We start from the raw sequence: 134,977 nt of genomic DNA on the forward strand, positions 1-134,977 counted from the left end.
CTCAACGAATCTTGCTGAGATTAGTCACAGAGTTTCTAAAGTATTTTAGTGTTTGCTCTCACATGAAACTGACCCCCCCCCCCCCCCCCACCACACACACACACACACACACACACAAAGAAAAAAGATAAGTATAAATCCAAAATTCTTCGAAACATAAATTTCATTGATTTTCCATTATCGACGAGTACAGGAAAATAAAAGTGAATGCGATTAGTATTGATTCAAAACCCCGAGCCATGTTGGACGAAATCGAAATAGTTAGCGTACGACTGGGAATTGCCCAAAGTGAAAGTAGGAATCATGGAATTGTGATTGAAAAATACACTTGAAGAAAATCTCTTCGTATGCCTAATGTAAGTATATCAAGTAAATAATTCTTCATAAACTAGCGCTCATTCTTTTAAATTGAAGATTTGCGATAGTTATGACATTGGGAATTTGTTATAATTATGGTTATACACTTAAACATGTTTACAGGTCAGCGCAATCTCTTAATTTAGCTAATGCCTACATGTATATCCTCAATTCTTATTATATCGCGGGTTCCATTGTATCGCGGTATATTTAAAAAATTCGGATACATAGCTCATATCCTTTATGTTGATGGACTATCTGTCTGAATGTTGACTTTTGTGATGATTAAAAAGTATGGAACATCCGTTGGAAAAAATTTTATTCAAATAAAACGTAATTTTACAGATTTCAATTCCCGTTTTTATTTTATTTAGACCATTGAATTTATAATCTGTAAAATCCATAATAAAGTCCATATTTTGAAAGTCTTAAGTTTGTATTATTGTTTAATTTTCATGTAGAATTACATTGTAAATTTAAAAATAAAAAATGAAGTCCATGTCAACTACAAGCTTCCATGTTTTCCCATACCGCGATACAATGAGACTCTCCAATTTAGGAGGTAATTAAGACTTCCTGTTTAAAAATAGACTACAAATTAAAATAATTTGACAATAAAAAGTTGGGGCATAGTCAGGTTTATGAATATCATTTAATGAAAGGTTAAAATAAAAATATGGAATTACACTTTTTATGCAAAAGAATTAAGTACCGCGATATAATGAGACACCAGTATATATCTTGAATTAGCTATATAGCTTTATTAAGCTATTCAGAATAGCTTGATAAAGCTATTTATATGCAGTATTTCACAAAAATGTTTTTGTAAGAAATAGACAAAATGTGGCAAGTATTTGACTTTTGATATCACTCTCTACCATCGGCTCATACATTTACCTCTGTTGTTGGCTCGCGTATATCACAGTGATAAGCACGAGAGATAGTGCGTTTCCTTTAATTCATTATATTTAATGTCTGGGGTAATGATAGTCCTTAAAGATAGATATTTACTAAATAGATATAAAACTAAAAGTTTAATTTGAAATAATCCTTGAAATGTTATGTTTTTAACATTATGTCAAAAATTGTGACGTGAGCCCATTGCAGAGGTGTCTGAGAGAAGAACGAACGACAACTCTGCATGGGAGATTGTTTTGATATGTGTACTACAATGTATAGACTATCAAAAAAGCAACCCAAATCAAAGATAGTTCTAACATTGCAGCTTTTGAATACTTTTAAGCGAAAGAGGTATTTCCATTATTTGGATAATTGTACACCACCTTCATTGCTTCACCAGGTTAAGAACAATCGCCCAAATAGGATATAATAACCCATCTGGGATATAATATCGGAAATGGGATATAAATTTACAGTGCAAAAAAATGATAATTTTTATTTTGGCTATAAATATCATAAATCTGCATCAAAATACTTTATAATGAATAACTTTTGGCAAGCAAGTTTTTCTGCAACCCTATGGGTTGTTAGATTGATCCCCAAGAAGTTTACGAACTTCGTAGGGATCAATCTCTTAAACAGAGGTCATACAGAAAAACTTGTTAACCAAAAGTTATCCCTTTATAAGTATCTTGATGCCGATTTATGGTATTTATAGCCAAGATAAAAATTTTCATTTTTTGCATTGTAAATTTACATGTATATCCCATTTGGGATATTATATCCCAAATGGGCTATTATATCCCATTTGGGTGATTGGTCCAAACCCGTTCACATTGTGCTGAATTATTACCAATCAGTTATCTTGTCGACCAGAATTGACCTCCTTTATAATTTCATTCAGGAAGTAACTGTGTGTTTCCACATCAATTGTTTATACATGTATAGCCTAAAAACTTTAAGAGCTCTCTCAAAGAGACACAATTTGATGAACAATTTATAACACATGTATTGTTTTCAGAAGAGTTCAAGGTTGAATACTATCATTACACGAAGGTGCAACTTTTTGTACATGTTTTTAAAAAAATAACACATTTAAGAAGAAAATGTGATAAAATAGCTAAATCAAGCTATTCAGAATAGCCTAATAAAGCTATAATTATATAGCTTATTCAAGCTATATAGCTTATTCAACATGATCAAGAGATTGTGCCTGACCTGGTTAAAGGGGCTCTAATGCATGCTTTAAAAAAAAAAAGCCTGCAATGATCTCGATGTATGCACAGTTTGTATCATATCATCATCAAAATGTGCTTTCTTATAAACATTTAGTTTTTTATCTTGCGAGCAAACTAGGTGATTATGGTGTTGTGATGAAAATGAAATTACTAGCATTTTATTATTGTAAAATAACAGCACATAAGACTGATCAAACTCACTTAAGTTTTTAGTTAAGAAAAGTTTCTTGTAGTGTCTTTTACAAGCAAAAATTGCTTGAATTGGCCCAAAATCAGGGAAATATGAGTGTGGATTTCTAAAACATTTCCAAACTTTGAAGTATGCATAAATGTAACCCTGATCACTTGATCTAACATCATGATCATTGATCACATATGTTTTGCAGAAGTGATACAGAAATGGCAATTTGCTTACATTTGGCATTGCAACAACAAGAGAGATGTCCATTCATGCGCAGTAGCATGATTCTTAATTAGTACAAGCATACTAAAAAATTTCCCCATCTGCTATACTTTCATACTTGCCGAGTATAATAATAGTTGCTGTCATGGTAGATTTTGCAAGAATATTGTCCAATAAATTGATTTCCTTTCAAATAATTTGTACTTTTCACAATTTATTTCTTGGGTATAAACCAATCTATATTTTGTTCAAACAGATGCCATTCCTCTGCAATACATGCAATGTCTCCCTGAATTCTCAAGAGCAGCTGGCCCAACACCAGTCTGGAAGTAAACATCTCAAGAAACTTAAAGCAGCAGGGATAGCTGCCACTGTAGTATCAAGTATGTAGTGATATTTATATTAGTATTCAGGATTTTCACACAACCTGAAAGGGAGTGTACTCTGCATGAAACCTCCGAGTATATGTTGAAAAAAATATTAACACAGTTAAGCCTTGGTATAACAGATACCAGTTGCAATAAATTTATAAAAACACTCATGTCTGATTGATTTATGGTAATTAATGTGTATTAGAATATTCTTAAAGCTTAATATATTAAAATTCTTTTATAGATACCTCTTGATAAACAAAAAGTTATTGATATTATCCAGTTCACAAACACTTTATTGCTCTGTTAATGCAGTATTTGTTTTTAAAATGATTTTATTAGACATCATATCAGGAAACAACTGTAGTTTGTATAAATAAATACTTAGCCCAAGAAAATCTTTTTCTGTATTTTTTTCTGACGTACTGTATTCACAATCCTTTTTTTAGCTCACCTGAGCTGAAAGCTCAAGTGAGCTTTTCTGATCACTCATTGTCCGTTGTCCGTCCGTCTGTAAACTTTTCACATTTTCAACTTCTTCTCAAGAACCACTGCGCCAATTTTAATCAAACTTGGTACAAAGCATACTTGGGTGAAGGGGAGTTTAAATTGTTAAAATGAAGTGCCAAGTCCCCTTCAAAGGGGAGATAAACAAGAAAATACAAAATTGGGTGGGGTCATTAAAAATCTTCTTCTCAAGAACCACTGGGCCAGAAAAGCTGAAACTTATATGGAAGCATCCTCGGGTAGTGTAGATTCTAAATTGTTCAAATCATGACCCCCGGGGGTAGGGCGGGGCCATAATAGGGAATCCAAGTTTTTCATTGAAATATATAGTAAAAATCTATTTCTCAAGAACCAATGAGCCAGAAAAGCTGAAACTTATGTGGAAGCATTCTGGGGTAGTGTAGATTCTAAATTGTTCAAATCATCACCCCCGGGGGTAGGGTGGGGCCACAATAGGGAATCCAATTTTTACATTGAAATATAGTAAAAATCTTCTTCTCAAGAACCATTGGGCCAGAAAGGCTGAAACTTATGTGGAAGCATTCTAGGGTAGTGTAGATTCTAAATTGTTCAAATCATGACCCCCGGGGGTAGGGCGGGGCCACAATAGGGAATCCAAGTTTTACATTGAAATATGTATTAAAAATCTTTAAAAATCTTCTCAGGAACATTGAGCCAGAAAAGCTGAAACTTATGTGGAAGCATCCTGGGGTCTTGTAGATTCTAATTGTTCAAATCATGACCCCAGGGGGAAGGGCGGGGCCACAATAAGTACTACAGGGGGGGGGGGGGGGAATCAGGTGAAAAACAGCAAGGCCAAAGCTACTTGTGTGAGCGTTGTGGCCCATGGGCCTCTTGTCTTTGTACAGCACATATTTTTTGTTTTATTTGGATGTAGGGCCAGGGTTTTCATCTTCAGCAACAACCACAGGGAAGAAAACATATGGAAACTTTGTGGCTTCTGATACCTTAATGCCCCTCACGGCTCAATTAATAACACCTCCCAAAAGTCTAGGTGTATCAACGACATCGGTAACAAATATTGAGGTTGTGCCCCCTCCACCACCACCACCACCACCACAACCCAAACAGGCAACAACACCTTTTATCAGTGCCACCTTAGTCAACAAAGTTAACCCCCCACCACCACCCCCTCCACAACCGACTGTGAAACAGCAACCACGAGCTCCTAGGGTCAATCCTGTTGTACAGGCTGTGGTTGATAATGCATTAGGTAGTTTTGAGCTTATTTTCTCAATAAGAAAATGTTTTAAGTTTATAAATTAATATTTCAAAGGGCTTCTAATATGGACAGCTTATTGTTTAAAATATTTTTATTCTTTTTGCTTTTTTTTTTTGAATATAGATATTTAACTTTAATATGATGTACTGTGCAATAAATTTAATATATTGTAGGCCTATATGTACATACATGTATGTATATATTCCCTTGCCCACATTGCTCCAATTCCTGATATTTTACATTTAGTCTAATTCAAATTTGTTTGCAAGGTACAATATTTGAAAGCTGGTATTGTGTAAGTGTGTTTAAGGAGTGTACATTAATTAATTTGTTGATGTACATGTAAATTGTTTGTTATCTACCATTTGACCTCCAAGTAGATTTGTAAAACATGGTCTGTTTATTTTTTCCAGATTTTCCTAGAAAATATTTGTGTGAATCCATAAATTTAAGGTATGGGGTCCTTGAGGGAGTCAAACTGTAAGGGAAGGATTTTTTTTAGATCAAGTTGCAGTTGTGATTTTGCAATTGTAATATGATCATAAAATTCTTCCACTAGATATTTCATATGACTTCATTTTACCTGTCATAAAAATGTAAACAAAGCAGTCAATTTAGATATTAAATGTCTTTTATGCATAGTGCTATGGGTTTTGAATACCTGGTATTACTTTTTCATAAATGTGTGTCTTGTCCATGTATTGTCTATCCATCCATCTATCTGTCCATTCCATTTTGCATTCCACTCAGTTTCGAAGATAATAGATGCATTGTATTTTCATAAAACACTTGATCACTGCATGGCTTCAATGTTTTTGAACTTGTTTATCTGCTGTACATAAAAAGAATGATCTGGGAACAATAAGAAACAAGCAAATTCAGAGAATTGAGTGGTCTTATTAGTTGAGGTGCAGTGATTTATGGCATATTGTAACTGTCTTGTCTGTCCATCATGCAATGAAATAATTAATGATTTTGAGGCAATATATGTTCTGGTACAGTTGGGTCTACTGGTTCAGACCAAAGAAACAAGGTACATTTCAAATCATATTGGAATATAAATGTACCATTGAAAAAAGGTATTCACTGTCATATGGACATATTTCCAAATTTATCATTGGGGTATATTTTTGAAATAAAATAATTAGAAATTAAAGCAACATACAAAAACCATAAATTTAATTAAAATTGTTTTCAAAATGTGTATATATATATATATATATATATATATATATATATATATATATATATATATATATATATATATATATATATATATATATATATATATATATATATATAATATGTGTATGTCAAAATGCCTTAGCCTGGTCCTACCTTGACAGACTTTTTTATGCTTGAGTAAGATGAAGTCATAGAGATCAATAGAATTCAGTTTGAACTCAACAGGATTCCAAATATTTGAGCAGATAACTGTATGATACTGACCCAGAAAATTAAAAAAAAAAATCATACAGTTCTGCTCAAATAACAGAGATGGTATATACACTTTAATTTGTTGTGTCATCAAAATTTATGCTTCAGATAAATAAATGTCCAGTTATAGTGATACCAAACATAGGAAATAGGTCTTTAAAAAAGAGATTTTTATTTATCATTCAGGCAAACTACCACTGAAGAGAAAGGCATATGATGGACACTGTGAGATATGTAAAGTGATTTACACATCAGAAAGCCATGAAAAACAACATCTGATGGGAAGTAAACATGCCAAGAAAGCCAAAATTGCTGCAGCAGCTCAGGGTATCTTAACATTAATTTTCTAAGTGACTTGCACAAATGATGATTATTTAAGGCAGCTAGGGCTGTTTTCTCTTAAAGAAAAATATCCCTACATTTCTTTAGATGTCTTTAAGCTCCTTTCATGCAATGAATTTTGACACCATAACAGAGAATACCAAGTTACGTGGAAATTCTATTTTAGATCAAATCTGACTAGAGTATTAATATAATACTAGCCTCTTGGTAAATGTTTGAATGTACAGTTGAACTTTATGTCTTGAGCAACTTTTCTTTTTCCAAATACATGTAGTAGGAATATCTTGGAGTCAATGATCCAGATTTTATTATGACTTTGAAATTAAATATAATTTTAACATCTCGAGCTATCAGATATGAGGAATTTTTTTTGAAAACCATTTCCATTTTTAGCTCACCTGAGCTGAAAGCTGAAGTGAGCTTTTCTGATCACCCGTTGTCCGTCATCCGTCCTTTCACCTGTAAACTTTTCACATTTTCAACTTCTTCTCAAGAACCACTGGGCCAATTTTAACCAAACTTGGTACAAAGTATCCTTGGGTGAAGGGGAGTTTAAATTGTGAAAATAAAGGGCCAAGTCCCCTTACAAGGGGAGATAATCAAGAAAAGACAAAAATAGGGTGGGGTCATTAAAAAATCTTCTTCTCAAGAACCACTGGGCCAAAAAAGCGGAAACTTATGTGGAAGCATCCTGGGATAGTGTAGATTTTAAATTGTAAAAATCATGACCCCAGGGGGTAGGGCGGGGCCACAATAGGGAATCCAAGTTTTACATTGAAATATTTAGGAAAAATCTTTCAAAATCTTCTTCTCAAGAACCACTGGGCAAGAAAAGATGAAACTTATGTGGAAGCATCCTGGGATAGTGTAGATTCTAAATTGTTAAAATCATCACCCCAGGGGGCAGGGTGGGGCCACAATAGGGAATCCAAGTTTTACATTGAAATATATAAGAAAAATCTTTAAAAATCTTCTTCTCAAGAACCACTGGGCCAGAAAAGCTGAAACTGAAGTGGAAACATCCTGGGAAAGTGTAGATTCTAAATTGTTAAAAACATCACCCCCGGGGGTAGGGCGGGGCCACAAAAGGGAATCCAAATTTTACATTGAAATATATAGGAAAAATCTTTAAAAATCTTCTTCTGAAGAACTACTGGGCAAGAAAAACTGAAACTTAAGTGGAAGCATCCTGGGATAATGTAGATTCTAAATTGTTCAAATCATCACCCCTGGGGGCAGGGTGGGGCCACAATAGGGAATCCAAGTTTTACATTGAAATATATAGGAAAATTCTTTAAAAATCTTCTTCTCAAGAAAAACTGGGACAGAAAAACTGAAACTTATGTGGAAGTATCCTGGGGTAGTGTAGATTCTAAATTGTTAAAATCATGACCCCCGGGGGTAGGGCGGGGCCACAATAGGGAATCCAAGTTTTACATTGAAATATGTAAGAAAAATCTTTAAAAATCTTCTTCTCAAGAAAAACTGGGACAGAAAAACTGAAACTTATGCGGAAGTATCCTGGGGTGGTGTAGATTCTAAATTGTTAAAATTATGACCACCGGGGGTAGGGCGGGGCCACAATAGGGAATCCAAGTTTTACATTGAAATATGTAAGAAAAATCTTTAAAAATCTTCTTCTCAAGAACAACAAGGCCAGAAAAACTGAAAGTTATGTGGAAGCATTCTGGTGTAGTGTAAATAATCTTTAAAAATCTTCTCAAGAAAAACTGGGCCAGAAAAACTGAAACTTATGTGGAAGTATCCAGGGGTAGTGTAGATTCTAAATTGTTAAAATCATGACCCCCGGGGGTAGGGCAGGGCCACAATAGGGAATCCAAGTTTTACATTGAAATATGTAAGAAAAATCTTTAAAAATCTTCTTCTTAAGAACAACAAGGCCAGAAAAACTGAAACTTATGCAGAAGCATCCTGGTGTAGTGTAGATTCTAAATTGTTAAAATCATGGCCCCTGGGGGTAGGGCAGGGCCACAATAAGTATTACAAGGGGGGAAATCTTGTAAAGAACGGCATGGCCAAAGTTACTCAGGTGAGCGATGTGGCCCATGGGCCTCTTGTTTCAAGATGGTAAGGTTTGACTTTTAATTGTAACCTTACTAGGTATAATGACTGAATCTAAAAAAAAAATTTTGTGGGTTTATATTTATGGATCCTTCTAATTTAATTTTGTAGGAAATATCCCGTTGGCAGCTTTTACTGGGTTTAACTGTACGTATTGTAATGTGGTCCTGAATTCACTGGAACAACTGACAGCTCATAGAGAAGGTATTGTATGTCATCAAAGTATCAGGATTAAAAACAATACAGAATAATGAAATACATGTATCTTGTACATTTTTCTTGTGCTAAAAAGTTTTAACATGTTTCAAGTGCCTCAGTGATCTTCTAAAATTAAATGAAATTCTGGATTATTACCCTTGAAATATTGACAAAAAGGCTCGGAGACAAAATTGGTTTGTTAAGCATTCTGTTTATTGATGTATTATTTATTAAAATGAGCTGCTTGACTTATTGGAATTGAAACATTATTATAACATTAGGGAATTATTCTTATTCCAGTGATATTTATGATGATTTTCAAAGTAGAGTACAAATTTTATTTATAGGATTTTAGGGAATGTAAGACTCAATGAGAATAATTTTTCTGCATTTCAGGACAAAAACATAAACAGACAGTGTTAAAATTACAAAAACAAGGAAAAGTCCAAGAAGAATGTAAAGATGTTACAGTTGTTAAAGTGTAACAGTTACTGTAATGTTTTACTTTACTAGATGTGTTTAAGTGTAACAGTTACTGCAATATGTTTACTTTACTATATGTAAAAGTGTAACAATTACTGTAATAGTTTACTTTACTATGTGTGCAGTATTTAGGACATTTTACTGAATATGACTCCTTTGGTATCAATAGTTAGCAAGATGTTAATATGTGTTTGTTATGATTGTAATCATTTATGTGCTTAGTATAAATGAAATATTCATGGAAAATAAATTTATGACGATGACTTGATTTGATCAAGAATTTCTAAGAAAATTAAAGTTTGTTTTTTTTATAAAATATGTGTAGTTTCTTTTCTTTTCATTTTATTTTGGATTTATGAAAAGGACAAAAATATTCAACTTTAATTTCCAACTTGACTTTTCACAAGTTTATTTAGACACATTTTATGGGCTTCTTTTATGTATGATATCTCCGTATTAGTGTCATATTTATTTTTTGCATTACCCTCTCCATTTTCTAAAAGAAAACTCAAAAAGTGATAGATCATACATTTCTTAACCATATCTTATACATATATTTATGATTAAAACAAGAGGCCCAAGGGCCTTAACAGTCACCTGAGTATAATACAACAATTTAGAGGATCAATAGAGTATAAAATAAACTGATAGATGAAGCTTTTGCCCAAAAGCAAGAGAAATAGGATGATTAGGATCAATGAAATAATTAATCTAGTATTCAGTAACATTATTTATAAATTTAGTTCTAATCTGTCCCCCATTTATCACTAATCGCCATGCAGACTATTAACAAAGTATTAGTGCTTCTGTACTATTTTTAACCCCATATCATAACTTCTCATATCAGTCTCTCTTGGTCTTTGAAGAACAATTAATAAGATAAGTTACTTTTGACTCATTTTTATTTATCTACCTGATCATTAAAACTAGCTATAAGAGTACTTTTTGCATTATACAATAAAAAAAATTGCATAATTCACTTATTCTATTAACCTTTCAAATATATTATTTACAGTGATTAATTTATCAAATGATGGCAAAGGGGAATAATTTCTATCAGTAGAATAAAAATTAATAGAGCCCTGGCCAGGACCAGAACACGACCAAATGGTCCAAATGTTCAAAAATCTGGTAAAAATACCCTTTGTTTAGTAAAACTTTTACACTGTTTATACCTCTGATATGCAGAGAAGATTTTCAAAGAAATAATGCATTTTCACTACAGATTCAACACAGTCCTACCCTAACACCAACACCAGAACCCAAGAAACACCAGAAACCCTGACCCTGGCACCACAAGTTTTAAAATCCTTTTAACGAGGTTCGCTCCTTAGCTTTTGAGCAGATTTATATCTTAACCTATATTTTAAAAATTCTGCATAATGTTGTAATTCTTGCAATAAAATTGGATTCTACAATGCCAATTACACTATATTCAGTTAAAACTCCATGATTAAATTCCATACCAAAAGCATTATGTGAGGAACTATATTTTTGGCGGAAGGTTTTTTTTAGAAGAAAATTATCATTTTTTCTCTTTCGAAGTATTTAAAGTATGTTAAGTTTGGATTCCTATTTTTACATGCAGTCTACACACAGAGTTATTTTGTGCAGTGAACTGTTTTATACTTGTCCTAAATTATATACGAAATAAACTGTCATGAATTCTATCATCATATTTGATAAATATAGCAAATATATTGTGAAAATTAAGAAAAAAATATCCCTATTTTAAGCTTAAAATTAGCACTATTAAAGTAATATCTAAAAATTAACATCACAGACCCCCACTTTTTATTTTCTTTTCTGAATATATAAGATACTTTTAACCATTCTTCTTAAATTCAGTGAAATGTCATTACTTTCAAATGATTTTTTTTTTGCTTGTTAAAGTTCTAATGCCAGAAAAATGAAATTTTTTTAGTGCAAAAAGGTCAAATAATTGAACATGCGGAGTAATTTGAAAAAAAATTTCATTGTCACAAATTTTAATGTGTCTATTCAAGATGAAATAGGACTGTGTTTGTTCCCATAATTTATTTGAATAAAAAATATTGGAGGAAAACTTTAAAATTGATTTATGTGTAAGACATATTTACAGTGCAAAAAGGTCAAACTAAATGCTCTGTAGCGCCAAAAGAAGCGCATTGACCCCCAATTTTTGTTTTGATTTTTAATTAAGCTATGGGTATAAATTCTAAAAATATACTTGATAAAAAATTCTCATTACTTTTGATGGCAGGATCCAACCTCCTTAAGGATCACCCTTGCTCATCATAACTATGCACTTTGTTTATCTGCTCAACACTAAAGAGCAGACTGAATTATTCAATAGAATCATTGCATTTTCACTATATTATCAATAAAGCCCCACCCTTTCACCAGAACATCTGACCCAGGGGCCATGAAACTCACAATTCTGCAAGAAACACTCTTGATCATCATAACTATATACACATAGTTTCTTTGCTTTATAACCAGGAGCAGAAAAGAATATTTTGAAAGAAATAATGCTTTTCACTTTAAAATCAAGACCTCCCCCCTTTCACCAGAACCCCCATCTCTGGGGCCATGAATTTCACAATTTTGGAAGAGGCATCCTTGCTTAACATAATCATGCACTTGGATTATTTAAATAATACCCAGTAGCAGAGAAGATTTTCCAACTATTAATGCATTTTCACTATATAATCAATAGAGCCCTGCCCTAACTCCAGAACCCCAACCCAGGGGCCATGAATTTCAAAATTTTGGAAGATGCACCCTTGCTCATCTTCACTTTATACTTAGTTAGTCTGTTTAAAACCCAGGAGCAGAGAAAAAGATTTTCCGACAATTAATGCATTTTCACCATATAATCAATAAAGCCCCACTCTTAACACCAGAACCCCTGACCCAGGGGCCATGAATTTCAAAATTTTGGAAGAGGCACCCTTGCTCATCATAACTATACACTTAGTTAGTCTGTTTAAAACCCAGGAGCAGAATAGAAGACTTTCCAACAATAAATGCATTTTTACTAAATAATCAATAGAGCCCTGTCCTAACACCAGAACCCCTGACCCAGGGGCCATGAATTTCACAATTTTGAAACAGGGACCCTTGCTTGTCATAACTATGTACTTCAGTCTGTTTAATACCCAGTAGCAGAGATTTTCCAACAATTAATGCATTTTCACTATATAATCGTTAGAGCCCTGCCCTAACACCTGAATCCCTAACCCAGGGGCCATAAATTTCAACATTTTGGAAGAGGCACCCTTGCTCATCATAACTATATATATATATATACTATAGTTAGTTAGTCTGTTTAAAAGTCAGGACCAGAGAACAAAATTTTCCAACAATTAATGCATTTTCACTAAATAATCATTAGAGCCCAGCCCTTACACCAGAACCCCTTACCCAGGGGCCATGAAAATCACAATTTTGGTAGGCGACTCAATGCTTATTACAATCATGCTAACAATTTGACTGCTCAAAATCCAGGAGTGAAGAAGATTTTTTAAAGATTGCATTAATTTTGGTGGTGTTGGCCCCACCCCTCTGGCCCCAGGGGGGGCAGGGACCACCAAATTCAAAATTTTTGTTCCCGTTCACCAATAGAAGCTATATGCTAATTTTGGCTGAAATTAGTTCAGCGGTTCCAGAGAAGAAGCTGAAATCTTCAAATGTCAACTCACAACAACTGTCACACTACACACAATGACAACAGACAAAAACAGATAGCAATAGGTCATCTGAGTGACTCATGTGACTTAAACATATAATGATGTAATGTCCACTGTAGTTCAATGCACTTCAAGGTTAGCACAATTGCTAGATCACCGATACACATCTATTTAAGATTTTTTAGAAAAGCAACTTCAAACTGAGTTATATAATATGTTTCACCTTTCCTGGTAATAAAATTCTCAAAAAAGGGAAGAGAAATTGTGAACATTCTTCTTGATTTTTGGCAGCATCCTACTTTCAAGCTTGGTACCCAAAGAAAACCCAAATATCAAAGTTCAGATTACAACCAAATGTCTTACAACCTATTGAGTATTTTGTCAACAGAAAACAAAAACAGGGAAAATGCATTATTAATTCTTTACTTTTACAAATAAATATATAACAATAAAAAAAATTCAACCTACAGATAAAGCTGCACAGTTACAAAAAGATCTCCCTCTAGTCACAGATAAAAAAGATTCTTCCTTCTTTCTGTGCTAAACACTGAATTACCTCCCTTACAATGGGTAGAAAGCACTTGGAATTTCTGTCCTGAAACATGAATCTTGATAAACTTGTACATGTTACTGAGATCCTAGCTTCTACATCACAGGTTTGTTTTTATTACAGAGAGCTTGATAATTCTACCAAAGCAGCAGAATCAAGCAAATGGCATACTTGATTCTGATGATATGGCGTGCCTGGGTAACACTGGGGTTGACCAATGACACACTTGATCAATTGATTGTAAAAGTACTAGTATTCCAAACGCATCAAGCCGGGTGACCCAATTGAGCAGAAAATTTTGATAGGCTTAGGCAGCTTCAACATGGCATCCTTGAAGATATTAATATTGAAAGGTGTGAAGCTTTTGATTGAGCTTCTCTGGCAAAATGAACACAATTCTGTAAGTGCAGTCCTTTTTTATGTTAGGTAATGTTTTACAATATTTCCATTACTACATTAGCCAGGTCACTTAATTCTAAGCTCGTAGATGTGTTTTCCGGGCTTAGTTTGGTTTGGTCTATCAGAATCAAGTATGCTAGATAAGAAATGCAAAGAAAATTCTTTTAATTACATGTATATAGCCACAGTGCACCAATTATCATCAATATGAAGTATTGATTTTGAAATAAATCTTGAGAAAGTGAAATCTATAAAGAATATACATGTATGTTACAATTAATAACATATACATTGTATATCTATCCATATTTACACTACCTTGTTGTAATACAGTATGACCAAGAATTACATCTTTGTTTTAAATTCAACATCGGTATTAAATTTATGACATGAACAAATAAATTCTCTATCCTTACAATAAAACTCAAATACTGAATTAAATATTCTGAAATATAAATAATATCGAACAGGTACATAAAATTTGCATTTGAATCACCTTTTAAACACAACCAGCTTTCACAGCAACAAAATAAAGCACATGGGGGTGTCAAAATATGTAGAAAATAATCCAAGCTGAACACAAAATTAAATTAATCACAACCCAGAACATAAGACTTGCCATTAAGCAGTGATATGATTGAATTAATGTATCAATTTATTTAGTACATTGTACATGCATGTATATTAACTGATAAAGACAAAAAGATCAGTATGTTCAATATACAATGTACATTAGAACACGATAATTATTATGTACATTCAATGCTAATTTTTCATCATTTATATAAATTGTAAAAAGGATTAAAGGATTACAGGATGTGCATTTTATCTTGTCTCATTTTCAGTTTATTTTCAAACAATAAAAATGATATACATATACTAGTACTAAACAGAAATCAAAATATAGCAAGACTGTCAAAATTAAAAGCTCTGATGAGTGGGATTTTCTCTTAATAATGCAAAATGATATGTACTGGTACTAGCTCATAAAACAAAATCTGAACTGAAAAAAAAAATCAAAATGCTATGAATCCTTTACAAAAACAAATGTGCAACATTTCAGTCATAAAGGCACTATTTTTCAAACAAAGACTTCTGCATAAAAATTCAGACTCAAATTTACAGGCTATATCTACATGTATAGTTCTTTTTGTCTTAAAAATTTTCCACTATATGTATTGTTTCGTCACACCCCAATTAAAATTTATGCTGTGTACATTAGTTCATGAAAATTGGATTTTGTTCATATTTTTTTGCAATTCAAATTTGAAATATATCAGGTGGGTCATTGAAAATGGCAAGAAAAATATCACAGTTTGAATGACACAACTAATTGACATTCACATACAGAGAATCATGCCCCAACACTAAAAATAGCTAACTCTGAAAATAAAAGGGACATGCATATCAGCAAGCTCTTAAAACAAGTATGTATTATATATATATGTCAGGATTTACACAACCGTTAAATTAAACTCCTATTTCATAATTAATAAACCATAACAGCATCTACACATATCAGTACATAATCATGTACATGTGTATACAGAAAATATAATGAGGATCATAAACGATAAATATTCTTCTTAAGCTTTCATCTGTATTGCTCTAAATTATGATCATAGACAAATTATTACACATTTCTATGTATTGATGCTAACAGTTTTTCTGTAAATAAAAGGAGATGCACACCACTGATATCTATGGCAGTAGTAAAATGGACCTAACAAAAGAGACTTCCAAGTTTTACTTATACGAAATTAAATTCAAACACACCATGAAATGCCTCTATAAAATTATTAAAATTGCAAAGAATCAATTGGATAATCACTGATAGCATATGGAAAAGCACTTGAAAAAAGGGTATTTGGGAATGTCTTGATTAAATTCATTTTTCTAAGAGGGGAAAGTCAGCTTCCAGGTCTATATACAAGCTTCTAAAAACTAATACACATACGAGTTTTTGGAATGGCAATCTTTGATATACAAGAAGCAAAAAAATGTTTTACATTTTGTAAGAAAGATAAGCAAAAATAATAAATATTCCTGAAAACTGAGTATGTAGAAACAGCACATGCAATGAGACAGAATGAGTACATGTAGGAGTTTTTATATGCCAGAGTATGATTATATTTTTCAACCGATTAAAATATTACAAGTCTAGTAATCCAGCCTCTGCAAACATAACAAAATGGCCAACCATAATCAAAACACTTCTTTGAAAGCCACATTCACACACCTTGACAGTACTATATGCCTTGCTCGGATGATCATGGAAATATTTGCTGGACAGCAGCTCATGGGCTGCAGTGGCTTAATTTCCCATTTGCATGATTTGAGGGTATTAAAATTTCCAATCGTTAATGATTAGCTTCACTTTTTGTGAGGTGGTTTGGACGATGTCTTCCACAAGGCATTGTGTATAACTATAGCATCTATTGACACAGACAAGTGTTTGGTGGAAGTCACCTCGCTGAAGCTTTTTCCTCCTGAATTATACCTTCAGATAAAAACAACTTTGTAGATAAGGAATTTATAGACAACAATGAATCTTCTCATCCACGTGATTAAAATAAACAGAAACATATATGTCATATACTGTACATGTATTAAAGCAAGTCGCAGTTAAATTCGGATTATGACTACCAATATGTAACATTCCCAATGAAGTCAGAAACCATGGGCCTGATCCTGCATACATGAAAATTCATTTATTGCTGTGAATCATTATTTATAGTTTTCATATTGAAATTTTAACAATGATTAGTAGGGATGGCAATCGAATACAGAATTGCTAATCAGTTAACCGCAAAATGTTCCGACCGATTAACCGGTTAATCGTATTAAAATACACATTTTCTAGACATATTTTTTTTTCATGTAGCGCTATACATGTAAAAGCATTGTCAAGAAGACTAAAACAGACGTTAGAATTGAAGTTACAAATCTTCTGTTACCTTTATCAGGAAACTACATGTACATGTATTTTCTTTCAATTTCAATAGTCAAGTAGACAAGGAAAATAGACAAGGAAAAATAAGGAAACCCATGAACATGCCCGAGAAATCAGACATTGATAATTTTCCAGAGCAGATGTCACAGAAGTTCATACTGCATCGTCACTATAATCAAAATTAAGTCGGAATAATTATTAACTTTCACTTAATTTACGTTGCTTGTTTAATGCTTTAATTTGATAGATAACGGCAAAAGATAGACATATCAATTCAAAGTGCTCAACGATAATTTATTTAATATCATCAAAGAATTAGAGGACTGTCGTGATAACTACATGGTGTTTAAACTGTAATTAACACTTCACAAACTGACCAATTACCCCGCGATCTCAATCAGGAGAGTCATAATTACCGCCGAATCAGCTTAAATAGATATGTGAAAACGTTACATTATCAACGTTTATGCAGAGGTTTCTTTTTTAAAATGAATTTGAAGAGAATTACGTTAAAATTTAGATATATTTTATTTTTTTTCCGACTAACCGATTACAGATTTTCTAACCGATTACCGTCGTTCCCACCGAGTAATCGGTCAACCGGTTACAAATTGACATCCCTAATGATTAGTAAAGATGTATACCCACAAAAAATGACTTTTTATGTACATACATGTACACATGTATATTTATAACTTACTTGTAAAACCTCTCAATCATTTTGCTGGTGATTTGTTTGGGTCCTATTCCATGGATTTTGAGGGAATCCTCTGTATCTGGATCAAAGCTGTAAAGTCCGCGGAACTGACAGGAGTGGTCTCGGAACAGGATCAGGAAATGTTTAGCATCTGACTTGGCCAGAACCTGCACATACAGCAAATAGTATTTCCAGTTTGTAAATCATGTATAAGAATCATTTATTTAGTAGTTGTGTTGCATAAATTTTGAAAAACCAAATCTATCACAACCTCAAAATAGTTTCAAAAAATTTTTGGATGAAAACCTTTTCATTACTGATAGAAAATTAATTGAACAGAACAAGAGACTGCAATTATTTACAAGTTACATGTAAGATATCAAAGAAATAGTAAATGTTCCTTCACCTCCAGAACTTTGTTTTTCTGATCAGCATTGACAGGACCTGCTAACACACACTGACTGATGGCATTAATGATGATGTGACGGTTTGACTTAGAGCTTGGCTTGACAAACAACTTAGGACCTTTGAAGAAATAACTATGATTAATATGAATTGAAAATCAACAAAACATAAGTATACAGAAAAAGTCAAATATTTCACAAGTGAAAGCATGTAGAAATTCTTTGACCAAGTTCAAAACTTTGATCAAAGAAAGTATTAAGCATTAATTTTTACATAATGTACATCACAATCTGTTCCTAATTTACCAGACATGTATTATCCCCCATTAATTGTCAGGTATTCATGATCAGGACAGTTACCTGCATAATCAGATCCAGATTCGCTGCTCTCTGTACTTCCTCTTCCTTTTCCCTTTAATCGACCAAGATCTACCAAGACAGAATTAACATTTCAATCTGCACACTTAAACAATGTTCACAAGACTTCAGAGTACATAAATAAATGGAGGAAAAACAATTTTACCTGGTGATGGTGGTCTTCTGTAGGTCAGTCTTCCCTCTGTGGAGCTGGTTAGGGTGTTACATGATGCTAAAAATAGATCCCACAGATTAATGTCAGTAATCCTCACCAGTGCTCTTAAGAGACCATGGTGCATACATGTATTAGTAAAGATCAAATAAATTACACAAACAAAACACATTGCAATCTGATTAATTTTTCCACAACATGCAAATTTTCCCAAATTGTTTTGAGACCGGTGCACAATTTATTCAACTTTGGGACTTGTGTACATAGAACAAATGCAATTTTCCCAAATTGTTTTGATACCAGTGCACAATTTATTCAACTTTGGGACTTGTGTACATGGAACAATGCAATTTTCCCAAATTGTTTTGAGACCAGTGCAGAATTTATTCAACTTTGGGACTTGTGTACATAGAACAATGCCAGACAGATTTTATAACACCAGCATTTATAATGCCAGTAGTTCTGAGGAAAAAAGAAACTAAATTAAAAATGACAGAAAGAGAAAAAAATCTAGAAAAATAAAGGAAACTAAAAACATTGACACACCTGCTTTTCGTATTTTTCCTGGGCGTGGTGCTAAGCTTGGGGGTTTCCTAGGACCAACACCCGCTGAAACAAGCAAATCAGGTGCAACTCAAGCTCACATGCCGAACAGAAACACAGAACGTCATCACAAATTGCCAATCAATTGTGTTATCAACAAATAATGCATTAAAAACACAGAAAAATGAAATGAATCCTACTACAAATCAACACTAATCAATATGCTTAAACATGTATGCTAGTAGAACTGAATCTTTTCTAAACTACAGCTGTCTTTATCAATAAAATTTGAATGTTTATAAATTAAATTTGTTTGTATGCATAATTACTACATTTAACAAATACTTGTAAATTAATCTAAAGTGTATGCACATACATGTACCTGTGGTACATATAAATTTGAATATGGTGATTTAAATTTCTAAATCAAAGTAAAAGAATCAATTAGGTTATATATATATATGTATTTGAAACATCTCTAAATTTAAATAAGATACATGTATGTCTACTAATCTATGAGCTAAAAAGAAAATGTCAAATCTTTTTCAGAGCAAAATCATGACACACAAAACTCTAGCATTTTCTTCAACAATAAAATATATAAATTATATAAAGAAATATGTGCAGAGACAGTTGTATTTCAACAAAAAGTTATATTGTAACACAACTTTGGTTGACAGAAGTAAGATTTATATCTGAAATGTATAATATATCTATTAAGTAATTAAAATGCAGATGTATAATAAAAGAAAATTTCTGCAAGATCTGTAAATTTAAAAGTAAAAGATAAGCCATGAGTAAACAATCATTAAAATATAAAGTGAAACATGTCTAATCCAGATGTTGTGTTTTACGAAATCTTGCCTCATATAATTTAAACTTTTAAGTCCCTTTCAGTAAATTCAATTGTTTTTTTTAAAAAGTTGTTTAGTCTGGAACAGTGACTATTCTGACCAATTTCAGTGTCCTGATTAGACAAGTTTTACTGTAGTAAGGACAGTTGCTTTTCATAGACAAGAGAAAAGAAAACTAGCGACTACTTACAAGAGCCTGTGTGACCAGGACTGATAGTGAAAGCTTGAGAAGACAGATCCTCTTGAGAACTATTGGAGAGCAAACCTTCCACAGATCCAGACTGAGGGTCCCCCTTGACAAACATAGACTTAGGGCGCTGCTTTTCTCGAGTCTTGGACCTGTTTCTGCGGACAGGTGGTGCGTAGTCATCCTCTTCCTGATGTTTTTTGTCCTGGTATTGGCGAAAGATTTCCTCCCTCCGTGCTTTTTCACTGGCTTTCCTTCTTTCTGCTTCTTCTTGTTTAATTCTATGGAAAAAAAATTATCATATTTTTTAGAAATGTTGTAAAAATGAAGAAAAACTATTTCTGCTAAAAAGCACTAACAGAATATACCAGTAGAGACTTAAAGGACTCAAGGATGTCAAAAACAAGAGGCCCATGGGCCACAACGCTCACCTGAGTCAATATGGCCCTGCTGTTCTTTGTCAGCAGATTTCTTCTTCTATATATTCATACGTAAAGCTTTGATCAACTGTTCTAGGCATAACCTATCCCCATTTGCCATGTTTTGAATGAAATTGAATCTAAACTTTCTGAGGATGCTTCTATATTCATATAACTAATCATGGTTTTGCTGTTCTTGAAACGGAATTTTAAAGATGTCTGCCATCCTACCCTGGGGGGAAGGAAGGGAGGGGGGGTTCAAGATTTGAACAAACTTGAATATACACTACCTAAGGATGCTTCCATATCAATATGACTAATTATGGCTTTGTTGTTCTTGAGAAGAAGATTTTTTAAGATATTTCTTATATATATTCTTTTGTTAAACTTTGATCCCCGATTATGGCCCCACCCTACTACTGGAGGATGCCTTGAACAAACTTGAATCTACAATACTTGGGGATGCTTCAATATCAAAATGACTAATCACGGCTTTCCTGTTCTTGAAAAGATTTTAAAAGATTTTTCCTATTTATTCCTATGTAAAACTTTGATCCCCCATTGTGGACCCACCCGACCCCCGGGGGTCTTGATTTCGACAAATTTGAATCTACACTACCTAAGGATGATTCCATATCAATATGACTAATTGTGGGTTTGTTGTTCTTGAGAAGAAATTTTTTAAAGAATTTTCCTATATATTCCTATGTAAAACTTTGATCCCCCATTGTGGCTCCATCCTACCCCCGGGGGTCATGATTTGAACAAACTTGAATCTACATTACCTGAGGATGATTCCATATCAAAATGACTAATTGTGACTTTGTTGTTCTTGAGAAAAAGATTTTTAAAGAATATTCCTATATATTCCTATGTAAAACTTTGATCCCCTATTGTGGCCCCACCCTACCCCCGGGGGTCATGATTTGAACAAACTTGAATCTACATTACCTGAGGATGATTCCATATCAAAATGACTAATTGTGGCTTTGTTGTTCTTGAGAAAAAGATTTTTAAAGAATTTTCCTATATATTCCTATGTAAAACTTTGATCCCCTATTGTGGCCCCACCCTACCCCCGGGGGTCATGATTTGAACAAACTTAAATCTACACTACCTGAGAATGATTTCATATCAATATGACTAATTGTGGGTTTGTTGTTCTTGAGAAGAAGATTTTTAAAGAATTTTCCTATGTATTCCTATGTAAAACTTGGATCCCCCATTGTGGACCCACCCTACCCCCGGGGGTCATGATTTGAACAAACTTAAATCTACACTACCTGAGGATGATTTCATATCAATATGACAAATCATGGCTTTGCTGTTCTTGAAAAGAAGATTTTTAAAGAATTTTCCTATATATTCCTATGTAAAACTTTGATCCCCCATTGTGGCCCCACCCTACCCCCGGGGGTCATGATTTGAACAAACTTGAATATACATTACCTGAGGATGATTTCATATCAATATGACTAATTGTGGCTTTGGTGTTCTTGAGAAGAAGATTTTTGAAAGAATATTCCTATGTATTCCTATGTATAACTTTGATCCCCCATTGTGGCCCCACCCTACCCCCGGGGGTCATGATTTGAACAAACTTAAATCTATACTACCTGAGGATGATTTCATATCAATATGACTAATTGTGGCTTTGTTGTTCTTGAGAAGAAGATTTTTAAAGAATTTTCCTATATATTCCTATGTAAAACTTTGATCCCCCATTGTGGCCCCACCCGACCCCCGGGGGTCATGATTTGAACAAACTTGAATCTACACTATGTAATGAAGGTTTCCCATAAGTTTCAACTTCTCTGGCCCAATGGTTCTTGAGAAGAAGATTTTTAAAAAAAGACACCAAATTTTCACTTATTCTTAATTATCTCCCCTTGGAAGAGGGCATGGCCCTTCATTTGAACAAACTTGAACCCCCTTCTTCCAAGGATGCTTTGTGGCAAGTTTGGTTGAAAATGGCCCAGTGGTTCTGGAGAAGAAGTCGAAAATGTGAAAAGTTTACAGACGGACGGACGGACGGACAGACGGACTACGGACAAAATGTGATCAGAAAAGCTCACTTGAGCTTTCAGCTCAGGTGAGCTAAAAAAGTCCTTTAAAAAAATAACTTTTTTTAAAAAAATTTATTTTCATCCTCGCTATAAATATGAATTTTCTATAAACATTTTTCTCTTTGATCAGTTTGAATTTAAAAAATGGGTAACAAAAATCATTCGCTTTTGTAATTTTATTACTATTACCTCTCTTGTTCTTTGCGACGTGCCATTTCTAGTTCTTTATACTGACGTTTTTTGTCTTGTTCCTCTTTGCGTTTGATCTGCATTTGTATAAATTTTTCTTTCTTCCTATTCAGTTCTTCTTCCATTGACTTTAAGTAAATTAGAATCAGCTTAATTCACAAACTGTATCAACATCATAAAAATTTCACTATAAAAATCAATGAAATATTTAAAAATAAACTTTGTAAAAAAACTAAAAATTAAATGTACACTGCACATGTTGATTTAAGTTTATGACCACCTCATTCTTTATCAAGTGGAAATATCTACAAGTCATTGCCAACCTCTATAAAATTTAACATCCATCCATCAAAGGGTTTCCTGGAACATATCATGATGATGGGGATATAGCAAAAGACCTGCTGACCTTTATATGAAAATCACTAGGGGACATATGATTATCATGTGCAACCTGCATATTAATTTTGATGATTACCAACTACACATGTAGGATTCTCAGGAGATCAGAGTTTTTCAACATATGCAGTTGTTAAAGCAGGGAAATGTGACCTATGACTAAAACAAATGGTTCTCAAAATATTCCAAAATCTTTTGATGCAAGCATAGCTGAAAATTGATCTTTAACCTACTGTATGTGTACTTAAAAAAACGGGCTTCATATTTTAGCAGCTTTGGCGCAGACAACGATGCGCTAATTTATGAATACCACTAAGAAATCATTTATAAATACATTAAAAAAAATATATTATTCATGCATATACATGCATAGCGCTAATTCATGATTTCGCCAACAACTCCATACCCAGTGATTGCGCTAAATTTTTCAATTTATATACACGTACAGTATCTGCAGGGGTCATTTGCCTACAATGGTCAAGCTTGACCTTGTGTATGGTTTGATGAGTATCAAAACAACTGTTCAAAAATTCAAATGGACCGACCAACAGCCTGCAAAGTTTTATGCAATCTGACCTCTTCTTGAAGTGGGAGGAGGCATAATAAGGTATAGTATATCACTTAAAGTTTTTGTCAATGTGTCTTCACTTTCACAAGGAACAACTCACTATCTAATTAAATTTTGACACATTCTCCATATGTATGTAACAACTACTAATCCATTTTTCATTACTACTAACAACAGCATTGTTGTACAAAATTTATAAAGTTTATAAAGCTAAAAAAAAGCTAAATATAATCCAAATTTATTCTATTCTAACCTTTGTAAGATTTTCCTGGCCTTCTCCAACTACAAAGCCAATGCCAGAGGAATCATGCTGAGAGGTGTCCATCTGGGAGTTCACAGAAGTATTCCCAGGAGTGACAGACATGTCAAGGTTAGCGGACTGACTAGACTGGTTCATTGGAGGTGACTGTTGTGTTTGGTTTTGTTGACTAGCTGGTTCAGGAGTTACTGCCCTTTGAGTTTTAGCACTAGAAAGTTTCGGTTTTGTTTTTGGAGATTCACTGCCAAAGGATACAAAAAATCCATTCTGATCAGCAGAAGTGTCACTTTGTAGATCACTTTTGTTCTGAGATCCATCATACACACTTACATTTTGCATGTCAGGAGTTTCCACTTTATTACTAAGACCACTGTCATTGAAAGCACTAGAAGTAGCTGGCTTGTCAGCCTGGGATACAGATAGCACAGGTGGGATGGTATTATTATCTACATTAGGTTGAAAGACTTGAGCTCCTGTGTGATTTGGGGAATTCATATAAGAGACAGGAGGATGAGCTGGAGAAGAGGATGTGATGTGAGAATGGAGAGGGAATTGTTGAGAAGTCATGTTGTAAATCCCTTGCATCCCATAATGGCCATGAGGAGACACCAAATTGGGATTTACTGCGTATGGAGGAGATTGTTGGTAGACTTGGGGAGGGGTAAGAGGAAACTGGGGTTGAGGGAATGGCATGGTGCTATGTGTATGTAAACCACTATATGGCACATGTGTATGTCGCATAGGACTGAACTGACTTTGTCCAGTATATGGTGAAGATTGAGGCAGGACTTGAGGCTGAAATGGTTGTGTAACAGGCATCTGGGGAGGGAGTCCCTGGGGATACTGAGCTACACCTCCTCCCATCACAGCTCTTTCTGGGGTTGGTAGACTGGGATCTATAGGGCACGTATATCCAGCCGGACGACAGACTACAGGCGTCCCATATTGAAGTCTCTCTGGAGTGTTTATATCCACATCCTTTGAGGAAGCAAGATCTGGAGTTTGGAATGCTTTTCCCTGTAATTTCCTTTCAGGGGTATCCATTGCATATCTGGATTGGGCAGCTGAAGGTCTTGATGCTATAGAAGTAACAACCGGATTCCCATTAAACTGTTCCTGCTCAAGTGACATCCTCAATATTTCTCCTTTCAAGTCATTAAGATCATGATCCAATTTCTCCAACTTCTGGTTGTACACAGATGAATCATCTAATTCTGAAGTCTTTGTAGTTTTCTTATCTGGTTTACTGATGTTCTGCTCAACTGGAATTTGTTGTTTTGGAGGCAGAGTTTCTCTCCTTGCTGGTACAGCAAAAGCACCAATTTCTCCATTCTGAGGACTACTCTCTCTTCTGTTCACAGTCTCTTCCACTTTGACTTCAGATCGTGGAATTCTCTCATCCTTTTCATCTTGAAACCACTTCTTCCTCACATTTTCTATCGTTTGTTGAATTCCTTCCCTTGAAAATGCCCTGTTGCCTTGAGGTGTTCCTGAAGTTTTCCCATCAGTGAGAGATGTTCGACGATCTTTGTCGGATGTTGAACTTAGAGCCTCCTCACTCCCAGGTAGAGAAGCCTCACTTCCATGTGAACTGTGGCCATCTGACACTTCTTCCTCTTCAGTGGGTTTAGCAACAACATGAAGAAAAGCTGTTTTACCCAATTTCTGTCGCTGCTTTTGCTGTTGAATTTCCATCCTGTTTTTCTTCCTCTCAATTTGTTTCCTCTTTTCCTCCAACTTGAGTCTGATTTCTGTGAGTTCTGATAACACTGGGCGATTATCACTGTTTTCAGAAGAATCACTAGTAGTTTCATCTGGAGATTTTACAGTGCTGGTATGCTGCCATGTTGTCCTGCTGGGCGATGTTGTATTTTGGATGTTTCTATTATTAATTTGGGTGGTTGAGCCCTGCATCACTTTATTATTCACCTCATGCCCATGCTGCATATATACCATTCCAGAATTGTCCACATTGCCATGTACATTTTTCATTCTTTTTATTTCCGCAAAATTAGTTGTCATGTGCTTAGAAGTCTCTTTTTTGGGTGAAATTGTAGTTTTACTTCTCACAATCATTTTGGGCTTTTGAAACACCGTATTCTCTTTGGATCCAAATCGTGTAAGTGACTTTGGTGGTGATACTTCCCTAATTTTGTCTTTGTTCTCACTGCCCTTCTGGTCATAATGAATTTTATGAGACTCATGATCGGAGTTGTCCCCAGAGCTCCTGCTACTGGCAACACTTCCCTCTCTTGAGCCCCATCGCCTCCAAGATTGTTCCCCACTTTCACCTACCACAGGGATACCAGCAGCCCTGGCAGATTCTGAGGTGGCCTCATTAGAGACTGTGTAGCTCCCTTTGACTGAATCAGCTGTACCACCCTGACTCCGTGCCGTAGATAACACACTTCTCCGGGGAGATTCCATGTCTTGTGATAGTTCTGCATTAACTGTAAATGCAGCATATCGTGGCTGTTTTGGAACATCCTGGTCTGAGAGTTGATCTTCTGGAAGAGGAGTCACAGGTACAGAGCTACTACTGTCACTTAAAACACTTGAAGACCCCACATCCATTTCTCTTGACTTCACAGATTTGGAAAATAAAGACTGTTCCCCTCTCTCCTGTTCTTTGCTGTGGTTATTTATTGCTTCCTTACAAGGCTTTAGTTTTGCAGGTAAAAGTGGTTCATATTGTTGATCTTTACTTTGTCTGTTGACTTTAGGATCAACTTGAGCACTAAATTCATTCAACAAATCTTGATGATTTGGGGGTTTTTGAGGTAAGCTAGCTTCACTGTCTGGCCTAACTTCCTCCTCTTGATGTATTGTTCTATTTGTCACAGTTCCTGAGGTAACACTTTGCACTTCCATATAATCTGGATGACTGGGATCATGCAAATTAGATGCCAAGTTTCTGGCCTCCTCATTGGATGGAAGTGTAGGAGGGGGTGTGTCACTTAAATCCATGTCAAGACTCCCCAGCTGATCATCAGTAAAGCTTTCCATTAACTCCGAGTCAATACTAACATTAGCCAGTAAGTTACTTCCACCACTTTGTTGCATTACATCTGACCTGCTCAAAGAAAACAAAGCATGTAACTGAAGAGCCCATTATTTGATATTCAGGTAATACATCATCATTTCTGTTCAGAAATAGTCATTACAATGTTTTTAAAGAACTTCGAATTCTCGTGACAATGTACATGTACACGTACCTAAAAAAAGTTATATGTGGGACCAGAGACCCATACATTACATGCTAATATGGGTCTCTGGTTAGGGCATTCCATAAATAATCAATGAACCTTTAACATGAAAAGATGCATACACATACATATAAGTAATTGTAATTATTATACCTCTACTCTTATTACTCTATATAAAATTAATACCATAAAACTGTCTATTTCCCTGAGAAGATACTATTTCCCTCATCTGAGGACTACTTCCTGAAAAATCGAAGCTACTCCCTGGGACTACTCCCTCATGAATATTTATTAATAATTTTAACCAATTAAAATGAACAGTGGGCGGAGCGTTCAAGGAAACTCGAGTCTGTGACGTAATGTTATTAGCAATGTAACTATGACGTCAAAACATTTCGACATGCGATGTCAAAATCATACTGGAATTCTAGCATAATGAAGACAACAATAATCATTCGAAGTGTCAGTGAAATTATTTTATATTTTTTAATAATTTTATTTTCCTTGGTATTGATGCATTAGTTATCTTACAAGATTTTTAAGCACATCCATTTGTGATTATTTAAATGCCTCTATATTGTTTTTAAAAAATGTCTGAGTCTCTAGTTTAATAAAGCTCCCATGATTGTTTCGGTATAATAAAACAATTATGGAATGGGTACTCGGGAAATATCAAATTTATGGTTCCCCTCGGCAGGAAACTATTTCCCTCGGCAGCTTTGCGGCCTCAGGAAATAGTTTCCTCCCTTGGGGAACCATAAATTTGCTATTTCCCTCATACCCATTCCATAACTGTATACTATTGGGTGACATTAACAATATAACACTTACGATGTAGCCTCTGTATAAGTCTTAATCAGCAGACTTTTATGAGCACTGTAAAGTAACATTTTTTATTTCATATTCCTTATTTGAGTTAATTATTGAACATCTAAATGGTATTTGATAGACATCAGTAAAATAAAAATATCTCACTGTTGACTGTCCTCTTGCCAAGCTAGCACTGACTGGTGTACAACATTCCTGTCACTGACTGTCACTGCTGACTTGGGTCTTGGTAGCCCAGTCCCATGACCTACATTCAACATATATACATGTATTTATAAGCTTTTCATATATCAAAAAACAATTTTTTTTAATTGCTTATTACAACCATGGTTGGGACTTTCCAAATGCTTGTAAGCATTTTACATTTAATCCTTCATGTGTTAGGTATATTTTTCATTTTTAAATGATAAATTTAAAACAAATTTTTGAACTTTAGAGTCAATACAAATTTTACCTATTTTTACAGACATCATATTACATGCTTATACACACCTTTGTGACTGACACCAGGTTCATGGCCAGATTCCTGCTGACGTTTGTGTAAAAGAGGTTGTCTTGGAGCCACCTGGGTCACGTTACGGGGAAAGCCAGCGTCATCCATGGACGTCTTATGAAAGCTCTGTTTGGTGACATTACTGATTGGGGGAAGGTTTGGAATGGCATTACTGGTCAGTTTCTTGGCTGTGGTGGGACGAGAACCTAAAGGAAAAATAATTTTATGTATGGAGAAAGTTCTGTATTCACATATTGTCATGAAAATTAATATAAGATTTTATGTACTATAAGTAAATCACAATTTCTTTGTGAAAACTTTATTTTCATGTAATAATGTAAGGTTGACTGCTCACAGATATTCTGTCCTCAAATATATCTATATTACGAAAGATTATGTACAAAAATTAATATAATTTTTTTTTTTAATTTCTCAATTATAAATATTTTACCAAATAAAAAAGGTGTGAAAATTTGGTGATCCAAAGTACATCTTTTTTTTTATACATCACTTCAAATTCTTCTAAAACATGGACAACCCTTACAAATAAGTTGGCCAGGAAGTCAAAGGGTACAATGCAATGGTTTGTATTTACCTGATTCATCTTGGACACAGTCCAGTTTCTGAAGTTCAAACCAATAAAACAGCTCAGCCAGGAATACTTCCACATTCCCTCGGAGATTATTGTGCATGTATAGAAAGTCTTCGTAAGTGAGATGAAAAACCTTTCCTGGGATGTAGTTATCACAGAATTCTTTCACCAGCCTCAAGTTATACAGAGAGTCAGCAATGCCAACATTCGACTTCAAACATATATCTGAAAAACAGAAATATAAAATCTATACATGTATTTGGAAGAAAAGATGTAAAAAGTGCTTACAAGTTCTTCCATATGAATTGAAGTACTGAAATATCAATTCTTCATTATACTTCCATTAATTAATTAATGTTTTGTTTCTTTATCGATTTTTTAAATACAGAAAACCAAGAAAGAGAGAAATGGAGAGAGTTGTGATAGGCAGGTCTGGTGATAAGCTACATATACTGTAGTTCAGATCTCCTCTGTTAAGATAGTAGTAAAGTAACATGAGTTATAATTAATGCATTCAGTTTACTAGAAGCTGTTGATTTCTTTAATTTACTGTTTCTTTCCAATGACTTTTAATCTATGATTTTTTTCCTTCAGATATTCACTTGATAAATATGCATGCTGTTAATATTTGATATACAAGATAAAGAATGACAATTCAATGAATAAAGTAGTTATTCATAATGAAGTTCAAGATAACAATATCATTCTGTTTTAAATTTGAAATATACTTTAATATACAGGTGTACATGTGCATATTTTCAATGAAATCAAAACATACCCATGTTTTATTCATGTGTAGTTGAATTCTAAAAACGTTTTGAAAAGCAAGGTATTTACAAAGAAAATCTTTATTTTTCTGACGAAAAGTGCCAATTACATGTATACGGCATATGACCTTGACAAATTTTACTAGACCACCGGAAAAGATGAAATGAAGAAAAAAAAATGACACCCACCTTGTTGACTTAGTGCAGAAGGACAGTAGAAACTGATCAGAACAGCCAGAGAACAGCCATCACCGATGTCCTGAGACAGATCTTCTATAAGTGGAATATTCACCGATTCCCTCATGCTCATCCCAGATTTACTAACTATTCTCACCTGAAAATTGAAATATTTAAAATTTGAAATATTAATTTCAATTTTAAAACCATTTCAAAATGCACAATTTCAACAGAACACCTTAATATTCTTGATTTGATGAACATAATAAATATGGCACTCAGCAGGACATACATATTTTATAACAAAATAATGTATGAACCTTTTGACTTGTCTCCCCTTCTAACACCTGGTTATCTTCCTTGTTAATACTGAGTTGTACAGCCACGCACACTTTATTGATCCAGAACAATAGCGCATCTTCCACGCTGGATGGTAGCTCACTAGAGGCATTAAACGTGGCAAACTTCCTCACTGCCTGGACAGCCTTCTCAATGGTCACAGTCTGTCTGATGTATGCCAGCATCAAGGTATCAATCAAGGCAATGTGAGCACCCTAAATAGAAGGATGGGAAAATATTATAAACAGTCCAAATTGTCTTTTAAACAATATACATGTACAAGTATATCATAAGACAGAATTTTTAAAAAATTAAAAATTTTACAGAAAAAATCATTGTAAACATGTACTGACTACCCGGTATACAGAAATTTGTCTCTCACAGAAAGGAAAACTGATACAATATGACAGGTAAAAGATTCCCAAAAATGATATTCTTCTCTTCAAACTTTTTCAATGCATTTTCACAGACATACCACATCAAAGGGAGCAGACTTAATCAGCACAGACTCTGTAACAGCATTATCACTAGCATCCACAACATAGATTCCTTTTCTGGACATCACCTGTATTATGGTTGAATGACCTGCAGAACATTTTTTGAAATTTACGTATTGTTATACAATATATATCAACCCTCTGAAATCTATGTGGATTGTTAATTATATGTAATTTTCTTTCTCACCTGACGTCCCTCGCCATTGCAAAGAAGAATCTCCAAACATATTATTGCAGGCTTGACAATAGATTTCGCTGGAAACCATCAGGTTCAACAACTGAGGTTTAACATGTAATGCACCCTTTAAATTCAAAAGCATATTCACTTTTCAAAATTGTTAATGTCAATGTGATAAATATTTGTTTCTTAACATTCACTGTATTGTATTAAAATTAACTTCTAAAAAATGCTCTTTACCAGTATGCATACTTTCAAGAGAATTATCATATTGTGTGTGTGTGTGTGTTGTTGTTGTTGTTAATGTTTTGTTTTTGATTGTTATGGGTTTCGTTTTCTTTTGCTTTTACTTTTTTTTTTTTTTTTTTTACTTTTTTTCTTTTCTTTTTTTTTTTTTTTGGGGTGGGGGGGGGGGGGTGGGGGGGGGTTCAAATATATCACATTACCTACATTTAATCTTATCATGTTTATTAACACAATTGATAAAGTCATGAAAATTCTTACATCTTGAGTTTCATAGAAGGGGTCCTTCAGATCCTTTGGTATTTGATCTCTAAATGCTTTGTCAAGAATCCATGATACAGAACACTGAAGCTTTGCCTGTAAGTAGAATATTTGGCCACAATCATTATTCAATGAATGTGATTACAGTAGGGCTCAACATTAACATTTGTCAGATTGCACACTTTCAGTTCATTTTGTTCAGACAAGTCAATCTCTACAAATACTTGTTGAATTGGACAAGATACTTTTTAAACATTAGGGAATGGTGTGAATTTGAAGAAAAAAAATTCCCACAGAATTCACAAATTGTTCTGATTTTTTTTCCCCTTTTTTTCTTTTTGGATAATTGCAAACTTCAAATACCAGTATAAGAGAGATTATGTTCTATCGTTAAAATGATATTGTCTTCATTAGAACATTTCATTCAAATACCTAATTTCATTATTTTACAACTGAATGCATGTAAATGGAAACATGTAAAAGACCAAAAATTGTCTCTAAGGTAATGTACCACATTCAAGTCACGAATCTAATAGTTTGGGTTTACAACTTTCCTTTGAATAAAAACAATGCTTCTTCTGACAATGGCAAACAAGAGGCCCATGGGCCACATCGCTCACCTGAGCACATTGGCTAGGAAAAAAGCAAAAATCAGTACAGTATTGAAAAGTTTACAGGGAGGGGGTGTTGAATATTAAACTACCTGATGATGCTTTCATATCAATATAACAAATGGCTTTGTTGTTCTTGAGCAGCAGATTTTTCTCCCATATATTCATTTGTAAAAATTTGATCCCCCATTGTGGCCCCACCCTACCCCCCGGGGCTCTCATTTGAACAGATTTCATTCTACACTACCCAAAGATGCCTCCATATCAATTTGACTAATCATGGCTTTTCTGTTCTTGAGAAAAAGACTTTTTCCTATATATTCCTCTGTAAACTTTGATCACCCACTGTGGCCCCAACCTACCCCCGGGGGTCATGATTTGAACAAATTTGAATCTTCACTACCTGAGGATGCTTCCATATAAATATGACCAATCATGGCTTTGCTGTTCTTAAGAAGAAGATTTTTAAAGATATTTTCCTATATATTTCTATGTAAAACTTTGATCCCCCAAAGTGGCTCCACCCTACCCCCAGGGGTCATGATTTGAACAAACTTGAATCTACACTACCTGAGGATGCTTCCATATAAATATGACCAATCATGCCTTTGCTGTTCTTAAGAAGAAGATTTTTAAAGATATTTTCCTATATATATGTAAAATTCTGATCCCAAATTGTGGCCCCACCCTACCCCCCGGGGTCATGATTTGAACAACTTGAATCTACACTACCTGAGGATGCTTTCATAAAAATATGACCAATCATGGCTTTGCTGTTCTTAAGAAGAAGATTTTTAAAGATATTTTCCTATATATTTCTATGTAAAACTTGGATCCCCCATTATGGCCCCACCCTACCCCCAGGGGTCATGATTTGAACAAACTTGAATCTACACTACCTGAGGATGCTTCCATATAAATATGACCAATCTTGGCTTTACTGTTCTTAAGAAGAAGATTTTAAAGATATTTTCCTATATATTTCTATGTAAAACTTGGATCCCCCCTTGTGGCCCTACCCTACCCCCGGAGGTCATGATTTGAACAAACTTGAATCTACACTACCTGAGGATGCTTACATAAAAATATGACCAATCATGGCTTTGCTGTTCTTAAGAAGAAGATTTTTAAAGATATTTTCCTATATATTTCTATGTAAAACTTGTATCCCCCATTATGGCCCCACCCTACCCCCAGGGGTCATGATTTGAACAAACTTGAATCTACACTACCTGAGGATGCTTCCATATAAATATGACCAATCTTGGCTTTACTGTTCTTAAGAAGAAGAATTTTAAAGATATTTTCCTATATATATGTAAAATTCTGATCCCAAATTGTGGCCCCACCCTACTCCCGGGGGCTCTCATTTGAACAAACTTGAATCTACACTATCTGAGGATGCTTCCATAAAAATATTACCAATCATGGCTTTGCTGTTCTTAAGAAGAAGAATTTTAAAGATATTTTCCTATATATTTCTATGTAAAACTTGGATCCCCCATTGTGGCCCCACCCTACCCCCGGGGGTCATGATTTGAACAAACTTGAATCTACACTACCTGAGGATGCTTCCATATAAATAGAACCAATCTTGGCTTTACAGTTCTTAAGAAGAAGAATTTTAAAGATATTTTCCTATATATTTCTATGTAAAACTTGGATCCCCCATTGTGGTCCCACCCTACCCCCGGGGGTCATGATTTGAACAACTTGAATCTACACTACCTGAGGACGCTTCCATAAAAATATGACCAATCATGGCTTTGCTGTTCTTAAGAAGAAGATTTTTAAAGATATTTTCCTATATATTTCTATGTAAAACTTGGATCCCCCATTGTGGCCCCACCCTACCCCCGGGGGTCATGATTTGAACAAACTTGAATCTACGCTACCTGAGGATGCTTCCACATAAGTTTCATCTTTCCTGGCCCAGTGGTTCTTGAGAAGAAGATTTTTAAATGATGCCATTATTTTTTTCACTAATTCCTAACTATCTCCCCTTGAAAGAGGGCGTGGCCCTTCATTTGAACAAACTTGAATCCCCTTTACCCAAGGATGCTTTGTGGCAAGTTTGGTTGAATTTGGCCCCGTGGTTCTTGAGAAGAAGATGAAAATGTGAAAAGTTTACAACAACAACGATGACAGACAATGGACAAATTTTGATCAGAAAAGCTCACTTGAGCCTTTGGCTCAGGTGAGCTAAAAATTGAAAACTGGTAAAAAGGTAAGATTATATCAGGAAAGTTGGAAATCCAGAAGTAAGTACCGGTAATATGATCAAAGCACATCAATGAAAAGTATTGTAAAGTTTATTGAAGTTATTAAAATGCACCAACTATTCATAATTTTTATAGATACATAGAAATTTAAAAACAAAACAAAAAACAAAAGATTGCACATTGGAAAAGTAAATAATAAAGAAAAAAAAATATTTTATCTCAAGTGTCCTTATTTGGACAAGTAATAAAAGTGCATTCAGACAAGTAACTTTTGTTGAATAATTGGATATTTTAGTCAATGTTGAGCCCCGTACAAAGATATAAAAATATTTTCAAGAAGAGAAAGGGATATTTAAAGCAAATACAACTTCAGGTGTATGTCTAATGCTGAGAAGTCTGATGGTTATGCCAAAGTCTGATGGACTTACCAAAGTCCAGTGGTTTTTAACGTTTTTGATGTCTCAATACTCCGACATCAATCCTAACAGTTGTTGTTCGGATTTCAAAATCCAACAAATTAGGGTCAGTCCTCTGACTAATTTGGGTTAGTCTCACATACCACTCCGCATAATTTTTATAGATACATAGAAATTTAAAAACAAAACAAAAAACAAAAGATTGCACATTGGAAAAGTAAATAATAAAGAAAAAAAAATATTTTATCTCAAGTGTCCTTATTTGGACAAGTAATAAAAGTGCATTCAGACAAGTAACTTTTGTTGAATAATTGGATATTTTAGTCAATGTTGAGCCCCGTACACAGATATAAAAATATTTTCAAGAAGAGAAAGGGATATTTAAAGCAAATACAACTTCAGGTGTATGTCTAATGCTGAGAAGTCTGATGGTTATGCCAAAGTCTGATGGACTTACCAAAGTCCAGTGGTTTTTAACGTTTTTGATGTCTCAATACTCCGACATCAATCCTAACAGTTGTTGTTCGGATTTCAAAATCCAACAAATTAGGGTCAGTCCTCTGACTAATTTGGGTTAGTCTCACATACCACTCAGCTGATTTATGGGATTGGTCCTTGCACAGCTATCTGACTGATTATGGTTATAGTTGTGCACCAATCCTTTTAATTATTTATTGTTTTGACATATATGTATCTTGTACTGGTTTCCATGATGTAAATTTTCAGTCAATTCTGTCACTGTCGAAACCAACGAATGCAAATAAGATTTAGCTGATCCCACCCACAGTGTGACATAAGCCATCCAATATCTCATTGATAGGTCCAATATCTCACTCTGCGGTCAACGTCGATTTTTTAGGACTGCTCGGTAAAACACTGGAAATGTTACTTTTTTAAATATAGATTTATAGCGAGTGCAGCGAGTGGCGCTAAGCGCCGCTCGACACTGCGAGCTCTAACGACAACGCCTGGGCAAAGAGGAAATTCGGACTACTGCACATTCATTCAATAGAATTTTTTCCACGGTAATTCTGGACCCACAATGCATCACTTGTTGTTCTCGCTACTAACTTCTTAAATTTAAGTAATCAATGCGCTTGGCCCAACAGTTGCACCGTCAACATATTATAGCAACCAATTTTTAAAGGTATAACAATATACATTGTGCACATACATTGGACATTGGCAAGGCAGCAACTTCTTACTTTGCTGAATTAATCTAAGTGTATAGACCATAAGGATTTGTTGTGTTACTCCATCAGACTCTGGCGACTGCATGTGAACCCCCCCAAAAAAACATCGGACTATGGCATGACTATCAGACTTTGGACTCCAATCATACTTTGGAGTCCTACATATTTATGCATATGTCTTATGAAGTTTTAAGTAAAAAATATATAAGTGATTTGCAATGACTTTGACATTAAACATTTTACATTCTTGATATCATTTGTATGAAGGCACCCAAATTTATTGACAGTACCTTGTTGCTATCATACTCCTCCATCGGTATAATTTCGATGATGTCATTATCAACACCAGTGGTACTTTCCACCGACTGATTCATGCCTGTTGATTAGAATCTGAACCTGTCTGTGCAGTGTTTACGAAATATCTACTCTGTAAATCATCATTTTTTAAATCAAGGGTTATATTTCACTTTCACATAAGAGTGAAAAAAACTTTAAGACTATCAAATAGTAACATATTAGGTTTCTACATTATTGCTTAAACATGTAAACACATTTTCTCTATCTCATAATCTCTCTCCTCTGAGAAATTTCTCATCTGAAATCCACGCATGCTTGAAATCGTTTCCGGTCTGTACATTGCTTAGTCAGGGAAATGTTTAATGTCATGAGAAATTCAAAGCGCTTTACTGACCATGTTGTAAATAAACTTATTTAACACGCACACGCGTTTCATAACTTCTTCACGTGCATCAAGCCAGGATATATGTAACACGGCGTTTGCAAGTTTAATTACTCGCGTGGACGGAATGTACATAAGAACAGAGATGGAGAAAATCATCACAGCGGTTACATTAACATTCTCAATTACCTTTCTTTCTTTATACATGGACAGCATCAATGCAGCACAAGTGCAAAATGAAGGAATGTTCAAAAGAACAAAATGGTTGAAAGGTTTGGATACCTCTCAGCTAAACTATGGAGTAGCAGTCTCAGATGTAGATAACGATGGATCTCTGGAATGGATCGTTGCGGGTTTTAGTGGACCTAATTTTGTGCTGAAATACAACGCTACAACCAAACGTCTAGTCAATCTTGCAAAACAAGATCAGAGATTTAGTGCAATAGGTGATGTTGGTGGTCAAGCAATTGGTGTCTGTGCGTGTGACATTGATGGAGATGGACGAGAGGAAATTTATTTTCTGAATACAAATAATGCATATGCTGGTCGTGCCGATTACGGAGATTCGTTGTTCAAATGGAGAAATGGTAGGTACGTCAATTTATATTCTGATCCAGTCAACTCAAGAATGGATGCAAAGAGTTTTGCTGGTCGATCAGTCGCTTGCATTGACAGACTTGGGACTGGAAAATACTCCATCATTATTGCAACTTACTCTCAGGGAGGTACCGGTAACTTTGCTTTAGTGGAGATGGATGAAAATCATCCGAGCAACAACGTTAGGTCCGGAAATATTGTTCTAAAAAATGTAGCAAGTATTGCAAACATCAATAAAGCCACTGGTGGAAGAGGTCTTGTCGTAGGGCCTATTTTAGGAAACAATGGAAAATCTGACATATTCTTTGGAAATGAAGGTAACCCATGGATGGGTAATCCCGGAGACAATTTTTTATTCAAAAATCTTGGGAATGGATCATTTGAAGATGTTGCTGAACAGGCAGAAATTCAGGATAAATATAATAATGCAAGGGGGATAAGTTTAGGCGACTTTAATAGAGATGGATTACTGGACATAGCATACGGCAATTGGGCAGGTCCACATAGACTTTTTATGCAATATAAATCAGCCAAAGGGATGAGGAAATTTAAGAATGTTGCTACAGGAGATTATGCTGTTCCAACAAAAATTCGCACAGTTATTGCCGCCGATTTTGACAATAACGGGGACACTGACATATTCATGAACAACATCTGCAGCCACCGAAATCCAAATGACAGGGAGCCAAATAAATTATTCACTGTTGTGCCTAATCCGTCTAATAACAGTAATGATCCTGTCATCCGAAAAATTGATATCGGACAGGCCAAAGAGCCTAGGGGGTTCGGGACGGGGGCAGCGGTAACGGACATGGATGGAGATGGATTGCTAGACCTTCTTGTGTCACATGGGGAAAGCAAAACACAGCCATTACAAGTCTATAAGGTAAATCGTCAACTTGCCAGAAATGCGACCGGGAGAAAAAATAACTGGGTTAGGGTGTTCCCCCGCACCAAATACGGAGCACCGGCCCGAGGGGCCCACGTAAAATTAACTACCCGGTCTGGTAGGGTTTACAGCAGTGTCATTGATGGAGGATCTGGGTATCTCTGCCAAATGGAGCCCATCGCGCACTTTGGGATCGGGGAGGACAAACCCCAAAGACTTGAAGTTCAGTACCCAGATGGGGTTATCGTAACGGTCTCTTTGAGGAAGTCAGACAAAAATAAAATTCATTTTGTGGACCATCCTAATAAAGTGCATCAATAGTCCAGACACAGTGTGTAAAAAAAATATATGAAATATAAAACATGACTGAATCTCAAATTTTTTTAAATATTATAATTATTATGATTAATATTTATATTTTACTTTTACAACTTTAACTGTTTTGCAATAAAATTGCCAGTTCTGTAACAAAAATTTTGAAATGCATGAATATATGTATGATGTTGATTTTTTTTTCTTTTGTAATTGTTAATTGTGTATGAATGTAATTGAGATGGTTATTTTCAAGATACTATAGTTCGTGTGCATATAATACGAAATCGTAATCAACATTCCACTTACGTTTTCATGATTAACTGTCCTAACATATACTGGTATAAAATATTATATACGGGTATTAAATTGTTTCATAGACAATCTTTAAAATGGTGAAAGAGTATGAATAAAAACGTTAATAAAATTAAATTTTCTTTGTTATGTGTGTGTGTGTGTGTGGGGGGGGGGGGGGGGGGGGGGGTTTACAATTCATATATTACAAATCACACAAGCGTACATACTATATATACATTTTCATAATGTACCGAACTACGCTTTTTAACCTATGTAGCTGGTTATATGATATGTATTAAGTAAAAAGTTCAATATCTACATTTACAATGCTAAGAATTTGGTGTGCGTGGTCCAGTTTCTCGCTCTGGACATGGCACGATACGTGTATGTATGACTATGCATGTATACTAGTATACGTACAAATATATAATTATACAGTGTAATTATAACGTATTTAGCTTGGTTACTTGTACCGAGAATCAAGTATAAGTTTGGAAGGCGTAGCATCTTTCAAAGTAAGGGGGTGGGGAGGGGGGGGGGGAATAATTGATGATGGCACACAAGAAATATAAAAGATGCCTGGAAAAAAAAACTGACAAGCAAAAAAGGGGTGTCTAAAGTCGAATAACGAATTTTGTAGTGGGTGGGATGGGGTTAGGTTCCTACTTTCTCTTCGACAAAAAACAAATTGGGATATGTTTCTCATTTTGGAGTGACATTTGTTCCATATATTTTATAAGTTAAGTTCTATGACGATAAAATTTACCAAGATAATCTTTTTTTGTACTTGTATTAATTTTTCACACAATTTATATGGTGTTCAGGATTATAGATATCAATTATCAAGCTAAGCATGTTTCTTTTGGCCATCTGCTGTCACTGTGTAAAGTTTAACACTGAAAGTCATGTAGTACGCTAGATTTTGTCCACAAAAGTATTAAGAATTCATGGTATTTTTCACCTTAACCTTTTGAACCTCAAATAAATAGACATATTGCTTTGGTTATCTTCCATCTCTGTAATCAGTTTGAGACTAAATGAACAGATACATGTACAGTACTTATAAAAAAAAATCGTGTTCACTACATTGATAAGAAGATCCACTATTCTTGACCTTAATCTTTTGACCCTGAAATGAATTTGCTAAACATGAATGCAAATTTGGACGAAAAGGTTAACTGGCATTGCTGATATCATGTCCACAACTCTGTTCAGGGACACACAAGGCCGTCGAAACGGGGGCTGCGTTGGGTGCGATGGCAACCCTTTATAAAATGAACTTTTGAAAATAGTATTTTTAAACAAAATAAATTGATAATTCAGTCATTTGTTTAAAGTAATGCTGCTGGATTTACTTTATTGTATATGTGAAAAAAAACTTCAAGAATGCATCAGAATCCACCAAAATGGTAACCATACCATTTATAACAAAAATAAATTCTGGACAGAGGAGGGAATACCCCCCCCCCCCCGACCCTGCCTGCATGCACCTCCATGTCCAGAAACCTGACGACGGCCCTATTTTTGCGGGCTAGGTAAAATTACTTTTCCCCAAACATTAAAAGTGATGACGCAGTATTTCAAAGCGACAGCTTGCAGAAACGCGGATATTGATGTACGGCGTATATGAGGGGAATAAATAAGGCGTTTTTAGAGAAATTCATGACAAATTTATTAGTATTTTGCAAGTACGAAGTTTTTGTTTGTTTAATTAATTGTCATTATCTTCTGTATTTGTGTGGCAAGTTTGCTAGTACGATTTTTTTACCGAGATGATTTGGGGATTGGGGGGGGGGGGGGGGGGTTCCACAACGACAAGCCAAGGGCGTCTGGAGAGTTACCAACTTTAAGGTTATATATTTAGTTACACATATTAATAAAATATTAGTGAATTACAAAAGATCTTGAGAATTCCTTTTGTTTAATTAATTGACAAATATTGGGGTTAGAAGGGAATGGAATAGGATTGAAAGTTTCGAAGAGTTCTAAAATCTAAAGTCTTCATTTCTTACACTACTGGACTCACAATATTACATACATATGTATTCCAAATTGCTCTAGATAGTTAAATAATCATGGAAATGGAATTATAAAGCTTGATTTTTCTGAATTTCTTCTACTTAGTAAGTAATAATCTATAACATGCTTAATTATAGGTGCAGGAGAAAGCCTATTTTTATAAAATACAAATGATTTATCATTTCGTGAATAGTTACGATCGCCTTTTTAATTTAAAAACGGCAATTTCTTGCGGATTTTTTTTTTCTTTTCAAATGTTGGAATTTGACTGAGTTCGACCTACATCTACCAACAACAAAAAGTGTGTATGAAAGGAGGGGAGCAAACAGTGTCTAAATGAATGATTTTTTTTTGCATATCAAACTTAAGCAAAAAGACTTCTCAGAAAAAAGTGGAGAAAGTGGGAAAAAATTGGAGGCGCCCCACCCCCTTACCCTTCCTGACACCTCCCCCCGCATATACATTGTAACAGGCCTGTTTATTGTCCAATCAATTGGTCGATCGATGTTTGGAAATCTTTGATGAATCGAAGTTGTAAGCTATTAAATTAAAGCAAAATACTAAAATACTGGGTAAAAATTACTATTTAAAATAACTTCAGTTGATTTTTTTTATAATGTCATAATGCATATTTCTGCATTTCAAAAATGGAGGGATTATGAAGGATTAATCACCCTGTTAATTTTAAATTTCATAATTATGCATTCTTTCGGCAAGTAATAATAAATATTATATAATAATAGAAAAATTATATGTATTTTAATCTTTACCTCGATCGTCATTTTTTTTTTTTTGTTTAATTGTTCTTTTTTAATAAGAAAATACCTGTAGGCTATTGTCTTCATGGAAAAAATATAAAGATTTGGGCGGAAATTTTAATTATGTAGTTTAAATCACAAAAAGTTAGTTAGACCCCCCCCTTTCGATCCAGTTTGCCTCCCCAATGTCAAATTCTTGCCGACGCCCCTGAAATAAATATGACCGATGCTTGAGGGAAAAAAAACAACAAAATAGAACCGGGCTTGCAAGTTTTAATATCAAAATTTGAAGAAATGGAATTTCTAGTTTATTTAGGATCTTATGAATATAATGAGAAGCAAATCACGTGTAAGCAGTGTCATGAATTCTAGTAAATTGCGCATCATTTCTCCATACGTGAAGGATTCATACTTTATATCTATCGACAGATTAACTTTTATGATTTAAAGATAAGTTGACAGTGTCTTATAGGAATGTGGGAATTATTGAATGTAGTACTTTTTATCAATGCCTATACTATAAACAGTATAAACAAAGGTTGAACATCCCCTCAAAAGGCGTGCACATTGATCACCAGTAAAATTCATCTATATATCAAAAAACAGTCAGCTTAAAACCCAACCTATCAAAACAATGATTTTCTTTCTTCGTTCAGAAGAAAAAGATTTATAACGAAAGTTTTTTTTCCCTAACACTGTATAAACCTGGCAATGATAATCTGATAGGTAAAGATGGACAGAGAGTATAGATGGGGATAGAGGGAGAAATATTAGAGAGAGAAGAGGACATCCCCAAAAATCAAGAATCCGCCCATGTACTGAAGCCTGAAAGACCGGTCAATAATGACTTGTGCGAATAGTTTTAGACCGACTTAGCTAATTCCATTCATCCGGAAGTTCAAGTTAAACCGCTAGTTTTGAACACATTCATTGTAATAAGATTGTTTATATTGATGGAAAAAATAATCTGTACAGCAATTTATAACAGGTCTCAGTTTCAGAAGATGATATTTAGCCTTTGTACTTTAGAAAAAGAAGATGCATAGATATTATTTGAAATGGTAAGCGCTTCATTTCTGATATTTGACTTCGATTTCTTCATTTGTTATGGGTGATCGTATCATGAGGTTTATGCAATAAATCTACGTAAATCTACTATCTACGAATTTGGTTCCCCATTTTTGAAATAGAGCAGTATCTTCTCTACTTGATTTACTATGAGATTCTTGCCTAATAAAGAAAAGAGATCCACATAATGAGGCCTAGTATGGTTGAACGGTTGTATGTTCGTTCGCCCTAAAACTTGTTCGCCCTTGACGCCGATCGCCCTAATTCTCGTTCGCCCAGAGTCCGATCGCTCTAAAACTTGTTCGCACAGGGTCTGTTCGCCCTCTTTATATTGCAGAAAGTTGATTAATGAACCAATGGATTTTTTTCAATAAATTATTATTACATTGGTCGTACCTCTCTGCCACATGATAGGCACGGGGAATTATCAATCTTCAAAGGTAAAATCTAGCTCATCCGCTGCTCAGCTCCATAATGGGCCTATTAATGACTCAGTACTTTAATATTGTTTTCAAAACATGGAGCTACAAGTTGAAAAAAAAAAACATACCCGATACCGCCAAGTATTCAACTTGTACTTCAAAGTAGTTTAGGAAGGTCCAGCACAATCTCAATAAGATTAAGACGGTGTGTCGATTTACCCAAAAGGACCCAAAAGGAATCGAAATGAAGGGGACAAACGGCTTTTAAATGACCATTTTCATACTAAATTGAAATCAAAACATTAGATTTGGCAAAAAGTGGGGGTGAGATTGTGGCCGGGAGTCCCCTCCCCCTATACTATTTGCTTGGAGTAAGTCATAAAATAAAACTTATTTTATTAGATTTCATATGGTAAGATATGTTAAAATATATGAGAAAACATAATGATATGTTTATCTTTTCAGCTTAAATAAAACAAAGCATATCTAACAAGATTTAGTGTTTGACCTGTAAATACTTTTTTTCTGATTCGAAAAGAAAAGTTACAACAGCATAAAACTGTGTTTTTGCCAACTTTATATATAAACTGTGTAATATATAAAATTCATTATTTAATACATATTAATCCTTTTTATTATATCATAATATATTCATTTTGAGTCCTTTTGAGTTCCTTTTGGGTAAATTGATGCACCCTCAGTATGACGCAATTTGATGAGCGAGAGGAGCTCAAGGTTGAATACCATCACTGCACCAAGATGCGGCTTATTGTACAGACTGAAAAATAACACATTTAAGAAAAAATGTAATAAAATATCTTAATTAAGATATTCTGAATATCTTAATAAAACTATATAGTTAATTCAAGCTAAATAACTAAATCAAGAGGTTATGCAAGACCTGTTAAAAGGTCAAGAACTTTTGCACAATAAGCACAAGAATCAGACATTGACAAAGAGTGTGAAAGACTGGTAAATGTCATGCTAGACAACTGAACAAATACTTTTTCAAAGTAAAAATAATTTTGACAGCATTTAGCCATAAACTTATTCACATGATGCAATGAACAACAGGGGTTAAAATATATGGTAACCCGATGCCCGGGGCTAGTCATTTTAAGACTTGGGCTGGCTAATTCAAATGTAACGATAGTCCGTCGGACTAGCAGAACAGAAAAAAATTCTTGATCATCAGTTTACCGTAGCTTTTTTTTGTAGATTGGTTTCTTTTGACTGAGAACTAATTTAGTTTGTTCCTGTCACCAAAGCATTTGACACTTTAATTTGTTATGTTTTCATTTTGTATGAAAATTGTTGTGCTAGTTAGTTCGAGGTTCGGGCTTGTAAATTTTTACTGATCAGTAGCCCCTGGGCTAGAGGGTTTTCCAGGGAAATTTCAACCCCTGAACAATACAGATATTGTAGTAAAAAATTGTCATTCTTATTTTTTTTTTTTATTTTAACAGAGAAGAAGTCAGGCACCTAGCCAGAGGCTTACAGTACCTGTTTCATTCCCCCGACAAGTACAAGAGCAAATTAAACCTGTGGTGGGTATTACAGTTAATGTGTTCTCAGAAACACTCTTCTCCCTTTGATAACTAGTAGCACATTATTTTTTGCACTTTTTTTAAATGATTGGGCTGATAGATTTTGGAAATTCTGGGAAATTCATGATACCTTTGTATGTATCAGGATTGCGTAAAATTTTGGTTGCCTAAATATTACAGGTGAAGAGAGCTCGCTATGAAGATGACAGTGAAAGGGATGAAAGGCAACCCTTGTCAACTATCACCAACATGCCTTCAATCAAATACCCAGATGCAAGGGCTCATGTAAGTTACAACAGGTATTTGAAGAACAGATTTAACTGAGCTACCTTTGAATAAAATTTTCCAGTAATATAAGAGTGAACCTAGAATGGTTGATTAAATTTAAATTTGAATTCAGACATATCATTATATTAACTATAGTTGTTGATCTAATCTTTCTTAATATTTTCCATACAAAAATTTATTTACATGTTTATTAATAAATAATTGTTCTGTTATTTTTTTAAAAATCAATAGGAGGAATTTATCAGGAAGATATTGTCCAAGCCATTTAAGATCCCTATACCTAATTACAAAGGTGAGTATAAATGTGGTGTGTATTTCCTATAGCTCAGTTTTAAAATCTTAGGCATCATAATACCTTATACATGTAGTTGTATTTTGAGTGCATATTGCATTAAAAACATTCTTAGACAAATTTAAGCACTTCTAAATAATTGAAGGATACTATCCTAAGTATTGTTGGTTACAAGTACAGTGTAGTTTGTTTTAAGGAGCACTTGCTGGTAGAGCACTTGGGATTAGACGACAAGGTACAAGGCAGTCTCTTCATGATCCCAATGAAGAAGGGGCATTAATTCTCTACTCCCCTCCTGAGTTGTCTGCCCATGAACAATTGAAGGCTGATTTGTAAGTAAATTTATTATTGAATGTACAATTTGCTAAAATTTTCAGGAGTCAATTTTGAGACTAGTTATTAAGTAATGATTGTTAAATTAAGATATGAATCAACATATTCTTACTTTGATTGTAAATAATTTACTCACTATAATGATCAGTATTTACATGTACTTGTGTTTTATGTTGATGGTAAACTTATATTGTGGATATTTGTGGTATACTGATATAATCTGATCTGTGTCTTGCAAAATGGTTAAACAATAAAGGAAATGATTCATATTATGAAAAATAAGTACTAAATAATACATGTAAAATTAACGACACACCCACTCACCCCCTCCCAGCCTCCTGTAACATACTACAAAAAACTGTTATTTTTGAAAATAAAAGTTTGATAGTGGAAGAAAAATCTGAGATTAAGAATGTCTGGAATACTCTTGTTTTTGATTTCACTTAAACATGTTAAAGATTGGAATTCATTTCCATTCATGGAAAAAGATTGTTTACTCTCAAGTAAAACAGGGATATAAATTAATGGTTGTCTGATTGAACAAGTTAAGTAACATCAGCATTTGGGCAAGAGAAAAATTGAGGTATACCTTGTACTTGTGCAATGGAGAAGTGGAAATTTTTAGTGATCAACAATTTCACATTCAATTCTTATTTGTAATTTGAACATCTAAAATGATTGATAACTTTGATGAAGAATCTATTAATGTGATATCAGTTTTCCATTTTGGATTATTAATTACAAATTGTCTGGTATAATGTGGTAGGTTCAGTATGGATCTAACAAGAATGAAGTAAACAACATGAATGTCAGACAGCTTTTTGCTTGTGACAGCATGGTAACAGGGTGACTCATAAGTAGCATAAAACCCTTTTCCAATCATTTCGGATCACTGATTAGAGCATCTAAATAATGTTAGGGCAAGTAAATACAGTCAAACCTCATTATCTCAAACTCAATGTGACAGAGAAAAAACTTCAAGATATCTGAGGATTCGAGATATCAGGGGTAAAATACTTAAGAATAAGTGGTTGGGACTTCCAAATCACTTTGACATATCCATGGTATTCTAGATATCAGTGTTCAAGATACTTAAGTTCAACTGTACTTGTATTAGAGTCTACTTGCATGATAATCAATTGAGGATAAAAATTCATGTCTATCCCTGTAAAGAAAATTTGCTTCTAGAATCTTTTGTATATTTACAGGGACAAACAGCCAGTACATGTGGTGGTGGATCCAGTTTTATCCAAAGTCCTGAGGCCTCATCAGAGGGAGGTAAGTCCCACTACATTTGTAAGGATCTTCATGTCATTGAGAACTACTCCGAACCTCCAGTTAAAAAGTTAAAAATCACTGACAGAATACTGATATCATCATGTTCCTCTTTCAAGCCAATGATTTGTTAGATTGAAAAAAAAATATAGAAATCATCGTTACCTACATGAATACCTGAGGACATTAATAGATCTTTTTTCTTTGCTGGTAAATTAATGTTTAGATGATATGTCTCACCAACAGCACAGTTTGTACAACATTTCGAGGGTTTTATTTTACTTCATTGACAGGGTGTAAAGTTCATGTATGACTGTGTCACAGGCCAAAGGATTCCAGACAACTTTGGTTGTATTATGGCAGATGAAATGGTATGGAAGTCTGATTTGTTGTTCAGTATCACTAGATACCACTTTGTTCTGCTCATTGAAAATAGCAGTGATCTACTGGTATATTTTGTAATTTTTGCATTCCTTAATGAATAGATTTTAAACCTTTCTATGGAATCATTTACTGTAAATGCTGTACTATTTCAATACTTTGATTTTTATGATCATCTATTTTTATTGTAAATTTATGATTTGATCAGGGCCTTGTATCAAAATTTGGATGCCCTTATGTAATTTTAAATGTACATGTATCTATCTGTCTATCTGTTAGTTTGCCTGTCCCTCATATTTGCCACAAAGACTTGAAACTCCTCAAACATAGGTACTTTATACAGTAAAACTCGTTTAGTACAGACACGGATATAGCAAATTTACAGATATAGTGAAGTTTTTTGCAATCCCCTGCAAAACTCTTAACAATTCCTTGTAAAATTTTATGGATATAATGAACTCGGATATAGCGAATTTATGGTTATAGCGAGCTGATTTTGTGTCCTCTAGAAGTTAAATATAACAAAATTTACATCTTTTAAAGCGAATTTTCAAAGATCTTGATTTTTAATAGATTGAAATGACAATAATTTTGTTAGTATTTATATTTGAAACTCAATTCATTTTAAAACTTTTGAACTCCAAGATAAATTTTATATTTTAATGTTCCCTAAATACATTTGGTAGTCATGCTTGAAGGGAAAAAAATGATATAACGTATTCACTATGCATACTTTAACAAATTTGTTATATGGATACAATGTATAACGAATTATGGACATAGCGAAGTAAATTCGCAGGTCCCCAGAACTTCACTATAACCAAGTTTTACTGTATTATCTATTTACATGGAGGATGGTTACTGAATAAAATCTATAATTTTGAGGTCATTTGGTCAAACGGCAAGATTATTGCTACATGCATTTCACATACATGTACATAAGTTAGGTAATAATTTGGACATATTTCATTCTTTCTGTTTCATATTTACTACATGTACATGTACATACACTATAGATGTACATGTAGGATGGTCGATGAAAGTTTTGGGGTCTTTTATTGACATAAGCACATTGAGGGCTTTATGACTTTGTCACTTTTGATCCAGGATGGTATGTCAGTTTTTTTATATGATTATTTTTTTTTATTTACAGGGATTGGGCAAAACTCTACAATGTATAACTCTGATGTGGACACTTTTGGTTTGTATTAATTTAAAATATTAATATGTCTGCCTTATGTTTGATCTAAGTTTCATGCTTTTCTGTTTTGATATTATATACTGAAGTGTGAAGTGCTTCTTGTTCAAATAAATATGTTTTCATTGATTCATAATAATTTACGGTAAGTTGAACTTGAATATGTAACAGTGAGGAGAAAACAGAATTTTTTGGTTATTTCCAGAGACAGAGCCCTGACTGTTGTCCACTCATTGATAAAGTGGTAGTGGTCACCCCAAGTAGTCTGGTCAAGGTATGGACTGTAACATTTCATATACAGAAACTTAGCTTGTAGACGTGAGTTAAAGTACTGTAACACTGTATTTATAACTTATCTAAATTTCAGGCTTTTGTTATTGATAAATGAATGAATGATTTTATACACAAGTTCTAATCTGAAAGCTTGTAAAATATGTTTGTAAATTACGTGAAATAAAATTTTGATGCCATTTGAATGGAGTTCATGTATTAAAAAGTATCCAATGTAATAATTTCAATGCCATTTCCATCTCATGCATAGAAGACTAAACTGAATCTTGATGTTTTTTTTCAGAACTGGTACAATGAAGTTCAGAAATGGTTAGGAGGAAAAATCAACTGTTTAGCCATTGATTCTGGAGTTAAAAGTGAAATAGATAGGCAACTGAGTAGGTGCAGTAAAAAAAAACTGATTTCAATCAAATGAAACTGATATTAAATTTTGATATATTTTGAATTGCATAGAATTTTTTAAAATAGATTATTTTAGTGTTATGTGATTGTAGATATAAATATTGAATGTAAATTTCATTTTTTTTTTCAGATCAATTTATGCAGCTTCAGGGAAAAAGAAATCCTCATCCAATTTTATTCATTTCCTATGAAACCTTTCGTCTTCACAGTGCAGTGATGCACAAGGGAAATGTTGGCCTAGTCATTTGTGATGAGGTATGATCTGTGTGAGTGAGGAAAATGACATAGCTTAATTTTTTTTAATGTAGATTAAAAAAGCGTTGAGCAAGCACTGTTCAGCAAAATTACACAAACTTTGCATGCATGTACATGTACAAGTAGTACTTTAAACATGACAATCTTTGAGAATTGAGAATGAAGAATTTTAGTTACATGTAAATTTTTAAGTGGAGCACTTAGCTCAGTGGTCACAGGTGTTTGGCAAGTAATCCAAAGGTTGCTGGTTCAAACCTCACTGTGGGCACTTAATGTTGTGTCCTTAGACAAGGCACTTTTTCTGCATTGTCTCAGTCCACCTAGTTGCAATGGGTAGCTTGGGGTTAATCTGCAATGGACTGGTGTCCCATCTAGGAGGCGTCAATGACTCTCATCCGCTTAGCACCACAGAAACCAGGTATAAGCACCGGCCTTATTAGCCTTATGGCTTGGAGAAGGATTTAACTTTAACATGTACATTTAATTTACATATAATGAGTGAAAAAGAAAGAGTAATAATTACTGACCAATTTAATTAAAATTAGATTTCCGAATCCACTACTGCTTCTACTACTGCTAACAACATCCCATCTGGGGTCACATCATAGCTTGCCTAATCTGGATGTTGTGCACTCTAAATCTTGCTATTACAAAGGAAACTTTTTCTACCACTGGGTAAATACTATTGTTTTAAAAAAATATTGCCTAATCCGGAATGTTGTCTATTCTTGCCAATTTCTACAGAACCAGTGGTGTCCAGCTTAGACAAATTTTACTGTACTATAGAGCATCTTTAGATTTAAATTTTATTCTCAGGGACACAGACTGAAGAACTCCGAGAACCAGACCTACCAGGCCCTGAATGGACTGAAGGCCAGGAGGCGTGTCTTGTTGTCAGGGACACCCATACAGAATGATTTATTGGAGTACTTTAGTCTGGTTCACTTTGTCAATGGAGGAATTTTAGGTAATTTTTACTTTCACTTTCTCTTTTTTTTTAAATTTCACAAGATACATATATTTGTTTTGAAAGAAGATGAAGATCAAGTTTACTTCTATGTTAGGCATACACACATGTATTTGAGGGGTGTTGAGCTGAAGAAATGAAGCTGTGTATATTTTACTTAAAATTAAGCAGGAGAAACATGAATAATAATTTTTAAGCATTTAGTATCACCAGCAAAGGATTATCTTCTAATTATTATTTTTTTTCCCATTGAAATATTATTTTCTAAAGTGAATTATTGTTTTTAAAAGTGTGCTTTTATTTTTTTAAAATGTGTTTGTAACATATATGTAGCACATGATAAAGAGCATTTTTTGTACTTGTACATTTAAGATTTATCCAAACTTGCACAGAGATATTGATTTTGAAGGTACTGCCCAGGAGTTTAAGAGGCGTTTTGAGACCCCAATCCTTAGAGGGAGAGATGCAGACGCAAGTGACGAGGTCCATAAAAAGGGCCAAGAAAAGTTACAGGAAGTAAGACAGTGTTGAAAATGTTATATGCTACAAACTTATATTTCTTTTTCTGCAGGGTTTGTACAGACAGTAAAAAAGTGCTTGAATTTTGACACGGCCCTTGAAAAGTGATTGAATATGCTTGAACAGCAAAAAGTCATGGAAAGGGGCTTAAATTTGCATGTTAAATGCTTAATTTTTTTATGGTGCATGAATTCTTATCTTGAGCTGCTGTATTAGCAAACATTAAAAAAAAAAAGGAAATAAATTGATTTATGTTTATTTACCTTTTCACAGCATTACCAGTTATAGATATTGAAAAAAAATAAATGAGAGGTTAAATGAGCTAAAGATATTTAAAAAAAAGTCCCAATCAATATTTTTATTTGCATGATTGTATTGTTCAAAAGTGCTTGAAAAATGGGTTTTAAAAGTGCTTAAAAAATAATGTCGCTGGGCTGTATGAACCCTGTGTAGTTAAATTTACATGTATTGAAAATTCTTTGTTGATGTGATGATATAGGAGTAATTTTAGATTTGTATAAATATTATAAATTTGAAGAATAAGAATATCCAAGGGTAGACTGGTAATTAGATCTTCCAATGGGGTAACAAAAAAACCCTTAAAAAGTAGAGAGAATTAGAATATCGATCTGTACAATTTAAAATTTTGTAGTTGGCAGACATTGTGAACAAGTGCATCATTAGAAGAACACAAGCTCTCCTGACCAGATACTTGCCAGTGAAAGGTTTGTTTGATCTTCTCACAAACAAGTTCATAAAGCATTTGTAGTTATGTAATACACATTACCCATGAACTTACAACCTTAACAGATGTAGATCTCTGGGCAGTATCTTTCATAACAATTTGTTTATCCATAAAATTATGTCCCCACAAACCTTTAGGTTTATGCAATCCACAAACATTAACCCCCACGAGTAATAAAATGATTCCATGGTACAAAAGCTAGTCTAAGATACAATGTAGCTTATGGGTTCATAGGGTATGACGTCTGCTTTATAAAGCATTGTGGAATCATTATACATGTGCATGTATTTTAGTGTGGTACATTTATAGTTTTCATAAATTTTGGGGTATACATCAACCATGAATTTAAAATCTCAACAAGTATTGTTCTATGTGAAATACATGTAAATGTATATATATTAGGGATGGCAATTTGTAATCGGTTAACCGGTTACTCGGTCGGAACGATGGTAATCGGTTAGAAAATCTGTAATCGGTTAGTCGGGAAAAAAATTATTGTATATGTAAATTTGAATGCAATTTCCTGAAAATTCAATTTAAAAAATACAAATAAAATTTTCTGAAATGTTAGCATGTTCCCCTATCTATTTAAGCTGATTCAGAGATAATCAAGGCTCTCCAGATTGACATCGTGTTGGGGTAATTGGTCACTTTTCGAGTCGTTAATTGCTGTCTAAACATGTGTCGTTACCCACCCTGTCCTGTGTTTCTTTCATAATTTTAATTAAATGATCGTTGACTTCTGTGAACTGATTATAATGTGTACCTTACCCCCTCTATCCTTTGCAGTTACCTATCAAATTATATTCTAAAACAAACATTGTAAGATAAGCGATAATTCAGCCTTAATTTTGATTATGGTGACTATTCAGACTGAACTTCCGTGACACCTTTTCTGAAAATTTTTTAATGCAACTGCAACCTCAGGATGTTTCATGGGTATCTTAATTTTTTCTTTCCTTATTTCTTTAGACCATTAGAATTGAAATGCAGTATATGCTACGTAGTATTCTGATCATATATAAATATAAGCATAATATTACTACATGAACATCTTTATAGTCTTACTTATTTGAGTGTAGCTATGTCGAGAATTTTTGATACGATTAATCGACTAATCGGTCGGAACGTCTTGCGGTTTTTAATTGGCAATTCTGTATTCGATTGCCATCCTTAATATATATACTTAATGACAAGAGGTTCAAGATTTCAGAAGGGTGTCAACTCTTGTGCTACATGTAGCTCTATCAGAAGTTGTTCAGATTAAAACTGTGTGCTTTATATGCTGGGAAACTGTAAAAAAAATAATAGGGATTCATTTCTTAGAATATGATGCACATAAAATTATTTATTGCTACAGTCAAACTTGTCTGATGGCAGGTTTGTTTGTATCATACTTAGTCATAAAGTTTTTAAAGGGATAACGGCAATTTGTTACAAATATTGAATTAATTTTATAGCCTCTTTGTTGTAATGTATACATGTACATGCATTTGCTTCTTTTTTCTCTTTAGTCGAACAGATAGTATGCTGCCGTTTGACACAGATGCAGTCTGAGTTATATAAACTCTTGGTTAGATCTAAATGTTTGGAGGTGGAACAAGAAGAGAAATCTACATCCAGCACTCTGGCATTCATTACACAGCTGAAAAAACTCTGTAATCGTAAGTCACCAAGATCAAGATGCAATAAATGATGTTTATATTATTGCTTTATGAATGAAAATGTCATCCAGAATCAACCTGCTAAAGTTACTGTGATATTTGTGGTGCTATTTATAATAATGTGAAAACTCTTTGCTGCACAATACATGTTTCATGAGCTCTTAAAGATAATACAAATGACAGCACACATGTCCATGTAATCACAAAGAGCCAAATTCAACAAAAAATATTTGTAAATCTGTTAACAGTACAACTCGGTCATGGGGGACTTGATTATAGTGAAATCTCTTGGTTATAAGGAAGAATTATCTGATTCCCTGGAAGACGTTACACTCAATAAATGTTATGCTTATAAAGAATTTTTGTTTTGAAGGCCCTGGTGACTTCTCTATCATCAAGTTTTACTGATTTATTAATTTAAAACATTGATTTTGTAAATAGATATAAAAGTTGCATGATTTCAAATGTTGGGGGAAAATCAATATTTTATGGCTGCTCTGACAGTCTATACACTGTATACTGAAATATGTAATATTTTTTATTTCTTCAATTCCAGACCCAGACCTTATTTATGACAAATGCCTTGAGAATGCCCCTGGCTATGAGGGGACTCTGGAGCTTTTCCCTCCAAAACATACAACCAAAGTTGTGAGGCCAGAACTCTCTGGTAAAGTATATGCATATTTTTATCATATATTGATAATCCATAAACACAAACATGTAAAATTTTAATGTGAAATTAAATGACATCCTTTTGAAAGTAATTAAAATCATACATGTACCTGAACTACATTAACATAGTCTAATATGCATGCTCTGGAAAAGAGATTTTGTATGTTGGTCATCCATCTGTCACATTTTCCTGTTACTGGATCATATCTTACATTTTTGGTGGGAGACTAAACCTTCATTTATACACTTGTTGGCACATATTTTTAATGACTATATTAGGAATGGGGAATTATCCAATAGCATTTTTTCTTCCCAATAGTTTGTTTAAAATACTAATTGCATCAACATTTTCAAAGATAAAACTAAAACTTTAATGTAACTTGTAAAATCATATCAAATTTTTTGCATTAAGGATACAATGGTGGGGGAGGGGGGCTTGTATGGTAACTTCTGTTCAGAATTTTATTGTAATGAGGTATAGACAGAACATGTATTTTGTAAGAGATAAAACTTAAATTTAGTTTCATGAATATGTATAATATTATAGAGAATTTACTGGGTAATGAATCCATGAGGAGCCAAATTTACATATTCTTTGGGCATTACTCTTCAGAAATATATCTTGTTTTAGGTAAAGTGCTTGTACTTGACCGCTTGCTGGCCCTGATAAAAGCCCAGACGAGTGACAAAGTGGTTCTTGTTTCTAATTACACCCAGACTCTGGACTTGTTTGAAACTCTTTGTCATCAAAGAAGGTAAGCTTGGAGGGAACTATCTGACTGGAAATACTGTAGATTGGGAAAATAATAATGGTTTCAAATTTACTGTGTTTACAATCTATCATTTTTCTGAAAAATAAATCCCATTGTGAATAAGGTTATCAGACCAAGAAGTATCTGAAGACACATGCCTATAGTATGAAATTAAAACCATCACAATTGGTACTTTTGTAACAAATCATGAAATTTCAGCTTTGTGGAATTAAAACGACTTACAATATTTTAAGATGGTTTTGAACCAATGGTCCTGAGTTTTCATTACATGTACCAAGTATACATAGTTTTGAGTATACTTGTATCTGCAATATGTTAATTATACCCGCACTTTCTAAAGAAAGTTCGGGTATATTGTTGTTACTCATGTCTGTCAGTCCGTCCGTCTGTCACACTCTTATTTCTCAAACTCCTCTTACATTTTACACAGTAGCCTAATCATCTTTTGGGAGATGTTTGGTGGTGTCATGTAGATGTGCAGTAAAGTTTCGGAATTTTCATTTTCATCCTGGGGGTCAAATGGGGGTCGAAAAATGACGTTTTTTATGCAAAAAGCCCCTGGTTCCCTGAACTCCTCTTACATTTTACACAGTAGCCTAATCGTCTTTTAGGAGATGGTTAGTGGTGTCCTGTAGATGTGCAGTAAGGTTTCGGAATTTTCATTTTCACCCTGGGGTGAATTGGGGGTCGAAAAATGACGTTTTTTATGCAAAAAGCCCCTGGTTCCCTGAACTCCTCTTACCTTTTACACAGTAGCCTAATCATCTTTTGGGAGATGGTTGGTGGTGTCATGTAGATGTCCAGTAAGGTTTCGGAATTTTCATTTTCGCCCTGGGGGTCAAATGGGGGTCGAAAAATGACGTTTTTTATGCAAAAAGCCCCTGGTTCCCTGAACTCCTCTTACATTTTACACAGTAGCCTAATCGTCTTTTGGGAGATTGTTGGTGGTGTCCTGAAGATGTGCAGTAAGGTTTCGGAATTTTCATTTTCACCCTGGGGGTCAAATGGGGGTCGTAAAATGACGTTTTTTATGCAAAAAGCCCCTGGTTCCCAGAACTCCTCCTACATTTTACACAGTAGCCTAATCGTCTTTTGGGAGATGGTTGGTGGTGTAATGTAGATGTGCAGTAAGGTTTCGGAATTTTCATTTTCACCCTGGGGGTCAAATGAGGGTCGAAAAATGACGTTTTTTATGCAAAAAGCCCCTGGTTCCCTGAACTCCTCCTACATTTTACACAGTAGCCTAATCATCTTTTGGGAGATTGTTGGTGGTGTCATGTAGATGTGCAGTAAGGTTTCGGAATTTTCATTTTCACCCTGGGGGTCAAATGGGGGTCGTAAAATGACGTTTTTTATGCAAAAAGCCCCTGGTTCCCTGAACTCCTCTTACATTTTACACAGTAGCCTAATCGTCTTTTGGGAGATGGTTGGTGGTGTCCTGAAGATGTGCAGTAAGGTTTCGGAATTTTCATTTTCACCCTGGGGGTCAAATGGGGGTCGTAAAATGACGTTTTTTATGCAAAAAGCCCCTGGTTCCCAGAACTCCTCCTACATTTTACACAGTAGCCTAATCGTCTTTTGGGAGATGGTTGGTGGTGTAATGTAGATGTGCAGTAAGGTTTCGGAATTTTCATTTTCACCCTGGGGGTCAAATGAGGGTCGAAAAATGACGTTTTTTATGCAAAAAGCCCCTGGTTCCCTGAACTCCTCCTACATTTTACACAGTAGCCTAATCATCTTTTGGGAGATTGTTGGTGGTGTCATGTAGATGTGCAGTAAGGTTTCGGAATTTTCATTTTCACCCTGGGGGTCAAATGGGGGTCGTAAAATGACGTTTTTTATGCAAAAAGCCCCTGGTTCCCTGAACTCCTCTTACATTTTACACAGTAGCCTAATCGTCTTTTGGGAGATGGTTGGTGGTGTCCTGAAGATGTGCAGTAAGGTTTCGGAATTTTCATTTTCACCCTGGGGGTCAAATGGGGGTCAAAAAATGAAGTTTTTTTATGCAAAAAGCCCCTGGTTCCCTGAACTCCTCTTACATTTTACACAGTAGCCTAATCATCTTTTGGGAGATGGTTGGTGGTGTCCTATAGATGTGCAGTAAGGTTTTGGAATTCTCATTTTCACCCTGGGGGTCAAATGGGGGTCAATTTTTTTTAAAAAAATATTTAACATGTTTAATCATCCTGGTTCCCAGAACTTCCCTTATATTTTATGCACTAGCCTTAAATCATGATCATTTGGAAGATGATTGATTTTGTCCTGTGGATGTGTAAAATGGTTTTAAAATTTGCATTTCCATGTGGATAGCAAATAGGGGCAGGAAAAAAATGGCCCCTCCCTAACCCATGGGGTCATGATTTGTACAAACTTGAATCTACACTTCTTGGGAATGTTTCCATATTAATCATGCTTTTGTTGTTCTTAAAAAGAGGAATTTTGAAGAATTTTTTTCCTTTTAAATCTCTATAAAACTTTGATCCCTTATTGTGGCCTGACCCTATCCTTGGAGGTCATGATTTGAAAACTAGAAATATGTCCATAGGACATAAATGCCCTGCTGAATGTATATTACTAATGCAACATGAAAATTTGTATGCGTGTATGAAGTTTGATGAGAATATCTTGAACAGTTTCTTTAAAATTGAAACTAAAATCTAAAAAAAAAAATGGATATAGATGATAAATTCTCACAAAATTATGTATAAGTGCATGCTTACATAAAAATATCTTAAATTGTTTCTTTAAAACTAAGCAAAATACAAATTAAAGAGAAGGGAGGTCAAGGTCACAGGAAAGTGCAAGGTGAAAAGTTTTTGATGCAGTTGAATAGCTCTCACTAATACATAGCATATTAGGTTTGATAAAAATATCTTGAATGATTTATTTAAAACTGAGCTTAACACTTATTTGAGAAAAGAGAGGTCAAGGTCAAAGGAAAGGTTGAGGTCAAAATGCTGATGCAGTTGAAAAGCTTATATCAGTATGTATTTACTATTAGCATAGAAGTTCAATAAAAATATCAGAAATGGTTTATTTAAAACGTAGATAAACACTAATTTAAAAAAGTGAGGTCAAGGTCAAAGGAAAAGTCAAGGTAAAAAAAGTTGATGCAATTGATATCTCTCAGCAGTATATATCAGCATATGAAGTTTGATAAATATATCTTGAATTGTTTATTCAAAACTGATCTAGACACTAATTTAAGAAAAGTAAGGTCAAGGGCAAAGGAAAAGTCAAGGTCAAAAATTTTGATGCAGTTGAAAAGCTTACATCAGTATGTATCAGCATATGACTTTTTATTGAAGTCAGACATGACAAACACTATATGCCTAATCCATATTCATGGCAGGGCATAAAAAACTTGAATCTACACTATATGAGGATGTTTCCATATCAAAATGACTAACAAGCAAATTCAAAGAATTGTGGTCCCCTGCTTTCCGTGTCCTAGTGGATGGGATGCCATTATTTATGACATATTGTTTCAAATATGCAGACCTTATCATATGTCATTCAAAAGTAATCACCAAAGTTAAAATTTTTGAAAATTAGGTAAAACATCAAGGTCAAGGGGTAAAAAAATCATAGCATGCTTGGAAACATCTTGTTACAGGTAATGTACATGTCAAATATAAAAGTCTATCTCTTCTCAATCAAAAGTTATAAGGAAATATAACAATTTTTGAAAAGTAGGTTAAACTTCAAGGTCAATGTCACAGAGTCAAAAGTCATGATATATTTAGAAAGGTCTTGTCACAGGTAACATACATGTATAATATGAACGCCCTATCTTTTCTCTTTCAAAATGATCATTTGAAATAATGTTAATTTTTTTTGAAAAGTAGGTCAAACTTCAAGGTCAAGGTCATGGGTTCAAAAATCATGGTATGTTTAGAAAGTTCTTGTAGGTAATGTACATGTGAAATATGAAAGCCCTATCTCTTATTATTCAGAAGTTATGACCAAGGTTAAATTTATTGTGACAGACGGACAGACTGACAAACAGACAGACTGACAGACAAATGAGATTTAATGTCCCCTAGGTCCCTTTTGTGAAAACAGACGACAATAATGCTTTTGCTGTTCATGAGAAGATTTATGATGGAAAAAATCGATATCCCCTGCATTTTTCTATGTAAATCATTGGATCCCCATATGTGGCCCCACCCTACCCCAGTGGGTCATAATTTTAACAAATTTGAAGCTACACTAAGTCTATGTAAAGAAAGTTTCAACTTTTTGGGCCCTGGTTCTTGATAAGACTTTTTTAAAATGATACCACCAAATTTTCATTAATTCTTGATTACCCCCCCCCCCCTTGATAGAGGGTGTGACCCTTCACTTGAACAAACTTGAATCCCCTTTACCCGAAGATGCTTTGTGGCAGGGTTGGATGAAATTGGCCCAGCGGTTCTAGTGAAGAAGACAAAAATGTGAAAAGTTTACAGGCGGAGATATGGATGACAAACAAAATGTGATCAGAAAACCAGAAAAACTCAAGTGAGCTAAAAACTGATGATCACAAGTACTTGGAAAGAGTTTCAGTATTTGAAAAGCAGTTTTTTTTTTCATGCATTGTTTTCAGAAGCTGAAAAGGTATGACTTGTATCCATGTTGAAAAAACTTCACATTTCAGAAAACAGTATGATTAAAAATAGTTAATCAAGGTGCTTTGAGTAGCAGAATAAGCTAAACTGGTATAGCTAATTCAACCACAGAGCTTAGTGAATTTTAAAATGCACAACCTTTTCAACTCTTAATCATTCTTAAAATATTTATATCATCATTTCTGATTCAAGGGAGAACTAGAGATATGATCAGAAGTATATCCGTTGACTAATAAACATGTACATGTATATTGTGTTTTATAAGTCATTAATGTTTGTTTGTTGTTAAATGTCCCTCTTGGGAATTTTTCACTCATACGGAGACACCACCATTTAAAAATAATGAAGACGTACAAGTCGGATTTGAGGTTAACATTCATTTTAGGAATTTTCAACAATTAAGACGTAAAGAGATAACTCCTTCCCCTTGCCCCTTCCCCTTCCCAGACCCCTGTTTGTTCATGTATGCAAACTAGTCTAATACTTTGGTTTGACATTAAAAAAATGTGAATATATACAAATAGTTTAATGGTCCATCTCTTCGAATGATTTTCATTCCTAATTCTAGGAGGGTACATGGGTTGACCTAAATTCATGAATGAAATGTCAAGTAATCTGATGCACTTTTATTTAATTTGATGTAGTCATATTATGAACATTTCCAGTTCATTAAGAGAGTGGGGATGACCTCCAGGGGTTCATAACCTTAAACCATTAGATGTACATAACATAATAACACAAGAAACAAAATTATGTATAGTCAAATGGAAAAGTTTTCTACTATTTAGGAGTCACATGATCATTTGTCATTTCAGGGACAGGGAGCGGCTAGGGAGATTGGACCCCCTCCCCCCCGGAATTTGCAGAGTTATTTAAATAGGACTATATACTGATTTACAGAAGCAAATGAAAAAATGACTTTGGATGCCCTCCCCCTTTAAAAACATGGACCCCACCATCATTGTTTTTATTTTGTTTGTTTGTTTGTTTCTTTTTGCTCCTCAGGAAATTCTGGGCTGGAATTTTTTTGGACCGAGGTGTGGACCCCCCCCGGAAAAAAATTCCCGGATCTGTGCCTGTAACTGAATGTAATGTCGACAATGGGAGATAACTCTTCAGAATATTGTGGCATCCGATGATCCACTCTCTACCATCGGCTCATACATTCAGTGTCTGAGAGAGAAATGAACGACAACTCTGCATAGGAGATTGCCGATGATCTTTGATCCTTTTTAAACTTTAACCTAACCATTTGCATTTCGGTTTATTTTACCCCAATCTATACTTAAACTTGTACTTACCGACTGTCATAGGTCCTGTCAACTTCATAAAATATAATCCAATTAAAACACAAAATGAATTAATTTCCACTGATATAGAACTCTACATGTAACACTGCACCATGTCACATGGCATGTGCAATCTAAAAATGATAATGGTAAAACTAGTACTAGTACTGGTAGGGTGACGCAAGCCCAATGTGATGTAGAAATTTTCAAAAAGGTGTTCACGTACATGTACAGTACAAGAACAAATTTTAAATTAACATAACAAACGATGTTTTAACATAACTTTGCCATCTAGGCCTATTTCCAAAAACAGGCAAATTGTGTGTGTGTGTTGGGGGGGGGGGGGGGGGGGTGACAAAATTGATTGGATATGGCTTTTAAAGGAGGTTTTTGCCTAATCAAATACTAAAAAAAGTTTGCACATTTTGATAAATTCATCAAAAACGCTTTGTACTAAAATAATATTATTTGTTGTTGAGAAAATAAATTTAAAAAGTTCCAATTATGGGCCAAAAATGTATATCCCCCCCCCCCTTTTATCAAAACCTAATTTACATCATTAATTAAATTCTGTTATTTCAGACTGGTAATGAATTAAGTATATGAAATGTGTATAAGAGGTTCATGGGTCACATGGTCACCTGAGCATTTTATGTTCGATTTGACGAATACATGTACTGTGTAAATTATAGAATTATTTGGACTTTTTCCTTGGTAAGCCCAATATGAAGGAGTGTGCATTTAGAGGCAAACACCTTAGTGCGGGTATTGCTGTCTCATGACAGCATCTAGTTGGTATTGTGCAGTTTATTTAAGGAAACTAAGATGTTGGGCTTTGTAAATTTTAATAATTTGAGATTGTTATATGTTGCAGGTATCTGTATGTACGTCTTGATGGATCAATGACCATCAAGAAAAGAGCAAAGGTTGTAGAGCAGTTCAACAATCCGTCCGTAAGTAATGTGTTTTACCACAAGAAGCAACAATTATTATTCAGGAAAGTGTACTTTTGTTTCAGAACTTAGAAGCAGGACTTTAAATTTTGTAGCATTACTTATATGACATTGTATCATCATGAATATTTAAAGTTTTTATTTCTTCAATTTCATGGATTAAATAGAAAGTTTTTTTTCCCTTAATTTCATCATCATTTAATAGCAATTCTGCTGTGATCTTTGTGAAATATGTGTTATATTTTACAATATTTTTCAATAATAATAAAATGTTGTAATGTTACCCAGTTACAAGGTCAGAATTTGAATTTAGTTCTCTTCTCAAAATCTGTTTTCTCTTATAGTCACCAGAGTTCATATTCATGCTGAGCAGCAAAGCTGGTGGGTGTGGTTTAAATCTGATTGGAGCCAACCGTTTAGTGATGTTTGATCCTGACTGGAATCCAGCCAATGATGAACAAGCAATGGCTAGGTGTTGGAGAGATGGACAGAAGAAGCAGTGTTACATATATAGACTCATTGCTGTAAATAATACAGATCTCTCATAGTTTCTTTCAAGTAGGCTTTGATATGATATCCATGTAAAAGGAAAAGTGTTCAAATGACCTGATGAAAAGAGAGAACATTCTTTAATTAATTTTTTTTTTTTTTTTACATTTTCAAGGTTCAATTTTTATGTTTTCAAACTTTTTTTTAATTAATCCTTATTAGTTGTGTACCTCTTCTTTGTGTAAATAACAGCAAGATAACTTCAGAAGTTTTAATGTTTTTCTCCAGTGATTTCATTTCTACATATGTAAACATATAAATCTGTATTAAAAAAACTTTACATACCTGTATGTAAACATATCAGTAGGATCCATAATCTTAACAAAATCTTCAATTCTTGTAGACTGGAACAATAGAGGAGAAGATTTTCCAGCGTCAGACACACAAGAAAGCCTTGAGTAGCTGTGTAGTGGACAAAGAAGAGGATGTGGAGAGACATTTTAGTCGGGAGCAACTACGAGACTTGTTCCGGCTCAATGAAGACACCATCAGTGATACTCATGAAAAGTAAGTAGCTCTGTCAAATTTTTGTGGTTGTGAGCAACATTATGCAAAAACCTAGTACGTGAAATAGTTAAGATTATCGTAAAATTAAGTGAAAAATAAAGGTAGATTTAAAAAAAAAAAAGAATATGTATATACATGTTTACATTTGTTTTTTTTTTTTTAAAAAAAACCCATCTTAATCCAGTTATCAAAGAATCATCTTTCCACTGTATGTAAATATTATTTTTGTTTTTTTAATAAGGTTCAAGTGCAAGAGGTGTGTGAATAACATTGAAGTGCGAGGCCCACCAGAGGGCAGTGATACAAATTCAGACTTGTCTCAATGGCATCACTCAGCTGATAAAAAAGGACTAGTGGATGTGGTCCTTAAAGGGGCATGGGACGAAACAATCTCATTCACATTTCACCACAAATCTCATGAGGAGCAACGAAAAACAGTATGACCATTTCTTGTTTTAAAAGTTTAAAAGTGTATTTTAAAAGATTATAGAGCTGTGAAGGGAGACGTTACATTGGAAAAGAAAACATGAACAAGAAGGAATTTCAGTGGATGGGGATAAAGTCTGTGTCTTATTTTACCAGTATTAGCTAGAAGGAATGTTCATTTTATATTGTTTGAAAGAAAAGGAATTGGTTTTGGTGAGATTATTAAATATAAACAGAGAGTTCAGATTCAAAATCATCAAGAGATATGGTGAACTAGAAATATGCACCAAACATGAAAAGAAACTGTGAAGTGAATTTTAATAGGTAGATGTATTCAATAAATTCTCATGATTATTTTCTGGTTTTATTCATTAAATCAACACAAAAATGCTCCTGTTAGGGTCTTTAGGAAGCTCTAAACACAACTCACTGAAGAGTTCTAATTCCATGGTACTGTATAGGGGATTAATATCAGGGGTTGAAATTTTCACTTTTTTTTTCTTTTCTGACACAATCTTGGTTTGGGAAATTAGCAGAATTTGTATAAAGTGAAAGTTGCCTCTCTCTGTTTGTATTCTGTATTTAACATAACCCAGCCAAATAAAGTGTTCAAAACATGCAGGTGAAAGTATCAAAAAAAATCTCAACCCACCCTCCTTTAGATTTGATCGGCAATCTGCAGCAGTGTTTTAAAAAAAAAAGAGAAGGAGCTTCCAAATAGAATAAATCATGTACATAATTAACATTTTGCTGCGCAAGTATATGATATTGAATTCAATGTTAAAACATACAATGTCGATTAAAAAAATAAGCATCAGTGGGAGTGAGTGCCAGAGGTTTTACATGTATTTATTACGCACAGGAAAAGTTTACCAACATGTTCATAGTAATTGTACACTGACTACATGATGATATTATATTGAATAGATCCCATGTTCTGTGCCATGGCTTGTTTATGTAGCAGTAATGAGTTTCTTATTGATAAAATGTACTGGTAATGCACACCTGAAATCAAGGTGAAAAGTAGTGGTAATGAGTTGTAATTTCTTGCAAAGTAGCTGTTATGTGTTCCTGCCTTGAAATTAAGGAAAACATGGCAATTATATAATTGAATGATAAGTACTGCTTGTAAATACTGATCATGAATGACTGCATATCTTCTGCTAGACTTGACTGATATTTAAAGAAAAAACCCATAATTTTATTGAAAACTCTTTCACTTTTTCTTACATTCATGGATTTAGCAACACTGTGAATACAGTGAATATTAATAGCGTGAGTTATCCCCCTAAACAGTAGTTTAATGCAGTTAGAGTGATCTGCTCTTTGATGTAAAATGGAATAAATGGAAATCTACAGACATTTTGAAACAAAATATTTTTAACATATTTATAGACCAAGAATTGTATAACTGGTTATTTTCGTGATAATTCAATTTTTGCTTTATTTGCAATCATTTTTAAATTGCAAAAAATAAATTTGGATAAAATTGTCATCAATTGTGAACTTTATAGATTACATTGCTAACTCATAGGGAGAATCACAGAAATAGGTCAACACAATCTAAAAATAACAGTGTTTTGCGATAATTTTCCAAAAATTCTGAAACAAAGAAAAAAAACTGATATACTAGTACAGTTATTAAAAACATTATTTTCATGTGTTTTCCCCTTGTAAGTAAGCAAAAGTAATTTTATTGACTAATAGTTCATTGTCCATGAACATTTTTCCTAAGAAATATCTTTTGTTTAAAATGTTATAGATTAACTCAATATGTGCACCTTTATATGATATACAATTTCCTTGAAGTCCAGAAAACATTTTTCATTAGTGATAAGAGCTTCCTTAAACAATACTATAGGAGATATTAGTCCTTCTCCTCTTTTTAGTGCACCTAAGCAAAATGCTCAAGTTAGACTAATTGAAGTTGGTCTGCCATCTGTCTGTCTATTTTTTTATTTTTACTTCTTCAGAACCATTGAAAATGAAAATTTCCTTACACAGTATAAATTCAAGTTTTTCTTTTTAAATCATTGCCCTCAGAGTTGGTTGGGGCCACAATAGGGCGATCTAAGTTTTGGTGCTAGGGGTTGGGTTGGGCTACTATAGGGGATGAAAGTATGCAGGAAAAATCTGAAGAATACAAAAAGGTTAAAGTTAGAAAACTTTAACCTTGGCCATAACTTTTGAATGATTGGTGCTAGGGCATTCATATTTTACATGTGCATTCCTTGTTATAAGACCTTTCTTTGGGTGCCAACATTTTGACTTCATGACCTTGACTTTGGAGTTTGACCTACTTTTGAAAAACTGCAACCTAGGCCATAACTTCTGAACTTTTGGTGCCAGGTCTTTCATATTTCACTTGTGTATTCGTTGTGACAAACCCTTTCTGTAAGTACCATCATTTTTGACCTCATGACCTGACCTTAGATTTTGACCTACTTTTGAAAGACTTTAACATTGGCAATGAACTGCAATACAGGGGCATCAGGTTTCAAAAAAAATCTTGTTTTAAAAAGTAGAATTAATCAATGCCAATGTGAACAAGGTCATGATCCTTACAATAGTTAACTTGTAATTCATTTTCATTCTTATATTTACAACAAACCAACTGTTCCATATCTGATGAACTGAAGGCTCAAAAATCTAATGCTATATCTATTTGTTTGGTCTGAATAAACCTTTCAGAATGTTAGCCCTATTTCAAGAATGACTAATATTTATTAACTTTGTCAAAGAGTATCCTTGAGCCAAGGGCTGTCATTTGTATTGAAAAAGGGGTATGATCCTTATGCATAGGAAGATGTAATTGGAAAAAATTAAAGAAATTGGTAGTTAAAAAATTCTCATATCAAAAACCACTGGACAGATTTTCACCTAACTTGTACATAAAATGATATATTGTGTATTTAGTTGTTGAAGTCATCAAGGTCACATCAAAATTGCCCTCAAATGATACTTTGATATAATATTTGGCCCTGAGAATTTCTAAAAATTAAAGTTTACGCTGAATCAAAACTTCACATTGTAAATAAAGGTTGGATATACGCTTGTTAAAAAAATAAATCCAAATTTTGAGAATGTGTCCCCTGTATACTGTTTATTCGTGGTCAAATCATGCACGGAATGCGTATTTCCGGAAAAATCGTTGAAAATTAGGGTCTTACAAGCATTTTTCGATAGGTCCGCATTATATCACCACTTTGAAATTTTCACAAATGAAATATCGATTTGAAAGCATTTTACATGCAAAAAATTTCGATGGTGATATTGTGCGGACCATGTTTATTTTTTAAAAATGTGTTCATTTTACAGCATGCAATATACATGCATTCGACGGTGTTTTGCTAGATCTAAATAATATTGAGAATATACCTCGCCATGTATCGATAAAAATCCTTTAATATAAAGGATGAAATCATTATATCAATGTTATGAAGATCTGGTCTGTATTAATTCTTTACACGTTGTTCGAATTCAGATACATTGGGCTATATTTAGTATAAATAGCATCTTATTTACTCGCTCCCTAATGTCTGTAGCGCCAAAAGAAGCGTATTGACCCCCATTTTTTGTTTTGATTTTTAATTAAGCTATGTGTGTAGAAACTAAAAATATACTTGACAAAAAAAGTTTAAGACTTTAAATATCAGGATCCAACCTCGTTAAAAAGGCTTGAAGAGAAACGATATCACAAAACTTTGACATTGTGAAGATGTATAGGTTAACACGTATAAAACAACGTTAAAACATGCTGTATGATCAATAACCCTTAGATCCTGATATATTCATGTCGGAACAAGCTGCATTTAAAAAAAATGATATTAATAGCTGATAACTTCGATGTTGGAATGCTTCCGAAACTGCTGAAAGAAAAGAATAAACGAAGGTTCGCATGCATTCCTTTTTTCAAGGATGGGCTCTGTCTCTGAACAGCGCAAATAAAATATTATAATATAGACACAGGTAAACTTACGTAAATCAATCCACAGAAAAGCAATGTCAAGACTCAAGTATTTGCGGAGAAGTAAACTTTTTTTTTTTTTTTGAAAATATAATGCAGATAAGCAGGAAGACCAAAATCTTGCGAGCCATACTGACATATTATTACACACAAAATTAATCATTTTCTTGAACACCTGTAATCAAAATCCAAGAAAAAAGTCTAACGGTCTTTAAGTCCTTTTTACAAAGCTCGGCAATTACGGTTCGTCAAGTTAACAAACAGAGCCAATAACTTTGCTTGTGCCAATGCGAGGCGCGGAAAGTGAGAAATCCGCAAAGAATGTACTTTACATGTACACCCCTCTTTTCCCTAATGATTCAAAAATTTTCAAAGCCAACCACAACAATTGATTTAAAGATTTTGTCTTTAATTATGAAATATAATTTAGAAAGCATGATATGCTATCACATGTATACCAAAACATCGAAATGTACGTTTATGAAAATGAGATTTAATTAACGTACATAATAAAATATACATGTAAGCTGGATTTGTTTTAAAACATGACGTTAAATTCTTGTTCATGACGTCGCATAAAGCAACGTCAAAATATCGCAACGTTATCGTAAACTATGCTACCTTTACGTCAATATAAACCAAAAATAAAGCTTTGTACATGCATATATTGATAATTTCATGAAAATATATACTCTCTTAAAGAGTTTTGAGGAATATTATTTAATTTTGACACGGGGCCGAATTTTGCACCAAACGCACCTTGTCCTTTGATATTTTATTCACTATATGAGGACTAGGATCCTCATTTTGGGATCACAGGGTATGTTTAAAATGTATTACATCTTTTTTAATAATGGACATGTAAAAACAAATGTTTAGCATGGTTATAATTGACAGTTAGCCATCTACCAAAATTTGTACACCCCCCCCCCCCCCCTCCCAATTCAGGCCACTGGGTAGTGCTAAGTTTGGCATACAGGTATTTTGAAAATACATTATATCTTTGAAATCTTGTTTCCTAAAGGACATACAGTGGAAAAAATGATTATATTACTTCAACGATTTACTACAGTTCCCTTGGCAAAATTAATAAAATTTATGTGCCCTGGGTCCAGCATTCAGGTCTCTGGGTGGAGGGAAATTGGACATGTATTGAAAATACATTACACTTTTGAAAATCTTTCATGGACATCTAGCAGACAAATAGTTTGAGCAATTATAATTAACACTTAGCCCTCCACAAAAATCGTGAAATTCATGACCCTTGGTTCAGACCTCAGGGTGGTTCAGATGTACTAAGTTGGTCATATATTGAAAGTACATTGCATCTACGAAAATCTTCATTACACAGCTAGCAGGCAAATTGTTTACCTGATCAAATGAAGGGCCACGTCTTCTTCCAAGGGGAGATAATTAAGAACAGGTGAAAATTTGGTGTCTTCTTTTAAAAATCTTCTCAAGAACCATTGGGCCAGAAAAGTTGAAACTTATGGGAAACCTTCATTACATAGTGTACATTCAATTTTTTTAAATCATGATCCCCGGGGGTAGGGTGGGGCCACAATGAGGGATCAAAGTTTTACATAGGAATATATAGGAAAATTCTTTAAAAATCTTCTTCTCAAGAACAACAAAGCCACAATTAGTCATATTGATGTGGAATCATCCTCAGGTAGTGTAGATTCAAGTTTGTTCAAATCAAGACCCCTGGGGGGTAGGGTGGGGCCACAATGGGGGATCAAAGTTTTACATAGGAATATATAGGAAAATTCTTTAAAAATCTTCTTCTCAAGAACAACAAAGCCACAATTAGTCATATTGATATGGAATCATCCTCAGGTAGTGTAGATTCAAGTTTGTTCAAATCAAGACCCCTGGTGGTAGGGTGGGGCCACAATGTGGGATGGAAGATTATCATATGAATATATAGAAAAAAATCTTCTTCCAAGAACAACAAAGCCACAATTAGTCATATTGATATGGAATCATCCTCAGGTAGTGTAGATTCAAGTTTGTTCAAATCAAGACCCCTGGTGGTAGGGTGGGGCCACAATGGGGGATGGAAGATTAACATATGAATGTATAGAAAAAAATCTTCTTCCAAGAACAACAAAGCCACAATTAGTCATATTGATATGGAATCATCCTCGGGTAGTGTAGATTCAAGTTTGTTGAAATCAAGACCCCCTGGGGTAGGGTGGGGCCACAATGTGGGATCGAAGATCTACATATGAATATATAAAAAAAAAATCTTCTTCCAAGAACAACAAAGCTACAATTAGTCATATTGATATGGAATCATCTTTGGGTAGTGTAGATTCAAGTTTTTTGATATCAAGACCCCCAGGGGTAGGGTGGGGCAACAATGGGGGATCAAAGTTTTACATAGGAATATATAGGAAAAATCTTTAAAAAAATCTTTCAAGAACAGGAAAGCCATGATTAGTCATATTGATATTGAAGTATCCCCAAGTATTGTAGATTCAAGTTTGTTCAAGGCATCCTGCAGTAGTAGGGTGGGGCCATTATGGGGGATCAAAGTTTAACAAAAGAATATATATAAGAAATATCTTTAAAAATCTTCTTCTCAAGAACAACAAAGCCATAATTAGTCATATTGATATGGAAGCATCCTCAGGTAGTGTAGATTCAAGTTTGTTCAAATTACGATCCCCCCCCCCTCCCCCCCCCCCCCCCCCCCCCCCAGGTAGGGTGGCAGACATATTTAAAATTCCGTTTTCAAGAACAGCAAAACCATGATTAGTTATATGAATATAGAATCATCCTCAGAAAGTTAAGATTCAATTTCATTCAAAACATGGCACCTGGGGATAGAGTGTGCCTAGAACAGGCAATCAAAGCTTTACATATGAATATATAGGAGAAGAAATCTGCTGACAAAGAACAGCAGGGCCATATTGACTCAGGTGCTGACAAAGAACAGCAGGGCCATATTGACTCAGGTGAGCGTTGTAACCCATGGGCCTCTTGTTTTTATTGAAATTTGTTATACAGTCCCCTTATCTTCTTTTTACCTGCACCTCTAGAAGAAGAGCCACGTGAATATGATAATGATTACAGAGTCTGCACCAAACTGTATAATTTTTGTCATGTGAGACCTGATTTCAGTTCCAAGTGGTGCTAAAGTAGTCATAGCCTGAGAAATTTGTGATCATCAAAACCTTTGCACCTCTTGTTAGCTAAATATTTTGAATACTAAATGGCCTAGGATCATTGCAATGTGTGAACCACAAGTAGGTTGAAGTCATTTCAGTTTTGAATTTGATGTCTTTACATTCTGACATATTTTAACCAACATATTAAAAATACTGTGAAGGGTCACCAAAACTTTATGTTATCTGCATCTTTGTGCTCAGGGGTCTGTGTCAACCTAAAATAGGTCACAATTACCTAATTTTTGGATTTTAAGCTCACCTCGACGAAGTTGAGATGAGCTTATGCTATACCCCTGCCGTCGGCGTTAGCGTCGGCGTCCAAGTTAAAGTTTTAGGAGCAAGTCCCATTCCCAAGTAACTATTAGCCCTACCTGGACCAAACTTGCATGGATGATGCATCTAGAGATGGACACTACCACATTTGCTTCGGATGCTGGATCTGACCTAGATTTTCCAGATGAGTGACCAGGTTAAAGTTTTGGAGCAGGTCTGTTCTCAGGTAAGTATAAGCCCTACCTTGACCAAACTTGCATGGATGATGCATCCAAAGGACGGACACTACCACACTTTCTTCGGATGCTGGATCGGAGCTAGATTTTCCACATGTGAGCCCAGGTTTAGATTTTGGAGCAGTCCCGTTCCCAAGTAACTATAAGCCCTACCTGGACCAAACTTTTATGGATGATGCATCTAGGGATGGACACTAACCAACATGCTTCCGATGCTGGATCTGACCTAGATTTTCTACATGAGTGAATTTTGGCCATATTTTAACCAAATTAGCATGGATGATGTTTCTAGGGATGGACACTACCAGACTTGCTTTTGATTCTGAATCTGACCTACATTATCCAGATGAGTGACCAGGGTAATTTTTTTTTGTATAGCTATATAATATTATGGCCTGTTATGATTAAACTTGCATAGATGGTGCATCTAAGGATGAAAACTTCCAGACTTGCTTTGGATGTTGGAACTGACCAAAATTTTCTTGATTACTAAACAGGTTAAAAGTTTTTTGAGCAGGTCTTTTTCCAAGTAACTACAAGTCCTACTTAAACTAGACTTGCAAGGATATTGATCTTGGGATGTTCCCTAACTAGAAAAAAAATATGATGTGAAATTTGCCTTACTTATAGATAACATTCGTCAAGGTGAGCTTTGTAATCTTTGATACCTATGTTTTGGTATATTTTTATCCTTTTAGTTTGGAAACTAAGAGGCTTAAATTCATCAGAATCTGTCAGTTAATGTGCTTTAGAGCCTCAGGGTATTTTCTGAATTTTATGGATACTAATTTTATAAATCTTTTAAGCTGCATATCATAAACTTTATAAGATGTAGGGATTACAAACTTTTTCAATTCAAGCATCGCATGTTATTGGGGTGTGTCAATCAAAAAGTAGGTCACCATGACCTACTGGTACTTTCTGAAATTTATGGCTTCTTTTAAATCTTTTAGCTAAACATATGGGATACTAGAGGCTTGGGTCAAAATTTGTCTTTTGATGCACTTGTTTGGTCTTGTGATGTGTTACCTAAAAGTAGGTCAAGGTGGACTTTTTGAATTTGATGGGCCTACATTTTGAAATCTTTTAAGGGAGTATGGTACTGACAAGTCCTAATTTCAGAGTAATTAAAACTCTAAAACATCCACATAAAATGAAAGAAGTACCTTTATATATTTCATAAAATATTATAAGAAAAGGTTCTAGTGAGTAAATCTAAAATTATGACGCACTAAAATAAGGGGGGTAACTCTGTATGATAAAGTGATATTTTTATAACCAATTTTTAAAAAATTGAGAACAACAATAAAAACAACATAAAAATATTTTTTTTTGAAAAAGATGTCATCCACAATATTGAAATTTTAATTTCAAAACAAAATAGTGCAAGAAAAAAGCCAAAGAGACAAATTAATTTTGATTCATTTATATCATGACAATTTATTGGGAAAATGGGTTCATGTATATGTACAACGTATTTTTTAATAATGAAAGAATAATTAAAAGTTTGATATCTTATGCTATATTTATAGTGATTTGCTTGCTTTACAAATTGCTAATAAAAAATTATAATGTTAGTGTGTGGTTTTGGAGTAATGTGCTCCCGAATTTCCTGACCCGAATTTCCTCTGCTCAAAAAGCTGTTATAAAATGTTAAAATAATGAGATTGCAATTTATTTACTTGCTTATAGTTTCTAACTCTCCTGATTTTGTCGTTTTAAACTCATTTTTTTATTATAGTTATTATTTTTCTCTTGTGACACGGCGGGCAATGCTTTTCACCAGACTTTTGCCGAACAACCCGAAGATCTTTCGATTTCCCGGTTTGGTTTTGTACAATATCGTGTACACGTCACTTCCAGTTTGCAACTTGTACACAAAATGCCGAATCGGAATCAAAGTTGAAAGTATACTTGGAGGAGGTGTTTACAATTATCTATGAATTGTTTTGAACAAAAAAAAAAATAGAATTTGAAACTCCGGCTTATAATTTCTAACGTTTTAGTGGAACGGATGAAATAAAGTGAATTGACGAAGACAGAATGCTCGAGGCTTATTGTACATTCGTTCTAGTATGTCATCTGATATGTCTCCATGTTTAATTTTAATTAATAATAAATCTTTCTCTTGAATGAATATTTTCTATCTTCAGCAATATTGAATGATTAGATATGATTCAGTGACGATTAACTAACCAGCTATTAGAATGAGAGGGGGGGGGGGGGGGTTCTGAGTAAAGTATATTGTTGTAGTAAATTTTCCCTTAGATGCTAGTTGCTCCGATGTCGAGCACTAGCAAATTCCAGGATTTGGATAGTGAAATTAGGTGTTTTTTTTTTCATATTTGCTTGTCAGATTTTTGAGAAATATTGTCCCCTTTTTTTGGTCTTTTTTTCCTTTATCAGATTTTTTTGGGGAAGTTGCCCCCCCCCCCCCCCTTTTGAAATTGTTGCTACAAGTCTGACTAAACCAAGATACATGCTGTTGAAGCTAGGGAAAATAGTGACACCACCACAATATACTACACTATACTTTGCTATGCATGTGTACAATATGGTGTAGAGTAACAACAATATTTAACAAAATCAGATAAAATTTTAAGAGCTAAAACCACAAAGTACAAAAATAGTCCTTCACTAAAATAGATGAACTTATGTTTTATAATTTGAAGGGTTTTAAACTATTTATCTTAAATATCTTTTTCTAGTTTTCTTTTTATGGTTAAAATAACCTTTGTTTCTCTAATAATAAGTATCATAAGTTTACAAGTCAAGCAGCAGGCTTGTAGCAACGGTTTCAAAAGTTTGGGGGGGGGGGGGCACCTTCCCCCCCAAAAATCTGTGAAGCAAAAAAAAAAAAACAAAAAAAAAAAAACTCACCAAAAATAGGGGGAGGGGCAACTTCCCAAAATAATCTGATCGGCAAAAAAAAAAGATACCAAACTAATTAAATGTCCATTTCGTGGAAATTGACAATGTAGCAACGGGGGGGGGGGGGAATCACTATAGCAAACTACTATACTCGGAAAAAGTAGGTCCCCCCAGCATTCTTAGGGCTTCAGCAGCTATGTAATACTGCACCTGACATAACTCTCACACACTGACAGGAGCTTATAAATGAAGATAAAAACTTACAGTACATGACGTGAGGCAGCTTATTACCTCCTCAATGTAACCATACGCATGAGGGATGGGAGATTATTAATACAAGAAAGTTGTAGGAGATTATACATTCATGACATTGGGTCAGATTATGACACAGATTTGAGTCGTAAGCAATTTTTGTGTCAAGTATCAACTACCAATTAGCCTCCATTTGAGAGTAATAGACCAGGTACAAATAATACACCTTTTCTGCCAGAAGCCTTGAACTTGCTGGAATAACCTTGAGTCAAGGTCAGTTACTCAATACATACATGTAGCCTTAGGTTATATGCAATATTTATGATCAGTATGAGCATCTCATGTTCTCCATACAAAATACAGGAATTCAATGTTATTCTTAAAATGACATTTAACTTGATCAAAGGATCTTGAGTCAAGGTCATGGCACACATTTGGGTCATTAGCTGTCCTTGTGTGCCATTTTCATCATTTTTCCAATGGAAAACCTTGTTAAAAATAAGGAAGATGAATTTCCCAGGTTCTACTCTTTTTTTTAACATGCAGTGTATTTAGCATCTGTTCATACAATGATAAGGTAATGAAATAATTTTTATAATGAAATATATTTAATATTGCAAAATTCATGAGAATCAAAATACATTAACATATTGAAAACTTATTTGCTCTATCTACAATTTAAAAAAAAAAAGAAAAAGAATTTGTAATTTGACCAAATTTAAATTAATGAAAACTTATTACATTTAGTACCAAACACTGACACTATATCTAAAAATGATGCTACAGACATGGCAAATTCTGATAACACCAATAATGTGTCCACAACTGATGTCATGGACATTTCAAACAGACTGAAGATATATGACTCTTTTCATATAAAACTCGGGGGTCTTTCAACTGAAAAAGTCTGCATTCTGAGATAGAATCCACTTTACTTTTTATAACGAGTCACACACAGTTTTCAATTCACATCTTCCATCAATAACTCCATATCGAATTTGTTGACAATGCCAGTTTTAAACTGCATTCGGTAATACTGGGACATCATAGGAAATGATAGTGTATCCAGTGACTATAAACACTTTTCTTGTCGTTACTCAAAACTTTAGTTTAATTCTGATTGTTACAAGAGAAACTTCTATATTCACTTGTTATTGTACACCTTCATTCCATTTATTTTTAGACCTGTAATTTTGTCTGCCTGTTTACTGATTGTTCTTTGTGGAAAAAGTTGAAAACTTTTCTCGTCTCATTGCTGATATGATCATGATGTTCCCGCTCTCTGTAAGAAACAATAATCTTGTTTTAGTTATTAGTTCAGGTGATAAAATAATTTTCATTTTCATAACAATCAAATGATCTTGTCCACCTGATCTAGTCAATACAGGCCTACAGAATGGTTGTGTGTGTGTGGGGGGGGGGGGGGGGGGGGGGGGTTCTGTTCTCCTTTTTTCTGAGAATAGTATTTGGCTATAGAGTAAATTTTCATTAAGATGTCGGTTGCACCCCCTTTTTAGCTCTACTGGTCAGAGACCAGAAGAGCTTATGCGATAGTAATGTGTCCGTCGTCCGTCCGTCTGTCTGTCTGTCTGTCCGTCCGTCTGTAAACAATTTTTCAAAATGCTACTCCTCCTACAGTTTTGGTCTGATTTCAATATAACTTGGCACACAAGTAGACTACACTAAGATACGTAATTCTGTATATCGGTTTTTGATTTCGATGAACGGTGTTGCCATGGTTACTAAAAATAGAAATTTCCTTGAAATACCTTCAAAATGCTACCCCTACAGTTTTGGTCTGATTTTAGTATAACTTGGCACACAAGTAGACTATACTAAGATGCATAATTCTGTGTATCGGTTTTTGATTTCGATGAACGGTTTTGCCATGGTTACTAAAAATAGAAATTTCTGTGAAAAACATTCAAAATGCTACTCCTCCTACAGTTTTGATCTGATTTCAATATAACTTGGCACACAAGTAGACTATACAAAGATGCATAATTCTGTGTATCGGTTTTTGATTTCGATGAACGGTGTTGCCATGGTTACTAAAAATAGAAATTTCTGTGAAAAACATTCAAAATGCTACTCCTCCTACAGTTTTGGTCTGATTTCAATATAACTTGGCACACAAGTAGACTACACTAAGATACATAATTCTCTGTACCAGTTTCGGATTTTGATGAATGGTGTTGCCATGGTTACTAAAAATAGAAATTTTCTTGAAATACTTTCAAAACGCTACTCCTCCTACACTTTTTGTCTGATTTCAGAATAATGTGACATACAAGTAGACTACAGAGATACATAATTGGTGTTATTGTTTTTTGATTTTGTTGAATGATGTTGCCATGGTTACTTAAATCAAAATTTCAGTAAAATTGTTTTTAAAGGCTACTCCTCCTACAGTTTTAGTCTGATATAATAATAAATCTTGCCAAAAAGAGACTAAACCAAGGATCATTATTCTATTTATTGCTGTTGCAAAGTTTCAAGTCCAAGTGCTACTTTTATCTTCCTTTATAAATACAACCAGTAGAGCTACAGTCTCATCAGAGACTTCTGGTTTTACTAGAGGTCTGCATCAATAAACTTGTTACATGTATATGGGCAGTTAGTGATTTCACATACCTAAACCTGTTGGCTTTATTTCAAACTTGAAATGTTTAATAAGTAAATAACTATGAAACATACAAGTTGTATGTCCCTATGATACTATAAATAAACAATAATTAAGTATGTTTGTATTTATGTATAATTCATAATATTTAATGTCAAACCTAATATACCAGTTAGTATTCATCAAACAGTTACAATTCTTGCATATGGTTAGTGATGGGAAATTGGGATTTTTTTCATAATTGATTATTGGAATAATGGGATGCACTTTAATTGAAAAAAAATTGATTAATTTCAAATATTTTATTTCTTCAATTTCAAATGTAGAATAAATTGTTTAGAAATTCTGGAGTGATTTCCAAAATACATTTTTGAAATAGTTTGTATCATTGGGTTCATTTATTAGATTATTATTTAGGATTTAGTTAAATTCAAAGAAGAATGAATCAAAAATCAAAGGAATAATTTGCTTTTAACTAATATTTTGAGTAATCGATTATCTACAGTCCCTGAAACGTTCTACTTTCCCACTTGAACGGTGAGCGAACGCTGAACGAACGGTGAACGAACGCTGAACGAACGCAGAGCGAACGGTGAGTGAACGATGTGTGAACGCTGAACGCAACTTGGTGAACGATGTGTGAACGGTGAACGGTGAGCGAACGCAGAACGCGAACGGAGCGCAAACGCGAACGCAAAGTGAACGGTGAACGAACGGTGAACGCAAGATGAACGATATATTCGGAATGCCTCTGATCTTTTCCTTGCATTGAAACTATTTTATTGTATTATAATGTCAGGTTCCCAAAAAAAAAAAAAATAATAAATAAGTAAACCAATAAATGAATGAATAAATAAGTAAATAAAATAAATTCTCCAAAATTGTCCTAAGAGAGACGATTCATGCACATAGAGTTTTTAATAATACGATTTTTAACGCATTAAAACATTGCAATTGTTGCCGAACGCTGAAGTATAAAAGATATTTTTTTAGTTGGAAAATAAAAATATTTATTCTTATTTGATAACAAATCAGAGAAAACTTCTGACTTATAGAATGAATTAAAGCGATTGTAACACCCATTCATATATCTCCGTGTCAAGGCGATTTCATGTAAAGTAATGAAAAAAAAATAATTACAATGGTCAGTGGACGTTTCGCATTTATACGCTCGTATTTTAAATATTTAATACAATAATATATTATGTGTCATTTCTATTTTTCATGATGATTTATTGAGCAGACTTCTGCATGTATCTGTAGATGGCCGTGATTATACTCGGACAAGATAATACAAAGATACATATTCATATTATTTGTTATAAATTCAATTTTCAGAACTTGATATTTAAGTAATATGCTGTTATAATTTTTATTAAACAGACAAATGAGAGAGAGAGAGAGAGAGATTCCGTTTCAGCCCCACCCCCTTCCTTTCAGGCTTCACTAAATGTTTGTACCTATATCAAACAATAACTCTGAATTTTTTTTCTAAATATATTAGACAGTGAAAGTAACTTCTTTTTTTTTATCAACAAATCATATCTATCTGTTTGACAGTATTACTCGTTTTTATTTTCCTGCTTCAAGTTCACACGAAGTCCACGTGCTTGTCCTGTCAATCAAAATCATTCGACACTGTGCAGGTGTGAAAGTTTCGTCACATCGAAGACGAAGTGCGAGTATTTCCAACAAGTTATAACATTTATTTTTATCATTTCTAGATTTGATACCAACATTTGAATAATAAATGAATAAAATATATTGGGCATTAACACTTGAATTTGAAACATACTCTCTGCCAATTTCAAATACCACCGCCGACACGTGTACATTGTGAACTACTATTGTTTTGTGACTTTTTTAGATGCATGTTTGTTTTGAGACTGAAATTTTTGTTCTAAAAAAGACCTTAACTTTTTTTAACAGGTTAATTAAAATTTTCTGGAAATACAGTACTGACTTAGTAACCGATTTATCGGAAAAGGGGGGGGGGGGGTATTAATCATATCGAATGGCAAACATATAAAGTTACGGTGAAGAAAGAATTTTTTTTCTCTATAACTATAGACTTTACATACATGTATTATAGTAGCGAAAATTCTGTAGTGCATTTCATTTTAAATAAATATTTCCTTTAAACACACTATCAATTTAATTCGCTCCAAAGATAATAAATTAACGGGATATCCGCAGTAAGATGTATAACTCTCAGAACTAGTTCTATCATATTTTCTGTAGTAACTGAATAAAAAAACGCGTTAGAAATAAATATTTTCGTAATTTTGCTACGTAATTATTTGACTTGGATAATTATATCTCCATTAACGATTTGTCGTCTTTAACAAAACAAAATGTTGCAATTCTTGAAGTATTTGCACATTGCCCTTAGTTAAATTTAATATTTCAGCATCGTTCTACATAAGTACAGAACAACATTTATTTTCCAGAGTAATTTAATAAATAACCTAATAGCTAAGTTAGAATAATAAAAATATATATCTTAGATATTTTCCCCTATGAAATAATGATTCTTCAAACACGATATGTTAGTTATTAAATTAAAAAATCTGTAACTCCTTACCTACAAAAAGATAAGTCCTTTCACTTGGGAGTTCCGAATGGCAATGAAAACTGAACGATAGGTGAACGCTGAACGCAAGGTGAACGCAAAGTGAACGGAACGAAGAGCGAACGCTGAACGCTATGTGAACGCTGAACGCGAGCGCACGGTGAACGGTGAACGCAAAACTGTGAACGGAGAGCGAACGGTGAACGCACGCTGAACGAACGGTGAACGCACGCTGAACGAACGGTGAACGAACGGTGAGCGAACGGAAAAATGGGAAAGTAGAACGTTTCAGGGACTGTATAATCAGGGACCATTTCGATTAGATAATTGATTTAATCGATTAATCATTACATCACTACATATGGTACTTTAAACTTTATCTAAAACTTGTCATAGGTATCAACTATGATATACATGGATTTGTCTTAAAGTGACACATAGGTCTAATTGACTGATTACATGTATTTTTATGTTTTTCTTCATACTGTAATATATCACTACATGTATAAAATACAATTTACTTGCTTACTAATTGTGAAATCTAGCCAATTATCAAAGAAAATAATCTAAGTAAAGCCAAGAAAAATGATTGGTTAAACCTGCTTTGTTTCCACTTTCATCATGTTCATGCTGGAAAAATTTAGAGTACCGGTAGGTACTGGTAGGCATATTTTTAATTTTTTTTTTTTTTGCGTGGACTTTTTTAAATAAAACAACCAAGTAACACTGATGTCCAGTCTATGTGAAAGTTTTTTGGACCCATAGGACATTTGGTCCTGTGTAATCAATGAACACACAGGACCGAATCAAATTTTGTCGGACCAAAAAACCTAATGTAAAAAGTGAAACACGTGAAAATGCAGAGTAGTAAGCCTAACACCTTTTCTTTTACAAGGGATTGCTCCCGCATAGTACTGTAGATGGTCCATACGGTTTTAATCACCTTCATTTACGTATTAGGATTTGTGCGAAATTTTTTACTTATAACAAACATTTACATGACTCCCCATCAAAATAATAATGCTCAAAACTGGACACAGACACATCGGACATTCTGGTCCGGTGTAAAAAATGATGCATTGCACCAGAGGCACTGCACATTGGTCAGGTCTGACGGTCCGATGTCTTTTGCATAGACTGGATTTCAAAGAAATAGTGTTTTATTTATGGTGGAAATTTTTTATACATGCTATTATTGGGTAATTTAAAATGAATATTCATATTTTTCTTGAAAAAGCATTTTAAAAAATTAGGGTCAGCTACAAAGTAGGATGGGTTCACTGGGTTGTGAAAGTGGAAACAATTTTGCCTAACAACACCACAGCCTAACATTTTGACATATGTAAATGTACCTTAATGATAGCTGATGATCCATAAGTTAGGATATCCACAGCATGAAAGAGCTGCTGAAATGGCATGGACATTTTAGAGCATCTGTCATATCACCCCCAGTTCCATAACCCTCCTTCCAAGTTTCCAGTTAGCAGATATTAAGGGTTCCATATCCTGTTCCATCTCAACTTCATGTTCAATGTCCACAATATTAGGGATACCTATTCAAATAATATACATGTACATTTGTACTACTAAATCTATATAGCTGAGATTTCTTCCCTATCACTGCATATATGTAAACTAAAGATCGTTTCTCTGGTTTTCGAAAAAGAGTAGGCTCATTGGGGGCCGCCAGAGAAACCCAAAACTTTCAAAACCGTTCCTATAATATTTAAATTCCTACCGCCGAAATATGGCTGAAATATTGCCGACTCGGCGTAAAACAATAATAATCAATCAATCATATATGTAAATGTAGATGCAGTATATACAAAACAAGTGTTTTATTTTATTTTCATATTGTGTGGTCTACTTGATTATGATTCAGTTTCACATACTCTATAATATGTATTGATGCTTTTAGCTTTCATGACCTCAGAAGAAAATTCAATTAAAAAAAATGATTATAGTCAAAATTGCAATTCAGACACTCCACCATCAACATAACTTGGAAATTAATAAGGAAAGAAATAATCTTAATAAAAAGAAAAGTCCTGTTTTAGGCCAAAGAATTTAGTAGTAAGTATTATTTTGTGTTGTAGTGTAGTGAATTTTTTATCTAGTATGTTTTGGAAGAAAATATTGTCTAGACAGTGTCCAACACCTTGCATCTGGTTACCTTCAAATTTCCTTGAGTTATAACTGTGTCTCATATGACTTGACATTTATAATAAATTATTGTTTCTTTTAATATATTTTCTATGTTTGCTAAGTTTAAAAGCATTAATACATACATGTAAACAGGATAGAGTACATGAAACTCGAAACGTTTTTCCAAAATCAAGCGCACCTGAATAACATCAATAAATTTTTGAATTTTTATTGATTCACCAACATTCCGGAATGCAATCATGTCACACAATATAAAAATAAATTACAATACAGAATTGTATATAAATCATGTAAATTACCCCCTCATGTGTGCACTGGTAACCAGTGGTATTGTTTTTATTATAATATAGTGTAGTGCTCTTTATCCTTTTTTCGAATCTATATTGCAAACAACAACTAAGGAAGAATATAACAAATTTTAATCTCAAAATCTCGAAAAAAAAAACTTTAACATGAATCGTCACTAATTTATAATGTTGTGTGTTCACTCATGCCCCCAATTCAGAAAAAAGTACCCAGTTCACTCATTTATATTAGTCTCGTTCAACCAGACGCTCGGCTGTCTCCGTAAATCTCCGACGAGCAGATTTACGGAGACAGCCGAGCGTCTGGTTGAACGAGACTATCATTTATATATATCTATTTTATCTAATACCGGTATTTTGCTGCGCCACAATCACTTTTACTGAATTTCTGAGGTAATGTTAGTTAAATGGTGTCAAATACTAGAGACAAACCTGGGCAGATCGTTTTTGCTGGGCTAGAGTTGTCGTGCGTTTGTGATTCGAATGATGGGTTTAATCTTTGCACAGTAATTTTCAGTCAGACGCAGCTCACCATCGCCTTTTTTGAGTCAACGAAGCCTTGCTGTACCGCTGAATAGATTTGGTTGACGAAAATCCTCGTTTTCTCCGCATTTCATTCTTTTCGAAACTGTGGAAACATCCGCTTTGTTTACATTACCGAAAAGTAAAATAAGTCGTAAAATTACCTCGACTTGTTGTTAGTTAGAATCCAATGAAATTTTAGTCACATTTTATATGATTTTATATCAAGTATATCTTTAAAATAAGTTGCATTGTAAATTTTATTTCCAACTCTACTACAGAGATGAACGACATAAGATTCATTTACGTCATTCGGAGTTGCGCGGTGGATTCAAAATCGTCACTACCATACGTCCTTAATAAACATGTTTTGAACACTGAGGTTTAGAATCACCAAAGCTAGAGTTTATATGCATCTTTGGGTCTAAGGGTGTATCAACCTAAAAGTAGGACACAATTATTTACTTTTAGATTTTCTTTCTATTCATTGTCGAAACTAGGAGAGGCTCAGAATCATCCTTATGTAGTCTAGACCTCTACTGAAGTTTGCTAAAACCATGCATCCTCAGTGTTGGGGTTGGGGGGGGGGGGGCACATAATTGAGGGCGAGCAAAGTATTACATAGGAATATGTCTAGGCCACAAAAAAATCTTTATTTTTAGAACAAAGAAGCCACAATTAGAATATTTGAGGGTCTTCACCTGTAAGGAGATTTATATTTGTTCAAATCATGGTTTCAGAGGATTGGATGGGCATACAGAAGAGAAACAAAGCTCTAATTTGAATTGATAGAATACACTTCTGTATAGAACATCATGGATACAGATAGTCAAAATTATACTGAATCCTTGTATTTTGTGCGTACAACTTTCTAATTTTCAATGCTGTCGAGAAAAGGTGAGAAATGAATGTGACTCAGATGAGCATTGTGGTCCATTTGCCTATTATATAATTAGTCAGTTAGAATCCTAGTTGTACTTCCATAGTTCATTGATCCCCCCCCCCCCAAAAAAAAATGAATACTAGTAGGACCATCCAACTATATAGAATTCTTTGCGCATAACAAATAGTAGGTCAATATACATTAAAGTTTTGGAATTATTTACGTTTTCATTTCGCACATACTATTCGTTTGAGTACTGTATATAACTATATATTATAAATTACTTTATCCAAAGTGATTGGTGCTTGTTAAAATCATTCTTATTCTCCACACAAGAAAATCGTGCTCTGAGTTAGATACTTAAAAAGATGCTGGAGTTTCTCTGACAATATGTAATCTTTGGAGACCAGGTCTTCCTGCAATCTGTTGGAATTTCGATGGGGCCTAATTGTGCTTCTTAATAGCCAACCTGTTTCTATTTTCTAATGAAGCAGAAATTATCGTAACAAAAAACAAAAACAAAAACAAAACAAAACAAAATTATTTCTACATAAGAAGAAGAAAATATTTGCCGTGGCCTTCAAATCGACATTTAGATACTAGTATATCGACGATGCTCAATATTATTTAACAATAGTTACTTTCATTTATATGTTTACTCGAGCAGGTATTTAATATCGGGGAGTGGGTGGGGGCTGAGCCCTTCTTTTTTCCCCACAAATTTTTTTTTACTGTTAATTTAGTTTGAAAATGTTCATTAAAAAACCGGTTCCTCCTCTCTATCCACCCCCTTCTGCCCCACAAAAATACACACCTTTTTTTATTGCAGTGTAGTCAAATCCTCATGTATTAATGTGAACCTAATTACTAATGTCTCCCAAGACTAGATGCACATGTATGATCAATTTTAAAAACCGAGGCAGCCTACTGACAAATGAATTAATGTTGCAGGGTTCTCTACAATTTTCGTTTTAACTCAGCATTTTGCAAATTTTGTGGTCGTTATATTGATCCTTTTTGCAAATACAACCTATCCTTAGATCGTATTTTGGGTGACGTGTTTCAAAGCAATTGTTAGGACACTGTTTTATACTAATTTTGACTGAAGATTACTACGTTTACCTAATAAATACAGAGGGCTCATGGCGGATGTGTCCAGATCGGCAGGGGGTTGCTTACTCCCCCTAGTTACCTGATCATACCTATGATAATTCCAAAGGTCTGTTTTGCCCTGTTCACGTTTTGTATTGTTTACGCAAATTGTAAGATTGCAATTTAAAGAAACTTGGATTTAACTCCACAAGTGGTAATCCAACTTAAAGCTATATATGGCGTATCTGAGCTTAAAAAAAATAAAAATACGAGATTGAATGTAGATGAACATGATATTTGTTATTTACGTTCAAATTAAAATTTTCACCGATTTTGAACTTTAATAACCCCACGTTTCTATAGTTAAATTGACTTTAAACTGTGTCTGATATTTAAATGCGGAGTCGGTAAATAAATCGGTAATTGTTTAAAATTTCTAATATCTATGAAACGCGATTGATTTAAATTGTGTAATTTACAGGAAAGTCCTATCTTTATATAAAGAAATAAAACAAATAGGAAGATCTTTTTAATTTTAGTTAGTCAAAACTTATCAAAAATACGCCATATATGACTTTAATATACTCTTAGTTCCCTATCTAAAATAGAAAATGTTTCAGAATTTTAAATCACTTTTAAACATTTTTAATATTCAATTGAATTTGAATTACCATACCTGCGTTGTATGAATCCCAAACTTCTTAACAATCCTTACAGAAATACATAGCAGGTTTAGTAAAATTAATGTTGTTCCAAGCCTCTTTCTTTAAACTCACGAAAATATTAACATCAGTGAAAGAGGAACTTCAAGAACACTGTATAAAAGCATATTCGAGAGTGTTAATCAAATGTGGATATTTAAAACTCCAAGGAACATTTGGAAAATTTTAAATCACAAAATTTTACTAAAATCACTAACAACAAAACGAACAACTTTTCAACACTTTATACAAATATTACCCACGATAAACGAAAGACCGGTCTTTTTCATAGAAAACTTCTCCGATGAAATGGAACTCATAAATTTGTATACATTGCCAGTAGTCATCTGCAAACTTATTTTGTTGAAAACATTCTGATTCTGCACACAACTTCTAGAGTAGTTGATCCGAGTTTCCCATGGACAATATCTATGTACAAGTAGTTTCTGGAGGCCAGATCTTCCAACAATCTGTTGGAATGCCCATTGGTACTAATTGTGCCCCGCTAGGAGCAGACCTGTTTTTGTATGAATTATTCAAAAATTTCTTCATAAAAAGAAGTTTCTTGCTGTGGCCTTCAATTCAACATTATAAAGATATATCGACGACTTTTTATCAATTAACAATATTCTTTTTTCATTCCTACGTTGATTTGATATATCCCACTGCACTAGAAATAAAAGACACTATAGAGTCTGACACATCTGTTTCATATTTGGATATTTTATTGGAGATAGATCGACATTGATGGTAAACTAACAACTAAACTTCATGATAAACGTGATGGCTTCAATTTTTTTTATCGTCAACTTCTCTTATTTATGTAGAAATATATCATTATCACCTTTGTATGGAGTTTATGTCTCCCAGTTGAATCGATATGCAAGAGCATGTTCTACATACGAATCATTTCTAAAATGAGGCATGCTACTGAAAAATAAGTTGATGATACAAGGGTACCGACAATCTCGTTTAAAGTCAATTTTATAGTTGATACAATTACTTTTTGTTGGATATACAATCTTTCAAAAGGTTGATTGTTGACTGTTGTACAAATGGGTAGGCCATTATTTTCGCACTGCATTGTCTACGAAGCAAACGGCGGGTGTGACCTGTCGACAGGGGATGCTTACTCCTCCATGGCACCTGATCCCACCTTTGTTTTCAGATATCCATGTTGGCTCTGCTCACAATTTTTATTGTTTGAATTGGCTTTTGAGCAATCTACGCTAGTTAAGGGTTTACGATCCGCTGCTCTCCACTCTAGGGTTGGAGAAGCTGCAGAACTGTAGCATTATGGTTTTATGTTTTAGTCTTTGACAACAAATTCATAACAAGCGAGTTATTGATCTGTAGGGACGACTAGAAAGGGTAAGGAAGTGGATAAAATATACAGGTTGGTTATAGAATATGTCTAAAATTAGGGAATTAAAGGTCGCTGATTGACCAATGCTGGGAAGTGGCGAAATGCATTCCCAAAGTGCGCAGAAAATCTTGCGCCGAAAATTGCACCATATTTGCATTACGGGATCTGTTGCGTTATGGTCAAAGACTATAATATAAAACCATAACGCTACAGTTATGCAGCTAGGGTTGGAGAGGAAAGGAGCGGATCGTAAACGCTTGGCTAGCGAAGATGCTTTTGAGCATAATAACTGTACGTTATTATCTTCACAATTTAATAAGCACAGTTTAATATCTCCAACTTTCATTATAAAAATGACCATCATAATGATTTTTTTTTTTGCTATGGTGTTTATATGTGTTGCAATGTGATAAAAATCTTGTTATTTAATCTTGTTATTTAACGTTATTCACATTCAGAACTTGTTCTTCATATTCATTAACTTGTGAATCATAAAATAGATCTTGATAATTGACACTAATAGGCGAAACCTTTTTAAAAAAAATTATTTCTTTATTTAAAATGTTCTAAAATATTTCAAAAACTTACTATTTACATTCAATGATTCATATTCAATTATCTTTTGATTCAAATGCGATAATCATGTGATTTCTATGCGAAAAAATATTCATATTCGAAAACTTTATTTTTTTTTATGTAAAGCATTGTGATTTAGATCCGATAATCTTGTAATTTATATGCTAAAAGTTAATATTCATATTCCATAATCTTGTGAATTACATTAAATATATTAAAAAAAAAATTCACAAATTCTATACTATAGTATATGCAAATTCTAATGTATTTACATATACAACACAAAATCATTCAATATAAATCACAAAGATTATGGAATATGAACCACATTGTTTTGCGAGCAAATAACGTTTTAGAAAAATACAAATCGTAAAATTTTGCCTAATTGCATATGAATCACAAGATTATCAAATATGAAATCACAAGTTTATAGAATGTGATTCACAAGTTTCTACATATAAGTAAGTTTTAGAAAACGAATAACATTTTTTTTTTACATATAAATCAGAGATTATCGAATATGAATCTTTACATAAGAATTTTTTTTTCGAATATGAATATTAACTGTTCAAATAAAAATCACAAAATTTTGCATATAAAAGTTTTTGATTATAACAAGTTTTCGAATATGAATTAAAAAATTTTGAATTTAAATCACAAGGTTTATCAAATCAAGATACACAAGATCTGTATCAACAATGCAACTTTAGTCACCCCTTTTTGACTACACTCTGTAATTTGTATTTCTACTTTACGTTCTTGAGGTTTAAAGATCATCCACACAAAGGGGCCTGAGAGATAAGACGATTTCTTGTCTTATATAGATAATTTGTAAAATAGAACATACCCTCTCCCTAATTTATAGTCTTTTTCATCCAGGTAGAGTCTAAATTGAGTCTAACTCTGACGACATAAATATACTGTACATACTAGTTTATAATCACTATTAAAGTTGTCTTACAGTACTTAAAGTACAGAACTTTTGAGAGAAATCAAAGTTGTAACTACTATGATGGCGCGCTGACTTTATAAATACTCGAGGCCTGTGAAAGTTTTTCTTATTGCGCTAAAGAGCTGTTATTTTAGAGAAAGCTACGAGATATCTCAGGTTTGTGCACATTCCTTGATAAAACTTCAGGCTTTTTTTTTTATCTTTTTTTTTGACAATGACCATATTCTGTGGAGTTTGTAAATATCTCCAAATTCTAACATACCTTAGATTTTTGACAATGACCATATTCTGGGGAGTTTGTAAATGTCTCCAAATTCTAACATATTTTAGATAGGCTCTTGCACGATACTTTAACTGGTTACAGCATTGTCTATGATACAAATACTTCCTTGCAAACTTTATCCCTATCTGAGTTGCATCCTTGTTCCAAGGACTTGACATCAACAACTACGTGGAAAAACTTGTATTCAACAAGTATGTTGACTAGTTGTACTATTTCGGCCATGTAATTCTTGAGAAATAAATACTCTCAGATTTCCGCCATATATTTTTATCATAGAGGGGGGAAAAAATAAACACACGTGTTCTTGTGCATGAAATTATCATAATTCAGTGCTGAATGTTAAAGGAGCATTAACTTTAAAAGTGATGGCAACGAATTTTCTCCAAAATCTATCAATCGCATAGGAATGTAAATGTATATTAATGACCAATAGAAACATTTAGTTTGTACAATGTACATGTATTCCATTATCAATTGTTTACCCTTTTAAGAATGAATGACAATGATGTAGTAGCCTTTCCACAAATTCTGCATTTCATTTTTTTGTCACACAGAGAATTGCATGCAACAATAGATACCCCATGAAACATAAGTAACTTGCAATTGTTTGTAAGTTTGTTCTTGTATTGAGTATTCTGTTTGGTTCTACATAGTAATATTAAAATATATAATTCTAAACAATAAATAAATAACAATACTGAGAGATTTTTGGTCCACACAGCACTTTGCTAATCTATCCCTCTCTCTCTCTCTCTCTCTCATGATTTTTGTCTTACAACATCTTTGAGACATAGGTATCCTAAATAAAACCATGGATTTCCTGAACCTTTTGGAATGTACAACTGAAGTTCTATATTGGGCTTCAGCGCCTCCCTGCCTTTTTTACTATACAAAGAATACAACACTTGCTGGTCGGAATTCATTAATTTTTGGTCAAGAAAGTACAACACTGCTTTATGGTACAATTTTTCAAATTCAAGAATTATTTTTTCACTTCCAACAAACATGCCGCCACCAACCCAAACAATATTGTTTCTAAATATACTGAAAGGGTCTATACTCATTGAAATGTCATTAACTCGATTTACAGCTAATCTCTCTGGGTCAAAACCCGGTGGAATGTTCAATTCAAAAAACACTTTTCTATTTACAATATCTCTAAAATATCCTATATCTAACCAAACGTAATAAGGAGCGCGGAATATCTGTTTTCGCACTGTTTCGGCTACAACGGCATATTTGGCATGTTGCGCTGCGGTATATCCTGGATTTACTGTATTGGGGTGGTGCTTCGGATAACCAGGTTGGCTATAAATAGCTTTTATTTGGTCTAAAAGCTGAAAAGGCCATACCTCTGTACGATTTATCAAGTAAATCACTGTAGTATTTATAGAATCAGCTCTTAGTTTTAACATCAACTCTTTGAATTCTTTGGAGTCTGTGTACACCACCAGTGGATTAACAAGATATTTAAAAGAGTTGACCCAAGAAAAGTAGGTGTTCGTCGAGAAATGTAGTTTGCCTGTTGAACCTTTTTGAAATGTTCCAAGATTCCAATACGCTGTGACAACAGTAAGATTTGATGTATACTCGCTCGACTTTACATTTCCTGGCACAGAATTTTGAGAAAAATTCATAACGGAATTGAAGTTCATTGATGAAACTATCCTTTTCAAGACGCTTGACTCGTTCCATGCCTGTAAAGAAAAGAATTAATTAATATTAAATTAATAAGATTGTACTAGTATCAAATGTAGCAACTCTATTAAACTAGTAAAGAAAAACAGGGGCACATCACTCAATCTCCGACAAAAAATCCAATATACTACTACCCTCACCCCCTTTCCCCTCCTTCCACCCCGTGACATTAGACGCGATGAGTCTAATGAGAAATCGGTCTTCGATATACAAAAGAAGCAAGTAAATTAGTAATTTTGGTACGAGTATTTAGTTGAAGCTTTTTATTATAAGCATTCATTACCCAAGCATTAAAATACATTACACTGAACACCACCTGTAGCTTCATGACCAAAACAAGCAAAAAATTGTCTTCTACATGGGGTTTTTGCATTAATTTTACTTAATCGCAGCCTTGCAAATTACAGGTAAAATTAACTCAGTCTATAAGGATGTTTTACATATTGAATTTGAATAATTAAAACCTTGCTGTTATTTAGATGATAGGTTTTAAAGAAATCTTTATATACTATACATTACTTTGTAAAATTTTAACCCCTACATGTAGCTCAGTGTCCACTTTCTAGGTCGATCTTTACCTAAGTATACACTGCATGAGAATACTTACATAATGATTTGACTAATTATTACAGCCAGCTTTATTCTTGTAGAGAGAGAGAGGGGGGGGGGTTAAAACTTGTCCGTTATAGTCCTACATATATATATTGAAGTTTGATCCCCATCGTGGCCCTACACAAGGTTTGAACAGATCAGAAAAACACACTGTATATTTAGTTTTGTCTTTTCCGAGCCATTTCATGCTATTTTAAACATGCCTACCCTAACTTCATAATCGTTGACTATCACCATTTTGATAGGGACTTGGCATTTAATTTCAATTTCCATCACCCCAGGATTTTATCTGAAGTTCTGGAGGAGTTTTAACGAAAACAGACAGGCAGACGACGGACAATTATACATACACAGCAGCATAATTTATAGCATGGAAAGTAATGTCGTCTGCTAAGGCCAAACAAAAAATATGTGTGGTTCCGGTTACACCTCCAAAAAATTAGGGTAGGTAGGTAGTTTTTTTTGTTTTTGTTTTTTTTAACAAAATGATTTTCTTAATTTTTCTAAATAATACCTATCACTCCTTTGCAAGTGGCATTTAGATGTGGTATGATAATATACTAGTCAATATTGGTAGGGGACACCTACATGCTAGCTTGCTTTGGATTTAATACTATTAAACACTTACACTGTCTTTTGCAAGGAGGCTGTCATTGCTGAAACTAAATCTTAAACCGGAGCCATTGATAGAAATCTGGGAAAATTCCGGAAAAATATGAATATTGCCAAAAAAAAGTTAGGGTCGGGGGTATAAAATAGGGACTGTCGGGTAACCGGAACCACACATATTTTTTTTATTTGGCCTAATCATACAATATATTATGTTACAAATGTTTGCATAATAGTTATGAATTTTGTTCCGGAAACCGGAAATATTTATACACTTCTAAAAATGTTATTTTAAGCATTGAGTTCTTAAATTCTTTCGTATTTTTGGATGTCGTCTGTTGTATAACAGCACCTGGCCGTGCCAACAAATTGAATATCGCGCGTTGGCGCTATAATAATATGTCCGCACAGACAGGTGCTGTGATATGACCGACGATATCCAAAACTAAGAATTCTTATTCTTCATAAAAATTCTTCATAAATGTTAATTTCATTCATTACAAATTTAGCGCCATTTAGAACTGGTGTGTTTAATAGACGTGAGAGCCGTTTTCATATGGAAAGTTTTGCAAATGAATATTGCGAGGTAAAAATAAAGTAATTTTTAATAAGCGATTGTTACATTTTTACATCAATTTAATGGGGTAATTGTTTTTAATTCAATGGAACCAAAACAATATACACTTTGGTGTTCCTAGTGTTTTGAAGGCCTATACAAATGTATAGTTCCTATTACGTATTCTACCGTGAAGTGACAGAGTTTCGTGTGTGTTATAGGGGGTTGAATGTTGCACTAAATGTAAAATATATAGAGTTGGATAATTATAGGATGTATTCCAAGTGATGATTCAGATTCATAGAACAACTTGGTACCCAAAAGCATGGAACACAATCTAACTAAATGGAACAAGACACGATCGAATACGAACGTCAATGTTTCTTCCGGAAAAGCAGTACGAGGGCTGTTCGAAAAGTACGCGAGCCATGTCAACCTTCGTTATACTATTTTTAAGAAATTTAAAACGAGCAAATTATCATATATGTAAAAGCATTTATTTGGTTGATGTACATGAAGTTTTATTTCATGTGATTTAATGGAAATCAAGTTACTTAATTTTAAAATCAACATCAGTTTTGTAACCACGGAGCACACTTAACAACATTGTATCGTCAAAAATAAAAAAGCGTCATGAGTTTCTCAAAAAACCATACTCTCCCTATATACATTTCTACATTTCACTCATTAAAACTGTTTCTATATCATGTGACATCTGTTTTGCAGATAATCCGTTTCCTCACATTCAGTACAACCTCTGCCATTTACACACAAATGTACGACCCGGTTTTGACATATTTCCTGCTTCCTGAAGGATTTTCCTCCCGAGTTCCCGAGTACAATACAAAATTGTATATTTATAGTTTATGCTCTGTGAAGTTCTACAACTTTTTTTTTGGGGGGGGGGGGGGGCAACGATGCAAAATATTGTCACACTTTGGGATATATTTACTCGGCATGTCTAAGATTTTGTGTGTGTGTGTGCTTTAACAGAGACATGACTACAGACGTTATTTACTGTATTGTTTGTACAATACTAAGGCTATACCTGCTCCGCTGTCCCATTTTTCGCAGTTTTAATTTCTGAATAAGTTTGAAAGATTTATCAAGATAATCTTAAAAATTTCAATACATCATTCGAATTTATTCTTTGATCAAGTTCTTTGCGTCATACGACACATCAGATTACATACAGTAATAACTAAACATATATACAATATTATAAAATATAACAATATGAGAGTGAGCATAATCATTAAATAGCAAGTAAACTATGCAGGACGTGTTTTCTAACAGGCAACTGTAATTATAAAACACTAAAAATTTACAAATGTTTCATTCTTCTAATGGAAGCTTGATATAAATATTTTCCAAGGTTACAAAGTTCCTTTATATACTGTACACTTAGAAGTTGAATTAATTTCCAAACACTGGATTTCTTATAATAATACTTTTTCAAATACTTCGATCTAAGGTCATGATAAAAAAGGACATTGTAAAATAAAATGAAATTCGTCTTCGATAGCATTCAAAGAGCACATTTTACATAATCTGTTTTTTTTTTTTTTTTCTAATTTCATTCACATATCTACCAGTTTCAACATTAAGATTATGGGCAGATAGTCTAATTCTAGCAATTTTTTTTTTGTACATATAATTAATAAGTTTACGCAAGTAATATTGTACACCAAAATTATCAACCAAATGTTGGTATAGCGGGCTTCGGGCATTGTTACAAATATTAGAAAGCATAGTATGGTTATTCAGCTCAAGGAATCTTTGTTTTACTAACATATAAGTCTGCATTAAATATATAGTATAGAAAGCCACAGCTGTCTTAAGGGTACAAAATATGCATCATAGTGTCAATTGTACATAACATGAAGTCTATTCTTTATATCATTAAGTCCACTTTATGTATTATGTAGTACAAAAGCTTTGATATGCTGTCAAATTCAAATACTACAAAGTCGGATGCCTATAACATTAAGTCTATCTTTTATATCATTAAGTCCACCTTATATATTATATAATCTATCCCGTGTATAATTAAGACCACTTTCTATATTATGTCTATGGAACACAATATGCTGTCATAAGGGTAAAAAATATGCATCATATTGTCAATTTTACTAATATTCAATATATCCTTTATATTATTAAGTCCACTATATATAATATGTAGCCTATTCTTTATATCATTAAATTCACTTTATATAAAATGAAGTCTATCCTTTATATTATTAAGTCCACTATATATAATATGTAGTCTATTCTTTATAACATTAAATCTACTTTATGATATGTAGTGTATTCTTTATATCATTAGGTCCACTTTATATAATATGTAGTGTATTCTTTATATCATTAAGTCCACTTTATATAATATGTAGTCTATTCTTTATGTCATTAAGTCCACTTTATATAATATGTAGTCTTCCCTTTATATCATTTAGTCCACTTTTTATATTATGTAGTACGGAAGCTTTACTTTGTTCTATAAAGTCGGATGCATATGCAGTCAAAATACTAGACTGAAGCTAGCAGCCAATAAAAGCAGCCACTAAGAAATTCATCAAAGGACTGAGAGTACTTAGACGCAATTATGTTTTTATACTTTATTTTAGACAATTAATAATTAATACTTAGACAATAAATGGAACACTTAATTACTTAATAAGACAAATACTCGAAGGCAGTACGGTTTTGAAATAAAAAATTTAAAAAAAAAATCACCAAAGTCAGTTATTAAAAGCATTTTAAGTGGCGCATCGTGCTATAGTTTACCGATCTTAGATTAGGACTTTAGGGGTAGATCGAGTCGTACTTTGTTTGAGAGGCCGTTTTTAAGTATTTATTTCTTTGCAAACACCAAAACAAACCAACATAAAAGACTGATCAAAGGGATTATTCCTTTTCAGTTTTTGGAGGGGTCTTTAAAACCAGACGGGGCCAATATTCTGATAGAAATTCTATTCTTTTTCTTGTTCATTTTCCCAGAAAATTTAAATTTCGCTTATGACCCCTTTTCCTTGAAGTGCGCATAAAAACACAATTATTGTGGCAGAGTGGGTCGGGGGGCTATAGGGTTATCAATTCCCGCTTTTCAGTTGAAACTGTAGGGTTTCCACCAATTGTTGTTTCAAGCACCTTTTTCTCCACCGTTTTGAATGATGTAACAAACCAACACTAGTAAGGATAAGGGATCATAGGAAGTATCCCTTGTCACATTTTAAAGAGTCTTTGAGGCTGGACGGGGACAACTGAACATTGTCACATTAACATTGCATAGGGAGATGAGGTTGCTCATTTACTCAGGTGACCTATTGCTATCTGTTTTCGTCTGTTGTCGTCGTGTGTTACATTTAAACACATTAAACTTCTTCTCTGTGACCTCTGTATCAAGTTTAATCAATTTATGGGTAAAAGGAGAACAAAAGTTGTGAATTTCATGTTCCTGGCTCTTTGGAGCCTAAGGGGTGGGGTTCAAACCATCAAAATTAATGTAACTTTTAAAAGTCATCTTTATTCCTGGATATCAAGCAGTCAGACCTTTTGCATTTAGAAAAAAATATAAAGAACAGTTATCACCCTCAAAGTCAAAGCAAACAATACAAATGTTAGCAGAGCCAACATGGACATCTGAAAACAGTGGTGGGATCAGGTGCCATGGATGAGTGGGCATCCTCAGTCGATCGGTCACACCCGCCGTGTGCTCTTTGTCATGGTCGGGTAACCGGAGAAATCAGAAGGCAATACAGCGTGGATATAATGGACTTAACGAGAGATTGTAGATGTAAACAAAATCATTGTTTCAACCTTAGAATTTGCAAAATAATGTCTATTAACGAGATTCTCTACATCCTTGAATCATCAACTTATTTGTCATTAGCTTGCCTCTTTTATGAATTCCAATACGCACTGATACCTCAAAAACAAATTGTGAAATTCGTTGCCCTTAGATTAGGAGTTTTAGTTTTTTTCTCATAGCTGTATATTTAGGAGACAAACGAAGTGCACAGAAATGATAAGCAAGAGTGTCTCTTCCAAAAATGTGAATCAAGGCCTCTTGTTCATGGAATATTGTGTTAGGGTGGGGCTTTACTGGTCATACATGTATAGTGAAATTGCTTCAATTCTTTGCAAATCTTCTTCTCTGCTCCTGGATATTAAGCAGACAAACTAAGTGCCTGGTTATGAAAAGGAATAAGGAAGGGTGACTTTTTCCAGAATTTTGAAATTGGACAAATGGATCGTGTTCTGATCTGAGCACCGTTGATCTTGTAAGGAGAAGTTAGTTTCTTTTGTTGTTCACTTATGATAATTAATCCTTGTAAATACTGTAACTGAGAGATCAATTTAAATAAAAAATATTATAAAAGAATTTTAAATTTATACTAAAAAAGTAAAGGGTCATGGAATTAAGTCCACATTCATTTATTTTTTAATACAAGAGTTTTGTTAGCTGCAATAATGTAGCCCTCTCTCTTTTTTGGGGGAGAGGGTTACAACTCCTTAGGATCTCCGTAATGGTGCAAGTGAGGGAGTGATTCACTCCCGCACAGATTTCGGCTCAAATTGTCAGTAAATGGCTATTTTACTGACATTTCTTACCTGAACTCCAAAAATGTAGTTATGCAAGACATAAATCGATCCAAAAATATACAAAACAATTCATATATCGGTTATTTTTCGTGTCAACATCACAACTTGAATTTATCCGCCATGTTTACTGACCTTGATCGATCTTATTTTGGGACAGCCTATGAGAATTCGGATTCTAGGGAGCGGATCTCTTTAGGAATTCCATTATTTTAAGCATAGATATCGCTGTTTAAGAAAAAAATATCACATGGAATGGTTTTATTTATCGATGTTTTAGTGATACCTAATAATACAATCATTTATCAACACCAACATTTCCTTTATCAAGTTATTCTAAATTTCAAGAGCAAGTCTCAGTACATCACGCGAGAACTGTCATGGCTGCTGAGAACGACTGTAAACACGCATATTTATTTTACCTGGTTTTTCGCGTTTAAAGGGCTATGTTGTTAACAGTGAATAAAAAATTTAGTCATTAGAAGTAAGTTGAATGTAAAATCTGTTTATTTTGCCTCCAGTCGCCCGTATTTAAAAATATATTTGCACCATTACGGAGATGCTGTGGAATTGTAGCCTTTTCCAGAAAATATAAGATTAAAATAAAGTGCCCCGCCACAGCATGATACGCCCGTCAAATATTCTTCAATTATCATTAACAGTTTAGAGTGCAAGAAAATCATGTCAACCTTGATACAAGGATTTCCTTTTTTTTCCATTCCTTATAATATTATAATATTTTTTCATACATCTCCTGTGGTGTAGACATTAATTATAACAAGTATTACATTATAGATCCTCAACTGGTTGTGTATGCCCATCTTCAGCCCCTCCCCCCCCCCCCCCCACACACACACATCTTTCATATTTGTGAGACATTTGTTAGTTGATATTTTCAAAAGATTAAATAACAATAATTAAAAATATCATATTAAACAATATCAATTTAGTCTTAACAATTACCAAATTAATTTTAAAAATAAAAAGCTGGCCATCAAATGACATAATTATGCTATAAACTGACCAGCAGTTCTTCTGTCTACAGGATACAGATAAGAGCTGCTTGATCAGAGATGCTCTATCATTAAATGATTGAGACAGCTAGCCTTCCTACATTGAACTCATTAATTAATCTTTAACTGGATGCATGTCCACTCATTATCCCAAGGGATGAATGGATCTGCACCATCAGCTTTGCGGTGCAATAAAAATGCATATTTATGTCATTCTGAAATTTCTTAAATTTGAAAACAAAGATTTTTTAAAAATTTTTTTTACAAAGATTTATAAAAAGAAAAAAAAAACTTGTGTAATCTTGATGCAATATTTTTAATAAGGTTCCTGCATGACTCTTAGATTTGTAGGGACTATCTACCATAATTAAAACATTTTTTAAATACTTGATGATTATTTTTAGATTAAATGTCAGACTGGTTTTAAGCTGCAATTCATAGGAACAACAGGCATGCTGATTCCAATACTCCCCCCATCCCCGAGTATAATTAGTTTTAACTATCAAATTAGTTTATTATACAATATCAAATTAGTTTATTATACAATATCTAATTAGTTTTAATTACTTTTCATCAAATTCATTTCAAAAGTTAGGCTAGCCAAGATCTATTAAATCCAACATGGTTGATTCTTTTGCCCAGCTCCCAAGAGATATAGATAACACCTGCTTGATCAGAGATGCTCTACCAGTTAGCAGTTAGCAAACTCATTAATTTCTCCCTAATTTGACAAGCAATTTTCTGTTATCAAAATTCTCCTTGACCAGTGCTTGATAATTACACCCCTGGGAGAGTTGGAATTTCTCTTATAACATTACATTTGTTATAGATTGCTGTAAAGTATATAATGAAAAAAATAAGTATTTTCTTGATTTAAAATTTCTGTAATAAGATATTGCAACACTCTTACATTTTTTTGGATTGTGTAATTTAATAGTAAAAAGACGATTTTTTTTTTAAATTTCACTTAATTTCAAGGTCAAAGTGACCTTGAAATACGTCGCGACACACCTTCTACCTAAGATGCATAAATTGGCCAAGTTTGATGATTCTAAGTCTAATAGTTTTCTAGTTATGAGCCGGACAGGATTTTTCCATATTTGGCCATAGCATCTTAATTAAAGGTCAGAGCGACCTACTTTTAGTGCGCGACACACCTTCTACCCAAGAAGTATCAGCTGACAAAGTTTGATAATCCTAGGCCTAATAGTATTAAAGATATGAGCCGGACACGAGAAAAGCTAACAGACGGACGGACGGACATGAACGCTCTAACATAATACGCCCCGTCTAAAGACGGGCGTATAAAAATCGGAGAGGGCTACATTATTGCAGCTAGAGTTTTGTTTGTAAGAATTACTTGTATATGGCTGACGCACATGCTGTTTTCATCTGCATAACTTTGATTACCGAATTGACCAAATCCCCGTGCACATTTACAATATCCCCCCTCTCAAAATGAGGAACAACTATCAAAGTTCAATGTTATAAAATTTTGTGTAAGACTTTAATTAAAAAAAAAATACTACAGGACTTTGCAGTGGGGGAAGTTGCAACAAAAGACATCGTAGTGGCAGACCAAAATGTACGACAGCTCGTCAGGAGCATGAATTTACTCTTGGGAAAATACATTCGGCCATGTCTGCCGAAGTCTTGAATAGGAAATATAGGAATGATCATGGGTTGTAAATATCCTCTCAGACTGTGGGAATGTGGTGGTTTACTACATGTGATCAATCATGATTGTGTGATGTATTTTGCATAGAGTGACAAATACAATTTCAAATTAGGCACTGGCAAGTACCAACAATTAAAGACATCTACTTTACAATCCGTAACTGAATACTACTCTTACCATTTTGTTGATCAATGATCATTCTTTTTCTCTTGCTTTTGGGCATCGTCGCAAACCACGGTCAAAATGTACGATCCTCTCCCATTCTGGCCGTGGTTGAATAATAGAATATTTCGTACCTCATTAAAAAATTGACCAATGCGAGTAAAGCAAAGTCGGAAAATGTACTTTGACGCGACCTTTCAACACCCAATCGTAGTTTACGAAACATTTCTTTTACTGTTGATGTCAATTGTTGATATCAATTTCCATGGAAACAAATACTGTCATTGGCTGAACATGACATCACACCAAAGAGGCGTAAATATTCAACATTACGACACTTTTTGTGATCAAGCAGCCACGGGTAGGAGAGAGCTGTGTGCAGATTCCGGACCGTGGCTTGAGACGATGGCTCTTGGGCAACATATCTTCATTTTTTCTGTTTACCTTGATTTATTTTACACTTCTATAGATGCTTCAAATTGTTGAATTATACTCAAGCGACCGTTAAGGCCCTTGGACCTCTCGTCTTTGTAATATGCATAAAAGCATGACTGAAGTAGAGTTGAAGACCTATATGACTATCACTTCAGGATCTCAGATTGGCCTTTAGGAAGTGTAGCTTTAGGTTACAGGCATATTTCATTCTCCCTAATGTCCTTAAGCCATGTTCATGTGGCTAATGATGGATGAAAAATGCATGCTGGAAAAATTTCCTCCACTCTTGGCACCACTTGGTGGTACCACTACAGCCCCATTCTGAAAGCGGGAAATGATAGCACAAGGGACCATCTACCTTGTCCCAGTAATAATTAAAAACACACTTCAAAGATAATGGGTATAACAGCTGCTTGAAATATGTACCCTGCCCTTGGCACCACTTGGTGGTACCACTACAGCCTAATACTACCATATATAATAGCCATATGGCCCCTTTACTTTGTACCAGTAATTCTTCGAAACACACTTCAATGAGAAGCTGGGTAATAGCTTACCTTCAAACCCTATATCAGTCTTCAATACTAAGAGTAAGCAAATTTCAGGTTAGTTAATTGATCCTGTCATGTTCCTGAGACCCGTCAAAGAGCTTAAAAGGTATTCTCCTTCAAGTACTTAACCTATTTACAACTGTTTGTTTGTTCTTAAGTGGTCAAAGATGATGAAAATTCTTTTTTATTTTTTCTGTTTTAAGAACACGATTTTCCTTATGCAGGTGATCTTAACTGCCTTCGAGTATTTGTCTTTTTTAAAATCCCTCATAGGCATTCTTCCATGTTCAAAATACACAAGATTGTTACATGCACTTTTTTAAAACACGTCTTCCAAAATATGGATATAATATGACAATAAGTAAAAATAGTTATGACAGAAGTCCATCGTATTTAAAAATCTTTCCAAATTTGGAAGTAAAAGGGCTATCTGAATCAGAACTTAAAGTGCCATGTTGAGTTTTATTATATAAGAAAAATAAAAAATCACAAATAAAAAAAAATATCTCAAATGCACGAAATCTGTAATTAAAAAAGAAAAAATTGAAGTGTTTTCAAACTACTTTATTTAAATAAAGTAAAAAATAAAACAGATTCTACTGTGTCTGCAGCCGAAGCCTACAAGTTGAACTTTAAATCTGACAAGGACTAAAACTGCTCTAGCTACGGTAAGTAAGAGTAATAATCTCTAATTCGATAATTGTAACAGTAAATTCTAATCACATTCAAAGTGCATTACCTGTACTGTAACGCGAGTCTCAAATCAAATTCGTATCTATGTAAATACATGTCTAGGGTCGTGATTCTGAAAATGAGTTTAAATCTCCACAAAATTGATTAAAATTGGTTTGTGCTTTTGGTACTGTGAACATTTATTTACTAATTAAAATTGATTTGTGCTTTTCATACTTATAACAGTGAATATTTATTTACTAAATGCTGAAAAAATCAAATGATCATCTTAACGTTTAAATTAAAAATCCATCGACTAAACCGCCTTTTTTCTGTTTTTTGGCAAAAGTTTTAATGCTGTTGACAATGCTTGTTTTTAACAAACATTTTCCAAAAGTAATTTAAAATAGCACTAGTAAACTAGATACAAGTAGATATCTGGGTTTTTTTTGTTTGTTTGTTTGTTTTGCTTGTTTGGGAGGGGGTTGCAAAAAATAATCTTACAGTCGAAACATGTTGCCTACACCTTATACTAGTATATTATACTCAATTTTCATTAGATTGTGTTCTTCATTACTTGGGCTAAATTCATATAATGTTACTTTTGAACTACAGAATTGCTACAAATGTCAATCCATCATTATAAGACACCTGACATTTGTCTGCTTTATTGATTCAAGATGTAAACAAGAATTTCAGCAGACGACAACACATATCACCCAAGCTGTGTGTGTTGTCCAAAAACCCAAGAGGTATAGAGAGTGTGGATGTTGTTTAACTATGTGCTTGCACATACAACATTGTCACTGCACTATTTTCTTGTTTAAAAAAACGTAGTATATATATAAAAGAACAAAATAAAGTATAAATAAATTCTATTATGACTAACTTAAAAATATTTCATGAACCAATTTCATCAGGAATTTATCTTAAACTTTAAAAAAAAATTAAAAACAAAACAAAAAAAATGTTTACTCGTAAATTTCTACTCTCAAGCGATGAGTAGGTGACCTTTTGTTTTCTTCTTCAGAATCAACTTTTATTTCCGCTTTTTATTTTTAGGGTCTTCCGTCTCCAACGGAAGACCCTTCTATTATTCTATTGTTTCTTTTTCACTATTATTAGGGTCTTCCGTCTCCAACGGAAGACCCTTCTATTATTGTATTGTTTCTTTTTCACTTTTATTATTATTATTATTATTCCACTTTTTCTTTACAATTTTTGTGCAGAAGATATCTCGCAAACGGTTCGATCGATTTTCATGAAATTTTCAGGGGTAATGCCTTTTGATCTGAAGATGATCCTTTTTTGTTCAAATCCTGAAAATTCACTTCCGGTCGGAAGTTATCGCCCTTTAATCGATTTTCAGATAAGCATTTTGTCGACACAAAAGCTAAAAAACGGCAAAAGCTAGAGCGCTGAAATTTTCAGCGATTATAGACGACATGTTGAAGTTTTGCACCTGGGTTTTCAAATTTTCCGGAAGTACCTAGTATGGAAGCTCGGTAGGGGTCGAAATTTAGGACATGAATCAGAAGTGAATTTTCGAGACATTTTTTATCATATCTCTAAAACTATAGAGATTTTCTGAAAACATATAGAATAGAAATTGTGTAGAATTACAAGATCTTTTATATGATACCAAAGAAAAAGGGCTGACTCATCACATTAGGGGCCGAGAGGGGCCGAAAGTCTTTAGTCAATAGCTCCTTAACGATCAAAATTTTTTAATGCATTACTGAAGCAAAAATGTTTAACTCAACAATTTACAACTATGTATTATAAAATTCACATCATATGTTACATAATAAGGGGCCATTAGGGGCCAGAATGCAAAATCTTTGACGTTTTATATTTCAAAAGTGGGAAATATTTTGATAAGCAATATTGAACAAAAGATGTTCAAAATAATGATCTAAACAATAGGCAACGTTTCATTTTTCTCTAAACGTCCCAATTAAGGAGTTAAAGGGCCGGCCCCTAAATACCTCTTTTGGTAATATCTCGGAAACTAAAAGGAATTTCTGAATGGTTGTTGAACAAAAAGTGTTCAAAATCATAAGAGCTTTAAAGTGATATGAAGAAAAAGGGGCTGGCCCCTCAAAATAAGGGCCGAGAGGGACCGAAAGTCTTTAATCAATAACTCGTTAACGATCAATATTTTGTGATGCATTACTGAAGCAAAAATGTTAATATTAACGATTTACAACTACATATTATGATATTTACATTATATGTTACATAATTAGGGATCATAAGGGGCCAAAATGCAAAATCTTTAACGCTATATATCTCAAAAAGTGTGAAATATTTTGATATGCAATACTGAACAAAAGATGTTCAAAATAATGTTCTGAACAATATGCAACCTTTTTTTTTTTTGCTTAACGTCCCCAATAAGGAGTTAAAGGGCCGGCCCCTAAATACTTCTTTTGCTAATATCTCGGAAACGAAAAAGAATTTCTGAATAGTTGTTGAACAAAAAATGTTCAAAATCATACGAGCTTTAAAGTGATATGAAGAAAAGGGGACTGGCCCCTCAAAATAGGGGCTGAGAGGGGCCGATAGTCTCTGATGAATAACTCTTTAATGCTCAACATTTTGTAATTCATTACAGAAGCAAACATGTTTATCTCAACAATTTACAGCTATATATTATAATATTCACATCATATGTTACATAATTATGGGCCACAAGGGGCCAGAATGACAAATCTTTGGTACTCTATATCCCAAAATTGGGAAATATTTTGATCAGCAGTGTTGAATAAAAGATGTTCAAAATAAGGTTTTAAACAATATGTAACCTTTTCATTTTTGCTAAACGGCCCCATTAAGGAGTTGAAGGGCCAGCCCCTAAATATTTCTTTTGCATATATCTCGAAAGCGAAAAAGAATTTCAGAATAGTTGTTGAACAAAAATGTTCAAAATCATGAGAGCTATAGGAAGATACCAAGAAAAAAGGACTGGCCCCTCAAAATAGGGGCCAGGACGGGCCCAATGTCTTTAATCTATAACTTTTTAATGATCAATATTTTAATACACACTACTGAAGCAAAATTTTGTCTTAATTTATTTTTATCATTATATTTGAACAAAAATCTCAGTCAAATTCTGACCTCATCTTATCAAAAATCGGACGGAAGACCCACTCGTTATTCTTTTTTCTTCTTACAAAATTTGTGCAGACGATTTCTCAGAGATAGCTCGTTCGATTTTATTCAAATTTTCATGGTAGATGCGTTGACATCTGAAGTTAATTCCGGCAATTTCATTAAGGGATATTTACTTCCGGTCGGAAGTTATCGCCCGTTTATCAAAATTTAGAGGACCTCCTTGTCTGCGATGGAACTGAAAAACGGCTTAAGCTAGAGTGCTGAAATTTTTAGTGATGATAGAGGACATAATGCCATTTTGCACCTGGGTTTAGATATTTTCCGGAAGTGCCTAGTATGGAAGCTCGGTAGGGGTCGAAATTTAGGACACGAATCATGAGTGAATTTTTGAGACATTTTGTATCATATCTTTTAAAGTATAATTATTTTGTAATAACGTATTGAACAATATTTGTGCAGAATGACAAGATCTTTAATATGATATCAAGAAAAAAGGGCTGACTTGTCATATTAGGGGCCGAGAGGGGCCAAAAGTATAAAATCAATAACTCTCTAACGATCAATATTTTGGTATACATTACTGAAGCAAAAATGTTTATCTCAACAATTTACAACCATATATTATGATATATACATCATATGTTACATAATTAGGGGCCATAAGGGGCCAGAATGCCAAATCTTTGGCACTCTATATCTCGAAAGTGGGAAATATTTTGAAAAGCAATATTGAATAAAAGATGTTCAAAATAATGTTCTAAACATTATGGAACCTTTCATTTTTTTCTAAACGTCCCCATTAAGGAGTTGAAGGGCCGGCCCCTAAATACTTCTTTTGCAAAAATCTCAGAAACGAAAAAGAATTTTTGACTAGTTGTTGAACAAAAAGTGTTCAAAATCATGAGAGCTTTAAGGTGATATGAAAAAAAGGGGCTGGCCCCTCAAAATAGGGGCTGAGAGGGGCCAAAAGTCTTTGAACAATAACTCTTTAACGATCAATATTTTGTAATCCATTACTGAAGCAAAAATGTTTATCTCAACAATTTACAACTATATATTATAATATTCATATCATATGTTACATAATTAGGGGCCATAAAGGGCCAGAATGCTAAATTTTTGACGCTTTATATCTCAAAAGTGGGAAATATTTTGATAAGCAATATTGAACAAAAGATGTTCAAAATAATGTTCTGAACAATATGCAATCTTTTATTTTTTGCTAAACGTCCCCATTAAGGAGTTGAAGGGCCAGCCCCTCAATATTTCTAACTTGAATATCTCAAAAACGAAGAAGAATTTGTAAATAGTTGTTGAACAAAAAATGTTCAAAATCATGAGAGCTTTGAAGTGCTATGAAGAAAAAGTGACTGGCCCCTTTAAATAGGGGCTGAGAGGGGCCAAAAGTCTTTAATCAATAACTCTTTAACGATTAATATTTTGTAATGCATTACTGAAGCAAAAATGTTTATCTCAACAATTTACACCTATATATTATGATATTCACATCATATGTTACATAACTAGGGGCCATAAGGGGCCAGAATGCAAAATCTTTCACGCTTTATATCTCAAAAGGGGGAAATATTTTGAGAAGCAATATTGAATAAAAGATGTTCAAAATAATGTTCTGAACAATATGTGACCTTTCAATTTTTGCTAAATATCCCCATTTAGGTGTTGAGGAACCAGCCCCTAAATGTTTCTTTTGAATATATCTCGGAATATATATCAACTCAATAGTTGTTGAAGAAAAAGTTTTTAAAATCACGAGAGGTCTAAGCTTATATAAAAAAGGGATTAAAAAAAAACCCAAATCTCTGTCAAATTCTTATCTCATCTGATCAAAAATCGGACGGAAGACCCACTCGTTGTTCGCAACGAGATCGCATCTAGTTATTATTATTTTTTTCTGTCCAAATTTTGTGCAGACGATTTCTCAGAGATGGTTGGATGGATTCACTTGAAATTTTCAGAGATGATGTATCATGATCTAAACCTAATACATTTTCTTTAATTTTTGGAAATTCACTTCCGGTCGGAAGTTATCGCCCTTTAATCGAATTTTTAGTGACCATTTTGTCTACACAAAAACTCAAAAATGACAAAAGCTAGAGTGCTGAAATTTTCAGTGATAATAGAGGACATGTTCTAGTTGTGCACCTCAGTTTTCAAATTTTCTGGAAGTGCCTAGTATGGAAGCTCGGTAGGGGTCAAAATTTAGGACATGAATCAAAGTGAATTTTCGAGACATTTTTCATCACATCTTCAAAACTATGAATATTTTCTTAAAACATATTGAACAGAAATTGTGTAGAATAATAAGATCTTTTTTATGATATCAAGAAAAAAGGGCTGACTTATCACATTAGGGGCCAAGAGGGGCCAAATGTCTTAAATCCATAACTCTTAAACGATCAATATTTTGTTATACATTACTAAAGCAAAAATGTTTATCTGAACAATCTACAACTATATATTATGATACAAATCTCATATGTTACATAATAAGGGGCCATAAGGGGCCAGAATGCTAAATCTTTGACGCTTTATATCTCGAAAGTGGGAAATATTTTGATAAGCAATATTGAATAAAAGATGTTCACAATAATGTTCTGAACAATATGTAACCTTTCAACTTTTGCTAAATGTCTCCATTAAGGAGTTGAAGGGCCGGCCCCTAAATAATTCTTTTGCATATATCTCGGAAACGAAAAAGAATTTCTGAATAGTTGTTGAACAAAAAGTGTAGTAGGGGCCAAGACGGGCCGAAAGTCTTTAATCTATAATCTTTAATGATCAATATTTTGTTATAGATTACTGAAGCAAAATTGTTCGTCTTAACAATATATTTATATCATTATATTTGAACGAAAGTTTCATTCAAATTCTTATCACATCTTATCAAAAATCGGACGGAAGACCCACTCGTTGCTCGCAACGAGATCGCATCTAGTTGTGGTTAACTATTCGTCTTTCATATTGTAAATAATAGGGAAAATGCTTGACAACAGAACTAACCATGAAAAAATAAAATAAATAAATAAAAGCTTGTTAAATGTAATGTTGCAAAGTGGCGCCTGGAATAAGAAATGTTGCTATTCCACCAAAGAGCACTATACATGGATATGTTTTTAAAAAATTAAAGCATTCAAAAGAGGTAAAATTTTACTTCTTTATTTTATTTACATGATACTATGTCACCATACTCATAATTTTGAGGGAATACTTCACATCTTCCATGCTTACGGTTTCAGTTTCAATGTTATTTTCTTGATTTCAATATCATGTCATATAGTATATATTTTCTGCAACATTACTACTTTTACATTTTTGTATAAAAAAAATCATTTTTTTTTTACATTGCATTACTATTAATTAACAATTTCGTAGGTAAGTAGGTAATGTAAATTACATTGTGTATAGTACAGGGCCATTCTTGAACACTATAATATCTTACGACTTCGTTGAAATAACTCTTCTTCAAATTTCCTCCAAATTACTAGTACATAAATATTTCATTTATTAGAAAATTCAATGCCGAAAATGATAGGCTTTAAAATGATTATTGTTTAGCTAGCACTTCTCCATCTTTTGTCTTGTTCACGGAATGACGCATTTAATTAATTAGTGAGACATGAAACAAAAAATTCAAGAAATCCATCGTCAAAATTATTTCAATAAATTTAAACCATATTAAAGTAAGCAAAATTTCTAAATTAAATTTGAATCAGTTGCCTACTCCAAAATTCAATACGTTTACACAATGTCTGGATCTGGTCGTGCAAATTTGTGCACGGTCTGCCATGTTGAAAGAATGCGTGACAAAACCCTGACCCACACCTAAAGGCACATGTAGAGTTATCATTAATGATGGGGATAACTTACTTGATATCGGTAAATTGTAAATATTCCAGATGCTAAACACAGCATAATGAACAGAAAAATGTCTCTTCTTTCCATGATCCAGGATTTCTTTTCATAGGGAAGTTTGCACTAGTCATATCGACCACGACTAAACTTTTTTTTTAGCCTGGGGGCACTTGTTACAGTTTTAAGGTCATATGCATGTGTACATGCTTTATTATTTTTATTTCAGTTCAAACTATTAGAATACGTTTGACTGAAATGTAATGATGTACCAAATGTTTGAAAATATTAAATAAAAATTGCATAACATGTATTTTGCTAAAATAAATAAACACTGGGAACAAAATATGAATTTAAAAAATGTTATTTGAAAATAAGAATATAGATCTGTTATCCATACTTCCAGATATTGTCGTTAATTGTAAAAATGACAATAGGTTAAGAATCAAATTACACATGTATGCTAATGCCCAGGGGTCAAACCATGTACATAAGGGTCAAACTTCCGCTTGGCGTGCTAAAACTGACCAAACGCTCTAAATGTATACGTGGACCCCCTGAAACTCAATCACCTGAATTGAAACCTAGATGCGATTGCAGATGGAGGACTAGGGTCCTCCCCCCCTTTTTTTTTTCCATGTTTACATGGTAAAAAAGGTATTAAAACATTCCCTCCACATCCTGTGGTCCATTAAGTCACTTCTAGAAGAAATTATGCTTGTGCTTTTCTTAATATAATCATTTTTGTTTGTCGCATCTTTGGAAAAATGATTATCAATGCTATCAAATAATTTTAAATTGTTGCAGAAAATAGTTGTTTATACTATAAATTGGAGAGAAAATGCTGCTTTCCCCAGTGTTTCTATGTAAACAGGAAGAAAATCTGAATCTGCTTTCAAAAGTGATGAAAGGGGATATGAATTTGGAATGCAGATTATTAATTTTTGTTTTTATTATTTCCCTAAATAATTTCAGAGCAATCAACAGCCGCCCTTCAAAAAATTGTTCAATACTTTTCAATGTATATTTGCATCGATAGTTTTAAACCAAAGGTCTAAGGGCTACTACAATTTAATAATAATAATAAAAAAAAAAAAAAAAAAAAAAAAAAAAAAAAACAGCTGTCAAATACCCCCCCCCTTTCTTTTTTTACTTATAAAGTCTCATATTTTCATTTTTTTAAAGTATGGTATAGTAAGATAAATGTATATGTAAATTGAAACTTTTTAAAGAATTAAAGCTTTGGTGTACGTGTTTCTATCCAATATATATAAATCAATTTAAAAATTATAATAATATACATTATTTTTTAAAATAAATTTAAAATTTAAGACACTTTCTTTTATGTCAACAGGATGATCGATAATATATAAGTCCATTAAAACATGCTATCTTCGCTGCATTATTTTACGTTTTAAATTTTCAAATTAATTATCAGGTGGCCGGAAACACAATTTTAACAAGACAATCGTTACAGTGTATGTTGTTAAATTTTTCTATTTATTGACACCCAGTAACATGAGTAAAAAAAGTGAAAACATGATAAATTTATTTATTTTGTATGCTACAAACAGCATTATAATATGCATTAAATATGAAGTGAAAGTTCATTTACACTCCCTCTCAAATAGGCATGTACATGTACTTTGAAAAAGAACTGTTTAGTCTTCTGATAAAATTAACTGGCAGGATAAGCTCATATAACACTAATACAGAAACGTACGAATCTTTAAAAAAATATTTTAATAGAAAGGTATATAAGAAATTCCGTGAACGTGGGGTTTTATTTATACGAAACCCACAAGCTTAAGCATTACAAATCGTATCCATGGTAACCGACCTGGAAAAAATGCTACCATAATGGAGATGAAATTTCATTTCGATCGATAGTATTCCATTGTCTTTTTTGTGGACAAATACTTATATCATTGAAATATTTAATAATTCGTTTTCTCATAGAGTATCACGTTGAATAACACAATTCATGAATTATTTTTCTTTACATTTCCGGAGACATTTCAAACAAATCTTTATGTCAAATAACATAATACCATTAAAAAAATTAACATTTATTTAGTACATGTATTCTGTGTCTTGCAAATGAGAGGGTTTACTTAATACAACAGTAGGGGTGGGGTTTTTTTTTTACGCTGTTAATGTGGAAATTTTCATTTAAAGGCCGGCTGCAACCTCCCTCCTTTTTATCACAGGGAAAGAATAAACCCCTCAAGTTTTCCTCTTTTTTTTTGGGGGGGGGTACTTTTTTCCTTGCTTCTCCCCTTTCTTCACTTGAAAAAAAGATACTACGTCTCTACCACATATGTGTTAAGATGAGCGACGCTCTATATCTAAAAATACAACCCGAAACTCAGGAAGGAAACGAAATCATTATAGTACATACATGTACATCCTTTGACAATATACACAAATAATCATATACATGAGATACAGAGGTCAAGTTTCCGACGTATGATCAACCTTATTAATTGTATACTAAGTATATTTTGCTTCACGATTTCCATGAAATATGAAACATATCAACACTAGAATGTGTTGCTAGCGCTGCTGTGTTGATTTATTCCTCGGGGTAGCGCATTTTGAATTTTCTGATCAAGTTTTTGCACCACTAGGGATTGGATCACAGTGGGGGGAAATGCATTGTGACTACACTCCGAAAAACAAATATGATCCCAAATCCTTTAACTAAATAAACATTTTCAGAGTTTAAACAAACACAAATATTCCTCATGGAGGAAACTAATAAAGGAAATAAATTTTATTCAATTTCCAATCACTTAGCAAGTTTTGGAATATTCTTTTCATTAAATTTGGCTTTAATATTTAGCAAAGTTTGCCACATATACAAACTAATCATGATTTATTTCAGAAAAAGGTCATTTATATCACGAAAGGCTTTTCGCACATTATGACTTGTTTTGAAATGACCCCAGGGCCCAGACTTATTGCAACATTTCAAAACTATGATATATACATGTAGTTCATCATCAGACGACAAAATTGAAATATGTACAGAAATCCACTGAAGACTGATGACGGGAGGCTAGACACAGACCCTTCAAGTTTGATCTGTCAATTGGCTTCTGGCAAAATGGAATTTTTCGCACAATTCTGCCGAGAAATCGATAAAGTCCAATTTTTCTGTCGTGTAGAGAGGCTGAGAACGAAACTACAGTCGCGGAGTGGAGCCAATAAGCCAGACTTTACCCCATCGATTGTCTTCTTTGCTCATCGCAGTGGGTTACACAAACTGCCAAACATAACCACTGTCTACATAGTCGAAGTGAGATTCTATTAACCCTCTCTACTCAAACTAAGGAAAACTGACGCTGGTAAATAAGAAGCGAGTAAAGTTGAATGCTTCAGAAAGTCAAATTTTGAAAAGTACTGGCAATTCAATGAATGACTTCTCTTTCTAGAAATAGGTAATGTATTTTAATACATGTAATATAAATTTCTTCCATATCTGGAGAAGAAACACAAGTCATAATTAAAATATTTGAATGTCTTTCTGTGCTGAAAAGGGTATATTCTGTGTGTGTGTGTGTGAGGGTGTGTGTGCGTGTGTGTGTTTGTCCGCGGGGGAGATTAGACTTGCTTCACTGTGTTTCCCTATTTAATTATGGTAATACATGTATATTACAATTTGAAGATCTTTTTCAAACAATATGAGCTGCAATTTTGATGTCGGAAATTTTTGTTGCAATATTGTACTTAACTATTTCAATGACAGAAAAAAGAACGTTTATAAACTTCTGTTGTTCATATTTGTGATGGAAGAACTATTTAGAAGCTTTGATTGTAGCAAAATTACGTAATTGTCGTCCTGTACAATATTGATTTCTTATATATAAATACTATATATTCCACTGTACAGAAATCTTTCTTCTGAAACCATTTAACACTTTACTTTAGTTTAGTCTAATTGATCATAAAGGTTAAAGTCACATACAGATTTATCATAACAGCACATTTTGAACAGAAAATAAAATTCTCAAAAATGCAGCTCATATTGCTTTAAATATTGTTTGAATCAACAATCTTGTATGACAGCCATTTCGGAATCCCCTAACATGCCAAACGTATTTTCAGGGATTAGGTCTGGTGATATAACCAACAGTAGCCCGCGCTGTTGACATTATCTTTCTATAAGATTAATTACTTATCATTCAATCCATGTAATCTGTGTAGCTTCCGATCTTTTTAATTAAATTTACTTTGAAATGACAATTAATTTGTGGAGGGGGTAGGGGGAATTTTTCTTTCACTTATCAAAGAAATACACTATCTTACTTTTACAAAATAATTATATGAAAAAAACCCAGTCTTTTATTCTTTAAAGACGGGGGGGGGGGCGCAAAAAAAAAAGGATACCCATCATTATTCCCGGAGAAACATGAATGCAGCAAAATAATATATTAACGATTCTCATTCACCTTTTGTTACTGTTACTTACATAAAGCAACCTTGTAAAGTATAATACGTTTGTATATCGACTGGGAGAGAAATCTATTATATATGCAGTATTAATTCATAAATAACTCTAGAATATAACTAAACATGCATGTGAGCGAGTAACAAGGAGAACACGGCGGGTTTGACCGGTCGACACTCGACAGGGGATGCTTACTCCTCCATGGCACCTGATCTCACCTCGGATGTTTTAATGTTTTATGAGGTCCGTCTTAGTTGCTCTGCTCCAAATTTATATTGTTTCAATGGACTTTTGAGCTTAATTACTGTTCGTTATCCTCATATTTCATTATGGACACTCAGTAATTACATTATGACTTGAGCTGACTCATGTGTTCCTCGAGAAGTGTATAGTACTGTAAAACAGGATGAACAAGCTAAGCACCACTTTCCTCTTTTTTTAACTCGAACATCTACTTTTCTTCTTATAAACTTTTTAAACAATCTATATCGTTTCCTTGTAAAGAGCGACATAACTAAGTATAGTTTAAAACTTTACAGTATGATAAACAGTAGTGACATATAGGGCAAAACAAAAGCTGTAATTCCTTATTGCAATGCACTAAGTTTTACGCTAAGCACTTGCTTCCATTAAAAAAAGTTCTGTCTTTTCCACTTTAAAATTGAATTATTTATCAAATGATATAGTTTTCTCACATTATAAAAGTCCATTATGACTACATATACAAGTGACTAATTCATAAGATAACAAAGATCTCATTTAACTAATGATATACGAGATTTATCACTCAGTGACTGGTGCAATACCCAACTGTATTTAAGCAAATGACTTTAATGTCATCCAAAAATTAAATGTCATCCGAATGTGAAGAATCAGCTAAATTTAAATTTATTAATTTGATTTAGCTTGTGAATATTTAATTTAGCTTGTTGGCAAAATAAGCACATATGCCTTTAGCTTCTTGTATAAAAATGTTGAGCCTTGCGTAGTTTTGCGATCGAGTAAGTACCAATTTAAGATTATAATTATATAAATGATTTTTAAAGACGCATCGCTAAAACAAGTCAGATTAGATTGAAATTTTTGGGTGAATGCGGTTTCATTATACAAATGTCATGCAGCATTGATTGAAAATTTGGTAGTTTAAGTGTATATATAGTCTCCACCTGTCCACCGTAAACTAATGGTGGTTGCCAATGGCCAGGTGAAACGTCAAATATGGCGGATGGAATGGCGACCATTTTAATTAAAAGGACGTCATGAACAAATAGCTATTCGTCTTTTTAACTATGGAATATGAGTGAAAATTCAGTAGTATTATACAATGCCTGGTACTGATTCTTTGAGCAACTTGTCTTTTTTTTCAAAGCCTGAAAGGCAATTTAGTGTTACAAACAAATACAGCACCATGTCTTCTAAGAATTTAATTTTTCCAAAGGTAGCCGAAACGTAAGACTGCAGTGTATTTTGTCAAAACAAAAAATCATGTTTAAAAAATTATAAAATTATTAAACCCACTGAGTGATACAAAATTAACTTTTAATACTTCATGCCCATGTCTTCATATGACTGCTATCTAAATAGCTTAGCCCACTAATATATCCTGGTAAACGATAAATCCTCAAAAGTTAACAAATATATCCTGTCTTTAAATAAGGTTCAAAGGTCCTGTTAGAATAAATGAAAAAATTTCATGAAACTGTTCAAAATCCTTTTGCACTACACTCTGATAACCAACAAATTTGCATTTACACACAATTTAAGTAGAACTTGTCAAAAATTCAATTCACAATATGTTTTAAAAACATTTTGTTTATTTGCTGTATGTTTTTTTTTTTAATTATTTTTTTAGCAATATGACAAAATGAAGACATACTGCATAAGCTGATAGACTGCCTTTATCAAAAAAAAAAAAAAAATAAATAAATAAATAAATAAATAAATAAATAATAATTTTAAAAAAATAATAAATGACAAAAATAAGCATATTCAGTCATAATTAATTAACTTGAGTACTATATTGTTCATATGTAATATTTCATGACAATTATTTTTAGTAGTAGTATCCATTTTTGCAACTTTCGCGTGTTTTATGAACGAATATTTTATCAGTTCAATCCACACTTTGTTAAAAGTCAATCGAGTTGTGTCCCTTTGACACCTTTCAATGTATGGGTAGCCCTATCCTTGGGCAAGAAAAATACAAGAGTCAAATGATTGGGGGGTTTTAATGTCAAATGGCAAAGTTACCAATGCAGTTCTAAAGTTTTAAAGGCTATGAGATTTCCCCCAAAAAGATGGGCGGCCAGGGGGCATAACTTTGTTAAAACGTTATGAAGTCATCGGTCGAGACGTCATGAAGTCATCGGTCGAAAGACTTGATATAGGGGAGTCTAGAACTTAAAAATTATAAAAGTTTGTTTTAAAAAAAAATTGTGTTTCTACTAGTATTCAATTCATATATGTAGGCCTAGGCCCCTATAGACGATACATTTCTGAGGAATGCTTCTTTTGACGTCATGTCACTCTCTAAGGTACCCAACATGTTCTAATCATGATCAGCGAGTTTCTCAACACCCTTCAGAGTCTCCCCCCTCAATACATACATTTAAAAAACTCGCAGACCTGTGCTCTACATTCGTTTAAGCGTACAGCATCTCGCACTCATGTACACTCTCCCAAAAAGAAAACCTACTAGGCCTAGGTTAATCATGGAACACGAATAAAATACTTACTGGAAAAATGACTGTGAACGAGTCAAATTGGTGTGAAAACAGTGATAAATATACTATTCCAATAGCTACAGATGCCACAGTGATAATAGGTGTCCGTCTACTCATTATGAAATGCTTCGTTCAGCCAAACTCTAACAGCACGTGGTAATCAATGTTGACACCGTGTAATTCATGGACTTGAGGCATGGAATAGAGTTATGGAGTGGAGTTTGGAGTCAAATTTTGGAGTCTGAATTTTTTTAATTTTGATTTTTGCTATTTAGTGTTTCTTAAGTGTAGATTTGGTTGTGAAAAAAGCTCTAATTGATGTTACAAAGAAATTTGATTAATAATTATTATGAAAAGTGATCAAAATTGATATTTTAATAATTCAAATAAACATTAAAAACGCATACCACTAGTTTACTTCATGATATTTTTTATGCCCGCCATGAATATGGCCGGGGCATATAATGTATGTCATGTCCGTCTTCTGTCCTGTCCTTCCGTCGAGCTTTGCGTTTAGCTCAGTTCAAATCTCAGTTTCAAAGAAACTATTCAAGATATTTTTTTTTTTTTTGGAAAACTTCATATGTTGATAGGTATTGATGAGAGCTTTTCAACTGCGTAAACATTTTTTGACCTTGACCTTTCCTTTGACCTTTACCTTTTCTTAAATTAGTGTTTAGCTCAATTTTAAAGAAACGATTCAAGATAGTGTAATCAAACTTCATATGCTGATACATACTGATGTTACCTTTTCAACTGCATCAACATTTTTTGACCTTGACCTTTCTTTTGACCTTGACCTCAATTTTTCTTATAAATAGTGTTTAGCTCAGTTCTAAATAAAGAATTCAGGATATTTTCATCAAACGTCATACACTTATACATACTGATGAGAGCTATCAACTGCATCAACATTTTTGACCTTGACATTTTCTTTGACCTTGACCTCACTTTTCTTAACTCAGTGTTTAGCTCAGTTTTGAATAAACCGTTCAAGATATGTTTATCAAACTTAATATGCTGATACTTATTAGTGAGAGCTATTCAACTGCATCAAATCTTTTAACCTTGCACTTTTCAGTGACCTTGACCTCACTTTTCTTTAATTTGCATTTTGTTTAGTTTTAAAGAAACCGTTTAAGATATGTAAGCTTATGCACTTAATACACTTATACATAATTTGGTGAGAATTTCTCATCTATATCCAATTTTTTAGATTTCAAATTTAAAGAAACTTTTCAAGATATTCTCTTCAAACTTCATACACTAACACAAATTTTCATGTTGCATTACTTATATACACTGGACGGGGTATTCATGTCCTATGGACATATTTCTAGTTTTAAATTACGGAAATATAAACTAAAATGTTCATCTACACAAGGAACACACGCATCACTTTCAGTAGCAACATGGGAATATAATAAAACTACAGAGTTGTCACCTGAAGAATTTTCTATCTTTATTCTTTTTGTCAGTAAGACAAATTAAATCCGATATTTATACCAAGATTGATCAATGTAAAGCCCACATTCAGTAACTCCTATTTTGGGGGTATTACAATAAAGAATATATTTGCTTAAACAATCGGAAAATCTCACCCCAAAGGAGCAGAAAAATACCTTGAAATGAATTACGGAATATCAAACGGGCATGAATGACACCATCTAAACAAGTAGCAAGAAACATTATTTGTCTGTTTTTGAGCAGATTTTAAGGTGATTCAACAAGATAACCTAATTTTAGTAACAGGAGTTATGTTAAATGCTGCAATAGCTGGTGCTTAATAGCAACATGGGAATATAATAAACTTCAGAGTTGTCACCTGAAGAATTTTGTTCTAGACATTGTATCAGTCATATTTGAAAGCTCATGTTCTAGGAGTTGATATATTAACAAATATTCATTTAAGATATTGATTGTTAGAACAAGTCAGTTATCTATTACCTAAATCTCAGGATTGATATCATATTAATGTTAATTTTTATTTCAACAGATTAATCTTTTGGTCCAACTCTTGAAGTTAATCTTTTTCCTCGAAAATGAATTACCCATAATTATTGTACTTTAATGAATAGCATACTATGTGAATAAATGGGTCTGTTACAATCGCCTAACATTGCCTGCATGCTCTTGTATAAAATTCCTCATGACAGATTATGTGGGACATACAGCATGTACAGTGGCTGCACCAAATTCCCGCAAATTCTTTCAGATAAGGTCATGGGTATTAATTTCACTCTCATTGTCAAAAAGTGTGTTATCTTAAACAGTGACAGTTTATTCTATATTTTAATCAAATTTAACTGTTACATAAATAATGATCACCATAGCTTTCTACACATAATTGGAAGGTGATAAGACCCTTTGAACTAAATTTTAGCTTTCTGTCACATCTTTGTTATGTCTGCTAACACTTGCATATGTTTTTTGACCACACAGCTGAACAATGTGGGTTAATATAATTATTATTACAAGATTGTTTGTAGAATAAGATTGATGATTTTTCTCTCTATATAATTTACTTTTAGATTTGCAACCATCAATTTTGTATCTTAAAATATGACTTAAAAAAAGATTATCCATAATTCACATACATTTCCTTAAATAATTAAATAATATTATGATACTGTAATATGAATACAATACATTGGTGACTTACAATTTTATCAATTTAGAAAGTTAATGGGAAGGAATGCACTGTGATGCTAGCTAAGGGATGATAACATTTATATAAACTCCTAAAGAATGCAATAATTTTAATGTATGCATGCTGTTCGGTGGAGAACTATAAGTTAATTCAACACTAGATCACATACTCCAAAACCAAATGGTCATCGTTAACAGTTTAATCAATGAAACTGGGTGTGAGGATTCTGGCTTTTCTGTATGACCCAGTGTAATCTTAAAGAGCTTTCACTATCAATTAGAAAACTGAAAATTTATTCAATGTTTAATAAAGATAAACTGGAGTATAAACAATTAACACAATGCTTTCACTTGAAGTGTGATATGACCCATAGTTGATTTGTTGTTTCTGAGGGCGAGGTAGGGACAACCCAAGGAAATGGGAGAGAGATTAGTATGGTAATTGCTATGTCATTTTTAATGCAAGGAAGTAAGGGAGTGAGTAAACCTTTTAGTACACCATATAATAGTGGTATAAAGTGTGAAACTTATTTTAAAACTAATTATATTTTTTTTTAATTTAACATGGAAGGTAATGAATAGGTGAGTGTATATATTGAAAAAAAAAAATGTTCATATAAATTGCTTTAAACTCTGTATTAAAACAATCAGTAAGACTGACTATATATGTTGATTACTTATGTTCAACAGTTTCCAAACATTTTAAAAAAACAGGGGTTATCTTGTCAGTATCATGTCTGTCTATTCAATACTGATGTAATTTTCTCAAGTTACAAATACTTACTTAAGTTTCAGAAACTTACAAATTTTAATTAAGTCATAGTACCTATGAATTGTCAATCTGTTCAGTTACAAGATATGAAACAGCCAACAAACGTACAAAAAAGAATCAAAAGACTTCCATACTAATGCAATTTCTTGAACATCTTTTTCCATTCATGTTTTTTTTTTAAAAATCTTAGACTCCAAAATTTGACTCCAAACTCCACTCCATAACTCCATTTCATGCCTCCAGTCCATGAATTACACGGTGCCATCAATGTTCTACACATAGACGTATAAAACACTCAAAATTGAGGAGAAAATTAACGAAGATGAAACTTGAATTACAATAAAAAAAAAAAGTGTGGTAAATAGCTGGTGCTGACATAGAAAATAAAGAAAAGATTCTGAAGGAAAATAGCTTCAACCATATTAAATTACATGAACTACATGCAGCCGCCACTATCCAAGTCAACACTTCATGTAAGCATCAGTTCAGAGGCACTGGACGTTAATACGGTTTTTTTTGTTTTTGTTTTAGTTTTTGTTTGTTTGTTTTCCCTAACACCAACGTTCATCCCCTAGTCGTAGAATGTGTGTTTTGTGTTAGAACAAAAATATGACTTCAAATACAATAATAGCTATACTAACATGTATATTATATGACCCCAAAAAATATCACATAATGCATATGTATATCACGGCATATAGGCCGGAACTTTACGTTATTCGTTAGGCCCTATTTAAGATCATTCTTATAAAAACAATTTGAATGAAAAGTTTATATTCTTGACTTATTTAACCTCTTCCTCATCACGTACTACACTGAGGAAGAAGAAGAAAACAAAACAAAATTACTTACTGGCTTATAAAAGTCAAATTTCCGTTCAAACACTGCTACATGTAAATAAAATAAAGTTCCAGTTATCAACAATGTCAAGATAATCGTTCCTTTCACCTTGCCCATTCTGTATGGCGATCACATGCTGTTTATGACCCCTCTCTCAGCATCATCAGGGAATGAGGCGGATATTATCAGGCACCACACATATGCTACACACACATGCACTGGCGAGAACAAGTCTGTCAGTCAAATCTGCCGAGGGAGGTGTGGTCAATATATGACGCTGATGAGGAAAAATCGGCTGAGATGAAATTTGCTATAAATAACTCAATGCACTACACGTTATAAGTATTATTTCCCGAGACTTGACTTAAAGTATAACAAATACCTCCTAAAACTGATGTTGTTATAAGTAAAAAGTGAAACAATGTGCCATACGTCTTCACGACGGCGCAAATTTCGACATTTTAAGCATCTTGAAATCGTATTAAACAGCATGCGAACGTATAGTGTAGAATTAATTTAGGTGCAGTTGTTCGCCTGTTCTGGTGATTTATCATGTAAATATGCAAAGACATGAATCAAGTTTGTTCACAATGTAATTAAAATGCTTAATTCTTTGTTGTATCTATCACTTTTTTGTCGTGGTTGTTATTGGTGGGTTCAAAGGGGCGAAACTGGTGCATGTCCTCCATAAAAATTTTCAAATCAAAGGTAGTGATTACTAGAAAAAATTGTAATTCTATTGATAAATTTTTAAAACTTTAAGTTCGTGCTTAAATGAAAAACTATAACTTTTTACAAATTTTCATTTGAAGACGGAAATTGCATCTTCCTTCACCATCCAGGTAAACACTATGCTTAGAACAAGTAGGACTAGTCATTTATAAGTTTCCTGTTTTCAGTTTTTTCAAGTTTTACCTGGTCTGATTCTCCTGCATGGCTGCGTTTGTTTTACCTGGTCTGATTCTCCTGCATGGCTGGTCTGATTCTCCTGCATGGCTGCGTTTGTTTTACCTGGTTTGATTCTCCTGCATGGCTGCGTTTGTTTTACCTGGTCTGATTCTCCTGCATGGCTGGTCTGATTCTCCTGCATGGCTGTGTTTAAAAAGGAATCAAAATATGTACAGTTTTGTTATTTGCATACTTACTAATTTCATAACAGCATATCCTCTTCTATCCTCTTCTGTTTTTATAACCCAGCGTCGTCTTGTACTCATCTGTATGTATCTTAGATGAATATATGGACTGATTTTGATTTAAACATATTTTATTGATACATAATCAATTGGATCAGACATAAGTTTTCCCAACTTATGATTAATAAATAATTTTTTGTTGTGGGATATTCCATTAATTATACGTGAGGTATAGCTTTAAATAATTTAGTCAAAAAACTGTTCCATAAAACTGATAAAATATGAGAGCTTCCTGCCCCCCCCCCCCGGGGTCCCTACTCTAAACCCACAACTGCCCCCTCCCCCTTTGAAGAATCCTGGATCCGCCACTGGATTGTCCTCTCCAATACAAAGAAAATGAATAATAAATACGTGCGATCAACAAAATAATACATTTGAAGTGCAAGGAACAAAAGTAAGAGAGAGAGAGAGAGTGCAGAGAAAAGGGAGGGGGGAGGGTTGTAGAAGAAGGGAATGGTTACGTTGATCATTAAAATATTCGATTTTTGGTGCACTTGTGCACAGCCGTTTAACAAAATTAATGTTATTTTGGTGGCATACATTTTGGTCCCCAAATAATATTGTTTCAAGATCCATTATTCCTTTATTATATCTCATGGTGTGAAATTAATATGATCTTCTTTCATGCCTTATAAGTTTTACGATGCAGAAAAGTAAGGTTTAGTGTTTTCATTTATAAACCCACAAGATCACTTTGTATTATCTGAAAGTCCAACCTTAAATAAATCGGATTTTAGGAGACTTACATTGTGTCTAATTCTATAGTTAAAAGTGAGTTCGTCTTCCTGTCACCATAGGAAAAATATTTTGGAGGAGTCTCCCTTTTGGGTAGTCTATTTTTGAAAAGGTCAACACTGTTCCGTTTCCGTTTTTCAAAAGGTAAAGCATTCCACGGTGATAAATTGCGTAAATTGCAAGGCCAGTTACAATACGTGCAGCTTCTATAAATGAAGTGAGTCAGCTGCAGAAATCTTGTCCATGCAATACTTCTGATGCATATTCAAAAAGTTGTCTTATTAATGTCAAATACATTTTAGCTAAGAGTGGCGATCCAATAGCAATTTTAAATTACGACGGACTTTGGAAGCCTTTTGTATAATATTGTCAATATGGTTTGTCCATTTGCCGGAGTTCGAAAATGTAAGTCCAAGATGACAGTGACTAAGAGAAAGGATATGTTGATCGTCAAACAAGAAGTACAAGCTAGATATTTCATCTTAATCAGGCCCGTAGCAACGGTTTCAAAAGGGGGGGCAACTTCCCAGAAAAATCTGACAAGCAAAAAAAAAAAAAAAAAAAAAAAACTAACCAAAAGTGGGGGGGGGGGCAACTTCTCAAAATTATCTGAGCCAAAAAAATGTCTTTTACTGTCCAAATCCTGGTTTGCCAGTGCTCGACCTTACAACATCAAAAAGTGGGAGGGGGGACCAGCATCTAACGGAAAATTTACTATAGCAAAATACTATACTCAGAAAAAAATGGGGGGGGGGGGAGAGCGGGCCCCCTGCCCCTCCCCTGCGATCTAAGGGCCTGTTAATGACTGCCAAATATTAATATTTTAGTTTTGTTAGGATTGAATTTCTCAAGCCATTTTTTTGACCATTCGTTAATCTTCTTTTTCCGAAATCGTGATTGGTATAAGCCATTTTTAAGTACGACAAACTTTTGGAAGTGTTTGACACGAATGTCTGCAAATAGAGTAGAGAGACCTAATAAATGGTAGGAAAAGTATAGGACCAAAAACAGAACCCTGGAGATCTCCAGATTTCGTTCTCTCCTCTGAAGATACTGAAAATGTAATTTCGACTTGTTGTGATGAATTGAAAAGATAGTTAGTCAACCAAGAAAGTACTCTACCCACAAATCCACGTTTTTTTAATTTATATTTTAAACCTTTCAACCAAACCATATCAAATGCCTTGCTAATGCACACTGAAAAGGCAAAACAAGTTACTTCTTTATTGTCTAATGCAAGGCATATACACATGTATTATGATAAATTTCTATTAACTAAAGCACCATATATATTATGATAAATTTCTATTAACTGGGTGACTGTTAAATGATTTCGCATAAACACAGCTTGTAGTTTGTATAGCAATTTGATAATAGGTTGTTTTATATATATATACATTAAATTTTTTCAATTTTTTTCCCTATACAACTATAACAACAATAAGAATACTGGTCTGTAATTTGATGAGTTTGTTTTATCATCGTTTATACAAACAGGAATCACATACACTGTAAGCATGTTTCAAAACACCAGGAAATTGCAAGTACGCAAAGATTACTAATCAAAATTTTAGTGAAAACTGTAAATTCATTATACTAATTTCTTTTATCGAAATATAGCTGAAATTGTCGGGACAAGAGCTCTTTTTCTTTTTTTTGGGGGGGGGGGGGGGTGAATGATTTTAATGATGTCACTTATTTCATTTTTGTGTATTGTAATATTTTCAACTTTGGCTTTTGTTTTTTGCTTCAAATCCAGGAAAGTCTATCTCCGCTACGTCATAAAACACTTGACAGAAATAAGTTTCACTTAAGCATTATCTTGTTTAAATGGAGGAAACAGATATAACCTGCGACCTATTTGTCAAGAAGTTTTTGTGTTTGAGCATTTGAAATGATTCAATGAATCATTATTTCTTTGCTTCCAGAATTTTTCTAGATCTCTCACATTTTTAGATTTTATGCAAGCCTTTCTGAGTTTATCACATATAATTTGTTTTTCTTTCCTGATGTATTCTACACAAAGACGGGGTGGTGAGACCCGACGATAATCCTTGGTTTAATTCTAACATTTGTTTACAAATTCTGATAGTTTATTATTAAACTTTAACGTATCAACATCAATGACATCACTATTCAAAATTTCATCCAATGCGTTTCACTAATTTGTTTCATGGACTATCTCAACGAATTTAGAATTCACCTCATTCGTGACGTCACGAATACACAACATATAGCATACTTTGTTATTACACATTGAACCCGACATTTTTTTTTTTTTTTTTTTTTTTTTTTTTTTTTTTTTTTGGACAAAAAAGTTGCCATGTCATTTTGAACAAACCTTCATATTACCAAACCATCTGTCGAATGGAAGGTAGTGACTTATCGTAAACTTTGCCAAATATACACGTTAGTGAATTAAAACTTTGACAAAACCGCTTCATTTGAACACTTGGACATCACTAGACCTGAGCTAGTGGACACATATGATGAAAAACTTTGTAACACTCTGGAGGTAGTAGGCCATTACAAATGAAGGAAATCATATTGCGCCCGAAGAAAAAAAGAATTTCACACTGCTAAACGCGAGCGCAGAAGGCGGAGAGACTCAAACACAAATATATCAAAACTTATGACACAGAAAGAAATTAAGTGAAAGATGGATTTTTATTCTAACAAATGAGAAGAAACTAGTCAAAATCCAAAGCAATTATACCAACTTTACAAACAGACTCATGGGAGAAAAAGACTTGTTCTTCATGTTGCGTCGCTAAGTCAAAATTGCGTGGCTGTTCACCATCAAACTGAATAGCATAATATAGAAGGAATGTTTGGACATAAACTTATTGGCAAGTGTTTCTTGACGCTTGTGTTCAGGTAAGACTGTATCAGTCTTTTCCATCTTCATTCAAGAAAGCCATTATACGACCACTGCTAGGGAAAGTGAAATTGAAACCAGATTTATTACAGAACTACAGACTCATTTCGAAAGTATCATCCCCTTTAAAAGTTCTTGGGAAGGCATAGGCTGCTCGAATGAGATGCCACAAAGATTCCTACCACTTTAAAAATGATGTAGCTCAATTGGCATACCACCCCTGTCAACAGAGACGGCACTGTAACGAGTTCATTATGAAATTACAACAGCCTTGGACATTGATTCCTGTGTTGTATTGGTAAATGTATTGGTAATTGTTGGACCTTTCCACAGTCTTTGATGCAATTGACCACCAGATTCTTCTAACTTTGTAAGACGTCATGAGTTCTCCTTTGGCATTACTGTACAGTAATTGGTGCAGCACCTGCATAGATAAAATCCTACTTAACTGGTCCGTATACGCAAAATTTGGATATCGGTTCTACACTCAAAGGACTTTTTGCTTCCTTGTGGAGTGCGTCAAGGCTCCCTTCTCGGACCTAGACTCTATGCGATGTTTGCCAAACCATTAGGTGAGCTATGCCGTAGACAAAATATCATCATGATAATCAAGCATACTTATGCAGACATGAAACTCTCTGGAGGATTGTTTATTTAAACAGTGAAAAGCTTTGTTTGTTAGTTTGAGAATTAATGTTGCAGCTGTTGTGGGAAAAGTACATTATGTAATTTTAAAAAAAAACAATTTTATTATTTATATTTATGGCTGTATTAAAAATCATATAAAGTAGGACTATGTACGTTAAATATTGTTTTATTGATATGTAAGTCATTGTATGATTCATTGATGGAAGAGCCACTGCTTGAAAGAAATCGCTTAGCGGCGTTAACGTATTGATAATCGACCATGGTTTTCATAAGAAATAAAGGTGATAATATTATGTACATGTATTGATAATCGACCATGGTTTTCAAGAAATAAAGGAGATAATATTCAGTGGATGTAAATATTCGACATTAAATCATGAATATGCTCCAAGTTGTTAATTAAAAGCTTAATCAGGATTAAACCGAGTTTATTGTTCTCTCCTAAATAACATTCCAGTTTGACAATCTCGTACCTTGTACCAACTTACTAGTGCCTTTGGAAACACAGTTACAACCAGCTGAATATGTATCAGAAATCTAGGTGTTTTCTGTGACAGAAGAACCGTATGAGAATTTCATATTATAGTCAACTTCATAATAACTTTACGGTCTCTTATCACAGAACATGCTTGTAAAACCGTGTGCTATCGCGCCTGGACTATGGAAATGCATTTTTCTAAGTCTTAAACCGTACAGATGTGAGCAAGCTTCAGAAAAATCAGAATTCAGCAGCTCGACTTGTAACCCGCGTACTTAGAAGGATGAACTTACATCACCGGTGCTAGTACCATTGCACTCACTTCCGGTTAATTTCCATGTCCATGCAGTATATTTTGTTTGTTTGTTGTTTAAAGCCCTCTCGAGAATTTTTCACTCATGTGGAGACGCCACCATTTGCCGATGGAGAGCTGCAAATATTGACCTATGCTCCGCACTGAGGGCCATTGAGCAGTGAGGGATCTTTTTCGTGCCAGCACCTACGGCGATACGGGACCTCGGTTTATACGGTCTCATCCGAAGGACCGGTCTCCACGTCTCACAGTGGGATTCGAACCCGCGACGTAAGGATCAATTCCTTACTCCGCGACTCTAGAGCAGACGCTCTTACCACTGCGCCACGCGGGCGAACCATGTCCAGTATAAGATTTTCTTGTATAATATGGTGAAGCACCAGCCTATTTGGATAATATTAAGGTGTCTCAGCCCAATCGGTCTCTGCGCTCTAGGGATTCTTACACACTAGTGAGACTTCGTGTTTGAATAGAATCTATGGGGATAAGCGCAGCCACTCCGTGGAACAATTTACCAATTGTCCTTTGGTTGAATGGATCTGTTAAGTGTTTAAGGAAAATCCTAAAACGTACCTTTGTAGAAAAGTTTATATGGAAAAAAAATTATATAAAATGTTAAGTCCTTTCGGTCAATCCATTGGTATCGACTTCACAGAAAAGCATACTAACCTCGATGTTCTTTTCTTTGTAGTCAATATATCTAAGGATAGACCTCATGGTGGAGCTTCTGTATTTCGAAGGATTTTCAAATTATACTTTCTCTAATATTCTACAGATGTAATAAAATTTGAAAAACTTGTAATTATGAAACATATTGTCGTGTACAAAAATTATCGAAGATATTACTGAAGCCAAGACTTTGATGACCCAACAATCTTGGATTTTTATATCTTTACGGTACAATTGTGTGTGTCTGTTTTATGTTTATGATGTGATAACTAAATTTGAAACACCTGGTAATTCTTTACGTAGACAAACTCTTTAACAGAGTTTAAAATTTTTCACGTAGACAAACGCTTTGACTGAGTTAAAAACACGATCTCTTTAAACTTACATAAGCTGTCAGATCATCAAGTTTACTGCTTTTCAGAGGCTGTGTATTCGTTGTAATGATTTACACACCTTCTTTGCAGCTGTATACCCACTTTTCTTTCAATAGATATATCATATTTCATGGTCATATTGGTATTTTTTAAAACTTTCTTTTCACATATTATATGATCAATTGTTTTTTAATGAAACACCAGATAACTAAATAAATGAAAGGCGAACGTAACAGGCTGTGGCTGATTTACTTTGTGTTGTTGCATGATGCTCTAACATTAAAATCAGCGAGAAAGGAGCCTCCAAAATACATCGTACTCAATGCTCAGCGAGCAAAACTTTTGTCTCCCCATTGACGATCGAACTTTTCTTTTGCATTACGTCATAACGACATCGAAGAGCCTGATAAAAAATCATCAATATTTTTTTAAATAATTGGGACAAATAAATTTTCTTTCGGATGATTTTTTTTCACTCTCAACTTGTATTTATTTGGTAGCCATAAGGAGGACATTTTTTCAGATGGCAGAAAAATTCCACTGGTGAGAATGAAACGATTGCGGTACTATTTTTCAGTTTCAAATATATAGGTCTATGACCTACTTTTCATGCTAATAACCTCTAATTTTTTTTTTTTTTTCAAAAATTGGAAAAACTCCTAAAAAATGTTGCACTATGACCAAGATTTTCTTCCCTAGCAAAATATAGCAAGTAATTTTTTGAAATTCTACCCGTATTTTATCTGATCTTACAAAAACAAAACAAAAACGAATGATGAGAACTCTAAACTATTCATAGCTTTGGTTTACTTATATTGCCCATGTTCTGCAAATATCAAAACCACATAAGGTCATGATCCTATTTTTGCAAAATATGCAATCTTGCAATCTGGAATGGCTTTTGTTCAGATTTTTTATGCCCACAAATTATTTGAAAAAAATATATAAGTTTTTAAAAGGTTAACATTTGCAAAATGACCTTTTAATTTACCTTTTCTACAAAGGTAAATGAAATTGAAAAGATCATAGAAACCCATTTTTATACAACATAGTAAGAAAAAAAAAATAGTCCGAATCCTCTCTGCATCACCATAACTCTACATTTTATATTGCATATTTTTGTCAAATAGTAAAACATTATTTTTTGATATTAATATTAATTCATAGCATGGCTATTTTGTTCGTTTCGAACATTTTTTTAATATATTTAAGACATTGTACTTTAAAAGGGCATGGACACAGCGGCATTGTTTACAATTTGAAGTTTCTGTTTTTATCAAAAAATAACTTCAGTTTAATGAATTACATGTAAACTTACATGAATATTCTTACAATTCAATGACAATGACATTCTTCAAAACATTTTCTGGATTATAGTTTTAATATTTTTCATTTATTGACAATAATACTTCTACTTTTCTTAAGTATTATGGATAAAGTTTACTTCGTGAAAGTGCAAGGATACATTGTAAGTGTCAATTAAACACGTCCCGAAATTCGTAGTTTTAATAATTTCCAGACAAAAAAAGTTTCTAAAGACGCTTTTATTAAATTTCAGTGAGAAATGCTCTATCAACATATGAGTCGTGATATTAAACTGAAAATTTAAGAAAATATTAACTTCAAATCTGTGTCCAAGCCCCTTTGAAGCAATCCAATTCTGTCAACTTAAACCCTGAGTAGACGTCATCCTTAAGGCTGTCTACGACGTGGATATTTATAAACAGTGTTCGAAGTTCATTTATCCATTTTCAAAGAAGCTGGACAAATGATAATTTCTAATGAAGAATTTAATTATCAATTGATAATACACGTAGAATAATCAAAATTTTATTCTAGAAAGTTACTGTTCTTTTTCAAAATAAGTCATAAATCAGACTTATATTTAGATATAATTAGCACAGTTTCTCTTTGTAGATTTGTATTATCTATAGTTGTCTTTAGATTTTCCATAATTATATATGATATATGTAAGTGTTCCTTGTAAGCGGCACTCATAAAAGTAAACATTGGTTTTGTCAACATTATGTAAGAGTACGTCTAACTTCTGTATACATATGAGATAAATATCAGCACGAAGCACTCTCCTGTACAATTTCTGCGCACTATTTACCACGTGGTTTATATGGACAGTATATATTAATCACATTCAAAATATTATCTTATGTTTTCATTTTGATAAGTCATGCAGTTCGGATTTCAATAGTTCAAATAAGTCATGCAGTTCGGATTTCAATAATTCAAATAAGTCATGCAGTTCGGATTTCAATAGTTCAAATAATTACAGAATAACATATAAATATATTCTACGTGAAGTGATTACTAGTATATGTGCGTAAGCATTGTTCACTGACATATGGCATTTTGTTGTATTTTTCTTTCCTAAGCTTAAGGAAATAAAACAAAGAAAATAACAACATTTATTCAATTTATCTTATATAAATGGTTAACTTTTTACAAACATAAATTTAATAAAAAGTGCGATGAAAAACAACACTCTTGACAAACTATAAAAGTAAATTTTCTTACCAAAATTTTTGGATGAGCTAAACACTCCAAATACACAAAACGGTAATATTTTTAATTGTGTTTTTAAAATTACAATGATTTAAAACTTAGTCACGACGATGTCACAGCTAAGTCCACATGTTTAGCAACAGGGGCCTCAATAGTCAGTACGCCGTCAGGGGACAATGAAGAGGTCAGTTTTGAGGTGTCTACGCTTTCCGGAAGAAGGTAAGCTCTCGTAAACTCCCTTTGCACGTTCTTTCCGGGACTTGATTCCTTATGCTTTGCATGCACTGCCAAGTTCCGGTCCACAATTTTCACAAAAATCTCTTCCGGTTTGAATTGGCTGCAGTCAAATTTCATATCAAGTTTCTTGTTTCCAAAAGAATCTTCTACGAAGGGAGTGTCAATTTCTAGCATATTCTTCCCAAAGTGAGCTTTGTCAAATGGATCCTTGTTCATGTCCCATGGGTTTAATTTGAACATTTCTCTCCGCGCTTCTTTTTCAAACTCTTCAAAACATTTTTCGAAATCGTTCTTAAGCTCTGGAACGAGCAAATTTTGTGAGTGAAAATTTACAGGAACCAAGCGTGACATGGCGTTATATCCCCTGGAAAAGGTCTCTAATCAGGATTTTATGAAACTCCTTTGAACTGTTGCAGCATCGATATATGGTTACGCATCCAAGACAAGTTATGTTGTTTCCTGTACTGACATAAACGAGGAACGCTACCAGGAAAATACTGGAAGATCTATAGATAGGAAGTAAGAACCAAGACTTTGGAATTACAAATACGAAAAAAAAATATATGGTATAAGGATGCAGAAGGCGTTATCTAAATATAATTGAAAACTTTCTTTTCGAATTAACTTCATGAAACTTTAATTAATTTTTTTCTTCCCTCACTGATTTAGACCATATATTTAAGTAACAACTTTTCACTTAAAGATACTTGTATGTTTAAGCATCAAAATCCTTATACATCGGAAGATCAATAAATAAGCACAGCGGGAAGAATGACCTTGACATTTGAGATACTGCATGACCTTAAATCAAGGTTGAACTTAACGTTTAAGTTTTTGTGTTAAATATTTTTTATGGCTCTCTTCAGTAGGTTCCAATTTCCGAAATATTGCTGATTAAAATACATTGTACTTAACTCAAGATATGCAATGACTTCACATTTCACACACATTTTCTTCAATTCAGTTAACAGTACACCGCAAATGCAAGAATAAATATTCTGTAAAATAAATATTTCGTGTATATTTGCGGCTTTCAAAATTTTATTAAACTCATCGGCAACATTGACCTTTACACCTGAAACATGACTTGCTAGGTTAATAAACTGAGACTGGCGTTGGCTTTCTTTATGGTTGCATGAAATATGGAGATAACGAACAGTATTCAAACTCAAGGTCCATAAAAACAGTACAAATCGGGAGAACAAAAACATCAGAGGTGGGATCAGGTGCCATGGAGGAGTGGGTTTCCCCTGTCGATTGGTCAACCTGCCGTGTGCTCCTTGTCATGATCGGAAAATAACGGAAAAATCCGTCGACAATTCAGTGTGTAAATAATGTGCATCAATGTGGGCGTTCTAGAAGAGCTTGTCCGATACGGTGACGCAAAGATACTGGTCAGGTCTACTGCGATCCAATTGGGACAGTTCTAGATTAATGGGATCGCAGTAGACCTAAGAGCCTTGGATTGCGAAGATGTGAACTTTTGGGCCAAACAAAATTTTCTTCCCAATATACATGATATAATAGCTATACTGCTTACAATGATCTTCGACATATTTAAGTTGAGCAATGGCTATGACACATTACCTTGGCCTAAACGAAGTCTGAGTGAATTTTCGAGTGTAGCTTGAGATATGAATCAAACAAAATTTTTAGCATAACGGATGCAGTGACCTTGATGTCTGAGATATAACCTTGAATGAATGACACCCCCCCCCCCCCCATCTCAATAATGTTGTACGAAGTGGAATAAACACAAGAGTGGTGGACATAGAGAATCCTACAAACCTTTGTATAAGGCGGCTGTGTAATGGAAATATTTATGGTTTGTACAAATCAACTTCATTCGGTAATAGTGAAAGGATGGTCTAAAATATATTTATTCATTACAAATGAAATGGATTGAACAGCAGGCATAATGCCTATAATCGTTCTCTCCATAAGTCAAGGTACATATAACAATTATTGGTACATTTAACATTGAAAAACAGTATGTAAATAGATCATTAATTGGTACATATATAAGGTGAATCCAGAGAAAGAGAGAGTAAAATAAAGAGAAAAAAACATAATAAAGTACATTTAACATTGAAAAGCAGTATATAAAATAAACCATTAATTGGTACATGTATAAAGTGAATCCACAGAGGGCGAGAGAGAGAGAGAGAGAGATTAAATAGGGAGAGAGAAAGACCATAAATTAAAAAAAACATAATAAAGTTGACTCAGAGTGGAAAAAATTCCTTAACATACCTAAAATGAGATATTATTCTTCCTAGCATATCATGATAAACTAAGATTTCATTGAAAACCTCTTTGAGTTTCTGATAAAGGTATGTACATGATCGAAAACTGAAAAGTTGTCTTCTAAACGTAAGGATTCAGCACCATATAGTATATCATCTATATTAATTGGTATGCCATTCTCATTCATATATTTAATCAGCATCTGTCTTTGAAGAACATATTGTGGGCAATACATGAAAAAATGTAATGAATCTTCAGTTTGGTATCCACAATTTGTACATTTTGGTGAATCATTAAGGCGGTCTTTAAAAAGATCAGCATAAGGTTACTACATTTATTTCTCAACTGGCAATGTAGTATATTTTCAATTCTAATCCCATAATTGTACAACTTGACTTTATTTTTGGATGTGAAATGTCCTTGGATGGGGTGGAAATAACACTACATGATGCTTAATGTTTTGTTTATAAAAAAAAATTATGTAGATTGTATATATACACTTCATTATGTTAATCTAATTTTCATGAATTTGAATTTAAAATAAGGACGCATTCATATCAATTAAATATCAATTATCTTAAATTGTTACCTTGTTGAAAAGAAAATAAGAGGTTTCCACGGAACTGAGTACAAGAGTACGTGTTTCATTTACATCGAGGTACCATAGGTTAGAATAACGTACATGCATGTAGTAATAATGCAAGAAAATTTCAATTTTGCCAACTTTGGCTTAATTAGAAAAAAAAAATATGATGAAATAAATGCCATAGTATGCATGAAAACCGTATTGATCTACAAATTATTTAATTTGTGGAACAAAATGACATAAAATCATATTTTTCTCTGATATATCATTATTAATATAATGCGATACCGACAAAAGATAAAAAGGATTATTAAACAAATAGCCGGTTTGAAAGTAAATCAATCCAGATTTTATTAAAATGTAACGGTGAAGCAATGCGAGAATTTGGGAACACAGGTTAATTGTACCTGTTTCGAACATAAACTTAGTCGGAAAATGTTTGTTTTTTTTTCTCACGGTAAGAGTATTTTTTAAAATGCAAATTAAAGGAAAGAAGGTATAATTTGGAAGAAATTGAATCTAAAGAAAATGTAGATGGGTTTGTATCAACTGCCAAAAAAATTCTTTAATTATAACCACGTTGATAAAATATACACATGCATACAACTACAACTTGCAAAAATATTCGGAATGTTAGACAAAAATGTGAGTCACAAGTATTCACAGAGTATTGTCAGAATACATCGTGGACAAATCTTACATAGAAAAAGATCAAGTCCCCCACCTAATTAATCAGACCATCTAATGGTGTCTTTGAAGAATTGATGCATTTGATTTCAGAATTTTAGGAGGTAATCCGAATTTAAGAAGAAATTATTATTATAGTGTCCACTTAACATGATGGCGCATACTATAGAGGCAGTGGATTGTTTTCAACATTAAAATGTGCCATTGAAAAAAAAAATATGAATATACATGTACATAAAGAAAAATCTTGATGATAAGTGAAGAAAATTTGTTATTCTCAGGGGGAAAAAATCTAAAAGTTGACGGAATCATACATGCTACTCATAGATATCTAGACGCAATCTTATGGAACGCCATAGCTGCCTTATGTGGTTATTTCATGAGAAGATGGTGCTTTATTATGTTATGCTGTGGTTATTTCATGTGAAGATGGTGCTTTATTATGTTATGCTGTGGTTATTCATGTGAAGGTGGTGCTTTATTATGGTATGCTGTGGTTATTTCATGTGAAGGTGGTGCTTTATTATGTTATGCTGTGGTTATTTCATGTGAAGGTGGTGCTTGATTATGTTATGCTGTGGTTTTTTATGTGATGGTGGTTTTTCATGTGAAGGCGGTTTTTCATGTGATGGTGGTTTTTTCATGTGAAGGTGGTTTTTCATGTGTTGGTGGTTTTTTATGTGAAGGTGGTTTTTCATGTGATGGTGGTTTTTCATGTGAAGGTGGTTTTTCATGTGATGGTGTTTTTTGGTTTTTTTTATGTGAAGGTGGTTTTTAACTCATCTGAGCTGAAAGCTCAAGTGAGCTTTTCTGATCACATTTTTTCCGGCGTCCGTCTGTCTGTCCGTCTGTCTGTCTGTCTGTCTGTCTGTCTGTCTCTAAACTTTTCACATTTTCGACTTCTTCTCAAGAACCACTGGGCCAATTTCAACCAAACTTGCCACAAAGTATCCTTGGGTAAAGGGGATTCAAGTTTGTTCAAATGAAGGGCCACGCCCTCTTTCAAGGGGAGATAATTAGGAATTAGTGAAAAAATAATGGCAACATTTTAAAATCTTCTTCTCAAGAACCATAGGGCCAGGAAAGATGAAAGTCATGTGGAAGCATCCTCAGGTAGTGTACATTCAAGTTTGTTCAAATTATGCCCCCCGGGGGTAGGGCGGGGTCACAATGGAGGATCAAAGTTTTACATAGAAATATATAGGAAAAATGTTTAAAAATCTTCTTCTCAAGAACAGCAAAGCCATGATGAGTCATATTTATATGGAAGCATCCTCAGGTAGTGTAGATTCAAGTTTATACAAACCATGACCCCCGGGGGTAGGGCGGGGCCCGCAATGGAGGATCAAAATTTTACATAAAAATATAAAGGAAAAATCTTCTTCTCAAGAACAGCAAAGTCATGATGGGTCATATTTATATGGAAGCATCTTCAGGTAGTGTAGATTCAAGTTTGAAAAAATCATGACCCCAGGGGGTAGGGCGGGGCCACAATGGAGGATCAAAGTTTTACATAGAAATATATAGGAAAAATCTTTAAAAATCTTCTTCTCAAGAACAGCAAGGTTATGATGAGTCATATTTATATGGAAGCATCCTCAGGTAGTGTAGATTCAAGTTTGTTAAAATCATGCCCCCACGGGGTAGGGCGGGGCCACAATGGAGGATCATAGTTTTACATAGAAATATATAGGAAAAATCTTTAAAAATCTTCTTCTCAAGAACAACAACGCCATGATGAGTCATATTTATATGGAAGCATCTTCAGGTAGTGTAGATTCAAGTTTGTTAAAATCATGCCCCCACGGGGTAGGGCGGGGCCACAATGGAGGATCATAGTTTTACATAGAAATATATAGGAAAAATCTTTAAAAATCTTCTTCTCAAGAACAACAACGCCATGATGAGTCATATTCATATGGAAGAATCCCCAGTTTTACATAGAAATATATAGGAAAAATCTTTAAAAATCTTCTTCTCAAGAACAACAAAGCCATGATGAGTCATATTTATATGGAAGTGTAGATTCAAGTTTGTACAAACCATGACCTCAGGGGGTAGGGCGGGGCCACAATGGACTCTCAAAGTTTTACATAGAAATATATAGGAAAAATCTTTAAAAATCTTCTTCTCAAGAACAGCAAAGCCATGATGAGTCATATTTATATGGAAGCATCCTCAGATAGTGTAGATTCAAGTTTGTTCAAACCATGACCCCTGGGGGTAGGGCGTGGCCACAATGGAGGATCAAAGTTTTACATAGAAATATATAGGAAGAATCTTTAAAAATCTTCTTCTCAAGAACAGCAAGGTAATGATGAGTCATATTCATATGGAAGCAT

The 134,977-nt window shown here is 33.7% G+C and overlaps 6 protein-coding genes across 8 annotated transcripts; 3 read left to right on the top strand and 3 right to left on the bottom strand.

The window, feature by feature from the left end:
• The first annotated feature begins 282 nt into the window (after window positions 1-282).
• Window positions 283-9,839, top strand: LOC133187451 (zinc finger protein 385A-like). 2 transcript variants are annotated; one of them, XR_009721199.1, is made up of 7 exons: window positions 283-356; window positions 3,155-3,281; window positions 4,675-5,010; window positions 6,643-6,783; window positions 8,992-9,084; window positions 9,475-9,644; window positions 9,687-9,839. XR_009721199.1 is itself a non-coding variant. In XM_061322836.1 (6 exons), exons 1-6 carry the CDS (start codon window positions 348-350, stop codon window positions 9,561-9,563), a joined length of 795 nt encoding a protein of 264 aa, XP_061178820.1. In that variant the 5' UTR covers window positions 283-347; the 3' UTR covers window positions 9,564-9,839. The 2 variants fall into 2 exon arrangements, 1 of the variants encoding a protein (XP_061178820.1); XM_061322836.1 differs by having other exon boundaries at window positions 9,475-9,839.
• Window positions 9,840-15,746: 5,907 nt separating this feature from the next.
• LOC133187410 (calmodulin-regulated spectrin-associated protein 1-B-like) lies at window positions 15,747-36,731 on the bottom strand. 2 transcript variants are annotated; one of them, XM_061322773.1, is made up of 18 exons: window positions 36,559-36,731; window positions 31,827-31,922; window positions 31,332-31,446; window positions 31,123-31,232; window positions 30,629-30,862; window positions 30,321-30,465; window positions 29,368-29,589; window positions 28,772-28,978; window positions 28,427-28,526; window positions 24,240-27,318; window positions 23,023-23,150; window positions 20,352-20,629; window positions 19,311-19,373; window positions 18,759-18,824; window positions 18,596-18,664; window positions 18,238-18,356; window positions 17,835-17,998; window positions 15,747-16,681 (listed from the first exon to the last, which is right to left on the bottom strand). In XM_061322773.1, exons 1-18 carry the CDS (start codon window positions 36,640-36,642, stop codon window positions 16,555-16,557), a joined length of 5,406 nt encoding a protein of 1,801 aa, XP_061178757.1. In that variant the 5' UTR covers window positions 36,643-36,731; the 3' UTR covers window positions 15,747-16,554. The 2 variants fall into 2 exon arrangements, with proteins under 2 accessions (XP_061178757.1, XP_061178766.1); XM_061322782.1 differs by lacking the exon at window positions 19,311-19,373.
• Window positions 36,732-37,028: 297 nt separating this feature from the next.
• LOC133201711 (cartilage acidic protein 1-like) lies at window positions 37,029-38,892 on the top strand. The gene has a single exon (XM_061337532.1). It carries the CDS (start codon window positions 37,075-37,077, stop codon window positions 38,752-38,754), a length of 1,680 nt encoding a protein of 559 aa, XP_061193516.1. The 5' UTR covers window positions 37,029-37,074; the 3' UTR covers window positions 38,755-38,892.
• A 3,890-nt stretch (window positions 38,893-42,782) lies between these two features.
• On the top strand, window positions 42,783-63,588 carry LOC133187424 (DNA repair and recombination protein RAD54-like). The gene is made up of 21 exons (XM_061322792.1): window positions 42,783-42,880; window positions 44,776-44,856; window positions 45,037-45,141; window positions 45,376-45,436; window positions 45,633-45,768; window positions 46,978-47,047; window positions 47,338-47,415; window positions 48,579-48,626; window positions 48,829-48,897; window positions 49,198-49,291; window positions 49,447-49,571; window positions 50,388-50,538; window positions 50,948-51,054; window positions 51,710-51,782; window positions 53,317-53,466; window positions 54,023-54,133; window positions 54,770-54,893; window positions 61,685-61,763; window positions 62,108-62,287; window positions 62,656-62,819; window positions 63,061-63,588. The coding sequence occupies exons 1-21, from the start codon at window positions 42,878-42,880 to the stop codon at window positions 63,260-63,262; spliced, it is 2,211 nt and encodes a 736-aa protein (XP_061178776.1). The 5' UTR covers window positions 42,783-42,877; the 3' UTR covers window positions 63,263-63,588.
• Window positions 63,589-88,537: 24,949 nt separating this feature from the next.
• On the bottom strand, window positions 88,538-119,291 carry LOC133187433 (uncharacterized). Its single transcript, XM_061322805.1, has 2 exons — window positions 119,086-119,291; window positions 88,538-89,758 (listed from the first exon to the last, which is right to left on the bottom strand). The coding sequence occupies exons 1-2, from the start codon at window positions 119,188-119,190 to the stop codon at window positions 88,820-88,822; spliced, it is 1,044 nt and encodes a 347-aa protein (XP_061178789.1). The 5' UTR covers window positions 119,191-119,291; the 3' UTR covers window positions 88,538-88,819.
• A 9,476-nt stretch (window positions 119,292-128,767) lies between these two features.
• On the bottom strand, window positions 128,768-129,568 carry LOC133201804 (alpha-crystallin A chain-like). Its single transcript, XM_061337642.1, has one exon. It carries the CDS (start codon window positions 129,464-129,466, stop codon window positions 128,981-128,983), a length of 486 nt encoding a protein of 161 aa, XP_061193626.1. The 5' UTR covers window positions 129,467-129,568; the 3' UTR covers window positions 128,768-128,980.
• Window positions 129,569-134,977: the final 5,409 nt, after the last annotated feature.

Source organism: Saccostrea echinata, unplaced genomic scaffold (genome assembly GCF_033153115.1).
Source record: "Saccostrea echinata isolate AGI-Se365-2 ecotype Australia unplaced genomic scaffold, CSIRO_AGI_Sech_v1 ptg000001l, whole genome shotgun sequence".
NCBI lineage: Eukaryota > Metazoa > Mollusca > Bivalvia > Ostreida > Ostreidae > Saccostrea > Saccostrea echinata.

What these genes read in the sequence shown, in the direction of transcription:
- LOC133187451 (XM_061322836.1), top strand. An exon ending in TGTGGTTGATAATGCATTAG is followed by an intron (nt 5,011 to 6,642) that starts GTAGTTTTGAGC and finishes TTTATCATTCAG; the next exon opens with GCAAACTACCACTGAAGAGA. An exon ending in ACTGACAGCTCATAGAGAAG is followed by an intron (nt 9,085 to 9,474) that starts GTATTGTATGTC and finishes TCTGCATTTCAG; the next exon opens with GACAAAAACATAAACAGACA.
- LOC133187410 (XM_061322773.1), bottom strand. Translation starts at nt 36,642, where the DNA reads ATGAATCAGTCGGTGGAAAGTACCACTGGTGTTGATAATGACATCATC. An exon ending in CCTTCTATGAAACTCAAGAT is followed by an intron (nt 31,447 to 31,826) that starts GTAAGAATTTTC and finishes TTGAATTTAAAG; the next exon opens with GGTGCATTACATGTTAAACC. An exon ending in TTCTGCACTAAGTCAACAAG is followed by an intron (nt 29,590 to 30,320) that starts GTGGGTGTCATT and finishes TCTGTTTTTCAG; the next exon opens with ATATATGTTTGAAGTCGAAT.
- LOC133201711 (XM_061337532.1), top strand. Translation starts at nt 37,075, where the DNA reads ATGTACATAAGAACAGAGATGGAGAAAATCATCACAGCGGTTACATTA.
- LOC133187424 (XM_061322792.1), top strand. An exon ending in GCCTAGTCATTTGTGATGAG is followed by an intron (nt 49,572 to 50,387) that starts GTATGATCTGTG and finishes TTTTATTCTCAG; the next exon opens with GGACACAGACTGAAGAACTC. An exon ending in GCTGAAAAAACTCTGTAATC is followed by an intron (nt 53,467 to 54,022) that starts GTAAGTCACCAA and finishes CTTCAATTCCAG; the next exon opens with ACCCAGACCTTATTTATGAC.
- LOC133187433 (XM_061322805.1), bottom strand. Translation starts at nt 119,190, where the DNA reads ATGGGCAAGGTGAAAGGAACGATTATCTTGACATTGTTGATAACTGGA. An exon ending in AATTTGACTTTTATAAGCCA is followed by an intron (nt 89,759 to 119,085) that starts GTAAGTAATTTT and finishes TTTTCTTTACAG; the next exon opens with GCATGGAACGAGTCAAGCGT.
- LOC133201804 (XM_061337642.1), bottom strand. Translation starts at nt 129,466, where the DNA reads ATGTCACGCTTGGTTCCTGTAAATTTTCACTCACAAAATTTGCTCGTT.